Raw genomic sequence first — 144,179 nt, forward strand, 5'->3', positions numbered from 1 at the left:
TGTACTTCTGCAACTGCCTCACAATGAAAAGCGCGTCTGTCGTTCCTCTTCCTGGCATAAATCCAAACTGCATTTCGTCGATCTTCACTTTCTTCCTTATCCTCCTCTCCAACACCCTTTCCAATACCTTCGTTCCATGCTCCAATAACTTTATCGCTCGGTACGAGCCACACTCCAGAGGGTCACTTTTCCCCTTGTATAGAGGGACGAGGGTACTCAGTTCCCAATCCACTGGAATGCGGCCTTCTTTCACCACCAGATGACAGATCTCTGTCATTCTCTTCACACCCCAACTTCCTGCTGCCTTCAACATATCTCCCACAACTCCCGTCGGCCCTCCCGCTTTTCCACTCTTCATTGCTTTTATCGCTTCCTCAACTTCCTTCTCAGTTATCTTCTCTGCCGGTCCTAAAACTGGGTTACTCTCGATGTTGCCATCCCATTCATTCTCTGTATTCAACAGCATTTCCATATTTCTTTTCCATCTTCCTTTAATTCCATGTGGGTCGACAACGATTTGTCCCACTTCTTCCTTCAAGCAACTCACCCCCATCACATCACACCTCTTTCGCTATCTGCTTTGCAATCCTGAATACCGCTTTCTGACCCTCTTCCGAATCCAAGCGTTCTCCGAACATTTTCCTGCATGCCTCCTGCGCCTTTGCTACCTCTTTCTTTGCAGCCTTCCTGGCTGCCTTATAACTTTCATGCTCTGCTGTTTCTGCTCCCGTACCCTTCGCCTTCTGCCACTCCTTGAACTTCTTCCTCTTCTCGTCAATCCTCTTTCCAACTTCATCATCCCACCACCTTGTTTCCGAGTGCCTCGGTGGTCCTTTTGTCCATCCACATACCTCACCAACGGCTCCCAACAGACTAGCTTTCATTGACATCCAACCACTTTCAAGCTCAACCACATCATCCTCTACCCTACTCAGCCTCTCTTTTAATGCCTCCCTTACTGTCACCTCTTTAAACCTCCACACCTTCATTCTCGGTTGGTACTTCACCCGCCGAGCTCTCCTCGCACCTTTCACCCTTATGTCGCAGACAACCAAGTGGTGCTGTGAAACACCCTCCTCCCCCCGGATCACCTTTGTGTCCCGGAGGTGCCCCCTATCTCGCCTACGCACCATCAGGTAGTCAACGGTTATCATCGACCCACCTGACGTGTATGTAACAAGCTTATTATCCTCTTTCTGGAACTGAGTATTACAAATCAACAAATCGGCTCCATCAGCAAACTCCAAAATCCTTTCACCTTCTCCATTTCTCACACCATATCTGTAACCCCCATGAACTCCCTCAAAACCATCCATACTCCTTCCCACATGTCCATTTAGGTCTCCTCCCACCGCAACAACTTCCTCATCTTTCACGTTTTCCATCAGCTTCTCTATCGCACACCAGAACTTGTCCTTCTCTTCATCGCTTCGACCAACCTGCGGAGCATATCCCGAGATGACGTTCACCAAGAGCTTTCCAATCATTATTTTCACCATCTTCAACCTATCACACTCTCCTCACACTCACCACACTGTCGACAAACTCCTCAGAAAACAGGACACCAACACCATTCACACCCTCCAGGCACCCTTGCCACATAAACTTGTAATTCTGTCCCTGCCTACCCTTCACCATTCTCACACCACTTCCCTTCCATCTCGTCTCTTGCACACAACATATGTCCACTCTTCTTCTGACCAATACTTCCACCACTTCTCCTGATCTCCCTGTCATTGTCCCTACATTCCATGTCCCAAACCTCAGAAACCGATCTCCACTTCGGGCTGTACCCTGCCCATATGTAGTTGTAATTGTCATGGTTCTCTTTTTTGAGGCAATGTTTTTATAGCCGGATGCCCTTCCTGACGCCAACCCTCTTAGTCCTCACTTACGACACGCAGGGATATGGTGTACCTATTCTAATCCAGGGTACACATTGGGAAACGTTTAAAACATGGAAATTCTGGGGGGGGGGGGGGAGGGGGGGGAGAGTCAGCATCACGGCTGCGGTTTAAACATATTTTAATAATATTTAAACAAAACAATGAAAAATAATCTGGGAAAAGTCTCTAAGTGAGAACGTGGATTTGAGAAAGAAGGAGCAGAGGTGGAAGAAAAACGAGATATAGGGGGCGGGGCACAAGTCGAGACGAGGAGGAGAGCGAACAAGCACGTGTAGAATCCGGTAGGAGAGAAAGAATGAATATAGAATTTTTTTTTTTTTTTTTTTTAATGGACAAAGGGTAAGATGTTCGTGAGGGGTAGGGGGGAGAAAAGAAAATCAAAGAAACAAGCAAATACTATGAAGGAAAGAACTTAAATTCACAACAAAATACTGACCGGGGGGGGGGGGGGGGGCTTGGAAAGACCAGGCTGCGCATCAGGTGAAAAAAAAAAAAAAAAAAGACTAATTACACACAAATTTGCAATGATTACAAAACCAAAACTAAATAGAAACACACAATAGCACATACACAATAAAATAATCAGTGGAAATTTGACAAAGACACGAATGGGAAAATACTCAAACTTTGATGTCGTGGAGAGATCGAAGCAAGCCTCGTCGCTCGAGGGACCGGAAGCGGAACTCTTGGAAAAGATGGAAATGGAAAATGCTTGGATGGAAAAGACAAAACAAATTACAAGGAAATATACACAAAGAATTAAGTTAAGCACCCCTACACAACGAATTAGGGTAAGCACCCCCTAATATATATTCTTTGTGTATATGTATACATTGGCATATATTCTAAGGTATGTGAGATCAAATAATGATTGGTATGACATTAGCAATTATCCATTGATGAAATTGAGTGATCAAAGTGAAAAAAAGTGATTGGTTGAGTCAGTGATCCGATCACGTGGGTCCTACACACGTTATTGACGCAAAGATCGCTAGAGGTCTTCTCAGAACAATGACTGTACGTTAGAAAACATAAACGTCATCCACACTGTCCGTGATGGACCTATAGCTCCATACTTAAATTGAGGTGAAAATATGCCTAAAATTCCCAAAAAATTTCACCTTAAATTATTCAGAATAAAATATTGAAAACGGCATGATTGTTATGTTTTTATGTGACCATAATATCACTTCTCCAGAAAATATAGCAATATCATGGGTATATTACACTGTTTTGACGACAACAAACTTGTAATGTGCGAGGTTGTAAAAAAACGGGGGGGGTGCTTAACTTAATTCTTTGTGTATACTTTAAATGGTAATTGATCCACCGTGAGAGAAAGGGAATCCCTCTGTCACGCGGATCATTTTTCGGTCATTCAGGTTATTTACTTCTTATTTGTCCGGATTCTACTTTGTACAACGTTTTAACAGAAACATTATTCTCATCACCACACACACACACACACAAACGAGTCGTTGTTGGCTCTCCATTCCGTCAAACTTTTAATTGACCACATTTTCCTCCTTTCTGGATCACAAAGATATAGATGCATCCTCCTCTCTGATCGATTGGAACTGCCCCATGTTGAACAGCACGGCATGTTTTACATCCCAACACCGACTTCAGAATGAAGTGTTGTAATGACGAGATGTAAATATGAGAGTCCACACAAACACCCACTTTAGCACTTTACTCAACGAAGATGAGTAACAACATGGTGCCTTGCAGTCATGTGATCACATATGCTCCAATCACGATAGTTTTCGCTCAAACCGAGTTTGCCGAACTATAGTAATCTATGGCTCTGGTTTTCACTATCCTGCCCCATCTGGTTATATTGTTGGAATCTACTCAGATTTTTTAAATGTGCAGGTGCTTCACAGCCAAACCACTTCACAATCGATCAAGGTGATGCATCAGGTTACACAGACATAGAGAGCCGAGCAGAGCAGGGTTTTTTTTTCCATTTAACTGTGGAAAATCCCTTTCCTGCTACCATTTCCAAATCGACAGGCCATTGCATGCTGGTGCACGGCGACTCACTATTGTGCCCAAATTTCAGCTTCCCAGCTCAAAGGATGGCTGAGATATCACCCGGACAAACAAACAAGAAAGAAAACAAACAACCGGAGTGAAAACTGAGTACTCTCAGCGTGCGTCATTGCCGAGCCCATTCAGCGGACCAGGGATCGGTTGGGATCCTGTACATGGAGCCCAAGCCGGGCACCTGGGCTCTGCTGACCGGCCTACCATTTGTTTTGAGAGATTTCCATTAAAAACAAAAAGCCAGGTAAGAGGAAGCAATGGACGAGGACCGTCAGACAGTATACCTTACACAATTTGTGTATACTCTTCTTCTGCAGCCTCACTGCTCAACCTTGTCATTAAACAATGTGAACGGGAGTCTGCCAGTGACGTCATTTGCCTCTATCGATCTATCCCACGTGCAAGGGTAATTGTTCATTTAGCAGGAAATTGGAAAAGCAATTATTGATTGTTTTTTGGATGTTTCATTTTATGAAAGGCAACAGTTTGCAAACCCAGGTTGCCACGAGGAAATGGAAAACAACAGGAAAGGCCATGTGTTCTGCACCTGTACCGCATCCCCCCCCACGTGATGAGTGAGAGCAAAGTGTTCATGGTCCTGAAAAACAACCGCGGTGAGTGCCGCTTTGATTTGATTAAGTATTACGACCACCTGTGGGATTACAATGAAGCTCAAAGTGAAAATAGAGGCGACAGGTGTCAGGTAAAAGCAGAAATTATTTTGCGTTCAGAGAAACATCTAACTCGAAGAGCACTTCAATGTCGTGACATTGACCGATTATGCCTCCGTCCATATTATTACATTATTATACATACATGTACCATGTTTCATTTAAATCATTCAGCTGTTCTGAAGCATCACATTTTTACCTGACATGACCTCTGACCTTTAACGCTGAAATCTAATCAGTTCCTCTTTTCATAATATTTACTTATGCCAAGTTTGGTCAAAATCCCATCACTGGTTCACAAGTTAGCATAGTAACAGGATTTGTACCTAACGGGACTTTTGACCTCTCGACCCCATAATCCAATCAGTTCACCTTCGTATTATTAATTTATACATACTTGTACCAAGTTTGATTTCGATCACCTCAGCCATCAAGTTATTGGGGGTAACAAAAACCTATCACGGACAGACGGACAACCTGAAAACTTCATGCCTCCGGGTGACCGTCGGTGAAGGTATAAAAAGGTCATACAAATGAAATGGACTTGGGTGCCATCATAAAATAATGCAACATTATTATAAAAGGTCAAATTGGTACTAAATTACAGCAGATTTCCGAGGAAATAAAGTGATCGGTCGGTTGGTAAAAATCTGGCAAATCCGCCACTAGGCCAGCAAATGTGTCCAATCGACGGGGAGGGCACGGTGCATGATCAGCTGTTTGTGTCTACCCGTGCAGTCACCATCATGGACCAAGCACCTCACGACTGTTGATTAGACGTGTAATTTCAGTAGAAAAGATGAGATGAAATGCTGTGACCATTCACAACGTGATAAAGCGACAGAACAGGAAGAATCAATTCGATAACTGCCATCTTTACTTAAGCCACACCAATAAACCAAAGGCCTCCAGGAGAGCTTTAATGCCAAAGAACCAGATATACATTTAGGCAGGAGAAGCGTCAACATTGAGCCTGAAAGCAAGCGATGTAATGTTGAAATCAAACTTCATCCAAATATTGGTTATTTACAAGCAGGCCACACCAGATGCAGCGTCCACTGAAGCGATGCCACTCGAATCGGGCCATGTGAGGGCACCACCTCCATGTTGATGCAATGAAATAACGCTACCTCACAAGGATTGTCCACCCTTCACCTCGGCGATCATTTTTAAATGCGATCTCTGAACTATCTGCGATTTCCAAAGAAAAAGGAAGGTTGTGCAATTATCACGTGACTTTCCTTTTAATGCAGTTACCGGTACAAAGCCCTCGAGCCAACATCAAAAGCCAAAACGGATCAGTATTTGCCTCGAGAATCAACAAAGTGCAGAATTAATCACAGAAATCCGAGTCCTTCACGTTCCGATACGGGGGAATCGCCAGCACAGCAAACCCATAGCGTGGTGTGAACAGGAAGCACACCGCACAGTGTGCGTGCAAACGACCTCCGTGGGGATGGCGTCGTACAGGCAAAGGATGACGACTGTGCATGACAATTCGGCAACACCAGGCCTCGCGCAAAGGAACCCTCAACTTTGACCGGCCAGGCATGCAGAACCTTAGAGCATTTGGCGACAAGAAGCCCCGGTCGTCAGTCAGGTTTCTGATGACCTCAGGTGAAGAGAAGCAAAGAGCGGGAATGACCACGCAAGGTTTTGTGACCAAATGTTTAGTCGAATGATGGTTGTACCTCCTCGACAGTTCATTTTGACAATCATGCGGAGAAAACAGAAGGGCCGGATGGCTCACGGAGAAGAGATTCAACAATTGAGGCTCGGAGTGGAACTGCTGTCCGTGTTCAACATTAGTTTGTTCACCGTGAAGCAAATTGATACACGTGACTTGCACGAGCCACAAGCCAAAGCGAGGGAATCGTGTTGTGGAAGAAACGGGACGCACGAGCCAAGAATATCTGGGCCACTTTAGTTCGTGACGATGCTTTCAGGCACCAGGAACCAACTACTCGAGCAGACCGTTGTGCACAAACACCTTGCCATCGGGCATCTCGGGCGTGTTGAGCATGGGGATGTCAATATGCACTTCAAACACCTCGTGGATAGCATTACGGATGCAGTGGAAGTTGTAGTCAATAAGGCCTGCATAGGGTGATGGTGGGAATCATTGTCAGCATAATACATTTGTCTACAAGCGAGATCCCCTTTGCCTCACCATTCTCAACTTCACCTCCAAATTAAGCAAGTGGGTGAGACTATGCAGCTACCAAACCAAGAGTCGACCTTGTGTGCACACACCTTTTCGCTCAAAATTATCCTCCCGCAGAATGCATACGAGTGTCAGGAAGCGTGTGACCTCCTTGAGGTAAAGCACCGTCGTGTTGTTGAGTTTTATAATCGCCATGGAATCCTTGTCGTATGCACTGCCGCCACCACCGCCAACATTACCACCACAGTCCTCCCTCAACCTGCCCGAACAAACCAAAAAAGGCAACTGTGTGAGATCCAGCAAGGACATAAATGTGTGCACCCTGGGGAACAGAGCAGAACTAATCTTCGGGTCCAGATAGTACACGACTAACAAATCAATTAATCTAATATCCAGATAGTACGCAGCGAACAAATCAATTAATCTAAAATCCAGATAGTACACGACTAACAAATCAATTAATCTGATATCCAGATAGTACACAGCGAACAAATCAATTAATCTAATATCCAGATAGTGCATGACCAACAAATCAATTAATCTAATATCCAGATAGTACACAGCGAACAAATCAATTAATCTAATATCCAGATAGTGCATGACCAACAAATCAATTAATCTGATATCCAGATAGTACACAGCGAACAAATCAATTAATCTAATATCCAGATAGTGCATGACTAAAAAATAAATTAATCGAATATCCAGATAGTATACGACTAACAAATCAATTAATCTACAATACAGATAGTACATGATGAACAAATCAATTAATCTAATATCCAGATAGTGCACGACTAACAAATCAAATAATCTAATATCCAGATAGTACACGACTAGCAAATCAATTAATCTAATATCCAGATAGTGCACAACTAACAAATCAAATAATCTAATATCCAGATAGTGCACGACTAACTAATCAAATAATCAAATATCCAGATAGTGCACGACTAACAAATCAAATAATCTAATATCCAGATAGTATACGACTAACAAATCAATTAATCTGATATCCAGATAGTACACAGCGAACAAATCAATTAATCTAATATCCAGATAGTGCATGACCAACAAATCAATTAATCTAATATCCAGATAGTACACGACTAACAAATCAATTAATCTAATATCCAGATAGTACACGACTAACAAATCAATTAATCTAATATCCAGATAGTACACGACGAACAAATCAATTAATCTAATATATAGTGCATGACCAACAAATCAATTAATCTAATATCCAGATAGTACACGACTAAAAAATCAATTAATCTGATATCCAGATAGTGCATGACTAACAAATCAATTAATCTAATATCCAGATAGTACACGACTGACAAATCAATTAATCTAATATCCAGATAGTACACGACAAACAAATCAATTAATCTAATATCCAGATAGTGCATGACCAACAAATCAATTAATCTAATATCCAGATAGTACATGACTAAAAAATCAATTAATCTGATATCCAGATAGCACACGACTAACAAATCAATTAATCTAATATCCAGATAGTACACAGCGAACAAATCAATTAATCTAATATCCAGATAGTACACGACTAAAAAAATCAATTGATCTAATATCCAGATAGTACACGACTAACAAATCAATTAATCTAATATCCAGATAGTACACAGCGAACAAATCAATTAATCTAATATCCAGATAGTGCATGACCAACAAATCAATTAATCTAATATCCAGATAGTACACAGCGAACAAATCAATTAATCTAATATCCAGATAGTGCATGACTAAAAAATAAATTAATCGAATATCCAGATAGTATACGACTAACAAATCAATTAATCTACAATACAGATAGTACATGATGAACAAATCAATTAATCTAATATCCAGATAGTGCACGACTAACAAATCAAATAATCTAATATCCAGATAGTACACGACTAGCAAATCAATTAATCTAATATCCAGATAGTACACAGCGAACAAATCAATTAATCTAATATCCAGATAGTGCATGACCAACAAATCAATTAATCTAATATCCAGATAGTACACAGCGAACAAATCAATTAATCTAATATCCAGATAGTGCATGACCAACAAATCAATTAATCTGATATCCAGATAGTACACAGCGAACAAATCAATTAATCTAATATCCAGATAGTGCATGACCAACAAATCAATTAATCTGATATCCAGATAGTACACAGCGAACAAATCAATTAATCTAATATCCAGATAGTGCATGACTAAAAAATAAATTAATCGAATATCCAGATAGTATACGACTAACAAATCAATTAATCTACAATACAGATAGTACATGATGAACAAATCAATTAATCTAATATCCAGATAGTGCACGACTAACAAATCAAATAATCTAATATCCAGATAGTACACGACTAGCAAATCAATTAATCTAATATCCAGATAGTACACAGCGAACAAATCAATTAATCTAATATCCAGATAGTGCATGACCAACAAATCAATTAATCTAATATCCAGATAGTACACAGCGAACAAATCAATTAATCTAATATCCAGATAGTGCATGACCAACAAATCAATTAATCTGATATCCAGATAGTACACAGCGAACAAATCAATTAATCTAATATCCAGATAGTGCATGACCAACAAATCAATTAATCTGATATCCAGATAGTACACAGCGAACAAATCAATTAATCTAATATCCAGATAGTGCATGACTAAAAAATAAATTAATCGAATATCCAGATAGTATACGACTAACAAATCAATTAATCTACAATACAGATAGTACATGATGAACAAATCAATTAATCTAATATCCAGATAGTGCACGACTAACAAATCAAATAATCTAATATCCAGATAGTACACGACTAGCAAATCAATTAATCTAATATCCAGATAGTGCACAACTAACAAATCAAATAATCTAATATCCAGATAGTGCACGACTAACTAATCAAATAATCAAATATCCAGATAGTGCACGACTAACAAATCAAATAATCTAATATCCAGATAGTATACGACTAACAAATCAATTAATCTGATATCCAGATAGTACACAGCGAACAAATCAATTAATCTAATATCCAGATAGTGCATGACCAACAAATCAATTAATCTAATATCCAGATAGTACACGACTAACAAATCAATTAATCTAATATCCAGATAGTACACGACTAACAAATCAATTAATCTAATATCCAGATAGTACACGACGAACAAATCAATTAATCTAATATATAGTGCATGACCAACAAATCAATTAATCTAATATCCAGATAGTACACGACTAAAAAATCAATTAATCTGATATCCAGATAGTGCATGACTAACAAATCAATTAATCTAATATCCAGATAGTACACGACTGACAAATCAATTAATCTAATATCCAGATAGTACACGACAAACAAATCAATTAATCTAATATCCAGATAGTGCATGACCAACAAATCAATTAATCTAATATCCAGATAGTACATGACTAAAAAATCAATTAATCTGATATCCAGATAGCACACGACTAACAAATCAATTAATCTAATATCCAGATAGTACACAGCAAACAAATCAATTAATCTAATATCCAGATAGTACACGACTAAAAAAATCAATTGATCTAATATCCAGATAGTACACGACTAACAAATCAATTAATCTAATATCCAGATAGTACACAGTGAACAAATCAATTAATCTAATATCCAGATAGTGCATGACCAACAAATCAATTAATCTAATATCCAGATAGTACACAGCGAACAAATCAATTAATCTAATATCCAGATAGTGCATGACCAACAAATCAATTAATCTGATATCCAGATAGTACACAGCGAACAAATCAATTAATCTAATATCCAGATAGTGCATGACTAAAAAATAAATTAATCGAATATCCAGATAGTATACGACTAACAAATCAATTAATCTACAATACAGATAGTACATGATGAACAAATCAATTAATCTAATATCCAGATAGTGCACGACTAACAAATCAAATAATCTAATATCCAGATAGTACACGACTAGCAAATCAATTAATCTAATATCCAGATAGTACACAGCGAACAAATCAATTAATCTAATATCCAGATAGTGCATGACCAACAAATCAATTAATCTAATATCCAGATAGTACACAGCGAACAAATCAATTAATCTAATATCCAGATAGTGCATGACCAACAAATCAATTAATCTGATATCCAGATAGTACACAGCGAACAAATCAATTAATCTAATATCCAGATAGTGCATGACCAACAAATCAATTAATCTGATATCCAGATAGTACACAGCGAACAAATCAATTAATCTAATATCCAGATAGTGCATGACTAAAAAATAAATTAATCGAATATCCAGATAGTATACGACTAACAAATCAATTAATCTACAATACAGATAGTACATGATGAACAAATCAATTAATCTAATATCCAGATAGTGCACGACTAACAAATCAAATAATCTAATATCCAGATAGTACACGACTAGCAAATCAATTAATCTAATATCCAGATAGTACACAGCGAACAAATCAATTAATCTAATATCCAGATAGTGCATGACCAACAAATCAATTAATCTAATATCCAGATAGTACACAGCGAACAAATCAATTAATCTAATATCCAGATAGTGCATGACCAACAAATCAATTAATCTGATATCCAGATAGTACACAGCGAACAAATCAATTAATCTAATATCCAGATAGTGCATGACCAACAAATCAATTAATCTGATATCCAGATAGTACACAGCGAACAAATCAATTAATCTAATATCCAGATAGTGCATGACTAAAAAATAAATTAATCGAATATCCAGATAGTATACGACTAACAAATCAATTAATCTACAATACAGATAGTACATGATGAACAAATCAATTAATCTAATATCCAGATAGTGCACGACTAACAAATCAAATAATCTAATATCCAGATAGTACACGACTAGCAAATCAATTAATCTAATATCCAGATAGTGCACAACTAACAAATCAAATAATCTAATATCCAGATAGTGCACGACTAACTAATCAAATAATCAAATATCCAGATAGTGCACGACTAACAAATCAAATAATCTAATATCCAGATAGTATACGACTAACAAATCAATTAATCTGATATCCAGATAGTACACAGCGAACAAATCAATTAATCTAATATCCAGATAGTGCATGACCAACAAATCAATTAATCTAATATCCAGATAGTACACGACTAACAAATCAATTAATCTAATATCCAGATAGTACACGACTAACAAATCAATTAATCTAATATCCAGATAGTACACGACGAACAAATCAATTAATCTAATATATAGTGCATGACCAACAAATCAATTAATCTAATATCCAGATAGTACACGACTAAAAAATCAATTAATCTGATATCCAGATAGTGCATGACTAACAAATCAATTAATCTAATATCCAGATAGTACACGACTGACAAATCAATTAATCTAATATCCAGATAGTACACGACAAACAAATCAATTAATCTAATATCCAGATAGTGCATGACCAACAAATCAATTAATCTAATATCCAGATAGTACATGACTAAAAAATCAATTAATCTGATATCCAGATAGCACACGACTAACAAATCAATTAATCTAATATCCAGATAGTACACAGCGAACAAATCAATTAATCTAATATCCAGATAGTACACGACTAAAAAAATCAATTGATCTAATATCCAGATAGTACACGACTAACAAATCAATTAATCTAATATCCAGATAGTACACAGCGAACAAATCAATTAATCTAATATCCAGATAGTGCATGACCAACAAATCAATTAATCTAATATCCAGATAGTACACAGCGAACAAATCAATTAATCTAATATCCAGATAGTGCATGACCAACAAATCAATTAATCTGATATCCAGATAGTACACAGCGAACAAATCAATTAATCTAATATCCAGATAGTGCATGACTAAAAAATAAATTAATCGAATATCCAGATAGTATACGACTAACAAATCAATTAATCTACAATACAGATAGTACATGATGAACAAATCAATTAATCTAATATCCAGATAGTGCACGACTAACAAATCAAATAATCTAATATCCAGATAGTACACGACTAGCAAATCAATTAATCTAATATCCAGATAGTACACAGCGAACAAATCAATTAATCTAATATCCAGATAGTGCATGACCAACAAATCAATTAATCTAATATCCAGATAGTACACAGCGAACAAATCAATTAATCTAATATCCAGATAGTGCATGACCAACAAATCAATTAATCTGATATCCAGATAGTACACAGCGAACAAATCAATTAATCTAATATCCAGATAGTGCATGACTAAAAAATAAATCAATCGAATATCCAGATAGTATACGACTAACAAATCAATTAATCTACAATACAGATAGTACATGATGAACAAATCAATTAATCTAATATCCAGATAGTGCACGACTAACAAATCAAATAATCTAATATCCAGATAGTACACGACTAGCAAATCAATTAATCTAATATCCAGATAGTGCACAACTAACAAATCAAATAATCTAATATCCAGATAGTGCACGACTAACTAATCAAATAATCAAATATCCAGATAGTGCACGACTAACAAATCAAATAATCTAATATCCAGATAGTATACGACTAACAAATCAATTAATCTGATATCCAGATAGTACACAGCGAACAAATCAATTAATCTAATATCCAGATAGTGCATGACCAACAAATCAATTAATCTAATATCCAGATAGTACACGACTAACAAATCAATTAATCTAATATCCAGATAGTACACGACTAACAAATCAATTAATCTAATATCCAGATAGTACACGACGAACAAATCAATTAATCTAATATATAGTGCATGACCAACAAATCAATTAATCTAATATCCAGATAGTACACGACTAAAAAATCAATTAATCTGATATCCAGATAGTACACGACTAAAAAATCAATTAATCTAATATCCAGATAGTGCATGACTAACAAATCAATTAATCTAATATCCAGATAGTACACGACTGACAAATCAATTAATCTAATATCCAGATAGTACACGACAAACAAATCAATTAATCTAATATCCAGATAGTGCATGACCAACAAATCAATTAATCTAATATCCAGATAGTACATGACTAAAAAATCAATTAATCTGATATCCAGATAGCACACGACTAACAAATCAATTAATCTAATATCCAGATAGTACACAGCGAACAAATCAATTAATCTAATATCCAGATAGTACACGACTAAAAAAATCAATTGATCTAATATCCAGATAGTACACGACTAACAAATCAATTAATCTAATATCCAGATAGTACACAGCGAACAAATCAATTAATCTAATATCCAGATTGTGCACGGCTAAAAAAATCAATTAATCTGACATCCAGATAGTACACGACTAACAAATCAATTAATCTAATACCCAGATAGTGCACGACTAATAAATCAATTAACCTGAAATCCAGATAGTATATGACTAACAAATCAATTTATCTAATATCCAGATAGTGCATGACTAACAAATCAATTAATCTAATATCCAGATAGTACATGACTAACAAATCAATTAATCTAATATCCAGATAGTGCACGACTAACAAATCAATTAATCTAATATCCAGACAGTGCACGACTAACAAATCAATTAATCTAAAATACAGATAGTACACGACGAACAAATCAATTAATCTAAAATACAGATAGTATACGACAAACAAATCAATTCATCTAATATCCAGATAGTATACGACTAACAAATCAATTAATCTAAAATACAGATAGTACACGATGAACAAATCAATTAATCTAAAATACAGATAGTATATGACAAACAAATCAATTCATCTAATATCCAGATAGTATATGACTAACAAATCAATTAATCTAAAATACAGATAGTACACGATGAACAAATCGATTAATCTAATATCCAGATAGTGCACGACTAACAAATCAAATAATCTAATATACAGATAGCACACGACTAACAAATCAATTAACCTAATAGCCAGATAGTATACGACTAACAAATCAATTAACCTAATAAACAGATCGTATTCGACTAACAAATCAATTAATCTAATATCCAGATAGTACACGATGAACAAATCAATTAATCTAATATCCAAATAGGACACGACTATGATGATGATGGTGAAAATGATTGGAAAGCTCTTGGTGAACGTCATCTCGGGATATGCTCCGCAGGTTGGTCGGAGCGATGAAGAGAAGGACAAGTTCTGGTGTGCGATAGAGAAGCTGATGGAAAACGTGAAAGATGAGGAAGTTGTTGTGGTAGGAGGAGACCTAAATGGACATGTGGGAAGGAGTATGGACGGTTTTGAGGGAGTTCATGGGGGTTACGGATATGGTGTGAGAAATCCTACCGTCTGTCGGGGTTGAGTGGGTGTGACCGCTTCGTCTCCAATTACGTTGCGGTTTGCTGAGTGAGCGGTGGAGGTGCTCCTCTGGTGGGCGCCGTTGTACAGTTTGGCGGGAAGAGCACCCTTTCCCACTGTACCCGCTTCGGATATCGACTGGAGAGCGAGATTCGGGCTTCGACCGGATTTCGTTCCATCGACCGCTGGAGCGAATCCCATTCGCCTTGGGAAAAGTCATAGAGACATTGAGGAGTGTCCTTTTCACTCGTTGGGAGCAGTGAGTTATTTGACTTTATTTAAGAGATAAATAGAGTGCACTCTTCATGGCCATTTGTTGTACCGTTATTCCTGTGTGATTTATAATACAAGTTTGTTCATTTATAATCATTTGTGTGGTTTCACTATTGATTTCCACCACAGGGTAACATTTTTCTGCCGGGGTTCCTCTCGGGGTTCGGAGGTTACCGAGACTCGGAGATCCTTGAGAACTCCGTAACAGAAATTGGGGGCTCGTCCGGGATAGAATTCCCTAGCATTCCCAAATTTTCCAATTTTGGGAATTTATCAACATTCCCCAATTTTTCAAAAAAAAAAAAAAGCTTTTTTTTTTTTTTTGGAAATTTCTTGTGTGAAGGTTAACAGGTGTTAACAGATAGTCACCATGGAATTTGACGCAGAGAAGTTTACAGCGACCCCTAGTGAGGCACAGTTCCGAGCGTTACTAAAATCGGAACTCTTGAGATTGGGCAAACATTTTAGCTTGGAGGTGTGGAGGAATATCTTATTTATATATTCTCCCCTCCTGTTCAAAATGTATTTTCCTCTTGAGAAAAGGCTGGGAACATTCTTAGTTCGGAGGGGTCACGAAGGAGTGACCTAAAGAAAGATAAAGGTGCTTTATTATCCCAAACTGATAATAACTGTCTAAGATGTGTCTCAGAGTTCTCCAAGAGAAGAACCAGAGTGTCTCTGTCTGAGCTGTGCGGAGTCTCGAATACCTTACCTTATATGGAGTGAACAGTGATAATAAAAGGTAAAGTGGGACTTCGAAAAGGGTTGTTGCGCTGGACGAAGGAACGAAGGAAGATCTACAAAGAGGGAGAAGATCTGCTCAGAAGATTGGGCCATGCTGCCCGGCTGAACGAGGCTTCGTTGAGTTTAGTCAGTTCATTCGTTATTTCATAAAGTGAATCTATTCGTTATTTCCCTTCCCCTAAAGTATAATAAAAGAACAAAAGAGAACAAAGAGTGGATTCATTCCTTTAAGATAGGAAAGAGGAATAATTCCATAGAGGTCCGAGCTAAAATGAAGAAACCAGAGATGCAGACAGTGGTGATAGAATCTCTGGTGGAACTAGGAACATGGGGAGAGGTAGCCTTGGATTGGTTACCAGAAGAACAAGAAAATGTGGAGCTCCAGAAAGTGGAGATGCAATTGCAGAGCCAGGAAAGGTTAAAAGCACAAGAAAGAGAACTCCAGGAAAGGTTAAAAACACAAGAAAGAGAACTCCAGGAAAGGTTCGAAGACAAAAAAGGAGAGCTGCAAGGGAACTCGAAGAAAGAAGAGAAAAGGAACAAGCAGAGGAAAGGAGAGCTACAAGGGAACTCGAAGCAGAGGAGAGAAAAGCCGAAAGGGAGTTAAAGGACCGTGAAATGGTGCGTAGGCAGGAAATTAAAGTCAAGGAGCTGGAGTTAATGAGAGAACGGGGAGAGGTACCACCCATGCCGACTGGTTCGACAACTAGTCAAAACACCTGGGATGTTGGCAGACATGTGAGGCTGGTTCCACCCTTCAATGAAAAGGAGGTAGCCAAGTTTTTTTTACACTTTCAGAAAATGGCTCAAATGTTAAAATGGCCGGAGGAGTCCTGGACCATATTAGTGCAAAGTGTTCTGGTAGGTAAAGCTCAAGATATTTATTCGGCTTTACCGATTGAGCAATGTGCAGATTATGAGATGGTGAAGAAAACCATTCTCAAAGCCTATGAATTGGTCGCTGAAGCTTACCGGCAAAAATTCCGGAACGCCAGGAAGAGGGAGTATCTGTTGTTATCGGGAATGATTTGGCCGGTGGTCAAGTTTATGGTAACCCGATGGTTGTTAAAAAGCCAAGTAGGGAAAATAACCACACCAGTTAGGGACGGCGACAAAGTTAGCAAGTTATTTGTCGGTGGACTGAACTTCAAAACAAAGGAAGATGTTCTGGAGTCTGCCATCAGCAAATATGGACCGCTTTTGGAAGTAGTGCTGAGAAAAGACAGGGAGACACAAAAGTCAAGAGGGTTTGGCTTTGTCACGTTTGAAAACTCCAAGGACGCCAGAGATTCAGAAAAGGATCTGAATAGCAAGGAGTTGGAGGGTCGGACCATAACAGTAGGGAAGGCATTTCATAGGTGTCGTGGGAGCTACAGAAGAGGACCACGGAGCAGTAGTTTTGGTGGTGGCCGCAATCAATATTATTATGGAGGCTCCCAGAGTTACGGCAGCTCCCGAAGGAAGGATTGTCAGAGTAGTGGCTGAGAAGGAGACCGCTATTCATGTGACTACAGTGACAAGCGGTCCCACCGTAATTATTATGAAAGTTCGAAAGAGTTGAAGCACTGAATGCTGCGGAGCAGCCGAGCAAAAATTCTGACACGGATTAACCGTGAACACCACGTTCCTAAAGGCGTCCATGTAGTAAACTTTCCTGCACGGACTAACCGTGACCTCCACGTTCCTAAAGGCGTCCATGTAGGGAATACTTCCAGGCCTCACCACCCAACCACCATGGAACCTGGCCTTCAGCTCGGCCTCCCGGGAAAAGTGCTATAGATTTACTGGCCTTTGGATTTTTGATCACCACCCCTTAACCTTCATTCACAAGAAACTGAATGTATAAATCAGAGGGTGATGAGATGGAGTTTGGCTTTGCAGGAGTCCAACGAGAAATTTAGCATGTAAAGAGCAGGGACAATGTCGTTGCTGATGCTTTGTCCAGAGTGAATTAACTTTGGAAATCTCTGTGGGTTGTGTGAAATTTTGTTGCTTTATTTTTGGGGAATGTTGAATATTGTTACACACGGGAAGTGATGATTTGGGTTGTGAGTTTATTTTTGTTTGTTTAAAGAGTTTGCATGCAAAGAAAGTTTTCGCTGTGTTCAAACTTTCTTGAGGGGGGGAAGTGTTATGGATTCATCACTTCCGCTGGGGTGGTTTTCACCCACTGGACATGTTTCTGATATTATGTATTATTATTATGTTCAAAAGGTTTATTATTCATGAACGGTTATCAAAAGTTAAAAAGGATAACTGTAAGTGAAACAGGAAGCCGAAGAAGGAAGACAATGAGGTGAAGAGGAAGAAGCAGCGGGAGCAAAGTCGGAGAGGACGCGTGACGTCAGCGCTCTGAAACGAGCAAGGTTTACCGACAGCCGCGAGGGGATTTTGAGTTCCTGGAAGGGACATCCGGCGATAAGAATATTCGCTGGAGTGGAGAAATCTGCATAGACAGATTTGGGGCGCTGAGATTCCGACGAATCGTCGTCTCGTCGCATCGGCTCAAGCTAGAGACATCGGCCATCTTAAACCCTGTGCTTCGGACACCTGTGAAGGTTTGCTTCGTGTCATCTTCACCCCAACATCCTACCATCTGTCGGGGATGAGTGGGTGCGACCGCTTCGTCTCCAATTACGTTGCGGTTTGCTGAGTGAGCGGTGAAGGTGCGCCTCTGGAGGGCGCCGTTGTACAGTTTGGCGGGAAGAGCACCCTTGCCCACTGTACCCGCTTCAGATATCGACTGGAGAGCGAGATTCGGGCTTCGACCGGATTTCTTTCCATCGACCACTGGAGCGAATCCCATTTGCCTTGGGAAAAGTCATAGAGACATTGAGGAGTGTCCTTTTCACTCGTTGGGAGCAGTGAGTTATTTGACCTTATATAAGACATATATAGAGTGCACTCTTAATGGCCATTTGTTGTACCGTTATTCCTGTGTGTGATTTATAATACAATTACGTTCATTTATAATTAATCATTGGTGTGGTTTCACTATTGATTTCCACCACAGGGTAACATAATTTTTTGCCGGGGTTCCTCTCGGGGTTCGGAGGTTACCGAGACTCGGAGATCCTTGAGGACTCCGTAACAATGGAGACAAAAGGTCTGAAGGTGAATATAGGAAAGACGAAGGTGATGGCAAGTGGTAAAGCATGTGGTGAGGTGGAAAGAACTGGGAAGTGGCCATGTGCTGTGTGCAGGAAGGGTGTCGGAGTGAACTCCATTCAATGTACAATGTGCGCTGAGTGGGTTCATCAAAAATGTAGTGGTCTGAGAGGGTCATTAACCAGTGTGGCAGCTACATTCAAATGTAAGGTGTGCACAGGAGCTGCAGATGGAGGAAATGTTGAGTTGGATCTTGGAGACGGCGTGAAGCTGGAAGGTGTGAAAACATTTTGCTACCTCGGAGACATGCTGAATGGAGAAGGTGGATCAGACTCCGCAGCGGTTGCTAGAGTGAGATGTGCATGGAAGAAGTTTCAGGAACTGAGTGGCGTGATGATGAGGAGGGGAGTGTTGTTGAAGCTGAAGGGAAAGGTGTATGCTGCATGTGTGAGAAGTGTTATGATTTATGGGAGTGAGACATGGGTCATGAATGTAGAGCAGCAACGAAGGCTGGAAAGGGTGGAAATGCGAATGGTTCCGTGGATGTGCGGAGTATCGTTGCGAGAGAGGAAGACAAATGATGAATTGCGAAAGATGATGGGAATAGAGCCTGTGATTGATGCTGTGAAGAGGAACAGGTTGAGATGGTTTGGTCATGTGTTGAGGAAGGATGAAAGTGACTGGTTGAGAAGTGATGGAAATGAATGTAGAAGGAAGTAGAGGATGGGGAAGACCGAGAAAGACTTGGCTAAAGATGGTGGAAGAAGAAATGCGGGCAAGGGGGTTAACAAGGGGAGATGCAGAAAATAGGACAAAATGGAGAAGATTGTCATGGGGCCCGCAGGGAAAATGGCCTTAAAATGCCTGTTGTTGTATACGACTAACAAACCAATCAATCTAATATACAGATAGTACACGATGAACAAATCAATTTATCTAATATACAGATAGTATATGTCGTGGAAATCAATCAGGTCCACAACTTTGTCCCATAGGTAGGTTTAATCACAATTAGATCTTTGGCATCATCCTGTAAAAATACAATCATGCAATAGATATCAGGATCTTGGCATCATATAGAAAGGATCGATAATAATAGTTAAAGCAAGCGAGTCTAGCATATATATGTGCGGGTACGTACCATTCAAGACTACAAAACTACATGTCATAGTAAATGTCACAGGAGTCGCTCAGCGTCGCGGATGTCCCAGGTCTTATAGACGCCCCTCAGTGGTTTAAGCGAGCATCACTCCCGGGTTCACCTTTGGTATATTTTCACTACATTCTCCCCGCCGTTAGAACTATACTGCCGCTAGGCAGGTCTCAAGCGAGCGTCAGCATTAATTGATTGGGGTACGTCATTCCATGTCAGTCGGTCCACCCGTAGCGGTCGGGGTGGCGAACTACCCTGCCAGCTCGTGTCCGGAAACTACCGGGTACGGCGTCCCCAAGCCCAGAGTCCCCTGCTTCGGAGTAACCGCTGGAGGCCGGTGTCGGAGGGGGCACCTCAGAGCCTTCAGGCAGGGGTGTATGTGACGACGGAAGTGACGGCAGAAGTTCCATAGAGGAAGCTTCGGTAGAGTCCATAGACTCGTAGATCGGTTCGTCGATATCCCTATAAGGGTCGATGACCCCACATGGGGCGAGATGGCGTACGGAGACAGTGGACTCACGTCCATCTGCCGTCATCACACGAGCATGCTCGGGATTAGCCTGGAGTACCTGCACCTTATCTACTTAGGGGTCGTACTTGCTTGTGCGAACCGCTTGTTTGAGATAGGCCGGCCCCGGCTCAGGGAGCCAGCTGGGTAAAGATCGGATACTACCCGAGCTTCTAGGGTGGTGGAACAGTCTTTCATGAGGAGTCTGGTTGGTGGCCGTACATAGGAGAGCCCTGATCGAGTTCAGAGCAGCAGGTAGCGACCAAGCCCATTTATCGAGGCCCCGGCCGAGGGGCCTGAGGCTCAGCATGACGGCCCTCCATATAATCCCATTGAAGCGTTCGATCTGCCCATTCGTCTGGGGTCTGTACGGTGTGGTGTAACTCGAAGCGACATTATTTTGGAGCAAATAACCTCTCACCTCCTGAGACAGGAACACCGCACCCCGATCGGTATGCACGTAGGCCGGATACCCAAACATAGAAAACAAATTCTGCAGGCACCGTATGACCGTGGCAGCCGTCATATCCCCGCACGTGTAAGCAAAAGGGAATCGCGAGTACTCATCAACCATAGTGAGCAGATAACGAGAGTTACTCGACACCGGCAGCAGTCCTTTGAAATCCATCGCCAATCTCTCCCACGGTCTAGTAGCCCTAACCAGCGTCCCCATGGGAGGGTTGTAAAAACGCGGTTTGAGTTCCGCACATATAGCGCAGTCACGGCAGATCCGGCGGATGTCCTCAATCGAGTATGGCAGATTACCACTACGCACAAAATGAGCGAAACGCGCCACCCCTGGATGACACATAGTGTCGTGCAAAGTGCGCAGACCCTCCAGAGTTATGATACCCGCGCACGTAGCCGGCCTCAATAAGGCGTCGGCGACCAGGTTATCCTTCCCCGGGCGGTATTTGATGGTGTAGCAGAAGTCGGCGAGTTCGATACGCCAGCGAGTGATTTTCTCATTCTTAATACGTTGAGCATGTAAGGTGTCGTACATGAACGCAACGCTTTGTTGGTCCGTGATGATTTGGAAGCATCGTCCGAGTAAGTACGGTCGCCATCGCCGAATCGACTCGACGATCGCGTACGCTTCCTTTTCGACAGACGAATGCCTCCGCTCAGCGGAGGTGAGAGTCCGCGAAAAGAAAGCCACAGGGCGCCCCCCTTGGGAGAGAGTCGCTGCTATCGCATGATCCGAGGCATCACTTTCTAACACGAAAGATTCGCTCTCGTCGATCGTCGCCACAGCGGCGCCAGCGATGTCGGCCTTAAGGCCCCCCGTAGGCCGCCAAGGCGGCCGGGCTCATGCGGAACGTGTCGCAGGCCACGAGGGGGCGGAGCTTCGTGGAGAAATTTTGCACCCACTTCGAATAGTGGGCGAACAGCCCGAGAGCGCGCTTCAGCGAAGCTCGATCGCTAGGCGGAGCCATATCGAGCAAAGGTCGCAGACGCTCCTTATCCGGAGAGACAGAGCCATGGGTCACGGTGTACCCCAGAAGATCTATCGTGCGTAGAGAGTAACGACACTTAGCCTCATTCATGGTTAGGCGATACCTATGCGCGACCTCGAGGAAGCGCTTCAGATTAGCATCGTGATGCCCCTGGTCATACCCACAAACCGTAAGATTGTCCAGATATACAAAGACATCTGTCAAGTTCTCATTAGTAACGAGGTCGTCTATAGCCCTCTGAAAACAGGCGACCCCGTTCGTCACCCCCAAAAGGTAGTCGGGTGAGCTGGTATAACCTTTGACCCGATTCAAAGGCGGTATAGATGCGATCAGCCCTAGAGATGGGGATCTGATGATACTCACTACGCAGATTGAGAGTGCTGTAGACGGAGTACTAGGCCACCTGTCGTACTAGCGCGTCCATCCCCGGTAAGGGGTAGGCGTCCAGCTGTGTAAAGCGATTAACCGTCTGTGAGTAGTCGATTACCATGCGTCGGCGATGGGCCTCACTTCGCACCACTAAGACCTGGGCCCGCCACGGCGACCGGTTAGGTTCGATAATACCGTCCTTTAAGAGCTGGGCCGTTTCCTCCGCAATGAATTGCGCGTCTGCTCGTGAGTAGCGCCGTGATTTTACTGTTACAGAAGTGCAGTCAGTGGTCAGGTTGGGGAACAGCGAAAGAGGCTCAATGTCCATTTTCGCGAGTGCACACACAGCAAGCGTGTCCGTCCCACCGAATTCCATTTCCAAACGTCCATGTCGCTTAAGAAAATCGTGTCCTAACAGACTACGTCGATCAGCACATAATGCAGGCAAGACCATGACATGTACATCTGGAAACATGTGTCCCTTTATCACAAGTTTCAATCGACATTCCCCTTTTGTGCTGAGCCTAAGTCCCCGGGTGAAGATGAAGATCCGTCGTGTAGTCCCGAGGACCGGCCACCCATGTTGACGCACCAGCCGTTGATCGATAAAACTATCCGTAGACCCCGTGTCGACTAAGGCCCGCGCAAAAATGCCTTCGACCATGAGCGGAATAATGGCCTGAGCAAGGCCGGAAGATCCGGCAGGTATCGAGCCGTCCGAGCGAGAAGATCGCGCTTCGCGTGTGGATCCCACACCGGCTGCAGTTTTCCGGTCGTTTGAGCAGCCTCCGGAGGGCCCCCGTGCCAAACGCATAGTTGGCCGTGCTGGAGCAAGAGCGTGTAGTTCGTACGAGCTGCCGTCAGATGGCGCTCGTGTCACATGCAGCGTTTGCAGCAAAGCAAGAGGAGCTTTCAAAGCAGGAGCTTGTCGTTTGTTTGAGGAGGGCGTTCGGATGCCAGTCAAGGATGGTCGCTCCGCGGCCGGTCGTGTTCGCGCCATTTGTTTTGGCGGCCCGATGTATCTCACCAAGGACGAGCGTGCAGCCAGGGGCCCACGAGGATGAGGACCGCTCATCAAAGCCGGGTGAGGCGCCCCGCTCTGTGCTTGGTCCGTTGGCTCGGCGATAAGCCCATTCAAGGTCGCGCGAGCTCGTGTGCCCCACGCGGTCTTCCTGCAGACTTTTGCAAAATGTCCTTTAGTCGAACACAAATGGCATATTGCTTCCCGAGCCGGACACGCCGACCTGGGATGCTGTCGATTGCCACAGAAGTAACACGTCGCGTTTCGTTCAGGCCTTGGCCTGGCCGCCGCCAAGCCGGAATCCGAGTCCACCTCGGGAGCGGCCAGGGGCTCCGCCGTAGTCGAGTCCGCTCCCGTATCCTCGGCGGTAGCCCTCTCCGGTCGCGCGAGTTGAGAAGTCCCCGCAACGACTCGTGTGTGGTCATAGGCGGTAGATTGTTCCCGGGCCTCAGTGTAGACGTGGGCCACCCGTAGTGCCTCCGCGAACGTCAGGTCAGCCGTCTCCAAAAGTCTGAGCCTCAGAATCGAAGAGCTGATCCCAGAGACAAAAGCATCTCGGACAAGATCGTCCTGGACTTGCTCGTGCGTATGTACCTCTTGAGTACTGTCCGCAAGTAGGTGTCGCAGCTCCTGGGCGAAGCGATTGATCGACTCGGTGGGCTGTTGACGCCGCGTTGAGAGCAGATACCTGTTGTACACCATGCTCCGTTTCTTAATGTAAATTCGCTTTAGCTCTGCCACGGCGGCATCGTACGTCGTACATCGTGCGATGCTCCTGTAGACGCGGTGGTCGACTTTAGTCTGCATCACAGACAGCTTCGGTTCAGCCGTGGGAACGGTATCCTGGGCTCCGAACTGGTTCTCCAGCGTTTTGAGCCAGTGAGTGAACTCCGAGCCCGAATCCTCAGCTTGCGGGTCGGCGCCGAATGTCGGTACATTGATCATCTTGTGTCCTGCCATTTCCGTAGATCTTAATTGTGATTAAATGTCGTGGAAATCAATCAGGTCCACAACTTTGTCCCATAGGTAGGTTTAATCACAATTAGATCTTTGGCATCATCCTGTAAAAATACAATCATGCAATAGATATCAGGATCTTGGCATCATATAGAAAGGATCGATAATAATAGTCAAAGCAAGCGAGTCTAGCATATATGTGCGGGTACGTACCATTCAAGACTACAAGTCATAGTAAATGTCACAGGAGTCACTCAGCGTCGCGGATGTCCCAGGTCTTATAGACGCCCCTCAGTGGTTTAAGCGAGCATCACTCCCGGGTTCACCTTTGGTATATTTTCACTACAGTATACGACTAGCAAATCAATTAATCTAATATCCAGATCGTGCACGACTAACAAATCAATTAATCTAATATCAAGCCAGATAGTATTTGACTAACAAATCAATCGATCTAATATACAGATAGTACACGACTGACCAAGACCGTTTTGCTGTTTTTTCTTCTTTTTTTTCCTTTTTCTTAAATGCAGTATTTTTCTGATACGTCGGACACATCGTCGTCAAAATGTGTATGGAAGGGAAGATCGTCCTGTTGTCTCGATCAAACGTTGCGATCCAGTTTAAAGGCCTCGACCGATTGGGCAAGCTCATGGGAGGAGCTTGCCTGGTGTCGGATTTACGTCAGGCTCGACCAATTGGGCAAGCTCATGGGAGGAGCTTGCCTGGTGTCTGATTGACGTCAGGCTCGACCGATTGGGCAAGCTCATGGGAGGAGCTTACCTGGTGTCAGATTGACGTCAGGCTCGATCGATTGGGCAAGCTCATGGGAGGAGCTTGCCTGGTGTCGGATTGACGTCAGTCTCAACCGATTGGGCAAGCTCATGGGAGGAGCTTGCCTGGTGTCGGATTCACGTCAGGCTCGACCGATTGGGCAAGCTCATGGGAGGAGCTTACCTGGTGTCGGATTGACGTCAGGCTCGATCGATTGGGCAAGCTCATGGGAGGAGCTTGCCTGGTGTCGGATTGACGTCAGGCTCGACCAATTGGGCAAGCTCATGGGAGGAGCTCGTCTGGTGTCGGATTGACGTCAGGCTCGATCGATTGGGCAAGCTCATGGGAGGAGCTTGCCTGGTGTCGGATTGACGTCAGGCTCGACCAATTGGGCAAGCTCATGGGAGGAGCTCGTCTGGTGTCGGATTGACGTCAGGATACAAGATACAATGTTTACACAAATTGCACACATGTAAGCTCTTAGTGGATTTCACGGAATGACTAGTCAGGTCAAACAAAAAGGCCAAACAGTACAACCTTGTCGACCTTTTAGTATGACAGCGTGCGGAGTGGCCACAGATTGGGGGATCCATTTCGTTTGTATGTTTTTAGTTCTGATGAACAACGATGAGTGAGCAAACACCACTCAGCATAGATGAGTGGTCGTTTGTCTCCGGGTCAACACAAGCGAGGAAAGAACAACCAGGAAGCTTTTAAATGGGCACATTTGAGAAAGACAACGAGCGAAATCACATCTGCAAAGCTTCACAATACACTCTGAGCTGGTGTACACATACATTTCCTGTTTAGACTGCTGTCCCCCAAGCCACCCCTACATTTTATTCGGTCGGAGTAATCATCTTGGTGAGGGTGGAAAATGACTGCATTACCCATAGATGCAGGAGATGTCGATGACTACGTCGATCATGTCACAGCAAAGCTCATAGGACTGCATGTCCACAGGGGAGCTGTCTGTGGCGATGTAGATCTTGCTGACAACGTCAAACAGGAACGCTTTCTCAATGCCAGAGTTCTGGAGGAAAAGCGACCAAATTGGTGATGAAAAGCAAAGTTGAACAGAGAGGGGGAGGGGAGAGTTAAGGGGGAAAATGAGAGGTTAAGACTGCAAACAGCATGCAGTCAGGTTCACTATGTTTTTTCGTTTTTAATTTTTGGAGATTAGCAAAACTATACATTTTTGGAATATTCAGAGCATGAGGAATCCAAAAATTAATGTTGGCATTTACGTAGACACCTGCATGGCCGCCATTTTTGATTTTCAAAATGGCCGCCATAAAATACATAATTTGCGCTATCTCGGCTTCTTGTCAACCTAGAATCTTATTTAAATATGCTAATCCTATGTTTTCTGGGTCAAGAAAACCATTGTTGGGATCATTAGACTTCTAATCCTAACACTTGCTTCACTTTTAGGACTTTCCAGATGACACTCAGGACAGTGATGAAGATCTGTAAAAGCATATTCCTGAACGGTATAGACCGTGTAGATCCTGTGTATAGGACTTATAGTTCAATCTGATACTAACAAGGCTGCTTTCTTGCTTTATAAACCCATACCTATAACTTCAAAGGACTTGCAATATCATGTATTATGTAATACAGTTATATCACAAATATAAAGACAATGGTTTTCAATGACCTTTGTTTGTTGTTTTTCTATAATCCTGAGCACTATTTTGAGGCCTTTATTGGATTCCTTGACCCAGAAAACATAGGATTAGCATATTTAATTGAGTTTCTAGGTTGACTAGAAGCCGAGATAGCGCAAAATATGTATTTTATGGCGGCCATTTTGAAAATCCAAAATGGCGGCCATGCAGGTGTCTGTGCAAATGGCAACATTAACTTTCGGATTCTCCATGCTCTGATGATTCCAAAAATGTACAGGTTTGCTAATCTCCCAAAATGTTGAACGAAATTATATTTGTTAACATGGTGAACCTGACTAATGGTGCCCAAGAGGGCATCACGGTGCACCCATTAATGCAAGCACTGGAGACCATTTGGACGGCCCTTCACAGACACATTCGGCGCACCACTCAAGCACACGGTCGGTCGCGGCGTTTCATCTTTTCTCTATAAATGATCAACAATCATCATGCTCAAACATGGCCAGAGGTACATTGACGCATGGCGATCAAAAAGGGTCACCACATTATGAACCTGTCGGTCAGGTATTGAGCAACGGTGCAATAAACACCCTGCAGTCGACAATAAACACCAAAGAGATTAAAAGCGATACTTTTTTTTTTTTTTGTATTAGACCAAAATGGAAAAGTCATCTTTAACCGTACTCCAAATATTGTGAACAGCACTTGGGAGAGGTTTCCTTCACTTCCGCTCCTCAATCCCAACACTTGGTGCAATCCATTAATCCAGTGTAGATTACACCACCTATTATATAGCTCAACAACAAGCAAACTGATGAAGACATCAAGAGCAGATTCTTACCGATATGAAAATGTTCAACAGGTTCTCCAAGGTTGGCAGCTGAGGGATCAGCTTTTGCACCACCTTGCTGAAGGCCTCGAAAATCGAATGGTCGTAGATGCTTGTCAGGTAAAAGCTAGATAGAAAAGCGGGTTCAAAACGCCAGACAGGGAGAAAGGTTTCATTTATCCAGTCAGCTTTTGAGAGGTTTAGCCAGCAGCTGTTAGTACACGAGACACAAAATGAGCAAATAGTCAGCAGGTGTTCGTACATGAGACACACATGAGCAAATAGCCAGCAGGTGTTAGTACATGAGAAACAAATGAGCAAATAGCCAGCAGGTGTTACTACATGAAACACAAATGAGCAAATAGCCAGCAGGTGTTAGTACATGAGACACAAATGAGAAAATAGCCAGCAGGTGTTAGTACATGAGACACAAATGAGCAAATAGCCAGCAGACATGAGAAACAAATGAGCAAGTAGCCAGCAGGTGTTAGTACATGAGACACACATGAGCAAATAGTGAGCAGGTGTTAGTACATGAGAAACAAATGAACAAATAGCCAGCAGGTGTTACTACATGCGATGCAAATGATCAAATAGTCAGCAGGTGTTAGTACATTAGAAACAAATGAGCAAATAGCCAGCAGGTGTTAGTACATGAGACACAAATGAGACACAGGACACATGAGACACAGATGTTAGTACAGCAGGTGTTCGTACATGAGACACAAATGATCAAAGTCAGCAGGTGTTGGTACATGAGGCACAAATGAGCAAATAGCCAGCAGGTGTTAGTACATGAGACACAAATGAGACACAGGACACATGAGACACAGACACATGAGACACAGACACATGAGACACACATGAGCAAATAGCCAGCAGGTGTTAGTACATGAGAAACAAATGAGCAAATAGCCAGCAGGTGTTACTACATGAAACACAAATGAGCAAATAGCCAGCAGGTGTTAGTACATGAGATGCAAATGATCAAATAGTCAGCAGGTGTTAGTACATTAGAAACAAATGAGCAAATAGCCAGCAGGTGTTACTACATGAGACACAAATGAGCAAATAGCCAGCAGTTGTCACTACATGAGACAAATGATCAAATAGTCAGCAGGTGTTAGTAACTTAGTACATGAGACACAAATGAGCAAATAGCCAGCAGACATGAGAAACAAATGAGCAAGTAGCCAGCAGGTGTTAGTACATGAGACGCAAATGAGCAAAAAGCCAGCAGGTGTTAGTACATGAGACACACATGAGCAAATAGTGAGCAGGTGTTAGTACATGAGAAACAAATGAACAAATAGCCAGCAGGTGTTACTACATGAGACGCAAATGATCAAATAGTCAGCAGGTGTTAGTACATTAGAAACAAATGAGCAAATAGCCAGCAGGTGTTAGTACATGAGACACAAATGATCAAAGTCAGCAGGTGTTGGTACATGAGACACAAATGATCAAATAGCCAGCAGGTGTTAGTACATGACACAAAATGAGCAAATAGCCAGCAGACATGAGAAACAAATGAGCAAATAGCCAGCAGGTGTTAGTACATGAGCCGCAAATGATCAAATAGCCAGCAGGTGTTAGTACATGAGAAACAAATGAGCAAATAGCCAGCAGGTGTTACTACATGAGACAAATGACCAAATATCTAAATGACATGTTAAACATGTCAGAGATCATCTGCTCCATTACTGAGCAGGAAGCCCCTTCAGCCACGTTCAATGCTGCATCTTACCTGAGGTGAATCTGCTCCAAACCCACATCCGCAAGATCGTCGTTCGCCCGCTGATGGATATCCCTTTGCGTCTCAATCTTATGGTCATCCAGGAGGCCGTCCACTTTATGGATAAAAACTTCAAAGCGAATGGCCATGTTGACCCTGTAGGCCCGGGAAACCGTCTGGTGGAGTCGTTTGAGTGCCTCCATGTAGTCATCCTGAGCGAAAGAAAAAGAAGAACAAGGTTTGGCGTGAAGGGAGTTTAGTAAAATGGAATTAAACACATGGGAAATGAAAAAGAACATGCCACAGCAAAAACATGGCCACATGGCGCCACACGCACGCATGCACGCACGCACACACACACACACACTAATAAAAACATGGCAGCCATCATTTTTCCACCACTGGAGAAGAACAGTCAATGTTCCCAATTCCAAGGCCGCAAACTGCACCACGTGAACAAACCAGGACACAAGCCCACTTCGCGACCGTCAGTGCTACGTCAGTGTGTCAGAAAAACCAAATTGACCACACGGTCAGGCTGGTGACGGCACCAGGCTCACCTGGGCATCGATGACAAAAATGAGTGCGCCGGTTCCACTGAAGATCATATCCGAGTCAAACGCAGGTTCAAAGAAGTCTATCTGTCCGGGAAAATCCCATATTTGAAAATTCACAAAGGACGTGTTGGATATGTCATCTTTATAGATCTTGTTCGTGCTTTCAAGGAACAATGTCTCGTTGGGAGACATCTTGTGGAACACCACCTGGAAACAAGAGACCGATAAATCACATCCAATTTGCAGTGAAACCTGTGCACAACTTTTTCAACCACATTCCTTAATTGTGCTACCAATGTCTGGCACCTTCCAGGCATGCAAACCAAAACCCACAAACCACACAGGTTGTGCTAAAGGTTATTTAAACAACGCAGTGGAAACCAAGGCTTTCAAGACCATTGGAATATCTCGCGATGAAACCGAGTCTAGGGGCCTATCACTTCGCCATCACCGACAGGTCGCTGGTCTCTCTGTCTTCTTCCGCCTCATTTCTGGTCTTGCACCCTCTGTCTTCTCCGTGCTATGTCCTCCCCAGGTATCTGCAGGACACACACGGTCCACCAACAACCCCCCTCTTGGTGAAAATGCCTAAATCCAGAACGACTGCTCACCTCCACTCATCTATCCCTCTTTTTCCCGCCCGTGGAACCACCTTCCATACTCCCTTCAATCTTATTCTTCCCTCCGGGTCTTCAAGACAGCTGTTCACCACCATTCCCCATCCAAAGCCATGATCTTTTCTATATCAGTTAAAACCCTCCACCCCTCCCCAAAGTTTGCTTACATATCCATCTTGTCCACCCCTTGCATTCTCACCTACTCCTCATAGTTACCTGCATCCCTTGTTTGTCTGTCTCCATCCACCTTCTGCTTCTCCCTCATTCTGTTCTGCAGAACTGCCTTGACCCAGCTTGGTGGCTACCAGGTCCAGAATTCCACAGCAGATGGCCCCATCCATTATAATTAAGCCTGACATAATTAAGCCTGGTATCCAACAGACCGTGCCACGCAGCCAATGGCAAAATGCCATCAGAGGTCGGGGCTCTGACACGCCAATCGGGTGATAGGAGAGAACCACCCAGCCCCCGCAACTCCTCCCACGGATGCGTTGGGGGTTCAAGTGAAAGGGGGAAAGGGATGAAAATAACAACACACGGGCACACCAGAGCTTCCTGTTTTCACACAGACGGTCTTGGAGACCTTCTTGGATCAGGTACTTGTCTTGGGCTTTGTCTGAAAGTTGGCGCAGCACACACTATCGTTCATCCGGGATTCCTCTCGTTGTCACTCTTGTCTTCTCTTCTCTTTCTCGGCCTTTCATTCTTTCACCTTTCCTTTCATTCCTGTGCCTTTCTTCTTTCACAAGCATACACCCATCACCTCTCGCTCTTGCGCACCTTAGCATTAAGTCCGTCACTACACTTCTACCATCTGCCTGCATCACCAACCCCCACCTCGCATCGCACATCTTAAGTGTTTACATGCCAAAAAGCCTGCATCCAGTTCACGCCACGGACGGTTCATCGTGGTGGCGGTACACAGGAAGGACTGATAGCAGAGCATGAGGGGGTTCCGGACCATAGGACCTTCTGCAGTACCATTGGGCAGCGCTAGCTCAACCAGGCTAGGGCAAGGTGTGCACTGTGCAGGGGCACGACACGACCCCATCTTCTTTCTTATCTCGCATCTCCTCTTGCCCCTCACCCAACTCTTTTCCCGTCGGATGCACGATTGGTGCCATGTTTATGTAAAGCTGCTAAGTGACTGAATAAGGATAGAGAGCACAAGTTACAGTTATGGGATAATGCATAAGTGCCCTGAACATACTTGTTAACCTGGTTTGTGAATACTAGGGCATTGCCCGTACGTGGGTGCCCGTTCCGTGGCCAAAAAAAAAAAAAAACGCTACCCGTACGCTCTACCCCGCCCGTACGCCCGTAAACAAAAAAAGCAACGCTCTTCGCTTCCGCCCTTCGCTCTGACTGAATTGGGAGAAATAATGCGCATAAGAAATCGAATTACGTACCGTAATGGCGGTCAGCTCGTAACGCGCTCAGCTCCGCTCGTCTCACATCGGCCACGCCTACGCAACAGAGCGTTCTGTGATTGGCTGCCGGAAGATAAGTCGTCACTGTCCGGAAGTTCGCAAATCGCAGTTAGGATGAATCGTTTTAATTTAATCGCAGTTTGAATTCGTTTTAAAACATAGTTTAACGGCAACATAGTTTTCCAACGTGAAATAAATGAATACGCTGTCAAATAATGCGCATAAGAAATCGAATTACGTACCGTAATGGCGGTCAGCTCGTAACGCGCTCAGCTCCGCTCGTCTCACATCGGCCACGCCTACGCAACAGAGCGTTCTGTGATTGGCTGCCGGAAGATAAGTCGTCACTGTCCGGAAGTTCGCAAATCGCAGTTAGGATGAATCGTTTTAATTTAATCGCAGTTTGAATTCGTTTTAAAACATAGTTTAACGGCAACATAGTTTTCCAACGTGAAATAAATGAATACGCTGTCAAATGTGCCGTCCGAGGCAGAGTCTGATCGCCACGTTCGGCACACGTGATAGCTCGCTGCTCTCTGATTGGTTGCAGCGTTTTTTGGACATAGCTCGGTAAGTAATTGTCCGATTAATATGAAACCTTGAAAAGGCACATCCTCGGGTCCCCAGCAATATACCTGGCAAGTTTCAAGTATATCGGACCCGTGGTTGTCGAGAAACAGCGGTCACAGACAAACACACAGACACACAGACACACAGACACAGACACACAGACACACAGACACACAGACACACAGACACACAGAGATTGCTGGAATTATAGATAGATGTGCCCGATTTAATGCATGTATAACAAGAACGGCACTCTGACGTCGTGACGTCTACCAATATGCTTCCGCCCACATTATTACATCATTACACATGCATGTATCAAGTTTACACCTGGTGTTGGCCTGATGGTTAGGGCAGTGGGCTTGGGATCCGAGGTACCCGAGTTTGAATCCCGGTCGATCATTGAATTAACACCAGAGGGGGTTGACTCAGCCTATTATCCTTCCGAGGTCGGCAAATTTAGTACCAGCTTGCTGGGATGAATGATCCCGGTGTGTACCCCGATTTAGAATAGGTACACTATCTCTGCGCATCGTAAGAGGCGACTAAGGGTTGGCATCAGGAAGGGCATCCGGCCATGAAAATATTGCCTCAAACAGGGAACCAGGATTGTCATGGGGCCCGCAAGGCTAACCCCTGCTCTAGCGGGGGAAAAATGGCCTTAAAACGATCATTCATTCATTCTTCTATAGTTGGATTGAACACCTCGGAGTGTAAAGCTCGATCGGCCACCCGTCACCTTGGAGGATCCTAATCCCCCAGTGAACGTGACATTATATATACTAGGGCATGCCCGTACTATATATATAGGACGTGCCCGTAAGTGCGTGATGTTACCGTACAATGAATGTATCGTCCCGACGCCGCAGCTCGGATGGCGCTGCAGTTAATCGGGCCCCCAAATTCCTCATCGACGATAACTAAACAATATATTATATGAATCGCACCGTACATACCTCCTTCTAGATCTTGTTCTTGTCTTGATATACTCACTCAGGCTCACTCTATCACGACTGAGTCCTCCCAGCTCCTCCAAATGGCGCCCGCTAGCCGCTACGTAAGTCCGGAAGTGACGTCCTCATTTGACTGTCCGGAAGGTCGCAAATCGCAGTTACAATGAATCGCAAATTAGTTTTAATTAGTTTTAAAACATAGTTTAACGGCAACATAGTTTGCCGACGGGAAATAAATGAATACGCTCTCAAATGTGCCATCCGAGGCAGAGTGTGTTCGCCACGTTCGGCACACGTGATAGCTCGCTGCTCTCTGATTGGTTGAATCGTTTTTTGGACATAGCTCGGTAACTACTTCTGCGATTAATTTAAAACCTTGAAAAGGCACATCCTCGGGTCCCCAGCAATATACCTGGCAAGTTTCAAGTATATCGGACCGGTAGTTGTCGAGAAACAGCGGTCACAGACAAACAAACAAACAAACAAACATACACACAGAGATTACTGGAATTATAGATAGATATATATATATATATATATATATATATATATATATATATATATATATATATATATATATATATATATATATATATATATATATATATATAATTATATATAGATATATATACATATGTCAGCCATTAAGGTTTAAACTAAATGACTCAATTGATCATAACATCTGAAATTATATATCGTGCTTCTGAAAACTGATTTGAACTCAACTGCAGGCAGAGGTGAGTGGACAAAATGTGGTTTCGAGGCTCGACGTGCAGGGTGGATCCTTAGCCTAGTAAATTAGTCCTTGAATGAATGTGCCAAACAGTAGATAAAATGCTCTCGACCCACGTACAGGAAAAAACATGTCATCCAAACGCCTCCTTCACAAAGGGAATAATTAATTATATATCTTCGTAGTGTTTAGTATGTCTCCTAAACCAAGGACGTATCCAATCTTCATCTACCATTTAGCCTAGTGTATAAGAATATTTACTTCGGCCTGCGCTCGGGTCTGATATGTTTAGATAGATAGCCAAAAAAAGCGTAGCCTATCATTATGCTTACATCTTGTTGTCTAAATTTGACCTTCTATAGGACGGGACAATGGGAGGTGTTGTCCTTATGGTCCAGTAGTGCTATGTCTTCAGCGCAGATTCTTGTCTAATATTTTGCTATAAATGAAATGCCTTTCCACTTATTTTTCAGCGAGTGTCTTGAGGAATTGTCCGCTGCGTGTAGGCGGTACATTCTCTAGCCTCGCTCCACACTGTGTGTGTATAATCGATTCTATTAAACATTTTTGCTCTGATTCTTCTTCTTCTTCCTTCCCTTGAGGTCTATGACCGAGATTTTGGTGTCAGAAGTGGGATACATCCAAGTGTGCAGACGAGGTGGATCTTCACGTTCCAGGTCGGAAAGGAGGCCTGCCGGCACCTAATTTGGGTAAGCAATTTTTTGCACATCGAAATTGAAGCCTCCCGCCTTGCTTTGGACGTGTGGACCTCTGTCGGCTGTAACACCAGGCTTGCATTCCGAACCATATTTAGTTTAACCCAGAGCAACAGTGGGTAACGAATCGATTATACAGGGCGCGCGAGATAGGGAGGGATATCCCTCAGGTAAGCTTCCTGAGTGGGAAGCAGGTAGACCCATATGTGGGAGATAGATAATAGGTGTTAAGTTACTCCGGCGTGAGAACTGCGTTTAAGGTTAGGGATCGGGGGGCGACCCGATCTTAGGACTACCAGGAGGGATTAACCCAAGAAGGTAGGAAAAATGGGTAATAGGAAAGGAAAGGAGGGAGAGCCTTTGAAGAACACTCCAGCGTTTTATATGAAAAGAGATTATGGGTATGCTGCTTTACAACCGAGCAAGGCATGGGCTGTATTGACCAAGAGTTTGAATATGCCTTGGCCAGAGGAAGGGTCATTTGCAATAGACAGGTTAGATGTATTATATGGGGCTTTAAATGCCCTAGAGAAGAAGAAGAAAAGACTCCCACCTGATTCATGGAAGGTCTATAGTTGGTGGAAGGTGGAGGCCGTGAAGAGACAGGCAGCCTCCAAACAAGCGAGTTTGCGAGGAGAGTTGAGCAAATACCAGGATGAGCGCAAACAGGGTCCAAAAAAGCAGGGTAAACAGATGAAGGCGCTCGCAGCGCAGACAAGTCAGAGGCTAATGGTAGCCCGGATTAATTCCGATGAGAAGGAACAGGATGAGGAAGATGAAATCCCTGTTTCCTATTCCCCCCATGGTCCAGTCCCAGGATCTAAGGCACGTTCCCGACACCAGGGCGCTATAAGGGAAACAAATGGGAGACCCCCTAGAGTTCATAAGACCCCACAACCATCAGCCCCTCAAGTCGAGGACGATGGAGATAGCAGCACAGACACCCCGGGGTTTCCACCCCCGATAGGTCCAGGTCAGAAAGTTTACCCTTCACTAGTGGAGTATCAGGCACCAGTGCAACGTGCGATAGAAACAAAGGGAGTGTTCCCCATGCGATGCGTGGGAATAGACGCAAACGGCGTGGCAGTAAGGCAACGTGTGCCTTGGAAAGAATCTGATTTAACGGCCATGCAAAAGAGGGTTCAGGAAATGTTGATCGACCAACCTTTGGATATAGTAATATTGCTCCGTCACTGGATTACAGAGGATGCCCCAGATTGGAGAGATATTTGTCATTTGGGAGCATCTATATTGCCACCAAAGGTATGGGCAAAGGCTAAAACCCTTTCATTATGGCCAATAGATGACCCCATGGCTCGGGTGCCACCCATGACCGGAAACGATTGGGACATTTTGAAAAATTTTCTCCTGACCAACATTGGCAATGCGCTCGCACCACCTGGAGGGCCAGATTGGGGAAGAATTGGGAACATAAAACAGAAAGCAGGAGAGACTATCGGCGATTACCGAGAGAGAATAGAAAAAGCAATAGCTCGATGGGGCGGGTTAGGATTAATCCAAGTCGAGGACCTACCCGCTCCCCTGGTGAACAATTACCTAGTAGAAGGGCTTCGGCCCGCATTAAAAAAACAAGTGCATGCCGTCCTTTTCGGTTGGAAAGGAATGGGGACCAATGAATTATGTGCAAAACTCGAACAATGTCCGGGCTCCTCTTCGGAGGAAAAAAAGGAAATTAAAGAAGAAATGTTGCAGATGTTAGTAAGGGAAAATTTGGCCCAGCAACAAAAAACAAGAACAATGGGGAGCAAGAAGAAACAAAAGGGGGCAAAAATAATGGGAAGTGACAGTGAGAGTGAGTCAAGCGATAACGAGACACTCGGTCTGGCACTGCAGGCAGCTGTGATGCAAATACCCCGGGAACCACAAGGGCCTAGTGGGCCAGGGAATCAGACGTGGAAACAACCCCAACAACTTCAACAACCCCAGTGGGCTGCTCCACCATGTTCTGTGCTAGGTCCCCCGCCGGCCTATTGGCCACCACAAACACCCATGCCAGGATGGGCACCGCAATGGGGACCCTCAAATATGGGCCCCACCCCATGGGTTACCCCCAATTCGGGCATGCCATACGGGCCTTGTGCCCCAGTCCAACAAATGCCGAGGGGAGGGCAAGGGTGCCCACCCCCCTATAAAGGGGGGCGAAGGCTAAACCAACAAAACCAACAGGGAGGTCCAGGACAGGGACCCCCAGGGAGAGGGGCATGCTTTGAGTGTGGACAAATGGGCCACTGGAGACGGGATTGTCCAAATTGTCCAAGGGGACCACGAAGACCCCAGGGACAGCAAAGGCCGTCATATGGAAACGCCTATTGACGGGACGAATGCGGGCCGCCAAAGGAATGTCCATTAATAACAATGGCCCCAGATGAGGAACCGACCTTGACGTTAGATGTAAATGGACAACCACTAAAATTCTTGGTGGATACCGGTGCGACTCGCAGTTGTATCAATAAGGGACAACTACCTACTTTGAAACCGACACACAAAAGCGTCCAAATCCAGGGCGTTTCAGGAAAATTAGAAACTCTCCCCGTATCAAAAGAGGCCCGAGTAATGTTCGGACCGCTAGAAGCTAAGCATGCATTTCTCATGACCACTACTGCCCCAACTAATTTACTAGGACGGGATTTGCTGTGTCGATTAGGTTGTGACATTGCGTGCACCAAGGAAGGTGTATACGTCGACGTCAGAGAATCGAACCGCGATTTGTTAATGATGGCATTGCAGCGAGCCAGCCCCACCGTGTATTGGTGGCGGTTGGAGGAAGGGGCTTTAGCAACATGGACTCATGTGATCGACACGATTGGCGCGCAAACGCAAGAAATTCGTGATTGGCTAGAAGAACACCACATAGCCACAAAATTGAAATATAATCCGCCGCACTGCACCGCATGTTATGACGCGACTGGAAGCGATGATTATTATTTAGACATGGTTGCGGCAGCTTTAGGGGAAACCTCTGATCTTCAATTATCACACATATGGATTGGCCGAGAGGGCATTGGGATTACGGTAACCTTATCGCCACGCCAGAGATCAAAGGCTAAGTACCCCGAGGGGATGGTAGCGCATGTTACCCTTAGCACCGCTAGAGGATGGCCACCCGAGAGCATTGGATGGATGATGGACCGACCGCGGAAAACGCCAGTAAGGCGTCGATACAATGTTGAACACCGAACGGTCCATGTGTTGGACAACAATGAAGGGTTCATAATTAATTTGGCACCTCAAGATAGACGAGTTAGATTTGAGATGGTGGAACTGCCACCCAAAGCGACACATATGGTTAGGGCAGTCCCCACGACTCCAGGGGACTCAGATGGATTACTCGACACCGTCACCCCGTCACTATGGGCGCAACACGAGAATGAAGTAGGGCGCATTAGGGATGCACCCCCGTTGGTGATTCCAATTAAAGAAGGGTTACCTTTACCACACGTTCGGCAGTACCCACTTCGACACGAGGCTGACGCAGGCATTTTTCCGGTGATAGAATCGCTCGTGCAGCAGGGAATAATAATCGAAACCAACAGCCCATGTAACTCCCCCATTTTCCCAGTGCCAAAACCAATGACAGGAAAGTGGCGATTTGTGCAGGATTTACGAGAGATTAATAAAATAATTCAGGGAATTCATCCGGTTGTACCAAATGCAGAAGTTTTGATGACTTCCATTCCGCCAGATGCTACACATTTTACAGTCATAGACTTGTGTTCCGCCTTCTTTTCAGTGCCGATAGCTCCAGAGTCCCAGTATCTCTTCGCTTTCACCTTCCGGGGGAGACAATTCACCTGGACAGTGCTTCCGCAGGGTTTCGCAAATAGTCCCACCTTGTTTTCACGAGCGCTGCACCGCGATCTCGCAGATGTCCAATTGGAAGGCGGCTCGGTACTATTGCAGTACATCGACGACTTATTAATCTGCTCTCCATCCAAAGCAGCCTGCGAGACGGATTCACTAGCGCTGTTAAATGCGCTAGCCGAGAAAGGCCACAAAGTAGGCCGGGAAAAATTGCAATTTGTGCGGGAGATAGTTACATACTTGGGACACGCGATTTCGCATGGGAGACGCGAGCTCAACGCGAGCCGGGTCACGGCCATCATGGAAACCCCATTGCCTCGTACACAAAGGGAGGTGTTGCGATTTTTGGGAATGGCAGGGTACTGTCGTACATGGATAATTGACTATGCGTTATTAGCAAAACCTCTATATGAGGCGACGAAAAACGACCAGCCACGGATGGTGAACTGGACGGACAGTCGAATACGCTGCTACGAAGGACTCAAACGAGCCCTGATAACGGCCCCAACCTTAGGCCTTCCCGATTATAAAAAGGCCTTCACACTTTTCACCCATGCAGTAGGGGGATTCGCACAATCCGTATTAACTCAGACTCATGGAGATAGGGAACGTCCAGTAGCCTATTTCAGCAAAAAGCTTGATGCGGTAGAACAAGGCTTTCCGCTGTGTTTACAAGCCGTGGCGGCTGCCCGATACGCAGTTGAGCGGACGGCCGACATAGTTATGGGACATCCGGTCCTTTTACAGGTACCGCATTGTGTCCATACACTATTACAACAGCGAAACACGCAGCATCTCACAGCCACTCGGCTGATGCAATACGAAACAGCATTAATTATGGCACCCAACGTGACGGTGATGCGGTGTACCGTTCTCAACCCAGCGACACTTTTGCCAACAAAGGAGGAGGGAGTCCCGCACGTTTGTACGGACGTGGTGCAATTAATATCAACAGTAAGGCCAGACCTACAGGACACTCCGCTACACGAAGCCGATTACACCTATTACGTCGATGGCTCAGCCAAACGGGCTTGGGACGGATCTCTGTTATCTGGGTACGCAGTATGCTCGGATACAGAGACGGTCGAAAGCGGCCGCCTCCCGCCCACCTGGTCAGCACAACAAGCTGAACTGTACGCACTCACGAGAGCGTGCGAAGTAAGCGAGGAAAAAGCAGTGACAATTTATACAGACTCGGCATACGCACACGGAGTGGTCCACGACAAAGGGGCCATATGGAAAATGAGAGGGTTTCTCACTTCAGCGGGAACACTCATCAAAAATGGGGACCTAGTGCGAAATCTGCTTCATAGTATTATGCTTCCACGTGAAATAGCTGTAGTTAAATGCCGAGGTCACCAGCGTACAGACGACGCTGTGGCCCGTGGAAATGCCCGAGCCGACGAAGCAGCAGCACGAGCGGCAAACCAACAGATTGGGTATAATATGCCAGTAGTTACGCGCAAACAGGGCGCTAAAGCGACTGCCCAGACAGACGTTCCGACATCCGCACCTACAGAATTCGATGTAATACAATTACAAGCCGCGGCCTCAAACGTAGAACATCAAGATTGGATTAAATTGGGAGCTCAATGCCCCGCAGAAGGACAAATGTGGACGATTAATGACAAACCCGTGGCACCGCGAGCTTTATTGCCATGGTTGGCACGAATGGCGCATCAAAATGGCCATGTGTGCCATAGGGGGGTGATGAGGCAGGTCACTTCCACCTGGGCAGCACCAGGTCTTTCGGCTGTGGTTACCATGGTCTGTCGCTCGTGCGCTATATGTCAACGGCACAATAGGGGGGCACCCCCCGACGCCGCCACAACGCGGGTCACCCGGCTCCCGTCGGGCCGTTCTGTCATATCCAGTTCGATTTTTTCAATTTACCGCCTTGTATGTCCTTTAAGCATGTATTGGTAGTGGTGGACATGTTCACCAAGTGGGTGGAGGCCTACCCATGCGTCAGGGCTGACGCTATAACGGTGGCCAAGTGCCTTTTGCGGCACTTTATATGTCGATTCGGTGTCCCGCAGAAAGTGTCATCCGATCAGGGCGGGCACTTCACAGGTGACGTCATTAAAGCCGTGTTAAAGGCCTTGGGAGTGATACAGTCGTTCCACTGTGTTTACTGCCCGCAATCGGCGGGACTTGTAGAACGAACGAATGGCACACTGAAAGGTAAGTTGGCAAAGATTTGCGACGAGACAGGCCTCAAGTGGCCGGAGGCCCTTCCGCTAGCGTTAATGAGCGTGCGCTCCACTCCAGGGCGCACCACTGGTCTCTCTCCGCACGAGATATTAATGGGTCGGCCCATGAGTTTGCCGGTATCGGCGCCAGTGGATATGGCAGCCCTTGAATTACCTATCATGGATGACATGCTTCTAAAGTTTTGCGTAGGTTTGTCCCATGTGGCACGCAGCATACATGAACGCGTTCGCGAGGCCCTGCCGGAGCCAGCAAGCAAGCCTATCCACACCTTCGAGGCAGGAGATTACGTGCTGGTGAAGCATTTCACCCGTAAGACTGCGCTCGAACCAAGATGGACGGGGCCATACCAAGTTCTTCTGATCACACCAACAGCGGTGTTTTGTGAGGGCAAGTCGTCCTGGGTACACGCCACACATTGTAAGTTGGCCATACCCACAAACACAGACACCTCAAACGCACCACCACAGAGGGAGTGATACTGCTCTGACCTCTTGCTCGGCAGAATTGAGTATTACTGATTTTACCCCTGTTCAAAATTGAGCTCTCGAGAGCTGATTAACATTAGGATGCATCTCTCAAGGGACCCCTGGGTGGTCTCGAGAGCTGAGGTGTGAAATATAATGACGTTGTCTTATGGACACTTTGTGAGTGGCTAGACACGCGCCAGAAAGGGGAAATTGTATTCATAACTCATGTGGGTTATGTCTGAAGAAAAGGTTTAAAAGGAAGTGAGAAGAATGTCGTGGAAAGTGCGAAGATGATAAAGGAAAGTCGAATTAGATGGATCATTTGTCAATGACAAGTGACTTTGCAAGGTTTGCTAAGAAAGGGAGGGGAAAAGATTATAAAAGTTGATGGAAGAGACAGGAAATAAAGAAAAGTGGTTAGTTATGAACTGTTGTTTTGTGATAAGAAGGTGATACAAGGGGTTGGCTTGCACTGGGGGGGAAATGGTTGGTAAATCATGTATTATTATTAGATGTAGGGAAGATGATTAAAAGGAAGGTATTTTCGGAAATTGGTGAAAGTAAATATGGCATTCGAATTTCCAGACACGACACAGGAAATGCGGCTATGAATAAGCCAACCATCTGAGAGAGAAGGTAACTAAATGCCAATTGGTGGGACGGGGGGCTAGGAATTTGATCATGGTGTGTGTAAGAAAGTATTTTTCAGGATGGACGATGAAGAAACCGCCGTTGGAAAACCATGATTTTGACCACAGAGGCCGTCGATCTGAATGGGTCCTTCAACAAGGCAGATGTGACCAGCGCTTCAGAATTTTGTATTAAATTTTGTGATGATGACTGTGATACTTGTGTTAATCCCATGTGGGAACTGGCTACTGGCTGATGCCTGCATCGATGTTTGTGATGACTGTAATACTTGTGTTGAAATTCCCTTGCGTGGACTGGCTAACGCCTCTTATGTATTATGAATGATTGGCGAATAGATAGTTTCGCATTAGTAATGGAACGAATTGGCAGAAAAGGAAGGAGTATGTGGGGAAAACGATGAACCTATTGATGCTTGGGATTCTGATAATGATTATGATTTTAGTTGGGATGATTATATCTGTGATTTAGAAAGTGTAGGTTCTTTAAAAAAAATTATTTACACCACCCAGCAAATCACATGTACAGGGCTTGATGGCATTTAACGTCGATTGTTTGCCCTAATTCGCGAGGACACGCCTGCATAAGGAGGGCCCATAATCTGGCTGGCAACTGGGTCGCACCTATGCCGCAGCGAGGGTGGATTCGGAATCTGGCGGGCGGCAGCAATCTCTTAAACCAGGCGCCGTCGTCGCGAATTATGGCTAACAATTCATACGTTGAATGTAGACGACCAGTTAGGGCCGATATCTTTCTTGAGCATGCGTGACGCTATGACGTGCCAAGCATGTGACTAAATTGGGATGCTGACCACTGGGGTATACGGTGTCTTTCCAAGGAGTTGTCTTGTAAAGACAAAGGAAGGAACTGTCAGCCATTAAGGTTTAAACTAAATGACTCAATTGATCATAACATCTGAAATTATATATCGTGCTTCTGAAAACTGATTTGAACTCAACTGCAGGCAGAGGTGAGTGGACAAAATGTGGTTTCGAGGCTCGACGTGCAGGGTGGATCCTTAGCCTAGTAAATTAGTCCTTGAATGAATGTGCCAAACAGTAGATAAAATGCTCTCGACCCACGTACAGGAAAAAACATGTCATCCAAACGCCTCCTTCACAAAGGGAATAATTAATTATATATCTTCGTAGTGTTTAGTATGTCTCCTAAACCAAGGACGTATCCAATCTTCATCTACCATTTAGCCTAGTGTATAAGAATATTTACTTCGGCCTGCGCTCGGGTCTGATATGTTTAGATAGATAGCCAAAAAAAGCGTAGCCTATCATTATGCTTACATCTTGTTGTCTAAATTTGACCTTCTATAGGACGGGACAATGGGAGGTGTTGTCCTTATGGTCCAGTAGTGCTATGTCTTCAGCGCAGATTCTTGTCTAATATTTTGCTATAAATGAAATGCCTTTCCACTTATTTTTCAGCGAGTGTCTTGAGGAATTGTCCGCTGCGTGTAGGCGGTACATTCTCTAGCCTCGCTCCACACTGTGTGTGTATAATCGATTCTATTAAACATTTTTGCTCTGATTCTTCTTCTTCTTCCTTCCCTTGAGGTCTATGACCGAGACATATACATATATATTGTTGCGGTTTTGAGAATCCACACTTGTAAATATAACATCATTAAAGGTTAAAGGTTGCACCCCATAGATAGGCCACAAGCAACACGTAGGTCACCTTAGGACGGTAGTTATTTCTTAGTATGTGTTTAGGATAAGGCCATTCCCAATAGTTGCATCTGCGTTGCGTAAAACAAATAAGAGTAGGCCCCTCGTCCATTTTGCAGCCTCCCTTCCATCGACGCCATTAAGCGCTGCCCTGTCTGTCCTCCATCGCCCTCGCAGTTTATTATGCGTTGGGCCGGCAGCGTTAGCTGCCAGTTGCTCGCTCGAACCAGCCCAAAAAGTCACGAGGTAAGGCCCGAAAAGGGGGCGGAGCGCAAGGGTGGAGGTGCGGCCACGTCAAGCGGCCATCAAGGCGGAGCCGGTCAGCCCTAACCAGCCAACCAGGGCTGGAGTGAGATCGCCTGACACGGAGTGTCTGGTAAGTTTGAGAGGGTTCGCTGGGCAAGGCTATATAAGCCTTTGCACAAAGCCCTTGAACAGGACTGACAGAGGGAGCTTGTGCTGAAAAGGACTGTGCGGAAGGACTTACAGAGGGAGCTTGTGCTGAAGACTGTGCGGAAGGACTTACAGAGGGAGCTTGTGCTGAAGAGGACTGTGGGGAGAGGACGGTGCGGAGAGGACTGATGCGCTTTATGAAAAGGACTGGTACGAGAGTCGAGTACGAGAGGGAGAGACGCGCTGTGGCAACCAGCTTTACAAAGGGCGGGCGAGCGCGCAGCACGCATTGCCGAGGACTGCAGCGTGCAGAAGGACATTGGGGAAGGGGCGCTTGGAGCGATCAGAGTAATATATACCGGGAGCGCGTGTAAAGGCGCCGGTACACTTATTACGTACGCGGCTAAGCGTGCAATAACCGCCAGCTTACCGACCTTCCCCCGTCACAATAATTATCCGCTCGCGCCTACGCTACACGGAGAGCTGCCTGCCGGGTTTCGATCTGCTGCACGGAACGAGTCAAGGACCGGACGAGCTGTGAACGCCATCGCTGGACCTTCCACCCTACCTTCGACAACCCCACGTGGGTCTGAGTCCGAGACCGAGTCTGAGAGCGAACGGGCCCGTGTCGAGGGATTAGAGTAAGACTGTCTAAGGCTGCCCTGTGTACTTTTTCTTCCTCTTCTTGTACATTCTTTCTTTTCCTCTTCTTGTACATTGTAATAAATTACCTTGTTCTTCTTCGTTTCTTCCTAATTTGATCGTCCTAGTCTTTTCTCAATTGGGTAAGCGTGGCACGATTCGGAACCGCTATAATCGGGTCTAGTCATTGTTAACGGCCCGAATCGCGGCTCGCTTCGCTCGGCGTGTCCACTAACGCCGTGGTTCGGGCGGAAGTTATTTCCTCATTTCCGGTCAGCGTTAGTACTTAGGTAATAGCGAATCCCTAGTCCTAAAAACCCTACCTAACGCTGCCCGGGAAGGACGTTATAGCCCCCAGGATCGCGTCGGCTAGATAAAAGACAAGGGGATTAACCCCCTCTTCATAAGGGGAGGGCCGATGTCAGAGATCCACAACTATATATATATATATATATACATATATATATATACATATATACATATATACATACATATATATATACATATATATATATATATATATATATATACATACATATATATATACATATATATACATACATATATATATACATACATATATATACATACATACATATATATACATACATACATATATATACATACATATATATACATACATACATATATATACATACATATATATACATACATATATATACATACATATATATACATACATATATATACATACATATATATACATACATATATATACATACATACATATATATACATACATATATATATATATACATACATATATATATATACATACATATATATATACACATACATATATATATACACATACATATATATATATACATACATATATACATACATACATACATATATACATACATATATACATACATATATATATATATACACAAAGAATTAAGTTAAGCACCCCCCCCCGTTTTTTTACAACCTCGCACATTACAAGTTTGTTGTCGTCAAAACAGTGTAATATACCCATGATATTGCTATATTTTCTGGAGAAGTGATATTATGGTCACATAAAAACATAACAATCATGCCGTTTTCAATATTTTATTCTGAATAATTTAAGGTGAAATTTTTTGGGAATTTTAGGCATATTTTCACCTCAATTTAAGTATGGAGCTATAGGTCCATCACGGACAGTGTGGATGACGTTTATGTTTTCTAACGTACAGTCATTGTTCTGAGAAGACCTCTAGCGATCTTTGCGTCAATAACGTGTGTAGGACCCACGTGATCGGATCACTGACTCAACCCTACGTCTCATAGACCCTGTAAGCCGTCGTATGCGTTGCTGTGGCAGGTTGTTCCATTCCCGATGTAATGCACGTTCGGGACATGTTGGGACGACAAATTGCGAAGATGGTCCCTCCAATAGCCAATCTGGATTACAGTTGGAGTTACATTTCTCATTATATTTGGGTTTTTTAATATTATGTGATATGGTGTCTCTTCATTTTATGAACTGAACATTTGGATTGTTATCATTGAATTTGAGTTTTCATAGCAATATAGTGCTACAGATTGTAACTTGTGTTTGCTAGAATACATAGAAAGTGAGTGGAGGGTGGATTTTCATAAAACAAACTTCTGGTTTTGCTTTCGATCCATATATAGAAAAGTTTTGTAGACACCTTTAGATTGAAGGCTGATGTGGCACCCCTAAATAAAATCAGATTGCTTTCATATTTGGTGTCTTTTCATTTTGGAACAAAAGGAACAACATAAAGCCATGTCCCATTAAATATTTTTAAAACATTATTTTGAGCACCACCCTAATACATATATACATACATGTATATACATATATACATACATACATACTTACATACATGTGTATATATATATATATATATATATATATATATATATATATATATATATATATATATATACAGTGGAACCTTGACTTACGAGTGCCCCAACTTACGAGTTTTTCGAGATACGAGCCGTCGCTCGGGCGGTTTATTGCTTTGAGATGCGAGCCGAGATCTGAGTTACGAGCTTTCGCCACCCGGTCACGTGGTTATCTTGCCGTGCAAGTACAGTATCTCTGTCGTATAGCGCTGCATTTTTGTTTTCGCATGTTGGTTATTTTGAGTTTACGCCGCCAGGTGGGTTCCGGTCACGTGGTTATCTTGCCGTGCAAGTACAGTATCTCTGTCGTCAACTTGTTCAGAGTGCCGGCGATAGCTCGCCTTCTCTTTGTGGAAAACACGGTACTGAGAAGAAGAAGAGGATGATGTGCTTGGATATAAAACACGCAATCGTCGAAAAACATGAGCGAGGTGTCGAGGAGGACGTATATAACGGCAGAGGAGAAGAGCATGCCAGGCCACAACTTGTTCAGAGTGCCGGCGATAGCTCGCCTTCTCTTTGTGGAAAACACGGTACTGAGAAGAAGAAGAGGATGATGTGCTTGGATATAAAACACGCAATCGTCAAAAAACATGAGCGAGGTGCCGAGGAGGACGTATATAACGGCAGAGGAGAAGAGCATGCCAGGCCACAACTTGTTCAGTGTGCCGGCGATAGCTCGCCTTCTCTTTGTGGAAAACACGGTGAGATCCTTAACATCCAACAACTAATGGGACGCAAACGGGGCGCCCAGTTTAGCGGTACACACATTGATGAATCACCCTGCCTGTGATTCACCCATGACAGGTTATAGCTGGGTCGGGATTCAAACCCAGGCTGGACAGTTTAGACTTTAGAGTCAAGTGTGCGTACCTCCAGTCCAGGCCATCCTGCCAACTTGTATGCTGCATACAGGTGAAATATAAAGCGCGAGATATTTTTATATATACTGTATATTTAAAAAAAAATTGGTGTGGTTTTTGGCGGGCTGGAACGGATTAATAGCATTTCAATGCATTTTAATGGGGAAATTTGATTTGAGAAACGAGCAATTTGAGTTACGAGCTCGGTCACAGAACGAATTAAACTCGTAAGTCAAGGTTCCACTGTATATATATATATATATATATATATATATATATATATATATATATATATATATATATATATGTATGTACATATATATATATATATATGTATGTACATATATATATATATATATATATATATATATATATATATATATATATATATATATATATATATATATATGTACATACTGTTACATATTTATGTGAATGTATGTGAATTACCATGCAGGTCTTTGCTTCCGTGTGTAGTATATTAAGTTGTTGTGTAGTTGTTGTGGTTGGAGGGTCAGGAGCCCTTCTGAAAGAGTGGCAGGAAACGGAAGTGGCCGGAAACGGAAGTGACCGAAAAGGGAGGAGGAAAACGACACGAGGAAAAGGAAGGTTTTTTCGTCTTCCTCGCCCCGCTCCGACAAAAGGTGGAATCGACCTTGCGCTGCGTGGAAAACGCGCCGTTTCGAAACCCGTCTGGCGAGAGGAGTTACCTGGGCGGTAAATACCTTTTGACACGTCCAGTCACCGTGAGTTCGTGCACGAAACCAAGCGTCCGGGACAGTTTGCCCCGTCTACAAAGACGCGTACGGGTCCGCACGTTGGGCCTCGCTCGCGTCGGAAGCCGCGCTGGGTTTTTGCCCCGTCTACAAAGACGCGTACGGGTCCGCACGTTGGGCCTCGCTCGCGTCGGAAGCCGCGCTGGGTTTTTGCCCCGTCTACAAGGACGCGTACGGGTCGCACTTGGGGCCTCGCGCACGTTGGAAGCCGCGCTGGGTGCCCCGTGGCTTGGCAAGGAGGTGCGCCGCAGCAGCTGCCCCGGTACGAGACGGCACGTTGGGAGCACGTCCGCCCGGGGTTCGTGCAACCGCCCGTGTGCGGAGAGGAGAGACATTGACCACAGAGGGAGTCAGGAGTGGGGCTCACGTGAGGAATGTATAAGATGGCCATCTTAGAGTTTGTGTAGATGAGTGTACATGGTTGTAATATTGATTGTGCCTGGTTGTTTGTTGTTGATTGCTCGGGGAAAATATCCGTGATTGTATCCTTGACCTTGTATAATATCCTTACCCTGGAAATATATCATTGAACCTCAGTTTCTCTTGGGTGGAATTCATAGGGATTGCGTTGCGAGAGCGCATAGATAATACTACTTTCTGGCGAAGGTCCTCTCACGGTCCGGGGGTCACCGAGACCAGGTAGTCACCGTGGGGACCACGTAACAGAATTGGGGGCTCGTCCAAATTCGATTTGCGGTTTTCGCAATTGGGTCTACGTCCGGGATTTAAAAGTGTATAAAATAATAAAATAATAATATTTTTTTTTAATTAAAATTTATTAATTAATTATTAATTGGTAATTTTTTTTTGAGAAATTGGGGTAAAGTCTTGGGGTGAAGGTTAACAGGTGTTAACGATAGGCACCATGGCGTTTGTGGCACAGAACTTTGGGGTAACCCCGAGTGAGGCACAGTTCCGAGCGTTGCTAAAGTCGGACCTCTTGAAATTGGCCAAACATTTTAACTTGGAGGTCCGAACTAATTTGAGGAAGGCAGAGTTGCAGGCCACGGTGATACAATCTATGGTGGGATTAGGAACATGGGACGAGTTAGCCTGGGAGTGGCTACCCGAAGAACCAGAAGACGTTGAGCTCCGGAAACTGGAGTTGCAATTACGGAGCCAGGAACGGATAAAAGAAGAAGAAAGGAAAGCAGAAAAGGAAAGAGCAAAAGAAGAAAGGAAAGCAGAAGAGAGGAGAGAAGAGAAACAAGCAGAGGAAAGGAGAGTGGAACGAGAACTCCAGGAAAGGTTAAAAGAAGAAGAAAGGAAAGCAGAAAAGGAAAGAGCAGAAGAAGAAAGGAAAGCAGAAGAGAGGAGAGAAGAGAAACAAGCGGAGGAAAGGAGAGTGGAACGAGAACTCCAGGAAAGGTTAAAAGAAGAAGAAAGGAAAGCAGAAGCAGAGGAAAGGAGAGTGGAACGAGAACTCCAGGAAAGGTTAGAAGGGAGAAAAGCGGAGGAGAGGAGAGCTGCAAGGGACCTCGAAGCAGAGGAGAGAAAAGCGGAAAGGGAATTAAAGGAACGTGACATGGAGCTTCAGCAAGAAATCAAATTCAAGGAGCTGGAGTTAATGAGAGAACGGGGAGAGGCACCACCCTTGCTGACGGGGTCGACACCTAACCAGAAAACCTGGGATGTGGGCAGACATGTGAGGCTGGTTCCACCGTTCAGTGAAAAAGAAGTCGCGAAATTTTTTCCACACTTTGAGAAAGTGGCTCGACAATTAAACTGGCCGGGGGAGGCCTGGACCATACTCGTGCAAAGTGTGCTGGTGGGGAAAGCTCAGGAAATTTATTCGGCGCTACCAATGGACCAATGTGCAGAGTATGAGGTACTGAAGAAGCACATCCTCAAGGCCTATGAGTTGGTTCCGGAAGCTTACAGGCAAAAATTCAGGAATGCCAGGAAGAGGGAGAGTGAGACCCATGTGGAGTTTGCCAGAGTGAAAGAAAACATGTTTGATCGGTGGTGTGAGTCAAAAGGAGTCGGGAAAGACTTCGAGACATTGCGGGACTTGATCCTGGTGGAGGAATTCCAGCAGTGTGTCCACGAGGACATCAAAGTGTACCTGCAGGAAAAGAAGGTACCAAAGTTGTGGGACGCAGCCACCATGGCAGATGATTATGCCTTAACCCACCGAATAGGGGTCCACGAACCTAACTCCTCGCCTAGATCTCCGCAGGGGAGGTGGGGAACAGCAGGTGCGGAGAACGACCATACATGGCGGCGGCCTCGAGATGATTATGGGGACAACTATGATACCCCACCGGTTCGAAATCAGAGGGATGCGGGCCCAAGACAAACTTATAGTTCGGGGGGCCCGAGGCAGACCCCGAGTTTTTCCTCCGGGCCTACTTGCGCGTTTTGCAAGAAACCTGGACACTTGATGTCCAGTTGTTACCTCATGAAAAGGGACAACCCAGAGCGGAGTCCGACTATTACAACTCCGAATGCGATGGCTAGCGTAAGAAATCGCCATCAAAAGGGTTACCAACCATTTATTTCAGAGGGGTTTGTGTCACTGGATGGAGCCTCGACTAACCGGAGACCGGTTAGGATATTGAGGGACACAGGGGCACATCAATCTTTAATGCTTGAAGGCATTTTGCCATGGTCCGAGGAGACGGCAACGGGGGATAGTGTTCGTTTACAGGGGATCGGGGGCGGTGTTAGTGCTCCCCTTCATGTCATCCATTTGGAGTCCGATTTGGTGTCAGGACCGGTCACCGTCGGTTTACAAGCCACGCTTCCTGTAGAGGGTGTATCTGTGGTTATCGGGAATGATTTGGCCGGGGGTCAAGTTTATGGTAACCTGAGGGTTGGTAAAGAGCCCAGCAGGGAAAATAACGCCACACCAGCTCGGGATGGCGACAAAAGTGCCAAGTTATTTGTAGGGGGACTGAACTTCAAAACAGAGGAAGAAGTTCTGACCTCTGTCTTCAACAGATATGGGCCGCTGGTGGAAGTGCGGTTGGTAAGAGACTGGGAAACGCAACAGTCAAGAGGGTTCGGCTTTGTCACGTTTGCCAGCACAAAAGACGCCAGAGAGGCAGAGAAGAATTGGAATGGCAAGGATTTGGAGGGTCGGACCATAACAGTAGGGAAGGCATTTCGTAGGCGTCGAGAGGTCTACAGGAGAGGACAACTGGGCGGTAGTTTTGGTGGTGGCCGCAATCCATATTATTATGGAGGCTCCCTGAGTTACGGCCGCTCCCGAAGGAAGGATTGGCAAAGTAGTGGCCGAGAAGGAGACCGCTATGCATGGGACTACAGGGACCAGTGGTCCCACCCTAATTATTAGGGAAGTTCTGAGAAGTTGAAGCACTGAAGGCGGCGGAGCCGCCGAGCCAAGATTCCTACACGAATTAACCGTGAACGCCGTTCCTAAAGGCGTCCATGTAGTGAACTTTCATGCACGGACTAACCGTGAACTCCACGTTCCTCAAGGCGCCCATGTAGAGAACTTTCCTGCACGGACTAACCGTGAACTCCACGTTCCTCAAGGCGCCCATGTAGAGAACTTTCCTGCACGGACTAACCGTGAACTCCACGTTCCTCAAGGCGCCCATGTAGAGAACTTTCCTGCACGGACTAACCGTGAACTCCGCGTTCCTAAAGGCATCCATGTAGTGAATACTCGGCTTGGCCTCCCGGAAAAAGTGCTATCGAGTTGTTTAACTTTGGATCTTTGATCAACCCCTTAACCTTCATCCCCAAGAAACTGACGGTCAAAGTCAGAGGGTCATGAGGTGGAGTTTGATTTGGCAGGGACAATGTCATGGCGGACGCTTTGTCCAGATTGAGTTAATCTGGGGGGGGGGGGGGGGGGTTGAGTTATCTGGGTTGTTTCTCCAAATTGGCCGGCAAAGAAAGTTTTCGCTGGGTTCAAACTTTCTTTCTTGAAGGGGGGGAGTGTTACATATTTATGTGAATGTATGTGAATTACCATGCAGGTCTTTGCTTCCGTGTGTAGTATATTAAGTTGTTGTGTAGTTGTTGTGGTTGGAGGGTCAGGAGCCCTTCTGAAAGAGTGGCAGGAAACGGAAGTGGCCGGAAACGGAAGTGACCGAAAAGGGAGGAGGAAAACGACACGAGGAAAAGGAAGGTTTTTTCGTCTTCCTCGCCCCGCTCCGACAAAAGGTGGAATCGACCTTGCGCTGCGTGGAAAACGCGCCGTTTCGAAACCCGTCTGGCGAGAGGAGTTACCTGGGCGGTAAATACCTTTTGACACGTCCAGTCACCGTGAGTTCGTGCACGAAACCAAGCGTCCGGGACAGTTTGCCCCGTCTACAAAGACGCGTACGGGTCCGCACGTTGGGCCTCGCTCGCGTCGGAAGCCGCGCTGGGTTTTTGCCCCGTCTACAAAGACGCGTACGGGTCCGCACGTTGGGCCTCGCTCGCGTCGGAAGCCGCGCTGGGTTTTTGCCCCGTCTACAAGGACGCGTACGGGTCGCACTTGGGGCCTCGCGCACGTTGGAAGCCGCGCTGGGTGCCCCGTGGCTTGGCAAGGAGGTGCGCCGCAGCAGCTGCCCCGGTACGAGACGGCACGTTGGGAGCACGTCCGCCCGGGGTTCGTGCAACCGCCCGTGTGCGGAGAGGAGAGACATTGACCACGGAGGGAGTCAGGAGTGGGGCTCACGTGAGGAATGTATAAGATGGCCATCTTAGAGTTTGTGTAGATGAGTGTACATGGTTGTAATATTGATTGTGCCTGGTTGTTTGTTGTTGATTGCTCGGGGAAAATATCCGTGATTGTATCCTTGACCTTGTATAATATCCTTACCCTGGAAATATATCATTGAACATCAGTTTCTCTTGGGTGGAATTCATAGGGATTGCGTTGCGAGAGCGCATAGATAATACTACTTTCTGGCGAAGGTCCTCTCACGGTCCGGGGGTCACCGAGACCAGGTAGTCACCGTGGGGACCACGTAACAATACATATATATATATATATATATACTAGACGACCCATGACCCGTTGGGTCAATGTCAGTTTGAATAGATATGAGAATAGAACTAAAGCGAACGCTGGACATCATCAGGGAGATTATTTGGGCCAGCAAGCCATAAGGCTCACCTCTCCAGCGTTCTACATCACTTACCTGTGACACGTGATTTCGGCCCTTATCTCCGATCAGGTTTTTTTTTTTTTTTTTTTTTAATAGAAAAAACACGCGACCCGTGGACTACCACGATTTTGTTGTCAGAGGACACTTCTGATGACGATGTTCTTTGTCGACGATCCTCCATTTACATAAACTCGCACGTTCTCTTTCCTCTTCCCTCGACTGAGCGTCACATACAGCTGACCATGCTGGAAGACCGGTTTCTCCAGGTAGACCAGCACATTCTCCATAGTTTGCCCTTGCGCCTTATGGATCGTCATTGCGAAGCAGGATTGTATGGGGAACTGGCAGCGCTGCAAAGGGATATCCTCAGCTTCCGACAGATTTAGTCGGATCCGAGGGAGCATTACAGTTTCGCCTTCAAACGTTGAACTTATGATCCTCGCAACTATAATATTTCGAAGCATGTCCTCAACAATCATGCGCGTCCCGTTGCAAAGTTTCGGAGGGTCCAAGTTCCGCATCAAAATGATAGGGGATCCTTTTTTGAGCTCGAGGTTGTGCGGCGGCAATCCCGAGACTTCAACGGAATTTAGGAATTCCGTTGAAGTGCGTCGCATCAGTACCCTCAGTCACACTGTTGAACGCAGCATACTCCTTGCTAGCACCAGGGAACCTTGTGATGCATCTTGAATTGATGTTTCGCATCATATCGTTGAGGGGCACTAATATAGACCTTGCTGAAAAAACCTCCATCGGATTGGCGAATGATGGATATATGGTATCGATGCACTCATTGAGCCCACTCGCTGTCAGCAGTATATCCTCTGGCAAATCTATCTCATCATCCGCATTTTTCTCGATTCTATCCTCGCCGATGTCGAGCAAAAATCTTGAAAACTGCCCACTTCCGTCGGTCAGTCGCATATTAGTTCTCAAGTGAAACATTCCAAAGCTCTGCCATAAGTAGGACTTCTTTATGCACGCATTCTCAACGTCAGCATCACACCCTCTTTTCACCACGGGCAGAAGTTGACGGAAATCACCACAGCATATCGTCAAAATCCCTCCAAAAGGCTCGTCTTTGTCACATACATCACGCAACGTGCGATCCACAGCCTCGAAACTCTCTCTCCTGATCATAGGACACTCATCCCACACGATGAGTTTTGTACTTCGAAAGAGGTCTGCGATAGTGGAATTTTTATCGATGTTGCATACGCCATCTTCCCTCGGTGTCAGAGGGATTTGGAACCTTGAGTGCGCTGTTCTTCCACCAGGCATGAGGGTAGCAGCTATGCCAGATGAGGCCACTGCAAGGGCAACTTCTCCACTCGCTCTCACTTTAGAGAGAATCGGGTTAATAAGAAACGTCTTCCCTGTGCCTCCAGGCGCGTCAATGAAAATCATTGATGACTGATTCGTGCGGATGTTGCTATTCGCGTCCATAGACGTGAGGTGTGATTCGTTGTCCGCGTCCGTAGCGCCGTCGGAGGGTTGATACGACATTCTTCCTGCAAATAGTATTGTGTTTGTGCTATCGTTTTGCCGATCATCAAATGACAAATAAATTACATTGTGAAAATTAAAGATTTCAAATAAACCTATTTAAAGTGTATGCGCATATAAATAATAAAAAAAAATCGAAGAAATATCTCTCGGTAATTTCCTGAAACATATTTTACTTCCGGGTAATAATGTTGAATGAAATAACGAAGATATATACTGTAGTCCTGTTATTTTACATGGTGTATTTTCGTATATCAACGTGGCGCGATTTTTAAAATATATTTCTGCAATTTCCCGTGTGTGTGTGAATGTTCTCAATTATTTCTTTTACCGAGTCTAAAACCATCGATAAAAATGAAATCAGATGGCGAGTTAGATTGAAGATAAAGGCGTGAGACAGACTCAATGGCCTTGAAGATACAAGCCTTTCAGAATTCATTTCGTTCTATAAACGGAAACTTCAATCGGATTTTCTTCCCGTTTTTTTTCAACCGAGTCTAAAACTATGTTAGCGACTGTGAAAAATGAAATGATATATCGAATTTGATTTGAAATAAAACTGAGAGAGAGAGAGCAAGACACCACGGGCCTACAAAACAGGCCTCAAAGCTATGCGAGCTAATAAAATGGTGGATATTACTACTCTCTCAAAGGGGTAAGCTACGCCCCCGGACCGATCGAATGTTACACACAAACACGCAAGATTTCAATAATATATATATATATATATATATATATATATATATATATATATACATATATATATACATATATACATATATATATACATATATACATATATATATACATACATACATATATATATACATACATACATACATACATACATACATACATATACACACACACACACACACACACATACATATACACACACACAAACACACACACACACACACACACACACACACACACACACACACACACACACACACACACACACACACACACACACACACACACACACACACACACACAGACTTGGCATTTAATATGGAATATTTTTTTTTTCTTGACTTGGGTTTACCTTCTTAACTCAGTATATCAATCTGGTGAGTTTCATTTACACTTTGGTGATTTATTTGTTAAAAGAACCATGTCAATGATTGTCTGTCGCAGCAAGAAGTCAACAACAGGATTATATCACAGGTGGCGTGGCAAAATGTACGGACAGGTGCATTTGATGATTGACTTCACAGTCGGGAATACAAGGGTTGTTGCGTTCTGTATTAGTGGAAAACAACTGCTGCACTTCTCCAAAAGTTATTGCCGCTTCCTCTGGAGATGGTCCGTCATCTCGACAATGCTGTTTGTCATGGAGTGGTGGCTTTACGAAATTACGGCATGAAACATTGTGCTATTGCTCGGCAGTATGGCATCACTCAAGGTCAGGTGTCAAAATTCCTGAAACGAAATGCTCAGAGGGGTGTCCCTACTCCAATACAGAGGCCAGGACGTCCCCGCAGAACCACAAGGAGGGATGATCGCCAGCTGCACCGGTTAGTCCGCAATGGCCGTACAAAGTCAGCTAATCGGCTTAGGGCTGAGTGGCAGCAACTGACAAATGTGCCTGTATCCAGAAGGCAAGTCAACCAACGACTGGTTCAAGCAGGCTATCGTGCCAGGCGTCACCAGACAACACCGCCAGCGCCGATTGCAGTGGGCCAGAGAGCACCGTCAATGGCAGCCAGGACACTGGAATCACGTGATCTTGAGTGACGAGTCTAGATTTCTGGTCTATCGTCAAGATGTCCGCATCCGAGTGCGCAGACAAGTGCATGAAGCCTACAACAAAGATTGTATAGTGCCAAGAGTCCAAGCTGGAGGTGGTGGGGTGACCGTTTGGGCTGCTTTTCATGCAGAGGGCAAAACTGACCTGGTTGTTCTGAATGGAAACCTGAACCAGTTCAAGTACAGGGCCATTCTGGAAGAAACATTGCTTCCATTTGCTCGTGCAGCCTTTCGAGGAAACTTTGTCTTCCAAGATGACAATGCACGGCCTCATCGTGCTCGCATGATCCAACACTTTCTTGCTGACCGTGGTGTAGAGCATATGGAGTGGCCTGCCATGTCCCCGGATATGAATCCGATAGAGAACTTGTGGGCAGAATTAACGCGTCAAATCGACCACTTGGACCAGCAGCCGACCTCTGTGCGTGAATTGCAGCAGGCCATTGTCACTGCATGGCAAGCGATTCCTCTCCAAACCTTGGCAAATCTCGTGAACAGCATGCCTCAACGTGTACGTGCTCTCCTGAATGCTCGTGGGGGTTACACGAAGTACTGAACTGTAATTTTGCTGTCCGTAATCCCAGTCGGAATTTAACTTTTGTTAAAAAAATTTTTGGCTAATGTGCAAAATAAAGAGATAATTCTGGGAAACGTGCAGATGTTTAACACAGTACTGTCCATGAATTGAGTTCGATATCAGTTTACATCACTTTCAAGGATCAATTTATTTGCTTCGAAATGTCAAATGTGGTTTTTGTTTCTTTTAAAGGTCACATTAACAAAATCTAGAATAATTTCAACATAATTCCAATGAACTTTTGGTTCTAAGACATCTTGAAAAGTAAGTTCACCCCCACAAAAAAAATATTCCATATTAAATGCCAAGTCTGTATATATATACATACATATATACATACATATATACATATATATACTTATATAGTCACGTGAAAAAGTAAGTACACACCATGTAAAGTTTTGACTTTTTCAACATATTTCAACATACAGACTGCAGACTGCCGATCCCTCAGATCGGCAGTCTGCAGCCTCCTCACTCTCTGCAGACCTGGACAAAATCACAGACTAGGCAAACAAGTGGAACATGTCTTTCAATCCTGACAAATCTCACACTCTTACGATGTCTCTCCGAAAAGACCGACTGGACAACCCTCCCATCCACTTTCTGAATAATCCTCTCCAAGAAGTTCTGTCACTCAAGCTTTTGGGTCTCACTCTCTGCCATGATCTTTCCTGGGAAAACCACATTTCAAATCTGGCCTCCAAAGCCAGTCGCCGACTGGGCATCCTCCGTCGTGCGAAGTCCTTCCTTGGCACACCTGAGCTCCTCACCACATACAAGGCTTTCATCCGCAGCTCAATGGAATAATGCTCTGCCCTCTGGGCTGGTGCTCCTGCCTCACACCTAGCTCGTCTTCACGCTGTTGAAACCAAAGCGTTCAGAATCATTGGAATCTCCCACGATGAAGCTAACTCCAAGGGCCTTTCAGTCACTCACCGCAGGCAGGTTGGTGGTCTTTCCGTCTTCTACCGACTCCTCTCTGGCCTTGCCCCCCCAGCTTTCTCTGGGCTCTGTTCCCCAAATATTCCTACAGGTCGCACAAGATCTGCCTGCAACCCTCTTATGGTTAAACTGCCAAAATCAAGACTCTCTGCTTACCTTCACTCCTTCATTCCTCTTTTCCCCCGCATCTGGAACAAACTCCCTCACTACCTTCAATCCCACTCCACCCTCCAGGTCTTTAAAACAGCTGCTCACCACCATCTCTTATCTTCCCCCATCCAAAACCTTGATCTTTTCTACCCCTGCTAATTTCACCCCAAATCCACTTTTTTGAAATACCAACTTCTGTCCTGGAAGTCCTTGGTGTCCTTGTGTTTTATACTTCTCCCACCCCCCCCCCCCCCCCCTTCCCACGCCTCCTCCCTCCAAGCCCTCTCCCTCCCACACATCTCCCTGCTCTCAAATGTTATGTTTGTGTGCTGCCCCTTCTCTCCCCATCTTGTCTTCCGATCCCTCTTTTTATATATCTTGTTTGTCTGGTTGATTTGTTTGTGAAATAAATGTTAGCTCTTTCACGAGTCTCGATTCAGTATACAAAAAAAAGAAAAGAAAAAAAAAGAAGCTATTTGACCTTCATTTCAACAATATTGATAGATAAAGGTGATATAATATAACAAATATAATGAAACATTTACATTTTGTAGTCCATTGTATAATTTAAATAAACGTAAATGCAAATTTCGCATGTGGAAAAAGGAAGTACACCCCTACATTTATCACTACTTCAAATACCTAAAATTAGAATCAGGTGCACCAGCTCAGGTGCAAATGATTAGAACATCATTAAAAAGGATCTTGGAGGAACCTGTCTTATTTAAACCTCAGACATTTAGTTTGGTTTGCTCTTTGTTGTTGAAGTGTGTTGGTCACCATCCCTAGATCAAAAGAGCTCTCTGAGGCCTTCAGAAAGAAGGTTATAGATGCCTACGAGTCTGGGAAGGGATTTAAAAAGATCTCCAAACAATTCGAAATCAATCATTCGACTGTCTGGAAGATCATCTACAAGCGGAGAAGATTCCAAACAACTGCCAACTTGTTCAGGCCAGGCCGCCCCAGCAAGTTCAGCCCGAGAGCAGACCGCAAGATGCTGAAGTAAGTTGCGAAGAACCCCAGAATGTCATCACGGGACCGACAGGTAGCTCTTGCCACTGTTGATGTCAAAGTGCACGAGTCTACCATTAGAAAGAGGCTGCACAAATTTGATCTACATGGGAGGTGTGCCAGGAGGAAACCTTTGTTGTCCAGAAAGAACATCAGGGCAAGACTAAGGTTTGCCAATGAACACCTTTTTTAAAATTTATTTACAAGATCGAGGCTCGTGAAAGAGCGAACATTAATCACACAGAAAGACAAAACGACACATAAAACATATAACATCGGGAGCGGTAGACAAGATGGGGAGAGAGGGGGAAGGACACAAACACAACATTTGAGAGCAGGGACCGAGAGACATGGAGACATCGATAGATCTGTGGGAGGGAGAGGGCTTTGGGGGGGGGAAGCATGGGAAGGGGGTGGGAAGAATGGGAAGCGGGGGGGAGGGTCTAGGAGAGGTGGGGTCTAGGCTAGGGAGGGGGGGGGGGGGGTCTAGGCAAAGACCAGCACTTCTGGAACAATGTGCTCTCTGGACAGATGAGTCAAAGGTAGAGCTATTTGGCCACAGTACCAGAAGATATGTTTGGCGAAAACCAAAGACAGCATTTGACCACAAGAACCTGATACCAACTGTAAAGCATGGTGGTGGAAATATTATGGTTTGGGGCAGCCTTGCTGCATCACGGCCTGGGCAGCTCACCATCATAGAATCCACTATGAATTCTTCATTGTACCAGAGGGTGCTTGAGGATAATGTGAGGCCATCTGTCGGAAAGTTGAAGCTCAACCGAAGGTGGACCTTGCAACATGACAATGACCCTAAACACACCAGTAAATCCACCAAGGAATGGCTGAAAAGAAAGAAATGGAGGGTTCTGGAATGGCCAAGTCAAAGCCCGGATCTAAATCCCATCGAGGTGTTGTGGGGGGGATTTGAAACGAGCTGTGCATGCAAGAAACCCCTCAAACATCACACAGCTGAAAGAATTCTGCATGGAGGAGTGGGACAAAATTTCTCCCAGTCGATGCCAGAGACTGGTAGACAGTTATAAGAAATGCCAACTTGAGGTTGTTTCTGCCAAAGGGGGCAATACCACCTATTAGAGCCAAGGGTGTACTTACTTTTTCCATATGCGGAATTTGCATTTATGTTTATTTAAATTATACAATGGACTACAAAATGTAAATGTTTCATGATATTTGTTATCTTATATCACCTTTATCTTTCAATATTGTTGAAATGAAGATCAAATAGCTGTATGTTGAAATATGTTGAAAAAGTCAAAACTTTACATGGGGTGTACTTACTTTTTCACATGGCTGTACATACACATCTCTCTCAAGTTTGATTTAAGTCCCCTCAGCTGTTCTCAAGCATCACATTATCACCCGACCTGACCTCTGACATTTGACCTTTGATGCCAAAATCGAATTAGTTCATCATAATATTTACTGATTTGAAGTTTGGTCAAAATCCCATCAATGGTTTTACCCAATGGGACCTCTGACCTTTGACCCCTTAACCGCACAATCAAATCCATTTAACTTTTTGTCATTATACATACTTGTACCAAGTTTGACTTCGTTCCCTTTAACCATTCTTAAGTTATCGCAGTAACGATAATCTATTGCAGACTTTGAACCTTTGAACCCTGCACCCGAAAATCAAATAAGTTCATCTTTGCATCATTATACAAAGAGCCCTGGTGTTGGGCTAGCGGCTAGGGTGCCAGCTTAGGATCCTAGGATCCTGGGTTTGAATCCTGGTCGATCGCTGAATTAACGCCAGGGGGGTTGACTCAGCCTGTCATCCTTCCGAGGTCGGCAACTTGAGTACCAGTTCACTGGTAATTCCCTGTTTGTCGTAAAAAGGCGACAAAAAGGGTTGGCGGCAGGAAGGGCATCTGGCCATAAAACATTGCTTCAAAAAGGGGACCATAAAACAACAACAACCATGGTCCCCGAAAAAGGCCAACCCCCGCTCGCGGGGAAAAATGGCCTCTAAAGGTGTTTTTTTTGTTTGTTTTTTTGCATCATTATACATACCTGTATCAAGTTTGTTCAAAATCCCATCACTGGTTCACAAGCTATTCGGTGAGGATTTTTACTTTACATGACCTAGTGACCTTTGCCCTCGTGGCCCCAAAATCTATTCAGTTCATATTTCCATCATTTTACAAACCTGTGCCAATGTTGACTTGGATCCCTTCAGCCATTTTCAAGATATCGCGGGAACGAATTCAGCAATTTCAAGTTATCGGCACCCGCCTCCAGTTTTGCCAACGAGGTTGTGTTTTTTCCAAGCTCTCCATTCTTACGTATTTGTTCTCGTTTGTATTTTTGTCAAAACTGTATTTTTATTTTATAATGTGTGTGCCTACTGTGTGTTTCTAGGAAGATCTCAGTGTAAATCGTGCATACCTGTATATAATCGTCAGTTGTTTCCTGCCGCGTTTTTCAGGCCTGGTCCCTCGAGGCTTAGTTGTCTCCTCTGGTCGTTTGTGGTCCATTTACTTTCGTTCTCTCACTGTTTTTTAAGGTCTTTCTTTTCACCCTATACTTCCCTGAACATCTTTCCCTTTGTTTAAAGTCTTGATTTATAAAAAAAAATAAAAAAAAAAAATATTTTTTTTCCTTCTTGTTCGTGTTCGTTCATTCTTCGACCACGTGTTTCACCCCACCATAACTCAATCCTCTCCAGCCAAAAGACACCTTTCCAATTCTATTTTTCACCATACTCCTTCAACTTTCACCTTCTTCCTCAGGTTCACTTTCACCTAACCTTCAAAAAAAACATATTAACGAAGAATTTAATAAGTAGGCCTCTCCTCCCGTACTTTATGGGGGATTGTGCGGGTGTGGTGGGGGGAGGTGTAGGATGGCTGTGGGTATTGTGGGGTGTTTGCTGTTGGGGAGGGAGGGTGTGGGATGGTTGCGGGGATTGTGGGGGTGTTTGCTAATGGAGGAGTGGGGGGGGAGGGGGTGGTGGGGGGAGGGTGTGGGATGGTGGTGGTTATTGCGGGGGTGATTGCTGATGGAGGATCGTGGGGGTGTCATGGGGGGGAGGGGTGTGGGATGGTGGTGGGTATTATGGGGGTGATGGTGGATTGTGGGGGGGGGGGGGTGAGGGGTGGGAGTGGGGGAGTGGGATGTGGGGTGGTGTAAGATAATTGCCTTGTTCGTCAGGCAGGGGCTGTGGCATACTGTCGTGAGATCTCACGCAATCGCGATGTCTTTTCAAACCTTTACACAAGGAGGTAGATGATCAATGTGTCCATTATGTAGTGTCCATCTTGTTTGTGTTTGAAAAAGCCATTTTAACCCTTTGCAAGCTACTACAGGTTCGTATATATGATGTGGTACAGTAATCATTATTCAACCAAGACATTTGAACACATATATCATGGGCTAAGGTTGATGCACAGGATTCATTCCGTTTGATAAAATATGAACACCATCCATAAAAAAAGAAAAATTGGCTATTTTCCTGCCATGAATCCTTTGTCCACTGTTCATAAAATCGGCGACTCCTGAAATTTGGAATCAAATTGCAAGTACGTGTGTCAGAAAGGCAGGGTCGGCCAAGATGGTCACTGGAACTCCATCTTATCACAGTTTTATTCAAATTTAAAATCAAAAGTTTGGAGATGATGAGCATGACCCCTGCAACATATAAGCTAACATAATAACATATAACATATATACATATATAACATACATACATTACAACATAATAACATATAAGCTAACATAATCTTATTATAATAGAGCAAACGTATATGGTTATGTATGTTTGTTTGTATGCGACTAAAACGTCTTCTTCTTCTTCAAATAAAATAACACCCTCTTAATTACGTTTAGACTGCTGAGACCCCTCAGACCTTTGACGACCCTTTAATTCTCCCAAGACCCTTCAGTCAGACGTTGTAGCGACTCCCCCCCCCCCCCCCCTCCCCAAGGGTTTTTTTTCCTCCTTGGACAAGTGCCATGTTAACGTGTATTAATAGCTTATTGTGGTGTTTTGTGTGGGCACCCCGACCAGAAGTAAAAATAAGATAAACCCCAAACACGTATGATTACTCTTTGAAACAGTCGCTACCGCTGTTTAACACTAAACTGAAAGTGAGGAAATCCTATGTTATTGAGGCATTATATGCTTATCACATCCCCTACAGACTAACGGACCCAAGCCTAGATTTACTGTAATCTACGTACATTACCACAGATAAGATAATAACATGGGTGTATAAGTAAAACCAAAAAGGGCATTTTTAAAAACCAATTCAAGAGCAATGAAAATGATCTGGATCATGATACAGAAAAAACAAAGTACTGTACAGGAGATGGTGGGATGAGGTGTGCAAGATCACCTTCTGGATGGAAGACTTTCCGCTGCGCCGCAGACCCATCAGGAGGATTCGGGGCTTGCTGTCGGAGGCGCAAGAACTCCCCGGCTCTCCTTCGGCTTCCTCTGGTCCATAGCAGTAATGTTTGGGGAACGACCCCACGACACCAAAACTGCCCCCCATGGCCTCCTCGTCCGCAAAACCTTGCATTGTGATGGATTGTTCCTTTCCCTTCTACCCAAAAAACCCTACCCAGACTTGCTATTATAATCTTTTCTCCACACACACCGATATCTCTTTCTATTCCAGTCTGCGTGTCTCTAATTATACCAACGGAGCCCCGCTCCCACCCCTATCTTTCTCTCCCTAATTATATCCAAGGACTGCTCCTCTCTAGATTCAAGCTTCGACCCCCTCCTATATAAATTATACCCACGGACCCCCTCTTCTCCAGATTATACACACGGAGCCCCTCCGGCCCACCTTCCTCTCCCTAAATATACCCACTCACCGCCCTCCTCCCTAGATTATACACACATACCCCCTCATATCTAAATTATACCCACATAGCCCCCTCTCTAGATTATACTTATGGAACCCCTCTCCAGATTGTCCCCACGGACCCCTCCTCTCCAGATTGTCCCCACGGACCCCTCCTCTCCAGATTTTACCCACAGACCTCCTCCTCTCCAGATTGTCCCCACGGACCCCTCCTCTCCAGATTGTCCCCACGGACCCCTCCTCTCCAGATTGTCCCCACGGACCCCTCCTCTCCAGATTGTCCCCACGGACCCCTCCTCTCCAGATTTTACCCACAGACCTCCTCCTCTCCAGATTGTCCCCACTGACCCCTCCTCTCCAGATTTTACCCACAGACCCCCTCCTCTCCAGATTGTCCCCACGGACCCCTCCTCTCCAGATTATACCCACGGACCCCTCCTCTCCAGATTTTACCCACAGACCCCCTCCTCTCCAGATTGTCCCCACGGACCCCTCCTCTCCCTCTCAACACTTACTCCGTACGATGAATCCACACAGTCTGTCCCTGTTACACCATTTTAAATGACTCCGGAGTAAACAAATAGTTCAGGTGTTTTGTTTACTCGGTTTATTTAAACAAGGATTTGCTCCAAATTGACGCGGAACATCATGCAAGGTAAATATAGTTCAGATGTGGATAAAAGGTTCATTCTGCTACAGTCGGACATCAAGACAGCCAATGTGAATGTACCGTGAAAGCTTATTTGATTTGTCCCTTAGTTGTAATAGTAATACATACCAACGGCTGAACCGGACGTCAATAATCCCAGACGCCAAGGAACGCTGGAATCCGTTAAACACATTCACTTCGGTTGTCGCTTTATCATGAATCTCGTCCTTTTCAACCCCAAATATCCAAAACGACACCAACCTCGACTTGTAACAAATCGAACAAATCGTCATGTGATGTTGCGCGACCAGGGCTCGCAAGCCTCGTCGTGATTGGTCAACACCTCAAAGACACGCCCTACAACGCGCGTTCTGATTCGTGCGACAGGCACGGTGTGAGTTGTAAACAGCCTTGTGATTGGACGGAGTAGCGAACCCACGCCCCACGGCGCTTGGCCCGGTCATAATGACGAAACATATGTCCTGGTTTGTGCCACCGAAATGAAGTCAAAATAAGATTGTTATATTGTGCACTATCCATGGCATATTCGATGTGCGGCCGCGGTTCAACTCAAGAGGTCAGAATAAACTGCTTTTGCAAAACGTCAAGTCCTGACTCACAGTATGAGTAACATTGTAATACTAATTAAATACTTGCGCTTCTTCAGCGATGAAATCCACATCGGTGAGGTAAAATGTGTCGATAAAACATTAAATTACTCGACGGTTCTTCCTCTCGATTTGCTCTTCGAGCGGACAAGAGAAAGAACAATAAAAAAACACGGACGTTCCATTTCCTGGGTGCAGATTCGCCGCTCTGTGTGTATCATCGACTTTGATCCACAACGTTTCACTTCCTGGGTGCAGATTCGCCGCTCTGTGTGTATCATCGACTTTGATCCACCACGTTCCACTTCCTGGGTGCAGATTCGCCACTCTGTGTGCATCATCGATTTTGATCCACCACGTTCCACTTCCAGGGTGCAGATTCGCCACTCTGTGTGCATCATCGACTTTGATCCACAACGTTCCACTTCCTGGGTGCAGATTCGCCACTATGTGTGTATCATCGACTTTGATCCACCACGTTCTACTTCCTGGGTGCAGATTCGCCACTCTGTGTGCATCATCGACTTTGATCCACGAACTAGTCTGCACGCTTCCATCCAGCGCGTACACATGAGATGGGCGCATTAGAAAGCTTGTCCGCAATCGCCATTCCGGGCAACCGAGCTCGGACAACCCGGATGTATTTGGATGCGTTTCACGTGAAAACTCTGTGGAAAAGCTTTCCTCCAATCCGCTGGTTCAACATTATTAGCCGGCGCTCCCGAAGCGAACAGCAGGGTTAAGCGATACGTGTGACGTGCGTGTGTGACGTACCGCTGTCTGCATTTTTAGCTCACCTGGAACGAAGTTCAGAGGAGCTTATGCGATGGCGCGTCGTCCGTCCGTCAACACTTGAAACCGAAACCGCTGATGGGATTGCGACCAAATTTGGCACAAAGGATATTTTCTGTTTTTTTTTTGTTTTTTTTATTATTATTATTCTTTTTTGTATACAAGATCGATGCTCGTGTAAGAGCTAACATCAATTACAAAACAAACAAAAAAAGGACACACAAAACATACAATAAAGGGAGCGGGAGACAAGATGGGGAGAGAGCGGGAAACACACAAGTACAACAGCAGAGAACAGGGAAATCTGGAGATCTGTGGGAGGGAGGGGACTTGGGGGGGAGGAGGCATGGGAATGGGTGGGGGGGGGGGGGAGGAGGCATGGGAATTGGGGTGGGGGGGGTGGGAGAGGTAAAAAAAAAAAAAACACATGGACATTGGTAGAACTTCCAGGAAAAAAGTCGGTATTTCAAAAAAAGTGGATCTGGGGTGAATTAACGGGGGTAGAAAAGATCAAGGTTTCAGATGGGGGAGAATAAGAGATGGTGGTGAACAGCTGTTTTAAAGACCTGGAGGGAGGAGTGGGATTGAAGAGAGTGTGGGAGTTTGTTCCAGAGGCGGGAAAAAAAGAGGAATGAAAGAGTGAAGGTGAGCAGAGAGTCTTGATTTTGGCAATTTCACCAGGAGAGGGTTGCTGGCAGATCTTGTGCGACCTGTAGGAATATTTTGGGGACAGCGCAGAGAGAGCTATGGGGGCAAGGCCGGAGAGGAGTCGATAGAAGACAGAAAGACCACCAACCTGCCTGCGGTGAGTGAGTGAAAGGCCATCGGAGTTAGCTTCATCACAGGACATTCCATTGAATATGAAAAATATTGTGATGTAATGTTGTGACTGTAATGTATGTTTGAAGTGCCTGCAATTCAGAAAATTATTATTATTCGTTGTCGTCATCGTCGTCGTCGTTCCCGAGGAACCCAGAAAAATAAACAGACTTCCGGCGTAGACCGGATGGCCTAACATTGGAGTCCTGCTTATGTTGCATGGTGTCAGAAATAATCTGCAATAACTCCGTCCATCCATCCCATCTGAATGTGGTATCTGGGATACATAAACGATGGCATCCGTTAACTTTGAGTACCCCACGATTGACTGTGGGGTATTCAGCTTCGCTATATCAGGAATTTGTTCGATTTCGAAACCACGTTGGATTTGTGTTTGAGGGTCCGTTGGCCGATCTGCCAGACAAACGCAAGGCAGGCTTGGAACATGGATCGGAGAACAAGGACGAGATATATACAAGGCTTTTGAGTGGATTGAAGGTGAGAAGGATGATCCCAACAAAGTTTTGGACAAATTTGAATTGTATATTCGTCCACGAAAAAACATGCGCATCGCGAGGCATCGGCTGTTCAAGAGGAAACAAAGCTCCGAGGAATCGTTTGACACCCGTGTTAAGGACTTGCGTCTTATTCTCTTGGACTGAGTATGCACAACCTGAAGATGTGCTCGTGGATGCGATCATCCAAGGTGTGTATGAGGAGAAGGTCCAGGAACACCTGCTGGACAGAGGTGAGGAACTTACACTGGCCAAAGCTCTTCAAGTGGGTCAGCAAGTTTAACTTTCAAACACTCAAATTCGCATCGTCCGTGATGAGGACAAGAGTGTAGCTGCTGTACACTACAAACAAGCGAGGCCACAACCACAATCGAACCCAGCGCCACCACCACCATCACGCAGGAGACCAACTCCGAATAGACCACGGCTCAAGGACAGATGGCAACACTGTGGTAAAGATCCTGACCATGCATGGAATCACTGTGAATGTCCAGCAATTGGATCCACGTGCTTACTACAAGAAACCGAATCATTGGCTTGCAGCCGTCGACGTGCTAGCAAGCATGCATTCGGTTGAATCTCAGTTGGACAGTGCTTATGCTGATACAACCGAGTATATGGATGAAACTCGTGGGAACATTCTGTGGATCAGTGCACTGCAAACAATGGCTGCATCTTCTGGTGATACAACAACAACAACAACAACAGGCATTTTAAGGCCATTTTCCCTGCAAGAGCGGGGGTTAGCCTTGCGGTCCTCATGACAATGTTCTCCATTTTGCCCTATTTTCTGCATCTCCCCTTGTTAACCCCCATGCCCGCATTTCTTCTTCCACCATCTTTAGCCAAGTCTTTCTCGGTCTTCCCCGTCCTCGACTTCCTTCAACATTCATTTCCATCACTCTGCTGAACCATTCACTTTCATCCTTCCTCAACACATGACCAAACCATCTCGAACTGTTTCTCTTCACAGCAGCATCCATCACGGGCTCTATTCCCATCATCTTTCGCAATTCATCATTTGTCTTCCTCTCTCTCAACGATACTCCGCACATCCACCGAACCATTCGCATTTCCACCCTTTCCAGCCTTCGTTGCTGCTCCACATTCATTACCCATGTCTCGCTCCCATAAATCATAACACTTCTCACACATGCAGCATACACCTTTCCCTTCAGCTTCAACAACACTCCCCTCCTCATCAGCATGCCACTCAATTCCCGAAACTTCTTCCATGCACATCTCACTCCAGCAACCATGGCCGAATCTGATCCACCTTCTCCATTCAGCATGTCTCCTAGGTAACAAAATGTTTTCACACCTTCCAGCTTCACGCCGTCTCCAAGATCCAACTCAACATTTCCTCCATCTGCAGCTCCCTCTGTGCACACCTTACACTTGAATGTAGCTGCCACACTGGTTAATGACCCTCTCAAACCACTACATTTTTGATGAACCCACTCAGCGCACATTGTACATTAAATGTAATTCACTCCGACACCCTTCCAGCACATAGCACATGGCCACTTCCCAGTTCTTTCGACCTCACCACATGCTTTAACACTTGCCATCACCTTCGTTTTTTCCGATATTCACCTTCAGACCTTTTGTCTCCATACATTCCTTCCACTTGTTCATCTTCTCCTTCAGTCCATCCATACTTTCTGCAATCAACACCAGATCATCTGCATGCAACAGCTCCCACGGTAAACCCTCCTTTACGTTCCGAGCCAGCACCTCCATCACAGTTACAAATAGTAGTGGACTTAGTACCGACCCCTGATGCACTCCCACCTTCACCTCAAACTCACCACTGTTCCCGTCCTTCGTCCTTACAGCTGTGCGTGCTCTTTTGTACATTGCCATCACTACTCTGATCAACCATTCCTCCACTCCTAACTTCCTCATTGCCCATGTCAATACTTTGCGTGGAACCCTATCGAATGCTTTCTCCAGATCAACAAACCCAAGAAACAACTTCTTCCTCTTCTCCATGTACTTCTCCTGCAACTGCCTCACAATAAAAAGCGCGTCTGTCGTTCCTCTTCCTGGCATAAATCCAAACGGCATTTCGTCAATCTTCACTTTCTTCCTTTTCCTCCTATCCAACACCCTTTCCAATACCTTCATTCCATGCTCCAATAACTTTATCGCTCGATACGAGCCACAGTCCAGAGGGTCACCTTTCCCCTTTTATAGAGGGACGAGGGTACTCAGTTCCCAATCCACTGGAATGCGGCCTTCTTTCACCACCAGATTGCAGATCTCTGTCATTCTCTTCACACCCCAATTTCCCGCTGCCTTCAACATATCTCGCACAACTCCCGTCAGCCCTCCCGCTTTTCTACTCTTCATTGCTTTTATCGCTTCCTCAACTTCCTTCTCGGTTATCTTCTCTGCCGGTCCTAAAACTGGGTTACTCTCGATGTTGCCATCCCATTCATTCTCTGCATTCAACAGTATCTCCGTATATCTCTTCCATCTTCCTTTAATTCCACCTTAGTAGAGGACCTGGCTTAGACATGTATGCACATAATTTAGGAGAGGATAACTCAACTGTTATAGGCTAATATGACCCCAAGGAACAACTTGAGATGTGTGCCAAAATGTCTATCCGGGACGAAAAGCCAGAAAATGACCCCGCCCTTTTAAAAATGACCACGCCCTTTTTCATCAGAAGTGCTACTTCCGACATAGCTGTATCTTCGAAACCGTTGGAGCTACAGATTTTCTGAGGTGCTCAAAATATTCAGAATTGTCATGTTTATGGGGATCATAGAAGAGTGTAAAAGTTCTAATTTGATATTTTACAAGAAAATGGCTAAAAACCGTTCGGTCAACTTATTACCATACAACTACCTACATACTGGAATTGCCATATATTTATAACAGTTGAGTTATCCTCTCCTAATTATGTGCATACATGTCTAAGCCAGGTCCTCTACTAATTAATATAATCATTCAATTATAAACTAACAAGACTGCTTCATAGCACCAGTGCTACAAGATCCGAAGAGAGTGAAACAGTGAGAGAACAACTTATCCATCCAGTGTCACAGAGATAATATCTCACTGAAGTGCAGCGAAATGGTAAGACAAGCTTTAATTTATTTACCTAGTCTTATATCTGTGGCTTCTGTGGGTTAGAAAAGTAGAAAGGCACCACGCCACGGTAAAGGGAGGATGCAGTTAAAGGAGACGCATTTTGCAGTTTGCGCATGTTACAGTACACCCAGTACAGTACAGTTGTGGTTCCACCTCTACCACGGATTAGAGGCCAAGAGGGGTCTTTTGTTTGAGGTGGAAAATATTTGATGGTAGAGCAAACTTTAGTCTTAGCTTTGCCTAGCAATCTAATAGTAGTATAATTGTATTGGTGATAGTGATATCCCATGCCGATCGAGAATTTGAAACATGTTTATTTTATATTCAGGATGAGGTACCTCTCGTTGCTCCTTGCGCTACACCTAAGCCGATCAATCTCGAGGAGTGCATCCTATGCCAGAAGAAGAAGCGATCCGAGTACCTCTCGCTGCTCCTTGTGCTACACCTAAGCCGATCAAGCCGATCAATCTCGAGGAGTGCATCCTATGCCAGAAGAAGAAGCGATCCGAGTACTTCTCGCTGCTCCTTGTGCTACACCTAAGCCGATCAAGCCGATCAATCTCGAGGAGTGCATCCTATGCCAGAAGAAGAAGCGATCTGAGTACCTCTCTAGTGGTGAAATCGGCAGCAGGTATATTGTTTCGCTTGCCAAACAAACAGAGAGTAATGACACTCGAGCTGCTAGGGTTCTTCGACTGACAGTGCAAGAACAGGGTATCATAAAATACAACACCTCATCTTGCTACAGAAGTTTTCAAAGGGATATGGCTAAGACTGGCAGCATAACCCAACCATTACAACAATCAGAACCATCTCAGCAGGGGCTTATTAATGATACATCTGAGCGACGCAGCAACTACAAATGTCTATCATTTGTGGTGCAGGTTGCAAGACAGTTAAACAGAATAAAATACACACATTGTTCAGAATCTGTGAAAAGCCGATGGCCCAAAAACTACTAAATGCGGCCATGTTGTTCAAGGACCAAGTGTACACTGAAACAGCGGCAATGTGTGAGCTAGATTATGTTTTTGCAGCTGATATCCGATATCACGACCATTGTTGTAAAGGCTATTTCAATAAATATCACGCTAAAATTGAGGAAATACTGAAAAACCTCGAAATGGAGGATTCGGTAACAGCTGGAGACGACTCCTTCAAGGCTAGATTTTTAGCCCTTGGGCTTGATTTTAGTAGGTCAGCACACAGTCTGAGTTCCATCAGAGACAGGCTAAATGAAGATTCAGCTGGAATAGTGTCAAACAGAGCTGTAAAGAAGCTAATCATCGAGCTGTATGGAGACGCTGTCTGCTTTACATACCCAAATAACAAACAAATATCCCAACCAAATTTTACACTCTTCTATGATCCCCCTAAACATGGCCATTCTGTACATTTTGAGCACCTCACAAAATCTGTAGCTCCAACGGTTTCGAAGATACAGCTATGTCGGAAGTAGCACTTCTGATGAAAAAGGGCGTGGTCATTTTCGGGCTTTTCGTCCCGGATAGAGATTTTGGCACACATCCCAAGTTGTGCCTTGGGGTCATATTAGTCTATAATAGTTGTTATCCTCTCCTAAATTATGTGCATACATATCTAAGCCAGGTCCTAGACTACCTGGGTCCACAACGATTTGTCCCACTTCATCCTTCAAGCAACACACCCCCATCACATCAAACCTCTCTTTCGCTATCTGCTTTGCAATCCTGAATACCGCTCTCTGACCCTCTTCCAAATCCAAGCGTTCTCCGAACATTTTCCTACATGCCTCCTGCGCCTTTGCTACCTCTTTCGTTGCAGCCTTCTTGGCTGCCTTATAAATTTCATGCTCTGCCTTTTCTGCCCCCATACCCTTCGCCTTCTGCCACTCCTTGAACTTCTTCCTCTTCTTGTCAATCTTCTTTCCAACTTCATCATCCCACCACCATGTTTCCAAGTGCCTCGGTGGTCCTTTTTTCCATCCACATACCTCACCAACGGCTCCCAACAGACTATCTTTCATTGACATCCAACGACTTTCAAGCGCAACCACATCATCCTCGACCATACGCATACTCAGCCTCTCTTTTAATGCCTCCCTCACTGTCACCTCTTTCAACCTCTACACCTTCATTCTCGGTTGGTACTTCACCCGCCGAGCTCTCCTCGCACCTTTCACCCTTATGTTGCAGACAACCAAGTGGTGCTGTGAAACAGCCTCCTCCCCCGGGATCACCTTTGTGTCCCGGAGGTGCCCCCTATCTCGCCTACGCACCAGCAGGTAGTCAACGGTTGTCGTCGACCCACCTGATGTGTATGTAACAAGCTTATTATCCTCTTTCTGGAACTGAGTATTACAAATCAACAAATCAGCTCCATCAGCAAACTCCAGAATTCTTTCACCTTCTCCATTTCTCACACCATATCCGTAACCCCCATGAACTCCCTCAAAACCGTCCATACTCGTTCCCACATGTCCATTTAGGTCTCCTCCTACCACAACAACTTCCTCAACTTTCACGTTTTCCATCAGCTTCTCTATTGCACACCAGAACTTGTCCTTCTCTTCATCGCTCCGACCAACCTGCGGAGCATATCCCGAGATGACGTTCACCAAGAGCTTTCCAATCATCATTTTCACCATCATCAACCTAACACTTACTCTAGTCACACTCACCACACTGTCTACAAACTCTTCAGAAAACAGGACACCAACACCATTCATGCCATCTGGGCACCCTTGCCACACAAACTTATATTTCTGTCCCTGCCTACCCTTCACCATTCTCACACCACTTCCCTTCCAACTCGTCTCTTGCACACAACATATGTCCACTCTTCTTCTGACCAATACTTCCACCACTTCTCCTGATCTCCCTGTCATTGTCCCTACATTCCATGTCCCAAACCTCAGAAACCGATCTCCACGTCGGGCATCAGACGTTTTGTCGTCATAAATTGAGTGATTTCCACCCTTGCTTCGATCGGGTTCCCCACCTTGAGTTTTGACAAGAGGGAGTGGGGTCCCCCACAGGGTACTTCAGGCTGTACCCTGCCCATATGTAGTTGTAATTGTCATGGTTCTCTTTTTGAGGCAATGTTTTTATGGCCGGATGCCCTTCCTGACGCCAACCCTTTTAGTCGCCTCTTACGACACTCTTACGACCTCTTACGATCCCTGCGCATCGTAAGAGGTGACCAATGGTTGGCGTCAGGAAGGGCAGCCGGCCATACAAACATCGCCTCAAACAGGGAACCATGATTGTCATGGGGCCCGCAAGGCTAACCTCCGCTCTAGCGGGGAAAATGGCCTTAGAACGATCATTCATTCATTCATTACGACACGCAGGGATACGGTGTACCTATTCTAAACCGGGGTACACACCGGGGTAAATGTATGTTTGGAGTGATATTTCTGGTGATATTTGTGATATTTTTCTGATTTCTGGTGATATTTCTGGTGATAAATGGAGGCAATCTCTCTTGGTATCAGGAAGGCAAGTGACCTTCAGAATTGATACCGGAGCTCGCTACAACACAATGACACTGTCTGATTATGAGCGTCTCACTGACACTGGTGAACTCCGTCAATCAGCCAAGGTATTGTGTACCTACTCTAATCATAGGATAGAACCCGTCGCAGCCGTGGATCTTCCTGTTCAATACTGTGGCAAGACAGTCACCACGACGTTTGAAGTGGTTGCTCTCCCACAGGTAAACATAATTTCCGGAGATACAGCTGAAGTTCTGGGTCTGATCATCAGACTCTATTCCATTGGAACTGAGGTGGACTCCGGTGACATTCTTACTGAGCTGAAGGAGTATCCGGATCGTGTGCGAACTACTGGAACCCTGCCAGGAATGTATACAATTAAAGTGCAATCTGGTGCGAAGGGTGTAGTACACGCTTCGCGGCGACAACCAGCTTCCCTCTTGCCACGTATTAAAACCTGACTGGAGGAGATGGAATCCGATGAATACATTGCCAAAGTTAATGAACCAACTGGGTCAGCTCAATGGTGGTTTCTCTTCAAAATGACAAACTGAGAATCTGTCTTGATATGTCTGATCTGAACGAGGTCATCAAAAGGGAGCACCATCTCATGCACACTGTTGAGGAGGTCATTGCAAGTATACCTAATGCCAAGGTGTTCTCAGTGCTTGATGCAATGTCAAGATTCCTACAAATCAAACTGGATGAAGAATCATCATATCTGACATGTTTCAATACACCGTTTGGTAGGTATAGGTGGCTTTGTCTTCCCTTTGGATTGAAATGTGCACCTGAAATTTTTCAGAGGATTATGGACCAGATGATTGAAGGCATTGATGGAGCATTCACAATCATGGATGACATTCTTGTAGCTGGTCCAGACGTGGAGTTGCATGATCGAATCCTGAAAAAGGTAATCGAGAGAGCAACAAATTACAATCTGAAGTTGAATCTGCAGAAGTGTAAAATCCGCCAGTCACGGGTACAGTACGTAGGAGGGCATGTACTGTCTACTGATGGATTATCTCCCGATCCGGCCAAAGTAGAGGCAGTTCACAGTATGCCGATTCCGACCGATAAAGAAGCTGTGAGACAGTTCGTCGGATTTATCACGTATCTGTCAAAATTCATCCCTCGTTTGAGTGACGAGTTAGCTCCACTCCGAGAGCTGTTGAAATCGGACGTTGAATATCAATGGCAACCAGCTCAAGCGAGAGCATTTGAGAGACTGAAGGAACTTTGCTGTCATCCGCCTGTTCTTGCATACTACGATGTCAACAAACCAGTCGAAATCCACTGTGATGCTAGCCGAAGTGGACTTGGTGCAGTTCTCATCCAGAACAACCATCCCGTTGCACACAGTTCCAGGACTCTCACATAGACGGAGACCCAGCATGCACAAATAGAGAAGGAGATGCTATCCATAGTCCATGCTTGCAAGACGTTTCACTGTTATATATTTGGGAAAACGGTCACCGTCTACAATGACCATAAGCCTCTGGAAATGATCGCCAGAGCCGTTGCTGTCCGCTCCGATGAGACTACAGAGCATGCTACTATGATTGCAATGACATGATCTCAACATTCGGTACAGAGAGGGGAGGATATGCAGCTTCCAGACACCGTTTCTAGAGCCTGTCAGATACTCGTTCGGAACTGGACAACTTGGAGCATATTTCAATGTTGGACTTTCTGTCTATCTCTGACAAGAGGTATGCAGATATTCAAAAAGCTACTCAGCCAGAACTCACTCAATTACAGTGCATGATTCTTGACGGATGGTCAGACACCAGGCAATGTGTATCACCCTGTCTTCGACCATACTGGGATTCCCGGAGTGAACTTTCAGTTACGGATGGCATCCTATACAAAGGCATGCGAATTGTAGTCCCACCTACTCTGAGACCCCACATGCTGAGCCTGATTCACGAATCACATCTCAGAATAGTCAAGTGTAAGCAACGAGCTAGGGAGGTTCTTTTCTGGCCCTCCATGAATGCGGACATAGAGCAAATTGTTCAGAACTGTTCCAAGTGTGCAGACTATCAAATTTGCCTGCCTGCTGAGCCCCTGAAACCGATTCCTACACCAGATCTACCTTGGAGTGAAATTGGGACAGATCTGTTCCAGTTTGATGCTAAAACATACCTGATAACAGTTGACTATTACTCCAGATTCATTGAGGTGGATGAAGTGAAGGATTTACGCTGGAGTACAACTCTTGAGCGACTGAAAGCACAGTTCAGTCGACATGGTCTACTGGGAGACTCTACGGAGTGATAATAGGACTATGTACAACTCGCAACTTGTGAGAAAATTCTGCAAAGATCTGTCGCCTATGGCTTACGCCGGTGATGCTGTGAAAAGACACTTCGACATCGAAAAAGCGAAACAGAAGTTCTACCATGATCGTCACATGCTCAAAGATCTTCCACCATTACATCTGAATGATGATGTTAGAATGGAGCCTCCTACGGGTTCCAAACAGTGGATACCAGGTGTGATTGTGAAGCAGCATTCCGAGCCACGTTCGTACATTGTTCGGTCCTGAGAAACGGGTGAAGCTTATCGCTGTAACCATCGACATTTACGTAAGAGCACCGGTATAGCCAATGAGGGTGCTGCCCTCAATCGGTCTTTCATTGATACTGATAACGCTACCAGTGAGGTCCAGGATGACTCAAGCTGTTCGTCAGACTTGAAGCCTCCAGCTTGTGATACTGATAACACGACTAGTGAGGTCCATGATGGCTCAAGCTGTTCGTCAGACGTGAAGCCTCCAGCTTGTGATGCTGATAACGCTACCAGTGAGGTCCAGGAAGACTCAAGCTGTTCATCAGATTTGAAGCCTCCAGCTCGTCATACTGATAACGCTACTAGTGAGGTCCATGATGGCTCAAGCTGTTCGTCAGACGTGAAGCCTCCAGCTTGTGATGCTGATAACGCTACCAGTGAGGTCCATGAAGGCCCAAGCTGCTTGTCAGACTCGAAGCCTCCAGCTTGTGATACTGATAACGCTACTAGTGAGGTCCATGATGGCTCAAGCTGCTTGTCAGACTTGAAGCCTCCAGCTTGTGATACTGATAACCCTACCAGTGAGGTCCATGATGGCTCAAGCTGTTCGTCAGACTTGAAGCCTCCAGCTTGTGATACTGATAACGCTACCAGTGAGGTCCATGAAGGCTCAAGCTGTTCGTCAGACCTGAAGCCTCCAGCTTGTGATACTGATAACGTTACCAGTGAGGTCCATGATGGCTCAAGCTGTTCGTCAGACTTGAAGCCTCCAGCTTGTGATACTGACAACGCTACCAGTGAGGTCCATGAAGGCTCAAGCTGCTCGTCAGACTAGACGCCTCCAGCTTGTGATACTGATAACGCTACCAGTGAGGTCCATGAAGGATCAAGCTGCTCGTCAGACTTGATGCCTCCAGCTTGTGATACTGCACCTTCTGTCGATCTGGATGATCCTGGCAGAGCAGTCACTCAGCCAGTGTCGACATCTTGCTCAGTTACCACGTGCATAACTCGTACACGAAGTGGTCGTATCAGTCATCGACCAGACAGACTCGACTTGTAGTGAACTGTAAATATTGTCATTACCAATATTGGATGTTTGCCAACACAGAGTTGGATTTGATTTGTTGCAATGTAATGTGCATTTACGAGTTTGATCTGTTGTTTATGGTTTTGTACTAAGTTGGACTTTGCAAGCGATCTCTGCTTCTACTTTTCTTACTGCATTGGTTTGCATCTGTACTATTTGCTTGTGCAACAATAACTTGGTCACTGCACTTTTGCATTTGAGGGGAAAGATGTAATGTATGTTTGAAGTGCCTGCAATTCAGAAGCAACTACATGGTTGTTGTTGTTGGTTGTCCCGAGGGACCCAAAAAAATAAATAGGCTTCCGGCACGGACCGGATGGCCTAACACGGACCGGTTTGTTCACGGCATTAAAAAATCGGGATCTAAGGGGGTTTATCAGGGGTCAAAGTGGATCCAGGTTTGACCCCCAAAATAGGAATTTGCTTTCTTCTCAGAACCTACACACATAATTTTGATGAAACTTCACCACAACCCTCATCGTCCGTGATGTACCAATCTTTGTTCAAAGCATTGGAAAATTTGGGGTCTGATGAGGTACACGGGATGGGATGGGAGGGGGGCGGGGGAGGTTTCCCCCCAAAATAGGTATCTGTTTGTTTGTTTATTTAAAGGCTTATGATTATGTTAGTATGATTCTACATGCTGCCTTGTCTCCTAGCAACCATTGAAATTGGTTTAAAATACCTTTAGTCAGTGCAATATACTGTTTATTCTACCAGGTGAGCCCCAGGGGTATTGCCCCTGTTTTTGCCTCCGCCCCCGAAGGTGGCCGGAGGCATTATTAAAATTCATTTTCTCGAAAACCGTTGGTCCGATTGACACAAAAGTTTCACCATAGGAGCGCCTCCTCCTGCATATTTTTTAATGATAATTATAACGTCATAGGTCACGTGGTACAGACGCCATCTTTGAAAAAAATGTTACACCTCTATATCTCCGAAACCGTTCAATGGAAAAATTGAAGCAAGGCTCATTGTGAAGGACTCCCCATAGGGAATAACATATAGTAATCATGATGTCATCAGTGCCTTCATTTTGACGTCATAATTCGACCAGGACAATGCTTAGTCTGATCAGTTTGAAATTTATTGAGCACGATATACTCAACAATTATATTAGAAAATATAAATTTATGATGTCATTGCTCACATGGTCTGGCAGCCATATTGCAAAGAAAAAATCCCTTTAAAAAAACAGAAGAGTTGGCTCGCACCAAGTTGACCCCGCAGGGTAAGTATTCTATGAATACCATCTAGTTAACACATGTTATTCGCCATGGGGAGTATTTTACAATGCGCCAACTTTCAATTTTTTTCCATTGAGCACTTTCGGTGATATAGAGATGCAAAGTTCTTCGGGTTTTTTCCAAGATGGCGCCCATACGACGTGACCTATGATGTCATAATTATCATTACAAAAAATCAACAGGAGGAGGCGCTCCTATCATCATCATTATTATACAGAAGTAAAGGTAATCCTGTTTAAACTTCCGATCATTCCATCGACTACTTCACATAAATTGAACATGATTTATTGTGAGGTGTGCACTGTGCATGTTTGTTGGGAAATCAGGGTAAACCCCAGTCACACCGGGCCTGCGACCAGGTTACGACCTAGCTGCGACCGAAAATTTTGTGAATCGCGGTCAAATCGTAGAAAGAACGACTGGTGGTCGCAGAGGTCGTGGGTGATCGCCAGAGCAAAATCAGTCGCAGCAAGGTCGATGGTCATGTTCAAAACTTCTGACCTGCGATTCCAAATCGTAAGAGGTCGCAGACAGGTCTTACATGGTCATACCACCAGTCGCTCATGGACGCACCACCAGTCATGCATGATCGCGGGTCAAGTAGTCGCACAATTGGTCGTGCTACTGGTCCTGCCACCTGACGATTGGTGGTGCCACTTGTCGTTCAACCTCACGATCGGTAGTGCGAGCGGTCGCAAGTTGCCACGATTGACCGTATGATTGGTCGCTGATCGCCACCACTATTCGCACGATTACCTACGATTGATCTTGTGATCGATCTTCTCCAATCGTTGGTGATCGCACAACCATGCGTACCACCAATCGTACGATGACCCTTAAGACCAATCGCTGTTTGCGATCGCAAATGGAGAGCGTAGCAAACATTGACGATTGGTCGTACCTCGGCCAGATTGCCATCAATCGCACGATCCAGAAATCGTACGATCCAGTGTGACTGAGGCCTAACAGTGTCGTAAGAAAATCAAGCTTGTTTGTAATTGTTTTGTTTGTAACAATTGTTTGTTTGTAACAAGCTTGTTTGCAACATCAAAGAAAATCAAGCAGATCCACCTTGTTTGTAATTCCAACTTCTTTCCTGGTAGTCCTGGCAGTGTCCATATGTTTTATGCCTCTCCCACCCCCTTTCCCATGCCTCCCCCCCAAAGCCCTCTCCCTCCCACAGATCTCTCGATGTCTCCATGTCTCTCGGTTCCTGCTCTCAAATGTTGTGTTTGTGTCCTTCCCCCTCTCTCCCCATCTTGTCTACCGCTCCCGATGTTATTTGTTTTATATGTCGGTTTGTCGGTTATGTGTCGGTTTGTCGGTTTGTCTTTCTGTGTGATAAATGTTCGCTCTTTCACGAGCCTCGATCTTGTATACGAAAAAAAAAGAAAAAAAAAAAGAAGCTATTTCCTAAAATCGAACATAAACAGATATTAATTGGCTCTTTATGAGTTTAATGTCAAGACACCAATATGCCAATAATTGAGGGAGTGGAAAACAAAATTCCGCATCAGCATTTATACTAGTCATTTATGAAAGGTATCAATGGGAGGGAGACAATTAATTAATGGAAAGGTGGGAATACGTTAAGATTGGAGAGGGGGGAGGGATATGATGTGCTGCTAGGGAAGGGAGAGAATAAAAGAATAAAATTCCAAGGTGCAGAATTAAAGGTCTCCCCCCCATTCACTTTACATGAGGGAAGAACCCTCAAAACCAACATTCTTCCATTACTCAGGTGCAGGGTGAGAGCCTGTGATGAAGTCGGTCCAAAGACGATAGTCCGGCAGCTAAGCTAAATATAGCATAACAATTGTGCATTTTGTGAGGAAAGCACCAAATTTGGCACACTAGTAGACTACCATATTATGGAAAGATCTGGATATTGGGCCATCTCAGATTCAGAGATTTGATTTTTGCAAGATTTGCAGATTTTGCAGATTTGCAAGCTGAGATTGCAACGCCAGGGACGGCCGACTCCTTCCTGCGAGCTGCCCACGTCACCCGCACAAGAAGAGCTCATCAAATCACTGCAGCGGCACTGCACATCCTGCAACACCGTGCGTATGAACGCCACTGTATGACATATGCTGATGATGCAGAAGACCTGCCTGAGTTTGATGACCGGTGTCACCAGAGAGGAGAAGACATTCCCAACTTTCAGTACTGGGCAACTGTGCTGGAACTAGAGATGTTGGTACTGGTCTACGTGCGTTCTCTGCGGCAGGCTTCATTCACGATGTACCTTGATGCCCTGACGGAACTGGTCCCATGGTTCCATGCCTTAGACCACACACACTATGCCAGGTGGGTCCCTGTTCACCTGAGGGACATGGTTGCACTCCCAATGAAGCACCCAGATAATTCAGGGCTGGCAACTTGACTGTACAGAAGACGAAGAAGGTGTTCTCTTCGATCCCAATCGACCAGGCGCATGAACAGAATAACGCCTGCATCAAAGGAGATGGTGGAGCAGTCGGCCTCACTGACAACCCAAGTGCCCTGCGGCGTTGGATGATTGCCTGGCCAGAAGTTGCCAGGGCCATAGAAGAGTTCCAAGATGGCCATCAACACTGGGGGAGGCGAGAGGACACACGTCATCACGACCAGACACCAAGTGTGCAGACCTCTTTCACCAAGGATGTCCGCGCCCTTGTCAGCGTCATAGAAGAGCTTGGCAACCCCTTTGAGGAAGAGAGCATGGATCTGGTTGTCCTTGACACAAAGGAAATTGCAGGTCCTGCTGCAGTTGAGACTGTCAGGAATGTGAAGAAGATTGGCCAAGAGCAGTTCCAGGCTTTCACCAGAGAATGCCTGGTGGAAAGGACCAAGCCAATTGATGATGCAATTCGTCGGAACAAGCTGAAGGTGTCATTTTGGAAAATGGCTGCCACAGCCATCAGGGGCTGAATTTGAGATGACCCAATATCCAAATCTGTTCATAATAGGATAGTCTACGAGTGTGCCAAATTTGGTGCTTTCCTCACAAAATGCACAATTGTTATGCTAAGTTGCCCCACTACGAGGTAAAACTGCCACGAGCAGCACCAGCAACGAGTAGCTTCTCAAGCATGCCTCGTGGCCCCCATTGTCCTTTATAGGCCGAGGCCTCCTGGATTGCCCTCCATCTTCTTTCTCCTTTTTTTTTTTTTTTTTTTTTGTATACAAGATCGAGGCTCGTGAAAGAGCGAACATTAATCACACAGAAAGACAAACAGACACACAAAACAAATAACATCGGGAGCGGTAGACAAGATGGGGAGAGAGGGGGAAGGACACAAACACAACATTTGAGAGCAGGGACCGAGAGACATGGAGACATCGAGAGAACTGTGGGAGGGAGAGGGCTTTGGGGGGAAGGCATGGGAAGGGGGGGGGGGGGGGGTGGGAGAGGTCTAAAACATATGGACACTGCCAAGACTTCCAGGAAAGAAGTTGGAATTTCAAACAAGGTGGATCTGGGGTGAATTAGTGGGGGTAGAAAAGATCAAGGTTTTGGATGGGGGAAGATAAGAGATGGTGGTGAACAGCTGTTTTGAAGACCTGGAGGGAGGAGTGTGATTGAAGTGAGTGTGGGAGTTTGTTCCAGAGGCGGGAGAAAAGAGGAATGAAAGAGTGAAGGTGAGCAGAGAGCCGAGATTTCGGCAGTTTAACCATCAGAGGGTGGCTGGCAGATCTTGTGCGACCTGTAGGAATATTTGGGGGACAGAGCACAGAGAGAGCTGGGGGAGCAAGGCCGGAGAGGAGTCGGTAGAAGACAGAAAGACCACCTACCTGCCTGCGGTGAGTGAGTGAAAGGCCCTCAGAGATAGCTTCATCGCGGGAGATTCCAATGATTCTCCTCCAGAAAACACAGGGTGATCCCAGGGAACTTCCAAGGGAACTCCTCATTTAGCAGACACTCATAGTAGCTCCTCCAAGCATTCCTAATTTTCCCATGGTCAACCATCTACCGGTAGATTCCCCATATTATCCTTTACCCATTGTTCTCCGAGAAGATCCTTATTTTATACTATCATTTGCTTGGTTTTCCTAAATATCTCCCCTCTACTATCTGCATTATTTATCATATCTGAAAGTGAATCATGTACTATTTTTTTTAGCCTTGTAAACTTCCCTTCTTGTCCAACACTTAGCCACTAAACATTCCTCCTTATCACCTCGCTTTTTCCAAATCCTTAATAGTCTTCTTTTCTTCTTAAATCACCCTATCTGCCTCATTGTTCCACCACCATGTAGTCTCATGTCTGGCTGGGCCCTTCGTCTTGTCACATGTCTTATCAGTAGCACGAAGCAGCACATCTTTTAAAAAGAGTCCCAACAACTCTACATCCTCTCCTACCATAGAGTTTCCAACATTCATTTCTAAAACATTTCACGATCAAAATGTTCCTTTACATTCTCATCTTGTAGTTTCCATACTCTTCTCGTTGAAACAGAGGATTTCCTTTTTCCCCAACTCCAGCTTATCTATATATCACACACCAACAGCCGATGTTGTAAAGCACATTCTTCTCCACCTGTTGTTTTCACATCCATGACCAACTTCCTATTTAACCTCCTAACTAGAAAGTAGTCTATATGACTCTTTATACCACCTGACTCATAAGTGATCAGTCTGCTCGGCCTCTTCTTAAACATTGTGTTGCGGATGACCATATCTAAAGTGTCCTCAAACTCGAGTGTTCTTACATCTTCAGTGTTTATAGCTCCGAAACCAGACCCGCCATGCACACCCTCATATATTTATACTAACTCTCCAACATGTCCATTCAGATCCCCTCCTATTACAACGACTTCTCTTTTGCTAATTCCTGAAACAACATGCACCAGTGTGTCCCAAAACTCATCCTTCCCCTCCTCACTTAATCCTATATGGAGCAGATATGGATACCATTGTTAATATACGCTTATAAAACAACATCTTTAGAACTATAACTCTTGCATTTACCCTCCTAACTTCCAGCACTCTCTCCACCCACCTCCCAGCCACCATAATACCAACACCACCAGGACCAGAGTCACAACCTATCCAAAATAATTTGTACCTATCATTTTACCTGTAACCATTCTCACAGCACCACCTCTCAGGGGCGGATCTGGGATTTCCAATAAGGGGGGAGCGCAACTGATGAGGGCGAAGCTCTAACGCGAGGGCCGTAGGCCCGAAGCCTGTAGCGGAGGGTCTGGGGGTCCTCTCCCAGGAAAATTTGAAACTTATACTGCTCTAGATGCGTTTTCCTGCAATCTGGGGACAAATATTCATGCCTCAATTTTACGCATTTTATCCACGTAACTTTTGATTTTGGGGATCGATTTTGAAAAACGGGATTCGAAATTAGACGGAAAACATGCACAGTCAGACAGAAAAAGTACTTGTGTAAGTGATCAAACAGAAAGATTTATTTAGCAGAAGTGCTCAGTCATGAGGGTTTATGGATGATTATCCAGAGCATCACATTATGGAAATAATTAATCCACAGTCACTGAAATTCTCTACCCATGGAACAATACAATCGGACCAGTTTTAAAATCACCACTGATTCATCACATCAAATGCGTCCTTGTCGCAACTGTCTAGTTTTATTTGACTTTTCACCGAGTGGATTTACGAAGAGCATCCTCCGTGGATATCTATTGGTGTATGCGTCAATATTGTAGTCAAGTCGGATATCGGATATAGTCGGATATTGTAGTCAATCAAGTCGTCAATGATTTTGTTGTAGTCAAGTCGGATATCACGATGGATGTAGAGCAGGACAAGGGCGTTAAAGCGATCCTCCGACATCATGCTCCGATAGTCCGTATTGACGTAACGGAGGGCAGAATTCGCTCTCTCAACTGTAGCACTTGTTGCAGCCGTGCACAGCAGAATACTCAGCACCCAAGTTACGTTTGGGAACAAATTCCTCACCCCATCTGAAGCCACGCGTTTCAATGTGTCTGATACTGTTGTCGGTAGGTTTCCCTCAGAAGACCAGTAACGGCCCCACAGCTTGAGTTCCTGGTGTAATGTTGACGGACTTGGCAGATCATCACCATAGAAGCGAAGGATGGCTTCCTCGGCATCCTGGTCAAGCTTTTCGGAACAAGTCGGAACAAGATATGCAGCTTTGATGGCATCTTGGTTTCTCCCCAGGAATCGTTCTTGCAGTTGCTGTACCAGGGAATCCAGGAAGGGTATGAACACTGATCGCCGATAGTATTCCTCTGGAGTGCTGAACTGCATGTTAGAGTGCAGTGTCTGGCGTGAGGCAACTCTTGGCGTCTCAATGGTTTTTCCAGCAAGCTCGGCCATCTTTTTGCATTTTTCGAAAATGTTGCTAAACTCTGCGTCCACATTTTCGCTAATGTCAGCTATCTGCTCTGTAACCAAGGACACCATTTCATAGGCCTTGGCGATTTCAATTGTGGAGCCCTGCAGTTGCTTTGCCAGACCCTCAGTATAACCATAGATATAGACCGATCCGACGGAGGGTTCAATGGACGGGCGCCCTCTGTAGACGCCGCCATAGTTGGAAGGCGTCCGCTTCATTCAGCTTGCTCTCCAGCATTCAGATTGCATGCAGTTACCGGTCTCAGTTCAATTTGCCAAAAGAATATCGATACAAAATATATTTGTTTGTTAGATTCATCGGAGAAGATGGAATCGTGGACGATACGACCGGTCCACCGAGCTATACGACCGGTGAGGAGCCAGTATGGCGGCCCACGCGGAGGTGGACTCTGAGGGAAGAATCCATGCCGGGTGGCAGTGATACACCCGCCATGACCTGGCCGTATGGAAGAGTCGATGAAGCGATAGGGAGCCGGCGAGGCGGCCCGCACGAAGGGACGGCGGCCCAGTCGGGTCTGCCAGACAAGTTGCGACCCTAGTGATCAAGGAACTTGGGGCTCGGCAGCGGCCACTCGGGGCCTAGCCGTAGTTGCCAGAGGTGGCCGGCCCGGGCGGAGGTGGACTCTGAGGGAAGAATCCATGCGGGGCGGCTGTGGTACGGCCGCCAAGACCTGGCCATATGGAGGAGTCGATGAAGGGACGGGCACCTAGTCGGGTTGGTCAGAGGAGTCGTTATCGTAGTGGTCGAGAAACTCAGGGCTAAGGCGGAAGGGGGCTCGGCATGGCGTAGCATAGGGTACGCGGTTGCTAACAAAATAGGTTTGGTGCAGGTGGAAGTGGAAACCGGGTACCCCCAGGTGCCAGGTGCCTTCAGGGCGGCATGGCCGTGCGCCTTCGGCACCCGGCGATATCGCCGAAAACGGGGTTTGTATCGTGTGCGTTCAGGTGCCAGGTGGTCCACGACCGCTCCACACGTATAGAGAAACACTTGAGAACGATTATCACGGACACTTTTCATGTACGATCGCGATGATAGTTGTGCTGGCGCAGCCAGCTGGAGTTAAGTTTGGATCGAGATGCCTCCCAGTAATGGCGGACGCAAGAGCGCCGCCTATCGGCGAAGGGGGCACGATCGTCCTTATCGGATCGGTCTATACATACAGGACTGAAAGGCCACGATGAAGGCAGAGCTCCTCAGCTGCACCCGAATTCCTACTTGATGTAAAAGAAACCAAGGATGTAGGCCTATTTGATGAAAAATCTGAATTATATTGGCCTGGTTTAAGCCTGTTACCGGTTACACTTACCCTTCTTGGGTGGAAAAAAAATATCGAATAAAGTGCGTTGTTTATTCGCGCGTTTCTCTGACATGATGTTAAGCCAAATCTCCACTAGACGATTTTTACAGCGATCGACGACATATTTCGAGACGAAACAGCCATAGCCAATCTCCACATGTCAATCTGACAATCAATCATCAATCAATCTGAAATTCAGTTGGTTAAGCGCAGCGTCAGTGGCGAAATCAAAGCTTAGGCAGCTAGGCAAAAACGGCACTTTCTAAAATCAAAATAAGGGGGAGGGGGCCGCACACCACTTGCGTCTCCCTCTAAATCCGCCTCTGCCTCTCCTCCACCTTGTTTCTTGCACAGAACATACATCCACTTTTTTGGGGCTCAAAGTTTCTGCTATCTCCCCAGCTCGACCACGCATAGTACCAATATTCAGACTAGCAGCTCGAATACATATCTTATCACCCCAGTTGGGTACTTTAAGCGTGACAGGTTTAGGTTTGCTCTCATTTGTAATTTGTACAGCCATCGATTTCTAAAAGGAAATAAGTGAGCCTGGGTATGGTAGATGCCACAGCCACAGCAACCCCAGACATCAGCATGCTTACATAACCTGGTGCTGTAACACCAGCAGTGCAGTGGCCTCGTGGGCGACCCAACCCAATCCGCTTCAGGGACAAACATCCATGCACAACATGGTACGAAAGCAGACAGGGTATTATACACCTGATGATAGAGCAGCCTCCTAGCATGCTACTAATGTGTTTGGGCTCCTGTATCATCAGGCGGTAAGTGCCAACGTGTTAAGACACACACCTAGTACCCTCTGAACAATGCAGCAACACTGCCCAGTGTCACCATGGCAGCTAACCCAGATGGGGAAGCATAAACTCAGGTGCCCGTTTAGCCATAAGGCAAATTTGAGGCATATTTTGTTGTGGCCGGATGCCCTTCCTGACGCCACCACAGTATCAGCTGTGGGCCTAGCCTTTGTCTGAAGAGACATACCGTGCAAGGCAGCAGGGGGATTTGTAATCGGTTTCCTTCTCCTAGGTGTACTTCTTACCAAGGCTAAAGAGATCCACCTACCCTGGTTGGATTGGTGAGCGTCACAGCAAATCCTCACAACGGAGGGCCATGCACACTGCCCTCAAGAGCACCGTTACCATAGCGCACCACGAGGAGATAATCTGAAAGTCTTGGCAAGGGTAGAGGCTATGTATCGGAAGGAAGGGCTTACACACTCGGCCTTCTTTCTTGCTCACAGAGCTGACTGGCAGTCGTAACTAAAAGTAATGAGTGGTAAACCATATTGCATCTTACTACAGTACTAGACGCATACATCTGCCCTGTGGAGAACCATCTGCACCACCTCGATCTGTTCTTGTGGGACGTACAACAGTTCAGACAGCAGATCACGTCATTCTTGCTCACTGGAGCTTCCGATTCAGGCCTGAGTTAGGGTCAGGCCTATGAAATGTAAACCTTCTCCAGTTACCTTTGATTCCTCTCACTCTCCCTTCTCTTTGCAGGTTAAGCATTTACACAAGTCGATGTCCATTCATGAGGCTTGCGATATGGCTTCAACGTCAACAGAGCTCCATTCTTTTAGTCATCCTTGAAAGAGGTGTCAAATGCCTGTCCTATCCTGGTGGTTTGATACGGTACTATTCCAAATATTGGACAATGGACAACAAGAACACTATTTCAAAAACCCACACCACGGACGGACCTTCGAGGTAAGACGGTGTGGAAGTCCGCATGGACTTCTGAGTTTATGTTAAATCATGTTATCACTTGAAAATGTTGAATTGAAATGTTAAATCTGTCCTAGGTAAGTGAGTTATCACTTGTACCCAGTGCTAACCTGTTCATACTCTCTTCTCATTGCAGGAAGGCACAGAAACATGAGTGTTGTTTTGTAAAACTAATTATGATGCACAGCAGTATTATATAGTCTTTAGAAATATGGAATGCAAATAAAGGTGAAGCTATATTTAATGATAATACTGTGAGTAATCTGCATTATGAACAATATAACTTGTTTATTCATCATGCTTAGAAATAATAAGGTGGAGAGAGCTTGTATTAATGACCTGTCCAAGGGAGAAATACAATATCCTTTAGGGAACTCTGTAAAAAGGCAAACTCAGCGGTTCTCATGATCAAACCAAACAAGAATCTCCTTCTCTGATATTAACACCGTGTGCACACCATTTACTCCACTCTGCTCATCTCTGTGCCCTGCTGTTGGAATACTTACCAGATGATACAACATACCCAAGAGGACGCCAGCTCGGCTCCAATCGGTGACCTTCCTGACCCTCATCAGTCAGCCTGACTTCTCAAAGCATGCCTACTCGTTTCTTATGGCTTGTATAATGTGAAACAGATGCTCTGATAACTGTAGGCGCCAGTCTGGCTGAGACCTTTTTGACCCATCATTACTCCCTATTCCCTTCTCAGACATCATGGAAAATTCCTTTGTCTCAAACACTATAAAGAGACCCAATACAACAGAATTCAGCAGAAGACTTGTTCGATCCGTAGTCTGCTCTTCGTTTGTGCCGGCCAAGTTCTGTCTACTGTGTTGTATAATCGAGTGAGATTTCTCCTTGGTATTACATCTTCACATTGTGGTTGAGGTGTCGACACTCTATTCTAGTTGTGCACACATTTTTAGTGCCTCGGTTCATCTCGAAGATGAATAACAAAGTACAGAAAGATGAGTACTCACTCTTTGCACAAGACAAATGCAAACAAAAACATTCCAGCTAGATTAACAAGTTTTATATACGCCTGCATTTTTCATCGACACAAGGAGGTTGCATAAGTATCAAGACGTTTCGCAAACATTTAAACGAGTACCAGAAAAAACTTGGTTGCACTTCAAAAATACTTTAAGCTTAGTGCTTTGAATTCCAAAATAAATATGAACAAGTCAGGAGACGACGATGGTTCACGAGCGAGCGGTATTCAATGACAAAGGACGGACTGTAACCGAAACAGGCCCGGACAGGCCAGGCCCGGAAATGTCAAAACGAAGGTTACTGACCTTGAAATGAGATAGAAAATAATGTATAATCAGTTATGAGGTTAGGTAGCTACACAATACCGAAAATTCGGTGAAAAATGAAATGATTAAAAAAAACAAAAAAAACATCGAGCTCTGTGGGGCTAGACACATGACATTGGCCTAACCAAATATGGAACCCCCTGTCAGATTCCACCAACCCCCTCGGAGAAGATGTAGTTTGAACTCGATTACCCCCTAAAAAGACATCTTTTTCGGGCAAGGCTCCGCCCACAATGGGCGCAATACGCCCACTCGAGGCAGGACACAACTAGATCATGATATCAACCTCCCACCCAAGTTTCATCAAGATCTAATGATGTCATCGGGTAGTTATGCTGCGGAAAGACAGACACACAGACACACACACAGACAGATGCACACACATGACGAATATAGTGGTCACCTGATAACTCGTGAACCAATGAAAACGTGAACCAATGGGTTTCTCTCATCTCCTCTTCCTGTTCAGGCTGGAGTTCCCCAAGGCAGTGTTCTGGGCCCTGTGCTTTTTCTGGTCTTCATCAATGATCTCTCTGACTCTCTTGAAAATCCTCTCTATCTCTTTGCTGATGACTCCACTCTCTGCCGCTCCATTCCTCATCCCTCAGATCGGCAGTCTGCAGCCTCCTCACTCTCTGCAGACCTGGACAGCATCACAGACTGGTCAAACAAGTGGAACATGTCTTTCAATCCTGACAAATCTCACACTCTTACGATGTCTCTCCGAAAAGACCGACGGGACAACCCTCCCATCCACTTTCTGAATAATCCTCTCCAAGAAGTTCTGTCACTCAAGCTTTGGGGTCTCACTATCTGCCATGATCTTTCCTGGGAAAACCACATTTCCAAGCTGGCCTCCAAAGCCAGTCGCCGATTGGGCATGCTCCGTCGTGCAAAGTCCTTCCTTGGCACACCTGAGCTCCTCACCACATACAAGGCTTTCATCCGCAGCTCAATGGAGTACTGCTCTCCCCTCTGGGCTGGTGCTCCTGCCTCACACCTAGCTCGTCTTCACGCTGTTGAAACCAAAGCGTCCAGAATCATTGGAATCTCCCGCGATGAAGCTAACTCCGAGGGCCTTTCACTTACTCACCACAGGCAGGTTGGTGGTCTTCCCGTCTTCTACCGACTCCTCTCCGGCCTTGCTCCCCCAGCTCTCTCTGGGCTCCGTCCCCCAAATATTCCTACAGGTCGCACAAGATCTGCCTGCAACCCTCTTATGGTTAAACTGCCAAAATCAAGACTCTCTGCTTACCTTCACTCCTTCATTCCTCTTTTGTCCCGCCTCTGGAACAAACTCCCTCACTCTCTTCAATCCCACTCCCCCCTCCAGGTCTTTAAAACAGCTGTTCACCACCATCTCTTATCTTCCCCCATAAAAAATCTTGATCTTTTCTACCCCTGCTAATTTCACTCCAAATCCACTTTTTTGAAATACCAACTTCTTTCCTGGAAGTCCTTGGTGTCCTTGTGTTTTATACTTCTCCCACCCCCCTCTCCCTTCCCACGCCTCCTCCCCCCAAGCTCTCTCCCTCCCACACATCTCCCGATGTCCCTGCTCTCAAATGTTGTGTTCGTGTGCTTCCCCTTCTCTCCCCATCTTGTCTACCGCTCCCTCTTTTTATATATTTTGTTTGTCTGTTTGATTTTTTTTGTGATAAATGTTAGCTCTTTCACGAGCCTCGATTCTGTATACAAAAAAAAGAAAAAAAAATGTACGATTTGGGTTTAACCAACTGTTGATGTATCCCACGTGTGGTTAACTTGGTAATGAACCGAGTACCACGAGGGTGTGAATGCACGGAGAAATTAACTTAGTAATGAACTGAATAACATGAGGGGGTGAATGCATGGAGAAATTAAATTAACTTAGTAATGAACTGAATAACACAAGTACGTGAATGCATGGAAAAATTAACTTAGTAATGAACTGAATAACATGAGGGGGTGAATGCACGGAGAAATTAAATTAACTTAGTAATGAACTGAATAACACAAGTACGTGAATGCATGGAAAACTTAACTTAGTAATGAACTGAATAACATGAGGGGGTGAATGCACGGAGAAATTAAATTAACTTAGTAATGAACTGAATAACACAAGTACGTGAATGCATGGAAAAATTAACTTAGTAATGAACTGAATAATACAAGTACGTGAATGCATGGAGAAATTAAATTAACTTAGTAATGAACTGAATAACACAAGTACGTGAATGCATGGAAAAATTAACTCAGTAATGAACTGAATAACATGAGGGGGTGAAAGCACGGAAAAATTAACTTTGCAATGAACTGAATAACACGAGGGGGTGAATGCATGGAGAAATTAACTTAGTAATGAACTGAATAACACGAGGGGGTGAATGCATGGTGAAATTAACTTAGTAATGAACTGAATAATACAAGTACGTGAATGCATGGAGAAATTAACTTAGTAATGAACTGAATAACACGAGGGGGTGAACGCACGGAGAAATTAACTTAGTAATGAACTGAATAACACAAGGGGGTGAATGCATGGGAAAATTAACTTAGTAATGAACTGAATAACACGAGGGGGTGAATGTACATAGAAATTAACTTAGTAATGAACTGAATAACACGAGGGGGTGAATGCATGGAGAAATTAACTTAGTAATGAACTGAATAACACGAGGGGGTGAATGCACGGAGAAATTAACTTAGTAATGAACTGAATAACACGAGGGGGTTAATGTAGAGATAAATTAACTTAGTAATGAACTGAATAATACAAGTACGTGAATGCATGGAGAAATTAACTTAGTAATGAACTGAATAACACGAGGGGGTGAATGCACGGATAAATTAACTTAGTAATGAACTGAATAACACGAGGGGGTGAATGCATGGAGAAATTAACTTAGTAATGAGCTGGATAACACGAGGGGGTGAATGCTTGGAGAAATTAACTTAGTAATAAACTGGATAACACGAGGGGGTGAATGCATGGAGAAATTAACTTAGTAATGAACTGAATAACACGAGGGGGTTAATGTAGAGATAAATTAACTTAGTAATGAACTGAATAATACAAGTACGTGAATGCATGGAGAAATTAACTTAGTAATGAACTGAATAATACAAGTACGTGAATGCATGGAGAAATTAACTTAGTAATGAACTGAATAACACGAGGGGGTGAATGCACGGATAAATTAACTTAGTAAATGAACTGAATAACACGAGGGGGTGAATGCATGGGAAAATTAACTTAGCAATGAACTGAATAACACGAGGGGGTGAATGTACTGTTACGGGGTCCCCCCTGCCTTACCCCTGGTCTCGGTGGACCTCCGGACCCCGAGAGGGTCCCCGGCAGAAAGCTGTTTTAATCTCTCACTGGAACCCGCAAATGGAACAGTCGAGTCAAATGATGCAACCCCACCCGGTTATAAGCAAACCATAATATATTATAAATCCCACACAAAGAGCCATACCGCAATGGGGCAAGCCATACAGCAATGGGGCAATCACACACTTTCAAATCCTACGATAATATCCTTATCAAGCCCCTCAACCCCACACTCACGGCACCTCCCCCAATGTCTCTGCTCCACTCCAAGGCGAAGTCCCAAAGTCTCTGTGCGCTCCCGCGATCGGGGAGTCGAGGCCCGATGGTCAATTGAGGCGTCGACGAGCGAGACGACCCCGAGGTCGCGTGCTCAGCCCCCAGCAGCACAGCGGTGGAGAGGAACCTCACCAAGATTCGAATTGAGGCGTCGACGAGCGAGACGACCCCGAGGTCACGTGCTCAGCCCCCAGTAGCACAGCGGTGGAGAGGAACCTCACAAAGATTCGAATTGAGGCGTCGACGAGCGAGACGACCCCGAGGCCACGTGCTCAGCCCCCAGCAGCACAGCGGTGGAGAGGAACCTCACAAAGATTCGAATTGAGGCGTCGACCAGCGAGACGACTCCGCGGTCACGTGCTCAGCCCCCAGCAACACAGCGGTGGAGAGGAACCTCACAAAGATTCGCTCCGATGTACACGTTGCGGTTCAACCCGCGAGCCTCCGTAGAATTTGCACGTGCCCCTCTCTGGTACGGCCATTCCCGGAAATCCACCAGGGAATAATGCCCAGCCGACACCACGAACGCCTGTTCCCTGCAGGGTGCTCGCGTGGCCAGAATGGCGCGCGGCTTTCGCTCCAACTCTCCGGTCTCGATCCGGATTTTTCCACCACCTTTATCAGGAGCGTTTTTAACCCTTTTACCCACAACAAGCATCATCTGGAATCAACCATGAACAGGAACCACCATAATTAGGGCCGGTATCCAGAACACTTCCCCCCCTCAAGAAAGAAAGTTTGAACATAGGGAAAACTTTCGTTGTAGGCAAAATTCTTTACACCAACAAGAGTAAGCTCACCCCCAAATCATCAATTCCTGTGAGCAACAACCATCCATAGTTCCCAAAAAGAAAGCAACAAACTTTTCACACCCCCCACAGAATTCCCCAAAATTAACTCTCTGGACAACGCGTCCGCCACGACATTGTCCCGGCCCTTCACATGTTCAATTTCCAAGTTGAACCCCTGCAAAGCCAAACTACATCTCATCAACCTCTGATTTTATTTTCATTTTTTGAATGAAGGTTAAGGGGTTGATCAAAAATCCAAAGTTACGCATCTCGATAGCCCTTTTTCCGGGAGGCCAAGCTGAGTATTCACTACATGGATGCCTTTAGGAAGGTGGAGTTCACGGTTAGTCCGGGGAGGAAAGTTCACTACATGGACGCCTTCAGGAACGTGGAGTTCACGGTTAGTCCGTGCAGGAAAGTTCACTACATGGACGCCTTTAGGAACGTGGCGTTCACAGTTAGTCCGTGTAGGAATCTGGGCTCGGCGGCTCCGCCGCATTCCGTGCTTCAGCTTCTCTGGACTCCTAATAATTACAGTGGGACCACTTGTCACAGTAGTCACGGGAATAGCGGTCTCCCTCTCGGCTGCTACCCTGATAATCATTCTTTCGGGAGATGCCGTAACTCTGGGAGCCTCCATAGTAATATCAGCTGCGGCCACCACCAAAACTACCGCCAAGTTGTCCTCTTCTGTAGACCTCTCGACGCCTATTAAATGCCTTCCCTACTGTTATGGTCCGACCCTCCAAATCCTTGCCATTCCAATCCTACTCTGCCTCTTTGGCGTCCTTTGTGCTTGCAAACGTGACAAAGCCGAACCCTCTTGACTGTTGCGTTTCCCTGTCTTTTACCAACCGCACTTCCACAAGCGGTCCATATTTGTTGAAGACAGAGGTCAGAACTTCCTCCTTTGTTTTGAAGTTCAGTCCACCTACAAAAAGCTTGCCAACTTTGCCTCCATCCCTGACTGGTGAGGTGTTATTTCCCATATCGGACTTTTTCACAACCATCAGGTTACTAGAAACTTGACCCCCGGCCAAATCATTCCCAACCACAACTGATACTCCCTCTCCAGGAAGAGTGGCTTGCAACCCCACGGTGACCGGTCCTGACACCAAATCAGACTCGAGATTGAAGACATGAAGGGGAGCGCTAACCCAGCCACCGATCCCTTGTAACCGAACACTATCACCAGTTGCTGTACTCTCCGACAATGGCAAAATGCCTTCAAGCATTAAGGATTGATGTGCTCCTGTGTCCCTCAATACCCTAACAGGTCTTGGGTTAGTCGAGTCTCCCTCCAGTGAGACAAACCCCTCATAAATAAATGGTTGGTAACTCTTCTGTGGGCGATTTCTCACGTTTGCCATCGCATTCGGAGTTGTACTAGTCGGACTCCGCTCCTGATTTTCCTTTCCCAAAGCATGACAGTGGGACATCAAGTGTCCGGGCTTATGGCAAAAAGCGCAAGTAGGCCTGGAGGAGAACCTCGTGGTCTGCCTCGAGGTCCATGGAGGATACGTCTGCCTTGAAACCGTTGACTTCTGACCCCTAGAAGTCGTAATATCAGAGTGGTCCTCCTCTCGAGGCCGCCCCCATGAATTTTCGTTCTCCGCCCCTGCCGTACCATAGCTCCCCTGGCTAAGTCTAGGCGAGAAGTTAGGGTTGCGGAACCCCATCCTGTGGGTTAAGGCATAGTCATCTGCCGTGGTCGCTGCCTCATACAACTTTGGTACTTTCCTTTCCTCCAGGTGTATTTTAATGTCCTCGTGGACACACTGTTGGAATTCCTCCACCAGGATCAATTGTCACAATAGTTCGAAGTCTTTCCCAACTCCTTTCGAATCGCACCACCTATCAAACATGGTTTCTTTCAATCTGGCAAACTCCACGTGGGTCTCACTCTCCCTCGTCCTGGCATTCCGGAATTTCTGCCGGTAAGCTTCCGGGACCAATTCATAGGCTTTGAGAAGGTGTTTCTTCAATACCTCATAATCTGCACACTGGTCAATCGGTAAAGCCGAATAAATCTCTTGAGCTTTACCCACCAGAACACTTTGCATCAGTATGGACCAGTACTCCTCAGGCCAGTTTAACTGTCGAGACACTTTCTCAAAGTGTGGAAAAAAACTTGGCTACCTCCTTCTCATTGAAGGGTGGGACCAGCCTCACACGTCTGCCCACATCCCAGGTGTTCTGACTAGGTGTCGAACCAGTCAGCGGGGATGGTACCTCTCCCCGTTCTCTTATTAATTCCAGCTGCTTGACTTTAATTTCCTGCTGATGCGCCAATTCACGGTCCTTTAACTCCCTTTCGGCTCTTCTCTCCTCTGCTTCGAGGTCTCTTTCCACTCTCCTTTCCTCTCTTTTTTTGTCTTCTAACCTCTCCTGGAGTTCTCTTTCCAGTACTTTTAACCTTTCCTGGAATTCTCGCTCCTGTGCTTTTTCCCTTTCCTGGCTCTGTAATTGCATCTCCAGTTTCCAGAGCTCCACATTTTCTTGTTCTTCTGGTAACCAATCCCAGGCTACCTCTTCCCATGCTTTTAATCCCACCATAGATTGTATCACCACTGTCTGCAGCTCTGCCTTCCTCATATTAGTTCGGACCTCCAAGCTAAAATGTTTGGCCAATTTCCAGAGGTCCGATTTTACTAACGCTCTGAACTGTGCTTCACTCGGGGTCACCGTAAACTTCTCTGCATCAAACGCCATAGTGACTACTGGTAACACCTGCTAACCTTCACACAAGAAATTTCTAACAAACAAAAACAAAAGTATATATATATTTTTTTGTTGTTGTTGTTGTTTTGTTTTTGGAAAAAATTTGGGAATGTTGGAAAAAGTTCCAAACATGGGAATTCTTTCCCGGACTAAATTTAGGATTTTTTTTTAGATCCTGGACGCAGACCCAATTGCGAGTCCACGAATATCAATTTGGACGAGCCCCCAATTTCTGTTACGGGGTCCCCCCTGCCTTACCCCTGGTCTCGGTGGACCTCCGGACCCCGAGAGGGTCCCTGGCAGAAAGCTGTTTTAATCTCTCACTGGAACCCGCAAATGGAACAGTCGAGTCAAATGATGCAACCCCACCCGGTTATAAGCAAACCATAATATATAATAAATCCCACACAAAGAGCCATACCGCAATGGGGCAAGCCATACAGCAATGGGGCAATCACACACTTTCAAATCCTACGATAATATCCTTATCAAGCCCCTCAGCCCCACACTCACGGCACCTCCCCCAATGTCTCTGCTCCACTCCAAGGCGAAGTCCCAATGTCTCTGTGCACTCCCGCGATCGAGGAGTCGAGGCCCGTTGGTCAATTGAGGCGTCGACGAGCGAGACGACCGCGAGGTCGCGTGCTCAGCCCCCAGCAGCACAGCGGTGGAGAGGAACCTCACCAAGATTCGAATTGAGGCGTCGACGAGCGAGACGACCCCGAGGTCACGTGCTCAGCCCCCAGCAGCACAGCGGTGGAGAGGAACCTCACAAAGATTCGAATTGAGGCGTCGACGAGCGAGACGACCCCGCGGTCACGGGCTCAGCCCCCAGCAGCACAGCGGTGGAGAGGAACCTCACAAAGATTCGAATTGAGGCGTCGACGAGCGAGACGACCCCGAGGTCACGTGCTCAGCCCCCAGCAGCACAGCGGTGGAGAGGAACCTCACAAAGATTCGAATTGAGGCGTCGACGAGCGAGACGACCCCGCGGTCACGTGCTCAGCCCCCAGCAACACAGGGGTGGAGAGGAACCTCACAAAGATTCGCTCCGATGTACACGTTGCGGTTCAACCCGTGAGCCTCCGTAGAATTTGCACCTGCCCCTCTCTGGTACGGCCGTTCCCGGCAATCCACCAGGGAATAATGCCCAGCCGACACGACGAGCGTCTGTTCCCTGCAGGGTGCTCGCATGGCCAGAATGGCGCGCGGCTTTCGCTCCAACTCTTCCGGTCTCGATCCGGATTTTTCCACCACCTTTATCAGGAGCGCTTTTAACCCTTTTACCCACAACAAGCATCATCTGGAATCAACCATGAACAAGAACCACCATAATTAGGGCCGGTATCCATAACAGTACAGAGAAGTTAACTTGGTAATGAACTGAATAACATGAGGGGGTGAATGCAAGGAGAAATTAATTTTCTTAGTAATGAACTGAATAACACAAGTACGTGAATACATGGAAAAATTATCTTAGTAATGAACTGAATAACATGAGGGGGTGAAAGCACGGAGAAATTAACTTGGTAATGAACTGAATAACACGAGGGGGTGATTGTACGGAGAAATTAACTTGGTAATGAACTGAATAACACGAGGGGGTGATTGTACGGAGAAATTAACTTGGTAATGAACTGAATAACATGAGGGGGAGAGGAGAATACATGGAGAAATTAACTTGGTAATGAACTGAATAACACGAGGGGGTGAATGCACGGAGTAATCAAGTTAGAAATGAACCGAATAACATGAGGGGGTGAATGCACGGAGAAGTTCACTTTGCCAGGTTGACGATTCTCTGGAATTTGATCAGTTGATCGTGTCCTCGATTCATCAACATCCGTAACACCTCCTGAAAGAAGAAAGTAAACCTCATCCATCTCGTTTCAAACAATCGTCATCCATCTCATCACAAACAGCCAACATCATCACAAACAAACCTCATCGTCACAAACAAACCTCATTGTCACAAACAAACCTCATCGTCACAAACAAACCTCATCGTCACAAACAAACCTCGTCACAAACAAACCTCATCGTCACAAACAAACCTCATTGTCACAAACAAACCTCATCGTCACAAACAAACCTCATCGTCACAAACAAACCTCATCGTCACAAACAAACCTCATCGTCACAAACAACCCTCATCGTCACAAACAACCCTCATCATCACAAACAACCGTCATCATCACAAACAACCGTCATCATCACAAACAGACTTCGTCATCACAAACAACCCTAATCATCACAAACAGACCTCATCATCACAAACAACCCTAATCATCACAAAGAACCCTCATCATCACAAACAACCCTCATCATCACAAACAGACTTCATCATCACAAACAGACTTCATCATCACAAACAGACCTCATCATCACAAACAGACTTCATCATCACAAACAGACTTCATCATCATCACAAACAGACTTCATCATCATCACAAACAGACTTCATCATCATCACAAACAAACCTCATCATCACAAACAGACCTCATCATCACAAACAGACTTCATCATCACAAACAGACTTCATCATCATCACAAACAGACTTCATCATCATCACAAACAAACCTCATCATCACAAACAGACTTCATCATCACAAACAGACTTCATCATCACAAACAGACTTCATCATCACAAACAGACTTCTTCATCATCACAAACAGACCACATCATCACAAACAGACCTCATCATCACAAACAGACCTCATCATCACAAACAGACCTCATCATCACAAACAGACCTCATCATCACAAACAGACTTCATTATCATAAACAGACCTCATCACACCCACACAATCCTCGTTCTCATCACAACCACACAAACCTCGTTCATCACAACCACAAATCCTCGTTCTCATCACAAGTACAAATCCTCGTTCTCATCACAACCACAAATCCTCATTCTCATCACAACCACAAATCCTCGTTCATCACAACCACAAATCCTCGTTCTCATCACAAGTACAAATCCTCGTTCTCATCACAACCACAAATCCTTATTCTCATCACAGCCACAAATCCTCGTTCTCATCACAACCACAAATCCTCATTCTCATCACAACCACAAATCCTCATTCTCATCACAACCACACAATCCTCCTTCTCATCACAACCACACAATCCTCGTTCTCATCACAACCACACAATCCTCATTCTCATCACAACCACACAATCCTCGTTCTCATCACAACCACACAATCGTCGTTCTCATCACAACCACACAATCCTCGTTCTCATCACAACCACACAATCCTCGTTCTCATCACAACCACACAATCCTCGTTCTCCTCACAACCACACAATCCTCGTTCTCATCACAACCACACAATCCTCATTCTCATCACAACCACACAATCCTCATTCTCATCACAACCACAAATCCTCGTTCTCATCACAACCACAAATCCTCGTTCTCATCACAACCACAAATCCTCGTTCTCATCACAAGTACAAATCCTCGTTCTGATCACAACCACAAATCCTCATTCTCATCACAACCACAAATCCTCGTTCTCATCACAACCACACAATCCTCGTTCTCATCACAACCACACAATCCTCGTTCTCATCACAACCACACAATCCTCATTCTCATCACAACCACACAATCCTCGTTCTCATCACAACCACACAATCGTCGTTCTCATCACAACCACACAATCCTCATTCTCATCACAACCACACAATCCTCCTTCTCATCACAACCACACAATCCTCGTTCTCATCATAACCACATAATCCTCATTCTCATCACAACCACACAATCCTCATTCTCATCACAACCACAAATCCTCGTTCTCATCACAACCACAAATCCTCGTTCTCATCACAACCACAAATCCTCGTTCTGATCACAACCACAAATCCTCGTTCTGATCACAACCACAAATCCTCATTCTCATCACAACCACAAATCCTCATTCTCATCACAACCACAAATCCTCGTTCCCATCACAACCACAAATCCTCATTCTGATCACAACCACAAATCCTCGTTCTCATCACAACCACAAATCCTCGTTCTCATCACAACCACAAATCCTCGTTCTCATCACAACCACAAATCCTTGTTCTCATCACAACCACAAATCCTCGTTCTCATCACAACCACAAATCCTCATTCTGATCACAACCACAAATCCTCGTTCTCATCACAACCACAAATCCTCGTTCTCATCACAACCACAAATCCTCGTTCTCATCACAACCACAAATCCTCGTTCTCATCACAACCACAAATCCTCGTTCTGATCACAACCACAAATCCTCGTTCTCATCACAACCACAAATCCTCGTTCTCATCACAACCACAAATCCTCGTTCTCATCACAACCACAAATCCTCGTTCTGATCACAACCACAAATCCTCGTTCTCATCACAACCACAAATCCTCGTTCTCATCACAACCACAAATCCTCGTTCTCATCACAACCACAAATCCTCGTTCTGATCACAACCACAAATCCTCATTCTCATCACAACCACAAATCCTCGTTCCCATCACAACCACAAATCCTCGTTCTCATCACAACCACAAATCCTCGTTCCCATCACAACCACAAATCCTCATTCTCATCACAACCACAAATCCTCGTTCTCATCACAACCACAAATCCTCGTTCTGATCACAACCACAAATCCTCGTTCTCATCACAACCACAAATCCTCGTTCTCATCACAACCTTGTATAACAACCTAACAATAATAAAACAAACCACGTCTTTCTCGTCCTTATGCTTCACGAACTCCTCCCTGACCCAGCCAGCCATGTAGACACGATCCGCTTCATCAGGAAGGTATCGTAGTGTTCGCATCAAGCTGCGGTACAACTGCAAGACTCGCTGCCGGTGCAGGAACTGCAACACAATAACATGCTTATGGTCCATTGGTTGTCAGAGCAACGAGGCAAAGCAAATGTGTTTGTTTCACCTTCAACTACGTCACGGGCAGGACGGGGTCTCGGGCAGCAGGACGGGGTCTCGGGCAGGACGGGGTCTCGGGAAAGGACGGGGTCACGGGCAGGGCGGGGTCTCGGGCAGGGCGGGGTCACAGGCAGGGCGGGGTCACGGGCAGGGCTGGGTCACAGGCAGGGCGAGGTCTCGGGCAGGGCGGGGTCATGGGCAGGACGGGGTCTCAGGCAGGACGGGGTCTCGGGCAGGACAGGGTCCTATGTTGACCTTTTTTTTTTTTTTTTTTTTTTTTTTTTTTTTTTTTTTTTTTTTTTTTTTTTTTTTTTTGTTGTTGTTGTATACTGAATCGAGGCTCGTGAAAGAGCTAACATTTATTTCACAAACAAATCAACCAAACAAACAAAATATACAAAAAGAGGGAGCGGAAGCCAAGATGGGGAGAGAAGGGGAAGCACACAACCACAACATTTGAGAGCAGGGAGAAGTGTGGGCGGGAGAGGGCTTGGGGGCAGGAGGCGTGGGAAGGGGAGGGGGGGGGGATTTTGGGAGGGGGGGGAGGGGGGGGGGATTTGCATTTTGACATCAAAAATATATAGGACTAGCAGAAGTACCCGGCATTGCCGGGCGGGGGAAGGGAGGGGGAAGGGGAGGGGAGGGGAACGGGGGGAGAGCGAGCCCCTTGGTAAAGCGAGCGATTTTTTTTTTTCATAGCGTCATAGCGTTCATAGCGTTCATAGCGTCATAGCGTCATAGCGTTCATAGCGTCATAGCGTCATAGCGTTCATAGCGTCATAGCGTTCATAGCGTTCATAGCGTCATAGCGTTCATAGCGTTCATAGCGTCATAGCGTTCATAGCGTTCATAGCGTCATATCGTTCATACCGTTCATAGCTTCATAGCGTTTCATAGCGTCATAGCGATTTTTTTTTTCATAGCGTCATAGCGCTCATAGCGTCATAGCGTCATCACGTGATCGCTCTGAGCGAATCAGCGCCCACCTGCTCTGATTCCGTTGATTCCGTGCGCTGAAATGCGCTGAGGTAAATATGAATAAAAAATATGGATCGTCAAATATTTTGAGTTCGGCCATGTTCGTCCCAGGCTCAATGGCCATGTCTATGTCAAATATCAAGCACGTAAGCCTCTCCGTTTAGGAGTCTATCGGTAACATTACACACACACACACACACACACACACACACACACACACACACACACACACACACACACACACACACACAAACTGTGTTTTATCTATCTATAATTCCAGTAATCTCTGTGTGTGTGTCTGTGTGTATGTCTGTGTGTCTGTGTGTATGTCTGTGTGTCTGTGTGTTTGTCTGTGACCGCTGTTTCTCGACAACCACGGGTCCGATATACTTGAAACTTGCCAGGTATATTGCTGGGGACCTGAGGATGTGCCTTTTCAAGGTTTCATATTAATCGGAGAAGTAGTTACCGAGCTATGGCGATTTCTTTACCAAACTCCGCAAGCCGTTCGCTTTGGTCCAAACCATTTCATGTAAATAGAGGGGGGGGATTGTCACCGTACTCGCAAGCCGTTCGCTTTGGACCAAACCATTTCATGTAAATAGAGGGGGGAGGATTGTCACCGTACTCGCAAGCCATTCGCTTTTGGACCAAACCATTTCATGTAAATAGAGGGGGGGGGGGGGGGGGGGATTGTCACCGTACTCGCAAGCCGTTCGCTTTGGCTTTGCGAATGAACCAAACCATTTCATGTAAATAGAGGGGGGGGGGGGGATATAATTTTAGATATATATATAGTACGGGCATGCCCTAGTATATATAGATTGCAGGAGGAGGTGGTGGTCGACTCCAAGGGATCTGAGTGATATATAGTATTGTAGGAGGGGGTGTGGTCGATTCCAAGGGATCTGGGTGATATTTAGTATTGTAGGAGGAGGTGGTGGTCGATTCCAAGGATCTGAGTGATATATAGTATTGTAGGAGGGGGTGGTGGTCGATTCCAAGGGATCTGAGTGATATTTAGTATTGTAGGAGGGGGTGGTGGTCGATTCCAAGGGATCTGGGTGATATTTAGTATTGTAGGAGGGGGTGGTGGTCGATTCCAAGGGATCTGAGTGATATTTAGTATTGTAGGAGGGGGGTGGTGGTCGATTCCAAGGGATCTGGGTGATATTTAGTATTGCAGGAGGAGGTGGTGGTCGATTCCAAGGGATCTGAGTGATATATAGTATTGTAGGAGGAGGTGGTGGTCGATTCCAAGGGATCTGAGTGATATATAGTATTGTAGGAGGAGGTGGTGGTCGATTCCAAGGGATCTGGGTGATATTTAGTATTGTAGGAGGGGGTGGTGGTCGATTCCAAGGGATCTGGGTGATATTTAGTATTGCAGGAGGAGGTGGTGGTCGATTCCAAGGGATCTGAGTGATATATAGTATTGTAGGAGGAGGTGGTGGTCGATTCCAAGGGATCCGAGTGATATCTAGTATTGTAGGAGGGGGTGGTGGTCGATTCCAAGGGATCTGGGTGATATTTAGTATTGTAGGAGGGGGTGGTGGTCGATTCCAAGGGATCTGAGTGATATATAGTATTGTAGGAGGAGGTGGGGGTCGATTCCAAGGGATCTGGGTGATATTTAGTATTGCAGGAGGAGGTGGTGGTCGATTCCAAGGGATCTGAGTGATATATAGTATTGTAGGAGGAGGTGGTGGTCGATTCCAAGGGATCTGGGTGATATTTAGTATTGTAGGAGGGGGTGGTGGTCGATTCCGAGGGATCTGGGTGATATTTAGTATTGCAGGAGGAGGTGGTGGTCGATTCCAAGGGATCTGAGTGATATATAGTATTGTAGGAGGAGGTGGTGGTCGATTCCAAGGGATCTGAGTGATATATAGTATTGTAGGAGGAGGTGGTGGTCGATTCCAAGGGATCTGGGTGATATTTAGTATTGCAGGAGGAGGTGGTGGTCGATTCCAAGGGATCTGGGTGATATTTAGTATTGTAGGAGGAGGTGGTGGTCGATTCCAAGTGATCTGGGTGATATATAGTATTGTAGGAGGGGGTGGTGGTCGATTCCAAGGGATCTGGGTGATATTTAGTAATGCAGGAGGAGGTGGTGGTCGATTCCAAGGGATCTGGGTGATATTTAGTATTGTAGGAGGGGTGGTGGTCGATTCCAAGGGATCTGGGTGATATTTAGTATTGTAGGAGGGGGTGGTGGTCGATTCCAAGGGATCTGGATGATATTTAGTATTGTAGGAGGGGGTGGTGGTCGATTCCAAGGGATCTGAGTGATATTTAGTATTGTAGGAGGTGGTGGTGGTCGATTGTGAGGGATCTGAGTGATATTTAGTATTGCAGGAGGAGGAGGTGGTGGTCGATTCCAAGGGATCTGGGTGATATTTAGTATTGTAGGAGGAGGTGGTGGTCGATTCCAAGGGATCTGGGTGATATTTAGTATTGTAGGAGGGGGTGGTGGTCGATTGTGAGGGATCTGAGTGATATTTTGTATTGCAGGAGGGGGTGGTGGTCGATTCCAAGGGATCTGAGTGATATTTAGTATTGTAGGAGGGGGTGGTGGTCGATTCCAAGGGATCTGAGTGATATTTAGTATTGTAGGAGAGGGTGGTGGTCGATTGTGAGGGATCTGAGTGATATTTAGTATTGTAGGAGGGGGTGGTGGTCGATTGTGAGGGATCTGAGTGATATTTTGTATTGCAGGAGGTGGTGGTGGTCGATTGTGAGGGATCTGAGTGATATATAGTATTGTAGGAGGAGGTGGTGGTCGATTCCAAGGGATCTGGGTGATATTTAGTATTGCAGGAGGAGGTGGTGGTCGATTCCAAGGGATCTGGGTGATATATAGTATTGTAGGAGGAGGTGGTGGTCGATTCCAAGGGATCTGGGTGATATTTAGTATTGTAGGAGGGGGTGGTGGTCGATTCCAAGGGATCTGGGTGATATTTAGTATTGTAGGAGGAGGTGGTGGTCGATTCCAAGGGATCTGAGTGATATATAGTATTGTAGGAGGAGGTGGTGGTCGATTCCAAGGGATCTGGGTGATATATAGTATTGTAGGAGGAGGTGCTGGTCGATTCCAAGGGATCTGGGTGATATTTAGTATTGTAGGAGGGGGTGGTGGTCGATTCCAAGGGATCTGGGTGATATTTAGTATTGTAGGAGGAGGTGGTGGTCGATTCCAAGGGATCTGAGTGATATATAGTATTGTAGGAGGAGGTGGTGGTCGATTCCAAGGGATCCGAGTGATATATAGTATTGTAGGAGGAGGTGGTGGTCGATTCCAAGGGATCGGGGTGATATTTAGTATTGTAGGAGGGGGTGGTGGTCGATTCCAAGGGATCTGGGTGATATTTAGTATTGTAGGAGGAGGTGGTGGTCGATTCCAAGGGATCTGGGTGATATTTAGTATTGTAGGAGGGGGTGGTGGTCGATTCCAAGGGATCTGGGTGATATTTAGTATTGTAGGAGGGGGTGGTGGTCGATTGTGAGGGATCTGAGTGATATTTAGTATTGTAGGAGGGGGTGGTGGTCGATTGTGAGGGATCTGAGTGATATTTAGTATTGTAGGAGGTGGTGGTGGTCGATTGTGAGGGATCTGAGTGATATATAGTATTGCAGGAGGAGGTGGTGGTCGATTCCAAGGGATCTGAGTGATATATAGTATTGTAGGAGGAGGTGGTGGTCGATTCCAAGGGATCTGGGTGATATTTAGTATTGTAGGAGGGTGTGGTGGTCGATTCCAAGGGATCTGGGTGATATTTAGTATTGTAGGAGGAGGTGGTGGTCGATTCCAAGGGATCTGGGTGATATTTAGTATTGTAGGAGGGGGTGGTGGTCGATTCCAAGGGATCTGGGTGATATTTAGTATTGTATGAGGGGGTGGTGGTCGATTGTGAGGGATCTGAGTGATATTTAGTATTGTAGGAGGGGGTGGTGGTCGATTGTGAGGGATCTGAGTGATATTTAGTATTGTAGGAGATGGTGGTGGTCGATTGTGAGGGATCTGAGTGATATTTAGTATTGCAGGAGGAGGTGGTGGTGGTCGATTGTGAGGGATCTGAGTGATATTTAGTATTGCAGGAGGAGGTGGTGGTGGTCGATTGTGAGGGATCTGAGTGATATATATAGATAGTCGCGCGGCAAGGAACATCACGTGATCGCTCTGAGCGATCGATTGCAACTCTGCGTCCTGTCGTGGGCGTGGCCAACGTGTCCTCATGCGCCCAGGTGATTGGCTAACTCGAGCTCGAGAGAGCCATAATGCGCTTCGTTATGGCAAAAAATATGAATCTAAAGATGAAAGGGAAAAAACCTATGTGGTGTGAATGGCAATGTTTGTCGCTTAAATGTGAAAAAAGGCAATTGCTTTTCGCTCTGAAATACGTGCGAACGCGTAACTGAGTTAATGGCGGCAGGGAACATCACGTGATCGCTCTGAGCGAATCAGCGCGCTGCTCTGCGACCGGTTAGATTCCGGTCATAATATTTCGCGCTGAGATAAAAATATGGTAAAAGCATATTATGAAATAAATTTTTAGGTCAGCCATGTTCGTCCCAGGCTCAATGGCCATGTCTGTGCCAAATATCAAGTACGTGAGTCTCTCCGTTTAGGAGTCTATCGGTAACATTACACACACACACACACACACACACACACACACACACAACACAACACAACACACACACACACACACACACAAACGCACACCACACACACACACACACACACACACACACACACACACACACGTGATCAACATACTTACCAAGTATTGGGGGTAATTTGGTACCAAGTAATAAATTACATATTGTTGCGAATATGGCATTTGGCCTCCATATCCGCTTGTAAATATTCCCCTATTTCCCCAATACTCCCCAACTATCCCCAATCCCCCATTCCCTAGTCCCATTGCCTGTAAATAACACTCTGTAGAACCGACCTTCCCCTTTTTCCCCCATTAAATGTCGTGCCCAGGTCCACCGCATCTCACGTAGACAACTTTCGGACATCTTGCTAGTTATTCTTAGTCTATGTCAGTTAAGGACTCGTTTCCATTAATTCTGACTCTTCGTTGCACCAGAATGTGATTGTATGGCACCAGTAGTGAGTTTAGGACCTCCCCTTACCTCCTCCCATCTTCCCCATGAAACAACAACAACAACAACAACAACAACAACTACAACTACAACAACAGAGGAGAATGGGGGCGGCGCGGCGCGGGGGAGTGTGCGTCCTCACACCGGCTCGGTTAGCCGCCATTGACCATGCGCTCCGACGGGGTTACCACGAAGGGGCTCCCTGTCAGCTCCTCGTCAAGGGCGGAGCCCGGTGGCCCCCCCGCACCCAATAAGAAGGGCGGACCGATTCCATCTGGGGCGGAGCTAACTAGCCGAGGGCGTGTCACTCCCCGCCGGATATACGCAGCCACTTACCGGACGTGACGTGAGATGCGCCCCGAGCTTGAAGAAGAGCCAGTCACCACCTCCGAGCGCTGAGTGAGCGACCTCCCCGCATCTTTGGACTGGACCGGGTCGATTTTGCCCCTGAGCCAAGGTGCACCTTGAGCCATCGACTACCCGCTTTCCTTGCCATCAATCCCCGTGTGAGTCAGTTTTTGTCCTGTTTATCTGTCGTCTGTCGGGGCTATTATAAGACCGTGTTTAAGTGCCTATCTTCCTATGCTGTCCCTCTTGTCGTTGTAATCTGACCTTCCGCCCTAATATAACCTCCTCCGGAGGTCTTGAGAACTGAACCCTTGGTGTCGTGTCATTTTAATCCAGCCGTTGTGTCTTTTCCATCATTGATTTAGCATAGCGCGACTTAGTCAACATTCGAGCATAATCGGGTAAACTGTGCAGACGCGGTCATACCAAACCGCTCGGTAAACTAACATCCACAACCGCGTCTGTAACAATTGGTGTCAGGAGTGTCGGATTCGGACCTGGGACTAAATTTATTAGGCCCAAATTTTGGAACACCAATTGTACCACTAGGGTAACAATTGGTGTTGGGAGGTAGAATTCGATCCGGAGCGCGTTTCCCGCGCTCGAAATTATAACGGCGAAATTCGATTGTGTTTTACAAAATATAAAAACCCGAATTTTGAAAGTCGCGCTATGGCAGACCAACGCGGCTGGGGTCCGGTAGAGGAGAGTGAGGCAGGGTCGGTCCAGGACCAAATTGAGGGACGTGAGGAGAGCGAAGCAGTGAGGGTAGCAGACGCACAAAATAGCGTCGTTGCGCCCGACGTTACGGACGCACAAAATGGCGGCCTCGCGCACATGATTATTGTGGCGCCAAATTTAGCCGCGCCCGTGACCGTAGCAGCGCCGCCGATGGATTGGGGCCTATTTATGGAACAAATAAAGGCGCTCATGGTCCAGACAAGTGAAGACCTGAGGAATGACTTGGAGGGCCAAATGGGGGTAATGAGGGACGAAGCGAGGGGTACCGGTGAGGGATTAAAACATGGGTTAACTGGGGTGGAAAATAGAATGGCTGCCCAGGAGAATCAGTTAGAGGGGGTGAAAAATGGGTTAATGGGGTTAGAAAATAGGATGGAGGACAAATTGCGGGAAATAGGGGAACAATCTGCCAGGGAAATCAAACAAATGGGAGAGCAAATAGAGGAGGTGAAAATCGGGGAAGAAACCAAACTGGATGCTCACAGGGAGGAAATGGAGCAGATGAGGGTGGCATCTGGGCAGGAGATGCAAGTGATGGGAGAGGAGATCAGAAGAGGGGTGAGTGAGGAGGTCGGAGGAGTGCGCGAGGAGGTGAGGCACTGTAAGGAGCGCATGGAGAAGGAGGTGAGAAAGGGGACTGTAAAATTGCAAGGGGGTATAGAGGAGTTGACGCTGGGAGTAGAACAACTGACAGTGGGACAAAAGGAGTTGGGGGAACAGGTAAAGAAGAACACAGCGGTAATAGAGGGGTTAAAATCGACGCAGAAAGAGATGAAAAAGGACGTAGGGGTAATTAAAAAAGAGTGTCAGACGGTACATGAGGACTTGACGAGAAAAATGAACAAGGTAGTAGAGGTGATGGAGGTTAAAGAGCGGGAGGTGCGGGAGCACATAGAAAAAAATAAAGTGGAGTTAGAGGAAGAACTTAAAGGGGCGCACGAGGAGATGAAGGAGGTGAAACAGAAATTAGAGGAAGTGGAAGAAGGGGTGAGCGAAATTAAGAAGCGACGGAGAGAGGATAAGAAAGAGATAAAAGAGGAGGTAAAATAATTGGTCCAAAGTCTGTGTTCGGATCGTGATGATGTGCTCATTAACCGGATGAGGGATTCGCAGGTGATGGAGGAGAAGCGAAAAGAAAGAGGACCCGGTGTAAGTGGTGACCAATATGGTCGTGCGTATGATGCGCCAGGTGATTTGATAAGCTTGGGGGTCGAGATAGACCCGGGTGTTCGTGAGAGGCCGTTGGTGAAGTGTGCGACAGGTCTGGTGTGCGAAAAAGGAGGTGTGCAAGAAAGTCCGACTCTGGGGTGTGTGAGGAAAAAGTGCGTGCCAAGGAGTGAGGGTGCTGGCGAGAGTGAGTCGGTCGTAGCGCGTGTGCGAGGGAGCACATGGAAGCGCGGTGTGGTGAGTGTTACAGAGGGTGTAACGGGAGAGTGTGCGCGAGAAAGGTGTGTGACGGACAGGTGCATGGGGAAAGAGTGCACTGTCAAAGGCAAGGAAGAATGCACACCTGTGGGGAGTGTTACAGAGGGTGTAACGGGAGAGTGTGCGTGAGAAAGGTGTGTGACGGACAGGTGCATGAGGAAAGAGTGCGCTGTCAAGCGTAAGGGTGAGTACGCTGTCAAGAATGGAGGTGAGAGTAGTGAGAGTGACAAGGAGAGTGAGTTGGTTGTGACAGGTGAGCGAGGATGTACACCTGGGATGGAAGGATGCACACCTGGAATGGTAGAGCGTGAGTGGGAATGCACGCTGGAGTTGGTGGTGAGGCACGTGGTTGGGTGTGCGAATGAGAGCACACCTGTGATTGTCACAGAGGAGGTGACAGAGGAGGGGGCGCGAAGAGGTGTGTTGGTGAGGTGTGCGACCAACGAATGTGTGCCAAAGTGTTCGGTGGTCAGGTGTGTGACCAAGGCTGTGAGTGGAATGGGTGTACCTGGGTGTGTAAGGAAAGGTACGAGGAGCATGGAAACGGCTGAATGTGTGAGCAAGGAACGGGCTGCGGGGTGTAAGCGTCCAGGTGAAGCATCGACGGTAACCGGTTTAGAGGTTAGAGCGACTTTTAGCCGAATCGGGCCCTCGGTGCGTGCTGGGCCTCGCTTTGAACGGCCGCGTCCGTGCTCCACTAGGCGGAGCGGGCAGCCCGATAGAAAGGATCGTCGTGGCGACCACTTTTTGTTGAGGCAGTCCGGCAGGTCGAGATCGGGACATTGGATGGCTCCACGCCGAGATGGTGCGTGGGATCTCGGCCCGGGTAAGCCCCCGTCCCTGCACCGAGTGCCGGACGCATCCAACCGCTGGCACAGAACAACCCGCATTCATGGCTTGGCTTTACGAAGCCGGGCTTTGGACAGGAATTGGCGCACCGAGAGGCATTAGTGAGTAGACTGGGTGATGAGGTTAGTGTTTTGGACCCAAAATTAGAGAAAAACAAAATTTGATGATTGGCAAGGGATTGGCAGTAGTGATTGGCAGATGATGGGTAGCGATTGGCAAATTTTTAATTTGTTGAAATTTGATGTGCAAAATTGGTAGTGAGCGATGGGCCTGGTGGGTAAGGCTGGCATCCCTGCCACCCTTCCCAAGTGGGGCAAATGCGCAATAGTTTATGGGGTGTATGGCAGTGAAAACTAGCCCGGGTGGGTTAGGTTATATTGATAGGGCCCTAGAAGATGACATTAGGTGACGTTAAGATTAGTTAGTGACTGATACCTGTAGTGGGGACGCAGGTAGATTAGTGTGGATGATAATGACGAGGGAGCGCAATAGTTTAAAGGGACGACTGGGAAGCGCAAGTTTTAGAAGGGAGTAGTTAGCTGAGATGATGCCGTGTGTGTGAGAATTGAACAGGTGTGATTGAACAGGTGTGATTGCACAGGTGTGCAACTGGACAGGTGTGTGGAGCAGTGTGTGAGTAATGAGTGTTGTGGATCAGCGCGAATGCGCTTGGGGAGAGAAGGGTGCAGGTGGCACCAGGTGTGAGAGCACAGGTGTGCAGGTGCAGGTGTGTGGAGAGAGTGGAGTAAGTGGTACGGAGTGGTGTGCATGGTGCGAAGGTGTGAATGGGGGAAGAGTGGACCCCCATCACGGATACCCGGGGCGGGTAGTGTAAGTGTTAGGTAGAGGGTATAGGTAAATTGTGGTTGGATATTGGCATTTGTGGTGCGGTTGCAGAATGGTATTGTGAATGGGTGCATTAGTGTTGTGGAAATGGCTGGGCGTGTCGCCTGTTAGTGTGTGTAGTTGGTTGGGCACTCCACCACTGTGAGGATGTCGGCCAGGTGAGGCCGCAGGTGGGCTCTGGGAGCCGGTAGTTGTGAGTGGGTGCCTGAGGATCCCGGGTGTGGATCGGGCAGCCCAGTGCCAGAGAGGGCACCGAGTGGGGAGAGCGCCAGAGGGCCTTCCCCAGGTAGTTAGGTTAGGGTAAGGAGCAGGGAAGCTCGGAGGCAACTGCAGTGGTGGAGGTGTGCAGGTGGGTAGACCCGCTGGGAGAGGTACACGCCACAGCCCAGAAATTGTGCGAGGGCACCGGGAGATGAATCGGGGGAGTGAGACCCCAAATTGAAAAGCACCACAGTTTGGTCAATGGGCATTGGTTTTTAGAACCCATAGTGTAAGAGGGCCAATGGATTGGCAGGGAAAGACCCCGGGTAGTGTAAAGTTGTTAAAGTCATTTAGGAAATAGTTAGGATTGATGAACCTGTCGCACCATACGCAGCCACTTACCTGTGGTGATGATGATGACTCCACACCTGTGTTTTCTTTGTTTTGTGTTGCAGGAAGTAAGGATTGCTGTTGGATTTGTGAGACGCATCACGACGTGGATGAGACATTGGGGTGATTCCATCTCTCCCTCCCTAGGAGGGACTGATGATGAATTGGTAATGGCAAATTTTGATGTTCAGTTGGAGATGGCAAATTTTGATGAGAGTTGAAAATGGCAAATTTGATTGGTTAGGAGGGAGAGAAGACGAATTTGGTTTATGGGAGGAATGGGGAAGACAGTAGGGACGTTTGTTGATTTGTAAAGTAGATGTTTATGGGTAGTGTTGTGTTTTGTGGATACAGTAAGGGGTAAGGGAGGGGCCATGTAGGTTACCTGGTGGGGGGGGGGGGGGGGCGTACGGTAGGAACGTACCTGTCTCACCTGGTTCCCATGTGCCCCCAGTGTGCATCATCTTATATTGCGTGCACTTTTGCGCCCTTACCACCTTACTCACTTGTCTTCTTCTTTTGTCTCCCACCTCCGAGGATCTGGCTTTGGGGTAGAGAGAGAGGAGAGAGAGGTGCTGGCTACGCAGTTGTGGGCCTGCACTTTCGCTGCTTGCTGCCTGGATCGATACACCATATGGACCGCAATGTTGGTGGCCACCCACAATGGACCGCAGTTCTTTTGCGGCCAAGCACCACCCGTGGATGGACCTATGGGTCAACGTGGCACCTATGCCATACAGGTGAACCACTTTTAGTTGACACCACTGAAGGCCACAATACAGAAATGGACGCGGTTGGCGCCTTTCTTTATTTTTGAAAGAAGCCAGAAGGCCAAGTGCACCACACGAAGAGCAAGAGACACCTGCAGGGTTAGGGGTTGTTGAATTTATTTTTATTCATTGAACAATGGTGACTGCACCGGATGGTGCTGACTGGGTGATGGGGTGGTGCTTTTGGTGCTTGGAAGGGGTGCTCTGCACATTATTAAAGGCCGTAAGGCCACAGAGCACTCGTGGGTTGGTGTATCGATGCTGGCATGCGTGCTCTCTCTCTATGCATAACATCTGCATGTGTTCCTCCAAAAACAGGTCCTGGATCGTAGTGTAAATATCAGCATAGTCTTGTAAATAATGCTCCCTACCGGCTGTATGTTTAGTTTGCGAATTCTTTCCGCGATTCGGTTATCCTGTGGGCGTGTTTCTGTGAGGAGAAGGGTGCAACGTCGCAGGGGGACATATTTACTCATTTGTGAATATCTGTAAAACTGTCGCACTCAGGGTAGAGTTAATAGTAGAGGGAACTACATCTGAGTGCCACACTAAAATAGGTAAAAATTTATCGGGTCGCGACGCCCCGAGGGTAGAGAAGGGTGCAATGTTGCGAATATGGCATTTGGCCTCCATATCCGCTTGTAAATATTCCCCTATTTCCCCAATACTCCCCAACTATCCCCAATCCCCCATTCCCTAGTCCCATTGCCTGTAAATAACACTCTGTAGAACCGACCTTCCCCTTTTTCCCCCATTAAATGTCGTGCCCAGGTCCACCGCATCTCACGTAGACAACTTTCGGACATCTTGCTAGTTATTCTTAGTCTATGTCAGTTAAGGACTCGTTTCCATTAATTCTGACTCTTCGTTGCACCAGAATGTGATTGTATGGCACCAGTAGTGAGTTTAGGACCTCCCCTTACCTCCTCCCATCTTCCCCATGAAACGACAACAACAACAACAACAACAACTACAACTACAACAACAGAGGAGAATGGGGGCGGCGCGGCGCGGGGGAGTGTGCGTCCTCACACCGGCTCGGTTAGCCGCCATTGACCATGCGCTCCGACGGGGTTACCACGAAGGGGCTCCCTGTCAGCTGCTCGTCAAGGGCGGAGCCCGGTGGCCCCCCCCCGCACCCAATAAGAAGGGCGGACCGATTCCATCTGGGGCGGAGCTAACTAGCCGAGGGCGTGTCACTCCCCGCCGGATATACGCAGCCACTTACCGGACGTGACGTGAGATGCGCCCCGAGCTTGAAGAAGAGCCAGTCACCACCTCCGAGCGCTGAGTAAGCGACCTCCCCGCATCTTTGGACTGGACCGGGTCGATTTTGCCCCTGAGCCAAGGTGCACCTTGAGCCATCGACTACCCGCTTTCCTTGCCATCAATCCCCGTGTGAGTCAGTTTTTGTCCTGTTTATCTGTCGTCTGTCGGGGCTATTATAAGACCGTGTTTAAGTGCCTATCTTCCTATGCTGTCCCTCTTGTCGTTGTAATCTGACCTTCCGCCCTAATATAACCTCCTCCGGAGGTCTTGAGAACTGAACCCTTGGTGTCGTGTCATTTTAATCCAGCCGTTGTGTCTTTTCCATCATTGATTTAGCATAGCGCGACTTAGTCAACGTTCGAGCATAATCGGGTAAACTGTGCAGACGCGGTCATACCAAACCGCTCGGTAAACTAACATCCACAACCGCGTCTGTAACAATATGAATAATGTCACAAATATCTACCATATAAAGCACAATGTGTGTTTGTGTATTTGTGTGTGTTTGTGTGATATCTGCCCCCCTTCATAAGGGTAGGTTTTAAAGGCTTTGAGTAGTGCTTTATGAGGATTTTTAGTGGGGTTTTAATGTGCAATCTTTGTTTGAACACCACTGTGTGTCCACCCGTTAAAAGACCTAAAAGACTCCAAGAACCCAAAAGACCATAAGGACCCAAAATAACACAAATATCCAAAAGACCCAAATGACCCTGAGGATCTAAATGACTAAGAAGACCCAAAAGACCCCAAGGACCCAGAAGACCCAAAAGAACCAGAGGACCCAGACGACCCCAAGGACTCTCAAGAACCGAAATTCCTCAAAGACCCATAAACACCCAAAAGACTGAAAAGACCCCCAGAACCCTGAAAGACCCAAAATATCAAGAAGAACCAAAAGACCCTGAAGACCAAAAAGACCCAAAATACCCCAAAACCCCTAAAAACCTAATAGACCCTGAAGACCCAAAATACCTCAAAGACCCTGAAAGACCCCAAAGACCCAAAGGACCCAGAAGACCCAAAGGAACCAGAGGTCCCAGAAGACCCCAATTACTCTCAAGACCCAAAATTCGCCAAAGACCCAGAAAGACCAAAATACTGAAAAGACCCCAAAAACCCTTAAAGACCCAAAAGATCAAGGAGATCCAAAGACCCAAAAGACCTAAAAGACCCCAAATTCCCAAACAACTGAAAAGATCCCAAGACCCTTAAAAGCCTAAAATACCAGAAAGACTTAAAACACCACGAAGACTGAAAAAAAAAATCGAAAACGACCCAGAAGACCAAAACGACCCCGAACACCCATAAGCCCCAAAAGACCAAAATGTGAAGACCCGAAACCAAAAATGAAGACCCAAAATGAAGACCTAAAATACCCGAAATACCCTTAATGACCCCACAAAACCAAACAATCCAAAACACCAAAAAGACCCCAAATACCCTGAGGACCCAAAACACCAAAATTACCCCCAAGACTAAATATCCCAAAGACCCTTAAATACCCCAAAGACCCAGAGGACCAAAAAGACTCAAATGACCCAAGACTTAGAGGACCCAAAATACCCAAATGACCCCAAACAACCAGAAGACTCAAAATACACAAAAACCCTGAGGACCCAAATGACCCCGTGGATCCAAATGACCCAAAAGATCCAAATCACATACATAGTGTAGGCTGCTGTGTCTTAAAAATGGCTGTCGTGTTTTTTTTTTGTTAAAAGCAAAATTCCACTTGATTCCTTGTCTTTGGGGTGTCACATGTTCGGAAAAATAGGTTGTTAATTTTTTAAAACGGATTAAGGGTGTCAAATCCAAGATGGCCGCCAAAATATATAAATTCCATTAAAACTGGTATTCTGAACACAGTATGAGGTCCAAATTAATGATAATACCCATAATTTCAATACCAAGGAGTTCAAAAACAATTAATTTCAATATGGCAGTCAAATTCAAATTCAATTTCAATATGGCAGAAGGAAGCAGCATTGACCAGGCTTGGGTCGAAGCTGGACTATATTCTCCAACAACCGTAACGCAAATCCTAAATGGAAAACATCTCTACAGGTCCCTAGAAGCACATACTGTAACATTGCTTGCTCTATACCATCTCTACTTTGACAGGTTCCTAACAAAAGCACCAGAAGAGAAAGTGTTCCTAAGTGAAGCGTCCATTGATTTGGAAAAAGCATTATCAGAAAGATATCAGCATGAACACAGGCAACCGTCAAAACCTCAGAGATGCGTCAGAGAAACCATGACCATGTTCGAATCTAGAGATATCCTCACAAAGTTGGGACAGTTTGAAAGCAATCCAGCACCAATTCAACACTACATCCGTAACTACTTGAGGCAGTTTGAAACTATCCTTCAGTATATTAGAGCTACCAGACAACGGGACCTGCTGCTGCATATGGAAAGCACTGAAGCTCTTATAAAGTACTTCTTTGCTCATGACCACCTGAACTACGCACGTTTGCTCCCTTTGTACCTGTCAACAATGCAGCAAACAGAACAAATTTTTCCAGATGTCTGGGCAGAACTCATGAAAGGAAATTTCTGTGTGACGAAGGGGATTGCTGCATTCACTTCAATAGGTCCAGATCACGGAATTGAGCAGGAGAACCGCAAACTCAAGGTCATTGGAGGCATTACTGGAATAACCCAAATTGAGAGAGCTCCAGACCGTTTCTTCCTGATTGCACCTGACTTGTCTAATCTAGTAGAGGAGTTTCAAAGAGAATATGGCATGGAAGGTGCTGATACCAGAGACCAACACCACGAGATCACAGGGGGAAAGTCCACCCGAGTAATGAGAAATTCCGCTAGATTGACAGAGGTATTTGTTGATCATGGAGACCCATTCGTAACCGATGAGTGACCTGTGTAACCTTCTTACCAAGAAAGTAATTGATGAAAAGGTAACAAAGGACATAGTAGACCGCGATGCCATCGGACAACAGTTGTTCCAGACATTTGTCAAAGAACGCCTTACAGAAGGAAAACTTTCAGTGTGGGATCCAATGAAGAGAAAGAACATAGGCACTTTCAAAAGTGCCAACACAGTGAAGAAAGTGAAAGCAGGTGACAAACTCATTAAAGTCAAAGAAGAACGAGGACTCCTACAGAGGTTTATAGTAGCATCAAGAAGCCGTCCAGACCTTGATCTAAAGGACTGTATTGGGAAGTATGAATTTGGAATTGTTCCACGTGCCCTTTTTGCTTCGGATGGGTCACTTCTCCTAGCATATGACAAGGCTAAGGTCCTTCATCATCTTGAAGTGCTAGTTACCAAGGAGCAACCTAGCCCAACAGAAGCCACAAGCGATCCAGCTAATGCCATACCGAGTGTTTCTGGCGACCAAGTATTGAGTGAAAACTCCCAAACTGAAGTACCACCCCAAGCCGAGACGCCTGAAGTACAAGAAGCGCAGCCTGAGCAAGAAGCTTCAACTGACATGTCCGACATGTCTGAGAAATTTAAAGTTGTAGTCATAGATGGCATGGCCCTCGTTAACTCCATCTCCAAGACGGACAAAATAAAAACATGCAGTGATTTTGCCATGTCATTTCTTGAAAAGCTTATCAGGATTGCAGCTAACTACGACGAAGTAAGACTGGTATTTGACAGATGCGTCGAAAGTTCTCTGAAAGAGCAAATGAGAAAAAAGAGAACAAAGGGAAACTCGACCTACTATCACATCCAAGATAGTACACTGATCCAGAATATTTCCTTGAAGGACTTCCTTTCAAGTGTCAAAACCAAGGCAGAACTTGTAGAGTATTTCGCTGCAAAGACTCTGGATCACAGCAACAGCTCTGCCAACAAATTGAAGAAGTTCATGGTAACCTTCGGCACTGAGACAAAAGGCAATGTAAGTGTGCCTGATGAATTGGTAAAACACGGTCATGAAGAAGCGGATACGTTACTCTTGCTCCATGCCCTAACAGTTAACGGCGATGTAGAACTTGTAATAGACTCTCCAGATACCGATGTCTTCTTGCTGATGATCCACATGTATCCACAGCTACCTGCTGAGACATATTTCCTTACCGGAAAAGGAAAACTGAATAGGAAAATTGCAGTCAAACCTATCTTTGAAAAGTTAGGAGTGAACCGCGCCTCAGCTATTCTCGGGTTTCATTCTTTCACAGGATCAGATATGTGTGGCAGGTTCGCCGGCAGGACAAAGGACTGGTGTATGAAGGTGTTCATGTCCTGCGATGATATGATACTGGATTCACTTGCTTCACTTGGAAAATCTGCTGCTACACCCTCTCCAAATGCAATTGACCAACTGGAAAGGTTCGTTTGCTTGTTGTACAGATCCAAAACACACACCAAAGTAAATGCACTACGATGGTTCTTGTACTCAAATCGACAGGCCGAGGGAGAGAGTCTGCCTCCAACCTCTGGATCATTGACACCACACATTCTGCGAGCACATTATATTGCAATGATATGGATGCAGGCATGCGAAAGTCAACCGTCCCTTCCTTCTCCCACTGACTACGGATGGAAGTCAGAGGAAAATAGATTTCTTCCGGTGATGTGTTTGAACCCTCCAGCACCAGAGGCCGTGACTAAGCTGGTAAAATGTGGCTGCAAATCAGGATGCAAAGGAAACTCCTGTAGTTGCCGCAGCAATAAACTCCCATGCACAGAGGTCTGTAGCTGTTTGAACTACGGCTGTAGCAACAATGAACAATCAGCTCAGAACATTGTGGGAGATGAACACGAGGACTTGTAAGGTAAAACGGATGATTGTGAGACAGGAATATTTAAATATGGTCAAACAGGAAATTACATTACGCTATCATTGTTATAGCAATGTGGACCTTTGTGTAAAACAGTGGTAGCCATATTGGATTTTCTCACTATTTCTCACTATGGCTGGCATCCACCGATTTCAACGAATCAGTAACATGTTTCCCCAACGGCCTAGCATTACTTATGTGGGCATTACCACCAAAATGGACCTATTTCATCATTCACAATTTGTGTTATCAAGAACATTAAGTTTTTGTACTGTGGTTATTTAAGAAGTGGCGGCCATCTTGGATTTTTCCACCATTTTGAATTTGACTGCCATATTGAAATTAATTGTTTTTGAACTCCTTGGTATTGAAATTATGGGTATTATCATTAATTTGGACCTCATACTGTGTTCAGAATACTAGTTTTAATGGAATTTATATATTTTGGCGGCCATCTTGGATTTGACACCCTTAATCCGTTTAAAAAAATTAACAACCTATTTTTTCGAACATGTGACACCCCAAAGACAAGGAATCAAGTGGAATTTTGCTTTTAACAAAAAAAAAAACACGAAATGACATAACAGCCTACACTAACAAGGCTTTCATCCGCAGCTCAATGGAATACTGCTCTCCCCTCTGGGCTGGTGCTCCTGCCTCACACCGAGCTCGTCTTCACGCTGTTGAAACCAAAGCATTCAGAATCATTGGAATCTCCCACGATGAAGCTAACTCCAAGGGCCTCTCACTCACTCACCGCAGGCAGGTTGGTGGTCTTTCCGTCTTCTACCGACTCCTCTCTGGCCTTGCCCCCCCAGCTCTCTCTGGGCTCTGTCCCGCAAATATTCCTACAGGTCGCACAAGATCTGCCTGCAACCCTCTTATGGTCAAACTGCCAAAATCAAGACTCTCTGCTCACCTTCACTCCTTCATTCCTCTTTTCTCCCGCCTCTGGAACAAACTCCCTCACTCTCTTCAATCCCACTCCACCCTCCAGGTCTTTAAAACAGCTGTTCACCACCATCTCTTATCTTCCCCCATCCAAAACCTTGATCTTTTCTACCCCCGCTAATTTCACCCCAATTCCACTTTTTTGAAATACCAACTTCTGTCCTGGAAGTCCTTGGTGTCCTTGTGTTTTATACTTCTCCCTCCCCCCCCCCCCCCCTTCCCACGCCTCCTCCCCCCAAGCCCTCTCCCTTCCACACATCTCCCTGCTCTCAAATGTTGTGTTTGTGTGCTTCCCCTTCTCTCCCCATCTTGTTTTCCGCTCCCGATGTTATATGTTTTATGTGTCGGTTTGTGTTTCTGTGTGATTAATGTTCGCTCTTTCACGAGGCTCGATTCAGTATACAAAAAAAAAGAAAAAAAAAAGAAAGACCAAAAAGATTGTTGTGCTTGTATGCTTCCCCTTCTCTCCCCATCTTGGCTCCCGTTCCCTTTATATGTTTTATGTGTCCGTGTTGTGGGTTTAATAAGCACCTGGTCGAACACGGACAGTGTACAAGAGATTTATTAATTATAAAAAATAATACATGCATGGGAGATACTGAAGTGGCGTGGACGATAGTAACACCACTTTGGATGACATCACAGTCATTACAATCATGCACAGCCTGCACCAACATCTCATCGAGCTGCAACCCAATTTTTGGCTTAATATACTTTCCCCCAGGCCGAGGACAAAGGAACTCAAGGACACAGACTGCCGACTCGGAGAGAAATTGTACAAAGTTGGCAAGTCAAAGCCTCATGGGGAAAGAATGTTTTGCAAGGTCAAACATAGAATATTATGATAACAGATCCTCCAAAGTCAGACACAGTTAGCCGCCAGGACTGTAAATGGGTCAGTGTGTCGCTGCTGCCACCATCAGGATAGGGAATTCAATGAAATCCCCCACAATCCTCCCTTTAATAAACATCTTACCTTTAATAAACATGTGAAAAGGAGAGATTTATTATCACCCGTGTACCACTAAAGATTTCATAGAAGTGTTTTCTCATTATCCCCGATCTACCTTGTACCCCACCCCATATAGGTAGGTGATGAACCCCTCTTCCGTCAAGAGAACTCACTCATGCAATGGGGGTGTGCCAAGCCCCACCTCCATGGAGCGGGGTCGGTGGATCGCAAACGATAGCCAAACACCTACATGGTCCCCTTCCCTTTAAAAAACTTTGTAGACCTACAGAGAAAGACAAAGAGAAAGACAAAGAGAAAGCAACAATTTAAAAACAAAGTGATTATAGATATAAATGATGACTCATTATCATATACAACAACAACAACAACAGGCATGTTAAGGCCATTTTCCCTGCTAGAGCGGGGGTTAGCCTTGCAGTCCCCATGACAATCTTCTCCATTTTGCCCTATTTTCTGCATCTCCCCTTGTTAACCCCCTTGCCCGCATTTCTTCTTCCACCATCTTCAGCCAAGTCTTTCTCGGTCTTCCCCGTCCTCTACTTCCTTCTACATTCATTTCCATCACTCTAATCAACCGGTCACTTTCATCCTTCCTCAACACATGACCAAACCATCTCAACCTGTTTCTCTTCACAGCATCCATCACAGGCTCCATTCCCATCATCTTTCGCAATTCATCATTTGTCTTCCTCTCTCTCAACGAAACTCCGCACATCTACCGAACCATTCGCCGCATTTCCACCCTTTCCAGCCTTTGTTGCTGCTCTACGTTCATTACCCATGTCTCGCTCCCATAAATCATAACACCTCACACATGCAGCATACACCTTTCCCTTTAGCTTCAATGACTCCCCTCCTCGTCAGCACGCCACTCAGTTCCCAAAACTTCTTCCATGCACATCTCACTCCAGCAACCGTTGCAGAGTCTGATCCACCTTCTCCATTCAGCATGTCTCCGAGGTACCAAAATGTATTCACACCTTCCAGCTTCACGCCGTCTCCAAGATTCAACTCAACATTTCCTCCATCTGCTGCTCCCTCTGTGCACACCTTACACTTGAATGTAGCTGCCACACTGGTTAATGACCCTCTCAGACCACTACATTTTTGATGAACCCACTCAGCGCACATTGTACATTGAATGGAGTTCACTCCGACACCCTTCCTGCACACAGCACACGGCCACTTCCCAGTTCTTTCCACCTCACCACATGCTTTACCACTTGCCATCACCTACGTTTTTCCGATATTCACCTACAGACCTGTTGTCTCCATACATTCCTTCCACTTGTTCATCTTCTCCTTCAGTCCATCCATACTTTCTGCAATCAACAGCTCCCTCGGTAAACCCTCCTTTACGTTCCGAGCCAGCACCTCCATCAGAGCTACAAATAGTAGTGGACTTAGTACCGAACCCTGATGCACTCCCACCTTCCCCTCAAACTCACCACTGTTCCCGTCCTTCGTCCTTACAGCTGTGCGCGCTCGTTCGTACATTGACATCACTACTCTGATCAACCATTCCTCCACTCCTAACTTCCTCAATGCCCATGTCACTACTTCGCATGAAACCCTATCGAATGCTTTCTCCAGATCAACAAACCCAAGAAACAACATTTTCCTCTTCTCCATTTACTACTCCTGCAACTGCCTTACAATAAAGAGCATGTCTGTCGTTGCTCTTCCTGGCATAATTCCAAACTGCATTTCGTCAATCTTCACTTTCTTCCTTATCCTCCTCTCCAACACCCTTTCCAATACCTTCATTCCATGCTCCAATAACTTTGTCGCTTGATACGAGCCACAGTCCAGAGGGTCACCTTTCCCCTTGTATAGAGGGATGAGGATACTCAGTCCCCAATCCACTGGAATGCGGCCTTCTTTCACCACCAGATTACAGATCTCTGTTATTCTCTTCACACCCCAACTTCCTACTGCCTTCAACATATCTCCCACAACTCCCGTCAGCCCTCCTGCTTTTCTACTCTTTATTGCTTTTATCGCTTCCTCAACTTCCATGTCAGTTAACTTCTCTGCCGGTCCTAAAACTGCGTTACTCTGTATGTTGCCATCCCATTCATTGTCTGCATTCAACAGCATTTCCATGTATCTCTTCCATCTTCCTTTAATTCCATCTGGGCCCACAACGATTTGTCCCACTTCATCCTTCAAGCAACTCACCCCCATCACATCACACCTCTCTCTCGCTATCTGCTTTGCAATCCTGAATACCGCTCTCTGACCCCAAGCGTTCTCCGAACATTTTCCTACATGCCTCCTGCGCCTTTGCTACCTCTTTCTTTGCAGCCTTATAACATTCATGCTCTGCCTTTTCTGCCCCCATACCCTTCGCCTTCTGCCACTCCTTCCTCTTCTCGTCAATCCTCTTTCCAACTTCATCATCCCACCACCATGTTTCCGAGTGCCTCGGTGGTCCTTTTGTCCATCCACATACCTCACCAACGGCTCCCAACAGACTATCTTTCATTGACATCCAACCACTTTCAAGCTCAACCACATCATCCTCTACCATAATCAGCCTCTCTTTTAATGCCTCTCACTGTCACCTCTTTCAACCTCCACACCATCATTCTCGGTTGGTACTTCATCCGCCATGCTCTCTTCGCACCTTTCACCCTTATGTCGCACACAACCAAGTGGTGCTGGGAAACAGCCTCCTCCCCCGAGATCACCTTTGTGTCCCGGACGTGCCCCCTATCTCGCCTATGCACCATCAGGTAGTCAACGGCTGTCGTCAACCCACCTGACGTGTATGTATCAAGCTTATTGTCCTCTTTCTGGAACTGAGTATTACAAATCAACAAATCAGCTCCATCATCAAACCCCAAAATCCTTTCACCTTCTCCATTCCTCACACCATATCCGTAACCCCCATGAACTCCCTCAAAACCGTCTATACTCCTTACCACATGTCCATTTAGGTGTCCGCCTACCACAACAACTTCCTAATCTTTCACGTTTTCCATCAGCTTCTCTATTGCACACCAGAACTCGTCCTTCTCTTCATCGCTCCGACCAACCTGCGGAGCATATCCCGAGATGACGTTCACCAAGAGCTTTCCAATCATCATTTTCACCATCATCCACGTTTCACTCACTCTTGTCATACTCACCACACTGTCTACAAACTCCTCAGAAAACAGGACATCAACACCATGCACGCCTTCCGGGCACCCTTGCCACACAAACTTGTATTTCTGTCCCTGCCTACCCTTCACCATTCTCACACCACTTCCCTTCCATCTCGTCTCCTGCACACAACATATCTCCACTCTTCTTCTGACCAATACTTCCACCACTTCTCCTGATCTCCCTGTCATTGTCCCGACATTCCATGTCCCAAACCTCAGAAACCGATCTCCCGTCGGGCATCAGACATTTCGTCGTCATAAATGGAGTGATTTCCACCCTTGCTTCGATCGGGTTCCCCACCTTGACTTTTGACGAGAGGGAGTGAGGTCCCCCACAGGGTACTTCTGGCTGTACCCTGCCCATATGTAGTTGTAATTGTCATGGTTCCCATTTTGAGGCAATGTTTTATGGCTGGATGCCCTTCCTGACGCCAACCCTTTTAGTCGCCTCTTACGACACACAGGGATACGGTGTAGCTATTCTAAACCGGGGTACACACCGGGATTACTCATTACCATATGTAGTTTATAAATGATTAATGAGTAAATATTGCAGCGTGATGAAGTCAGTCATTTGAAAAGCTTGTGGGCAGAACAGTCTCCCATCCACGAAACAAAAACAACCAAAGCCCCATCCAATAGTCAGGGTCTTTTAAAATTACATTACAAGTATAAAGCAAGTCTCAGGTTAGTAGCAGACCTCTGGCTTTATTTTTCAATTGAAGCGAAGTGTTAATAAAGCTCTTCCTGGTTGTACAAGGTCGTGTAATACATTGAAGTACGGTGGCGACCATCGACGCCTTTATTAAAACACCAGACACCCTTCTCGAAGCTTTCCCCTTTCAGGATTGACAATCTCAAACCGCCCCACATAACCACCTGGCCGCGATTTCCTGGAGCCTCGACGGGCTCTCTATGACTCAATCCCTGGTCTCGGAGCCATTGGGCTTCATATTTCATGACCACAATCATGGTTCATAAAGGAATCATCGTTTTTAATCCGGTTACTTTAAAAAAACGTGAAATACTCTCTCGCCAGAGCGCACATCCCCCGGCTCCCCATGCAGATTACAAAGTAACTGTTATGCGACTAGCACAGGCACCCACTTGCCTCCCATTTTCAAACAGTGCAACACTGACATGCTTCTACAGTCCCACAAAGCACCAATCAGCTTCTCGACCACAACCAATCAAATATTCAAAACCCCAGATTCCATCAAACAATATTTGACCATTGAAACTCCACAAACACCAACACAAATGGCTTCATCTTCCAAATCCAAACATTATCTAGACCAACCAGCCGAAAAATTATTAAACAGAAATCCACATCAGGTTGGATTTCACCAAATTGCCCATATTGCACAATTTTGAAACGCCGAAAATCTGTTTTCACCATCCCCTCCCATTGCACATATGACCATCTTCCATGCGTCAAACGTGCAAGCCAACTCAAATCTCAATCACCCTGTTCCCGTCACCCGACCAACTCATCCAATATCTGTCCCCAAGGTTCTGAGACATCATCTTTGGCCCTGTCTCCCAATGGTGAGAATTCACCCCAAAACCTCCAACATCTAGATCGGTATCCTCATTCTTAAAAGCAAAGCCTTGTCAACGCATTTTCCACTGCAAAATGCTTCATTTTATATGACTTTCTCTTCCCATCTTTCAACTTACTCTGACCATCCTTAAATAAAATCCACTCTTTGGTCAAAACAAACATACAGAAACCTGCATTGCTCCATAGATCCCAAAAACTGGCCCTAGTACACAATCTCCTCAAGCTGCCAGGTCAATTTTCCCAAAATATACCAACATTAAGTTTAAAACCAATTAAACATTCACAGAACAATTTCCTCATTGTGGACCCAGACTAATAGCTTCAGCCTGGAGGTTGTAGACATCCACTCCACGAATCCACATCAATTCACAGCAGGTGACCACAACAGGTGGCTCTTCCACCTCGCACATGGTGTACAGGCAATACTCAGACATGGATCATCCTGCAGTTGACAATTATGGCCGAACAACACGGCCCCTACATGCTCAGCAACACCTGCCACCAGACAAAGCCCCCCTCACAGAGAACCAAAACAGTGTGTTCCCTGCCCAAAATCACACAAGGTGCCAACCGCACACGCGATCTTGTTCATGATCTTAACACCCAACACACATCACTCGAAGGTCACCTTGCCCACCCAAGGTTTACAATGCACCTGTTTACCTCAACTTCAATCTTGCAGAGTAGAAATCTCAAACCGTCTCAAAATGTCATATCTTGTCGGGGGTAGGGGGGAGGGGAGGGGTCGTCTTGTCCACCAGCTCACAACTCCGCACTCAAACGTCTATCACTCTAACTCGACAGCATGTTGACAAGACCAATAAGCTATACCCAACAGCATATCACCATCGCTAGCATCATATACCAACATGACCATGCTTGAGAATCCCACAACATGAGAATCAAACCGCAGGCCGCCGCAATCTCTCCTGCAGGCACACCTGTCTAGACATTATCAGACTGTCCACAAAGTCACATTCATAATATTTCACACATTATGCACGCCACGTGAACTGAATCACTTTACGCAAACATCAATACCACTCCGACCTCTCCCCACGTGGCATGATTTCCGCTCTCACATCCTGCCCCGACTGAACCAGCCAACAGGAGACAGAGTGTTACGGAACAGGTTTCGGTCTCTCTTGAATAGCTGGTGGTCCTTTGAGGAACTCGTCCTGATCATAAATCGCTCAGCAAGTCTATCCAGCCCATGAGAGTACTCAAGCTCAATTTCCCCTTCCTAAAAAATTGTGCTGCAGAACTCATGGTTTTTCAGCTTTGTCCTTCTCCGTGTCCCTGCTCCCGTCTCTCTGTACGCATCCTCTTTGAAATCCGTGTTCCACCAACATAACTCCATGGCCGGCTGCACGAACACAGCCGTAACCACAATTAACAGACATTATTAACTCATTGTAGACCCATAACCATTACCCATGTCTCACTCCCATAAATCATAACACTTCTCACACATGCAGCATATACCTCCTTGTAGAATTAACAGATTAATGTAGAATTAACAGACAGACAGGGGTGAAACCATAACCACAATTAAACCACAATTACCTTCCTCCGACCAGGAGATCAGAGTATACCTGCACCTGCCTCTCAATCGATTCCCTGACCTTACATCCCAGGGCCAGTAGCACTCGACTCATAGTAAACCTGGAGAACCTGTGTGCAACTCAAAGTACACTGCTTGTGAGCGCTGTCTTCAGGGCAGCTCGTCAGACATTATGCCCCCAGAACCATAATCACTTTCATCACACAAAACACCATTTATTTATTTATCACAATATCATTTGCATTCTGCTCAAGTGTGGTCACAACTTTTTGAGATTTCCTGCTCACAGACAAACAGATAAACAAGCAGACAGACAGACAGGGGTCTATCTTGGATTTGAATCCTGACCCCATTATAAACTGTCATCCCGATGTTTCACAGACAGGGTGATTCAACAATCTGTGATCCGTCCCTCAGATAGACGTTAAATAGGCATCCCATCAACCACCGGCTGAGATAGGGAATTCAATGAAATCCCCCACATCCGTTTATGTTTTTGTGTTTACTGTGCTAATGTGTGTTTAATGTGCTCGTTCTTCCATGAGCCTCGATCTTGTATACAAAAAAAAAGAAAAGAAAAGAAACTCGTCGATTCGACAGTTGATGCAACAAACACTCGGTGATCCGAAAACTGATCCGACAAACACTCGTCGATCCGACAATTTATCCGACAAACATACACATTTAACGTTTTGGTCGTCTTTCCAACTGTGGTTATTATGAACTACCTAGTATAAAGCCCGTCAAAATGATGGGTTGGAACAGTTTATTTGAAGGTGCAGCCGTGTGAGCATGCCAAAGTGTGAAGCCTGGGCCTAGTGTCAAGTGTGCTTATATCTTCTTCATTTATTAGACATCCTTCAAACACAAATGAATACTCGGTTTACTCTGCGCACATTGCACGTCATACACAGTGAATTTCACCTCCCTGCGCCTTGTATTTATTGTGATAAAAAAAACAAAAACGCTTAGAACTGTACACCGACCTTGAGGCTCGGTTTGCAAACCATCGTCTACAATTCCAATGTAAGAGACATAATTACTCTTCTTTTGGGTCTTCGGATTCCTCTGGGTGTTTTGGGTGCTCGTGGTCTTTTGTATCCTCTGGGTGATATGCGTCCTCGGGATATTCTTGGGTCTTCAGGATCTTGTGTATTTTGGGTCTTCTGGTTGCTCTGGGTCTTGGGTCATTTGAGTATTTTGGGTTCTCTGGATCTTTGGGGTCCTCAGGTCTTTTCGGTCCTCTGGGTCTTTGGGATATTTTGGGTCTTACGGGTAATTTGGGTGTTTGGGGTCCACTGGGTCCTCATGGTCTTTCGAGTCTTTTTGTTGTTTTGGATTGTTTGGATCTGTGGGGTCGTTAAGGGTCTTTGGAGTATTTTGAGTCTTCGGAGTATTTTGGGTCTTCGGCGTCTTTTGGGTCTTAGGTGTCTTTTGCGTCTATGGGGTATTTTGGGTCTTCTGGATATTTAAGGGTCTATTGGATGTTCAGGGACTTTTGGGTCTTCAGGGTTTTTGCGGCCTTTTCAGTCTTTTGGGTATTTAAGGGTCTTTTCAGTATTTGGGTCTTTATGAGTCTTTGGGGAATTTTGGGTCTTCAGGGTCTTTTGGCTTTTTGGGGTCTTCATGATATTTTGGGTCTTTAAGGGTCTTTTCAGTATTTTGGGTCTTCAGGGTCTTTGGAGAATTTGGGGTCTTGAGAATCCTCAGGGCGTTTTGGGTCCTCTGGGTCTTCAGGATCTGGTGTATTTTGGGTCTTCTCATTGCTCAGGGTCTTTTGGGTCCTCTGGGTCTTGGATCATTTGAGTCTTTTGGGTTCTCTAGATCTTTGGGGTCCTTGGGTCTTTTCGGTCCTCTGGGTCTTTTGGGTAATTTGGGTTTTTGGGATCCACTGGGTCCTCAGGGTCTATAGAGTCTTTTTGTCGTTTTGGATTGTTTGGATCTGTGGGGTCGTTAAGGGTCTTTAGAGTATTTTGAGTCTTCGGGGTATTTTGGGTCTTCGGTGTCTTTTGGGTCTCTGGGGTATTTTGGGTCTTCTGGATATTTAAGGGTCTATTGGATGTTCAGGGACTTTTGGGTCTTCAGGGTCTTTGGGGTATTTTTGGTCTTCGGGGTCTTCACAGCCTTTTCAGTATTTGGGGTCTTCAGGGTCTTTGGGGAATTTTGGGTCTTGAGAATCCTCAGGGTGTTTTGGGTCCCCTGGATCCTTTCAAGATATTTGGGGTATTTTGGGTCTTCAGAATCTTTGGGCTCTTCTGGGTCTTTGGACTATTTTAGGCCTTTTAACCGGTGGACACACAATGGTGTTCAAACAAAGATTGCCCATTAAAACCCCACTCAAAATCCTTCTAAAGCACTACTCAAAGCCTTTAAAATCTACCCTTATGACCCCAGATCCACTTTCTTGAAATACCGACTTCTTTCCTGGAAGACTTAGCAGTGTCCATGTGTTTTATACCTCCCCCCCCCCCCCCCCCCATTCCCATGCCTCCCAAGCCCTCTCCCTCCCCCAGATCTCCCGATGTCCCTGTTCTCTACTGTTGTGTTGTACTTGTGTGCTTCCCTCTCTCTCCCCATCTTGTCTCCCGCTCTCTTTAGCTTATGTTTTATGTGTCAGTTTGTCTTTTTGTGATTAATGTCAGCTCTTACACGAGCCTTGATCTTGTTGCCTCGACAAAAAAAAAGAAAGAAAAAAAAGACCTCACCCAAACACACATTGTGATTTATATGGAAGATTAGCACCAAATTTGGTGAAGCAGTTGCAGGAGAAGTATATGGAGAAGAGGAAGAAGTTGTTTCTTGGGTTTGTTGATCTGGAGAAAGCATTCGATAGGGTTCCACGCAAAGTATTGACATGGGCAATGAGGAGGTTAGGAGTGGAGGAATGGTTGATCAGAGTAGTGATGGCAATGTACAAAAGAGCGTGCACAGCTGTAAGGATGAAGGACGGGAACAGTGGTGAGTTTGAGGTGAAGGTGGGAGTGCATCAGGGGTCGGTACTAAGTCCACTACTATTTGTAGCTGTGATGGAGGTGCTGGCTCAGAACGTAAAGGAGGGTTTACCGTGGGAGTTGTTGTATGCAGATGATCTGGTGTTGATTGCAGAAAGTATGGATGGACTGAAGGAGAAGATGAACAAGTGGAAGGAATGTATGGAGACAAAAGGTCTGAAGGTGAATATCGGAAAAACGAAGGTGATAGCAAGTGGTAAAGCATGTGGTGAGGTGGAAAGAACTGGGAAGTGGCCGTGTGCTGTGTGCAGGAAGGGTGTCGGAGTGAACTCCATTCAATGTACAATGTTTGCTGAGTGGGTTCATCAAAAATGTAGTGGTCTGAGAGGGTCATTAACCAGTGTGGCAGCTACATTCAAGTGTAAAGTGTGCACAGAAGGAGCTACAGATGGAGGAAATGTTGAGTTGGATCTTGGAGACGGAGTGAAGCTGGAAGGTGCATTTTGCTACCTCGGAGACATGCTGAATGGAGAAGGTGGATCAGACTTGGCAACGGTTGGTCGAGTGAGATGTGCATGGAAGAGGTTTCGGGAACTGAGTGGCGTGCTGACGAGGAGGGGAGTGTCATTGAAGCTGAAGGGAAAGGTATATGCTGCATGTGTGAGAAGTGTTATGATTTATGGGAGTGAGACATGGGTAATGAACGTGGAGCAGCAACGAAGGCTGGAAAGGGTGAAAATGCGAATGGTTCAGTGGATGTGTGGAGTATCGTTGAGAGAGAGGAAGACAAATGATGAATTGTGAAAGATGATGAGAATAGAGCCTGTGATGGATGCTGTGAAGAGAAACAGGTTGAGATGGTTTGGTCATGTGTTGAGGAAGGATGAAAGTGACTGGTTGAAAAGAGTGATGGAAATGAATGTAGAAGGAAGTAGAGGACGGGGAAGACCGAGAAAGACTTGGCTAAAGATGGTCGAAGAAGAAATGAGGGTAAGGGGGTTAAACAAGAGGAGATGCAGAAAATAGGGCAAAATGGAGAACATTGTCATGGGGACCGCAAAGCTAACCCCCGCTCTTGCAGGGAAAATGGCCTTAAAATACCTAATTTATTTATAAATAACTAAATAAATAATATATATATATATATATATATATATATTTATATAATATATATATATATATATATATATATATATATATATATATATATATATATATATATATATATATATATATATATATATATATATACAGACTTGGCATTTAATATGGAATATTTTTTTGTGGGGGTTAACTTACTTTTCAAGATGTCTTAGAACCAAAAGTTCATTGGAATTATGTTGAAATTATTCTAGATTTTGTTAATGTGACCTTTACAAGAAACAAAAACCACATTTGACATTTCGAAACAAATAAATTGATCCTTGAAAGTGATGTAAACTGATATCGAACTCAATTCACGGACAGTACTGTGTTAAACTTCTGTACGTTTTCGAGAAGTATCTCTTTATTTTGCACATTAGCAAAAAAATTTTTTAACAAAAACAAAAGTTAAATTACGACTGGGATTACCGACAGTAAAATTGCAGTTCAGTACTTCGTGTAACCCCCACGAGCATTCAGGAAAGCACGTACACGTTGAGGCATGCTGTTCACGAGATTTGCCAAGGTTTGGAGAGGAATCGCTTGCCATGCAGTGACAATAGCCTGCTGCAATTCACGCACAGAGGTCGGCTGCTCGTCCAAGTGGTCGATTTGACGCGTTAATTCTGCCCACAAGTTCTCTATCGGATTCATATCCGGGGACATGGCAGGCCACTCCATCTGCTCTAGACCACGGTCAGCAAGAAAGTGTTGGATCATGCGAGCACGATGAGGCCGTGCATTGTCATCTTGGAAGACAAAGTTTCCTCGAAAGGCTGCACGAGCAAATGGAAGCAATGTTTCTTCCAGAATGGCCCTGTACTTGAACTGGTTCAGGTTCCCATTCAGAACAACCAGGTCAGTTTTGCCCCCTGCATGAAAAGCAGCCCAAACGGTCACCCCACCACCTCCAGCTTGGACTCTTGGCACTATACAATCTTTGTTGTAGGCTTCATGCACTTGTCTGCGCACTCGGACGCGGCCATCTTGACGATAGACCAGAAATCTAGACTCGTCACTGAAGATCACATGATTCCAGTGTCCTGGCCGCCATTGACGGTGCTCTCTGGCCCACTGCAATCGGCGCTGGCAGTGTTGTCTGGTCAGGCCTGGCTTTCTCAGGGGACGCCTGGCTAGATAGCCTGCTTGAACCAGTCGTTGGTTGACTAGCCTTCTGGATGCAGGCACATTTGTCAGTTGCTGCCACTCAGCCCTAAGCCGATTAGCTGACTTGGTACGGCCATTGCGGACTAACCGGTGCAGCTGGCGATCATCCCTCCTTGTGGTTCTGCGGGGACATCCTGGCTTCGGTATTGGAGTAGGGACACCCCTCTGAGCATTTCGTTTCAGGATCTTTGACACCTGACCTTGAGTGATGCCATACTGCTGAGCAATGGCACGCTCTTTCATGCCGTAATTTCGTAAAGCCACCACTCCATGACAAACAGCATTGTCGAGTTGACGGACCATCTCCAGAGGAAGCGGCAATACCTTTTGGAGACGTGCAGCAGTTGTTTTCCACTAATACAGAACGCAACAACCCTTGTATACCCAACTGTGAAGCCAATCGTCAAATGCACCTGTCCGTACATTTTGCCACGCCACCTGTGATATAATCCTGTTGTTGACTTCTTGCTGTGACAGACAATCAGTGACATGGTTCTTTTAACAAATAAATCACCAAAGTGTAAAAGAAACTCACCAGATTGATATACTGAGTTAAGAAAGTAAACACAAGTCAAGAAAAAAAAAAATTCCATATTAAATGCCAAGTCTGTATATATATGTTTATATATACAGTATATATATATATATATATATTGTTACGGATCTCGGAGTACGGCACTCCCGTTAGCAAGGGGGGTGGAGGGGGGGGGGATTAATCCCCTTGTCTTGTTAAGCTGGCCGTCTCCAGTCCGGGAACAATCCCGCTCCTTTGCGGGGTGAGATTGGCCAGGGTGATTGGTCAACGGGTTCCCAAATACCTTCACCAATCTCTCCGCAAAGCAGGGAGATGAGTCCCTCCTCGAACCGCGGATGTGATGGTAATTGCCGAGCGGTTTAGCAATCCGCGATCCGAGCCGTTAACAAAAGGACGAAACCCGATTAAAAGCGGTTGGCCAAATCGTGCCACAGGTACTCAATTGGAGACAGGACAAAAGCGATCGGGTGAGAATGCATCAAAAAGAGTAAAGGAAGAACACAGGTTTATTAATTATGTACACTAAATGAAGAGGAAACGAAAGGCAAAGAATATACAGAAGAAGAAGAAGAAGAGGAAGAAGCACACAGGGCAGCCTTATACAGTCTTACTTCGCAAACGCCCCAGACAGAATGAACACACTTACACTCAAAGGGGTGGAATGGCAGGAAAGGCAGGAATGGCAGGAATGGCAGGAAAGGAGGAGAAGGTCCAAGCAGATGGCACCGGCGTCGAGGTCCGCTCCAGGTCGCGCTCCGGTCCACGCTCCGGGCTTGAGCAAAAACCCGGCGGCAGCTGCGCGTATGGTTTGCACGCGGTCGGACAATGCCAATATATTCCTCGGGGAAATTGGCCTCCTGCTTATGTAATAGGTCGACACCACGCTTCTCTCCTCTTGCTCGAACCTCTGGTGACGCCGTCGTGCTCCTTTTCGTGAAGCAGTCCCTCTCGGCCGCTTTTATTGGGTGTTGTTAGATCAAGCCGCCGGCTCCCAGGACATGCCCAATGGTGAGCTTGCCTCGGCCCTGGTTGGCTCCAAGAGCTTACCGGTCCCGCCCCTCGACGAGACGTTGACAGGGCCACGCCTTGTTCTTGGCGCCCAACTTACTCCTCCCCCTTTTTCCTCCAGAGGACCGGGCGCGTGATGGCGTTTGCACGGGTCGTAGAAAAGCACTCTTACTGCCATTGAAGAGATTGGGGCCTATTCTTATTTGATTGATGCAACGTAGATTCAAACTATTGGGAACACAGCCTTAATTACACACATACTAATGAGATATCTATAGAGATCCTAGGGTGTGCTACGTGTTGCTCGTGGACTAGCTATAGGTGCGATCTTTAACGTTAGACAAATGGGGGTATTTACAGGGGATTATTTATAAGGGAACATTTACAAAAATTTACCAAGTGGAGGGTTCTAAAAACCGCAACACTGCACCCTCATTTCCTCACGGGACGTCCCGACCCGAAAACTTTACTTTAGTGTGACACTCAGGTGTGGTAACCCTCTACTATTAACTTCACCCTGAGTGCGACATTTTTAAAACAGTTAAGTATATGCCGCCTGCTACGTTGCATCCTACCTAACAGAATCACACCCACAGACTAACCGAATTGCGGAATTAATTTTCAAACTAAACATATACGGTGGGGAGCATGTTATTTACAAAGACTATTTGGTATTTGCAATGCGAACCCAGGACCTGTCATTTTGGGAGACAAAAGCAGACTTTGAGAAGAGGAAGAGCATGCACTGCACTGCACCGATATACCATACCCACATGCCCGGGGATGCACAATTGATATTTCAGTGCACCCCCGAGCACGAAAGCACCAAAAGCACCATAAAGCACCAATCAGCACCAAAAAGCACAAAAAACACAAAAAGCACCATCCAGTGCTCAGTCATACATTGCAATAATAACAAACATGACTCTTTTCCGCGCTGCTCCTGCTCTGCTGGGCCGATGTTTCTTGATGTCTTGCTCTTGATGTTCTGTGCTTGCGGCCCATTTGATGGTAATAAACACAAGCACAAAGCGCGTCCGCTGTTCTTAATTATGGCCAGCAGGGGCCAACTAAAGGTGGTCCGCCTGCATGGCTTAAGTGCCACCTCACCGTGGTCCGCAAGCAAAGATTTTCTCTAGCCACAATGGCCGGTTCCAGCAGAGGGGTCAGGCCCCAACACGTGGGGTCCATGTGTGTGGTGCTTGGCCACAGAACCGTGGTCCATATGGCGGTGCTAGGCCGCAAGACGTGCGGTCCATATGTGGTGTACCGGTCCAGGCAGGCAGGCAGCGGCGGTTCGGGCACACAACTGCGGCTACCTGCGCACTCCCCCCGGGCCCAAAATAAACAAGCCGTGAGTGGGGAAGGAAAGACAAAGCAAGCATCGGGGCAAGGTCGCAAGGGTACACATCATACAAGGTAATGCAGACAGAAGGGCACTGGAGAGTGAGCGGAGAAAGCTCGTCCCTAGCGTACGTTCCCCCCTGTCACCTATCCTACCCTTGCCCTTACCCCCGTATTTACAAAATCTACACATTTACAAATCCGTCGCTACTGTCTCATCTTCCCCATATCTCCACTAATCCAAATTGGTTACGAATCCCTCTAAACCAAATTTGCCACCAATCAGTTCATCATCAATCCCTCCTAAGGAGGAAGAGATGGAATAAAAACAAGCACAATGTCACCCCCACGTCATGATGCGTCTTACATCCAAACATTGCAAAAATCACACGGTGTGGAGTCTTATCACCTCAGTGAGTGGATGCATATGGTGCGAAGGGATTTTTAATCCTAACTACTTTCTAAATGACTTTAGTACACTTTACTCTACCCGGGTACTTTCCCTGCCAAGCCATTGGCCATTTTACACTATGTGGTTCTAAGAACCGAACTCCCATTGAACATACTGTGGTGCTCTCCAATTTGGGGTCTCACTCCCCCGATTCTTCACCCTGTGCCTTCGCACAATTTCAAGGCTGGGTCGTGTGGCGCTCCTAACAGGTCTACCTACCTGTGCACCTCCGCCACTGCACGTTGCCACCCGAGCTTACTTGCTCCTCACCCTAACCTACCTACCTGGGGAAGGCCCTCCCTGGCACTTACCCCCTCGGTGCCCTCTCTGGCACTGGGCTACCCGGGTCCTTCCCTGGATCCTCGGGCCCCATTGAACACTACCTGGCTCCCAGAGCCTACCTGCGGCCTCACCTGGCCGACAGACTAACAGTGGCGGAGTGCTCATCTAACCATACCTCTAACAGGCCACACGCCCAGCCAATTTACTCCACTAATGCACCCAACAAGCAGTACTCTGCTACCCTCACACCACAGATGCCAATATCAAACCACAATTTACCTACTCCCTCTACCTACTTTTAAACTACCCGACCCGGGTACTCATGAAGGGGTTCATCCTTCCCCATCCACTCCTTTCGCACCAACCACTCCACTCCACATATTCCACACTACTCACTCCACACCATCCATTCCATGCTCCATCCACTCCAGACCATTCATTTCATCCAACCATTCTCCATTCACCTGTACTTCACTTGCACACCTTGTGCCCACACACCTGGTGGCACTTGCACCCTCCTTTCCTCCCAGGCTTCTTTATTCACTACAATGCCATTCACCCACACTCACAATACTCTGCTCAATACTCTTTCTACACACACACACAGCATCATCTGATCTAACTACTCCCTTCTGAAACTCGTGCTCCCCGTCTTCCCTTATACTAAGCGCTCCCACGTCATTATAATCCAACTACCGTACTCTACGTCCCCTCCTACCTGTACCATTTTACTACTTAAATCTTGTCACCTATGGTCATCTTTCTAAATTCTATCATTTTATCCTAACCCTCCCAGGCTAGGTTTTCACCGCCATAACCCCATAAACTATTGCTCATGTGCCCGGGTCGTGATGTGATGGATGGTAAATCTACCATCCCTCTACACCATATACCATTTGCCATCAATTCCCAATCACACTATCACTATCGCCATCAGTCCACTTCACTCAGAGCCTCTCGGTACGTCGTCACATTTTCAAAGCTCGGCTTCGCAAAGCCGAGCAATGAATACGGGTGGTTTGTCGCCTGTGGTTGGGTCCGTCCGGCATTCGGATTCAGGGGAGGAGGTTTCGTCGGGCCAAGGCTCCAAGCACCATCCCGGTGCAGGGCCTTTCGCTCCCATGCGCGGTGGGCCAGCCTTGCCCGGGTGGAGCGCCGCCACCACAAGGGGGCGCCGTTCCGACCCCTCCTACCTCCCCTCAAACCGGGCCGGTCGCTTTGCCTGGCAAAGCGCGGAACCGACCGTGCAGGGCGGGGCCCGGCACGGATCGCGCACGGCGGTTCTTTTGAAACCGCCATGATTACGACCCTCGCGGGTTCCCGCAGTACACAAAGCCCGGCACGGACTGAGAGCTCGCGTCGGCTATCCGTCAGCCTAAACACTGTCCCGGTCAACGTCGATGCTTTGCTCGCATGCTCACACGCATATGCGACCCCTTTTACACTCTTCAAACCCGGCGCTCCAACGCCGCTCGTACATCCCACACACTTTGTCACAGCACTCGCTCATGCATACCCCTTTCTTACGCACTCTGTTACGCACCACTCCTCTCGCGCACCTTCTCACACACTCCATTGCACACCACTCCTCTGTTACGTACTCCGTAACACTCACGGGTGTGTACCTCTGCACATACACACTCACGCGCTCCGATGTGCCCTCCCGCACACGCGCCACAACCAGCTCAGGTGTGCGTTCTCGCACACCCGCCACAACAAACTCACTCTCCGTGTCACTGTCATCACACATACACTCCAACGTGCATTCTCGCTCGCACTCGGTATAACTCCCATACTCTGTCACACACTCACTCTTTGACGCACACTTTTTTCTGACACGCGCGCCATTTCTACTCATACCACGCGCAAGGGACCCTCCACAAATGCCCGGGTGCCGTCTCGATCCCAAGCGCGCGAAAATTCTTTTCGCGGCAAACACTCTCCTGCAAAATCTCCCTGCACAATATACAGCCCGACCCACCTTTTTTTTTTTTTTTGTATACAGAGTCGAGGCTCGTGAAAGAGCTAACATTTATCAAAGAAACAAATCAAACAAACAAGCAAACAAAGTATATAAAAAGGGGAGCGGATGACAAGATGGGGAGAGAAGGGGAGGAAGCACACAAACACAACATTTGAGAGCAGGGACATCGGGAGATGTGTGGGAGGGAGAGGGCCTGGGGGGAGGCAGGATAGGTATAAAATGCAAGGACACCAAGGACTTCCAGGAAAGAAGACAAAAGTCACCTCAAAAAAGTGGATTTGGGGTGAAATTAGCGGGGGTAGAAAAGATCAAGGTTTTGGATTGGGGAAGATAAGAGATGGTGGTGAACAGCCGTTTTAAAGACCTGGAGGGAGGAGTGGGCGCTTCTTTCTCCTCACTCCAACACCACCTGCAAACTTTTCATCTGGTTAATAAGCACAGCATCGTGATGCGAGCACGGACTTTGCACATTATCCATTTCTTCACCCCGCGAGTGCTTTACCTCTAAGTCCGGCGTCTCTTCCAACCAAATTTCCATCTCCACTATTGGTTCGGTTTCTTTGCCAATTTGAATGAATTCTTTACCTTTATTTTCTTTTCCCTTGATGACCGCTGGCTCTAATAAAATTTTCTCTTCTACCTCGGCGGTTGCCGGCTTCCCCATACCCCGGGTCGCGATCCCTATACCCGTCCAGTTACCTGCGCCTTGCTCCAGCTCGCTTCTCCCGCGCTCCTCTAGCCGCGTTACCTCGTCGTGCACCCCCGCAACCCTTTCGCCCGATCCGCGGTCTATGTCTCTCCCCAATGCTTTTATCTGGCCACCCATTCTGTTTCCAAACCCTTCAATTTGATTTCCCATTCGTTCCAATTGTTCTCTCACCTTGTCTATACTATCGTTCTCTTTCCGCATTTCCACCAGGAGTTGGGCCATGAGGGCTTGCATGTCAAAGCCCGCTGGTACAGCGGGCTCGGCGACCGCGGCCACGTGCGAGGCGCCGCCATCTTGTGCACCTGCAACCCCCTCTACCGCACCTTCTTCAACCTCCTCCTCTATCTCCCCCATCTCCTCCCTAGGGTCCTGGGTCGACTCTACCCCCTCTTCTATCTCCCCCACCGGCATCCGACCGCCTTGACTATCCATGGCACGACTCAATTTGGATGTTATACAAAATTTCGGCCGCTCGTAATTTTGATCAAATTTTTTACGATGGATTAGAATTTGGTTCGGGTCCAATCCCACTCCCCGACACCAATTGTTGCGGATCTCGGAGTACGGCACTCCCGTTAGCAAGGGGGGGTTAATCCCCTTGTCTTGTTAAGCTGGCCATCTCCGGTCCTGGAACTATCCCGCTCCTTTGCGGGGTGAGATTGGCCAGGGTGATTGGTCAACGGGTTCCCAAATACCTTCACCAATCTCTCCGCAAATCAGGGAGACGAGTCCCTGCTTGAACCGCGGATGTGATGGTAATTGCCGAGCGGTTTAGCAATCCGCGATCCGAGCCGCTAACAAAAGGACTAAACCCGATTAAAAGCGGTTGGCCAAATCGTGCCACAGGTACTCAATTGGAGACAGGACAAAAGCGATCGGGTGAGAATGCATCAAAAAGAGCAAAGGAAGAACACAGGTTTATTAATTATGTACAATAAATGAAGAGGAAACGAAAGGCAAAGAATATACAGAAGAAGAAGAAGAAGCACACAGTGCACCCTTATACAGTCTTACTTAGCAAACGCCCCAGACAGAATGAACACACTTACATTCAAAGGGGTGGAATGGCAGGAAAGGCAGGAATGGCAGGAAAGGCAGGAAAGGAGGAGCAGGTCCAAGCAGATGGCACCGGCGTCGAGGTCCGCTCCAGGTCGCGCTCCGGTCCACGCTCCAGGCTTGAGCAAAAACCCGGCGGCAGCTGCGCATATGGTTTGCACGCGGTTGGATAATGCCAATATATTCCTCGGGGAAGCTGGCCTCCTGCTTATGTAATAGGTCGACACCGCGCTTCTCTCCTCTTGCTCGAACCTCTGGTGTCGCCGTCGTGCTCCTTTTCGTGAAGCAGTCCCTCTCGGCCGCTTTTATTGGGCGTTGTTAGATCAAGCCGCCGGCTCCCAGGACACGCCCAATGGTGAGCTTGCCTCGGCCCTGGTTGGCTCCAAGAGCTTACTGGTCCCGAAACTCGATGAGACGTTGACAGGGCCACGCCTTGTTCTTGGTGCCCAACTTGCTCCTCCCCCTTTTTCATCCAGAGGACCGAGCGCGTGATGGCGTTTGCACGGGTCGTAGAAAAGCACTCTTACTGCCATTGGAGATTGGGGCCTATTCTTATTTGATTGATGCAACGTAGATTCAAACTATTGGGAACACAGCCTTAATTACACACATACTAATGAGATATCTATAGAGATCCTAAGGTGTGCTACGTGTTGCTCGTGGACTAGCTATGGGTGCGATCTTTAACGTTAGACAAATGGGGGTATTTACAGGGGATTATTTATAAGGGAACATTTACAAAAATTTACCAAGTGGAGGGTTCTAAAAACCTCAACAATATATATACCGTATATATATATATATATATATATATATATATATATATATATATATATATATATATATATGTATGTATGTATGTATGTATGTATGTATGTATGTATGTATGTATATATGTATGTATATATATATATATATATATATATATATATATATATATATATATATATATATATTGTTATAGATCGCGGTTAGATGTTATAGACCGAGCGGTGGTGTAAGACCGCGACCTAACAAAACTCACCCGATTCACCCAGACTTTGGCCGTATCGCACCCCAGCTGCTCAATGAGGGAAAAGACGAAAACGACGCAATGCAAAGAGGAAAACGAAGGCAAAGAAAGGTTTGGAAATACGACTGAATTTATTGACTATTTACACACATGCAAAAAGAAAGCAGTCACGTTTATTTACAAGCACATAAGACGCAGGTGACACAGGGAAAATACTAGCTTATACAGACTTAATTAACCCAGGACAGAACAAACAAAAGACACTGACTCACGCGGGGAATTGCAGGAGGTGGATGGCTGGTGGTGAACGCTTGGTGGAGCCAACGCGGAGCTTGGTGGAGCTGAACGCTTGGTGGAGCCAACGCGGAGCTTGGTGGAGCTGAACGCTTGGTGGAGCCAACGCGGAGCTTGGTGGAGCTGAACGCTTGGTGGAGCCAACGCGGAGCTTGGGGGATTGGTGTGACGGGTTCTCTCTCCTTCCTTAGTCCCACCCAGTCCAACAACTTCCTCTCTTGCTTCAGGACTCTTTCTCTCTCTTTCTTGGTCCCTCACTCTTTACCACCGACTCCTCACCGCAACCAACGCAACCACTTGACCACCACCTCTACTGACTGACTCTTCACCACTCTGCACTTGACGACCGACTCCCAACCAACTCAGACCAACTCAAAGTCCAACTCCAGGCCTTTCTGTCTTCTGCTCAGTGCTCTCCTCTGTAAAAACGCATCTCTTTTTTGGACACGCCCTGCCTTGGGTTATATAGGCCCCCGCCCCTCAACCTTTGCGACCCTCCCCGATCGCTCTTCCTCCGCCCTCTCTAGCCGAACCCCTGGCTCATGGTTGGTCGAGTGGGGCGGGCTCACTCCTCCCCTCTATGACGAGGTGGAGACACGCCTTCCTTCCCCGACTCGAGCCTCGTGGTCAATGGCGGTTATTGGAGGGAAAAACCGACCAAAATGCGGAAGGCGCTTCGAATTGCAATTGACGGAAAGGGGGGAATGGAAGGGAATCTATCTCTTTCACTGGTGCAATGGAGTATTTCAATTAATGGAAGACACAGCCTTACGCTAATACACATAATAAGGATATAACTGTCAAAAGAAAGGATATATCGTGTCCTGCATGTATGTTTTATGGACTAACTACGGAAACGCCCTTTGACCTTTATACAACCACAAACGGAGGGAGGAGGGGTGATATTTTACAACAACCTTTTACAACAACATTTTACCACAACAACAAAATAAAAAAAACATTCTCATATCCACAACAATATATATATATATATATATATATATATGTATATATATATATATATATATATATATATATATATATATATGTATATATATATATATATATGTATATATATATATATATATATATATATATATATATATATATATATATATACATACACACACACACATGAGCCAAAAGCACCCAGCGTTGCCCGGGTTCTTTTTGAATGAATTTACTACTATAATTCAGCTTTTACTCGCGGCCATAGAAGATTGACTACTAAAATTCAGCTCAGCTTTTAATTGCGAAATGGGCCCAGCCCGGCCGAAGCGGCCTCGCCACCTAGCTTATAACCTTCCCGGGGCCCGTCCCGACATTTTTAGTTCTTTTTGAATGAATTTAATACTATAATTCAGCTTTTACTCGCGGCCATAGAGGATTGACTACTATAATTCAGCTCAGCTTGTAATTGTGAAATGGGCCCAGCCCAGCTGAGGTGGGCCTCCACCGGCCTCGCCACCTAGCCTATAACCTTCCCGGGGCCCATCCCGACATTTTTCGTTCTTTTTGAATGAATTTACTACTATAATTCAGCTTTTACTCGTGGCCATAGAAGATTGACTACTATAATTCAGCGTAGCTTTTAATTGCGAAATGGGCCCGGCTGAGGTGGTCCTCGACCGGCCTCGCCACCGAGCCTAGAACTTATAACCTTCCCGGGGCCCGTCCCGACATTTTTAGTTATTTTTGAATGAATTTACTACTATAATTCAGCTTTTACTCGCGGCCATAGAAGATTGACTACTATAATTCGGCTCAGCTTTTAATTGCGAAATGGGCCCGGCCCGGCTGAGGTGGGCCTTGACCAGCCTGGCCACCTAGCCTATAACCTTCCTGGGGCCCGTCTCGACATTTTTTGTATTAGAGGTTTCCTCCTATCTTTCACCGTTCAGGAGATTAGCTTGCACAGACAAACAAACAAAACAAAGAAACACTTTCTCATATATATTCTCTTAAATATATCTAAAATTAGCTTCTACTAGCAACGGTACCCGCCCTATGGGCGGGGCTTCAATTGGGAAGCCCAAATGAAAAGGCAAAATATCAGAAATTGAAGTTTTTTTATATTTTAAATGATTCATATAAACTTCCGTTGACTCATATCACACGCAAATCATCAAAATCTAAACAGTATCTTAAGAATTTCAATAAAAGC

General features: G+C 45.8%; 2 protein-coding genes across 6 annotated transcripts in view; both read right to left on the bottom strand.

The window, feature by feature from the left end:
* Positions 1 to 5,482: 5,482 nt before the first annotated feature.
* RRAGC (Ras related GTP binding C) lies at positions 5,483 to 66,123 on the bottom strand. Of its 4 annotated transcripts, none has more exons than XM_068116535.2 (8): positions 65,926 to 66,123; positions 64,147 to 64,370; positions 30,366 to 30,569; positions 29,818 to 30,017; positions 28,083 to 28,197; positions 26,501 to 26,643; positions 6,881 to 7,050; positions 5,483 to 6,724 (listed from the first exon to the last, which is right to left on the bottom strand). In XM_068116535.2, exons 2-8 carry the CDS (start codon positions 64,330 to 64,332, stop codon positions 6,588 to 6,590), a joined length of 1,155 nt encoding a protein of 384 aa, XP_067972636.1. In that variant the 5' UTR covers positions 64,333 to 64,370; positions 65,926 to 66,123; the 3' UTR covers positions 5,483 to 6,587. The 4 variants fall into 4 exon arrangements, with proteins under 4 accessions (XP_067972636.1, XP_067972634.1, XP_067972637.1 ...); XM_068116533.2 differs by lacking the exon at positions 65,926 to 66,123 and adding an exon at positions 65,402 to 65,624; XM_068116536.2 differs by lacking the exons at positions 64,147 to 64,370; positions 65,926 to 66,123 and adding an exon at positions 65,402 to 65,624.
* Positions 66,124 to 96,901: 30,778 nt separating this feature from the next.
* The window catches only part of LYRM2 (LYR motif containing 2), a 112,223-nt gene continuing 64,945 nt past the window's right edge, over positions 96,902 to 144,179 (bottom strand). For both annotated transcript variants that reach the window (XM_078778561.1, XM_078778562.1), the window contains 3 exons: positions 101,982 to 102,122; positions 98,196 to 99,104; positions 96,902 to 98,106 (listed from right to left, as the gene is read on the bottom strand). In XM_078778561.1, coding sequence (XP_078634687.1) covers positions 99,027 to 99,104; positions 101,982 to 102,122 — 219 coding nt within the window. In that variant the 3' untranslated portion in view covers positions 96,902 to 98,106; positions 98,196 to 99,026. The remainder of the gene's footprint in view (positions 98,107 to 98,195; positions 99,105 to 101,981; positions 102,123 to 144,179) is intronic.

This window comes from Myxine glutinosa, chromosome 5 (assembly GCF_964187855.1).
Source record: "Myxine glutinosa chromosome 5, kmMyxGlut1.1, whole genome shotgun sequence".
In the NCBI taxonomy this organism is placed as follows: domain Eukaryota; kingdom Metazoa; phylum Chordata; class Myxini; order Myxiniformes; family Myxinidae; genus Myxine; species Myxine glutinosa.

Bases quoted from the DNA above. Each gene is read 5' to 3' on its own strand.
- RRAGC (XM_068116535.2), bottom strand. From the start codon at position 64,332: ATGCAAGGTTTTGCGGACGAGGAGGCCATGGGGGGCAGTTTTGGTGTC. The intron at 30,018-30,365 runs GTGAGCCTGGTG...TCTTTCGCTCAG, and splicing joins TTTTTGTCATCGATGCCCAG to GATGACTACATGGAGGCACT. The intron at 6,725-6,880 runs GTGTGTGCACAC...CACCCTATGCAG, and splicing joins GGATAATTTTGAGCGAAAAG to GCCTTATTGACTACAACTTC.